Here is a 144,179-nt window from a genome sequence, read left to right on the forward strand (position 1 = left end):
TTCGATCTTTTCGAAGCAATTATTGCTTAGAAATTAAGTACGGTAATAATTATTGAGTATTTGATTTATATTTATGGTAAACGGCAAGTGAATTTTCGCTGCCACACTATTATGATAAAAGTTGTTTACTTACCTTACGACATTTGCAAACATTCCGCCTTTCTATGATTTTCTTTTTAATCAAGGGATGTTCGGATCAAACACAATTTCTTCACACCTAAATTCTTGTTAACTATTCACTAATCCAGCTTCAATGTTTCCACTCCTTGTTACAATCTATCTCTGGCGAATGCTTCAACAGCACACTCCACTCGTCAACACTTTAGCTGCTTCCGTAAAACACGGCCATGTGTCGCAGCACATCGCGATTATACCCAACCAAGCTTGGCTTGCCTACCAAATAGCCACACTCAGCGAAGAGATCCATTCGCGGTTTGCGGAACCACAAGTTTCGGTTCTTTCCCTCTTCGCTACTTAGCTCTAGCGTGTTCAGCTGAAATATGCTGAAGTGGAACCACTTGCTGTCGGTTTGCACCGCCTGGACTGTAATCGGTGCCGGGAGATCTTTAACGTCGTCCTTGAGGGGAAAAAATAGTTCGTAAATCAGTAAAGATTATAAAATAGCTTATTCTAATTACTAACCCCATACAGCTGCCGTGCCCGAGCGGCTGCCACAGTAAATGCTTTGATCATAGCCCGAGCTTCCCGCTGGTCGTCGGTCACCGGGGTCTCAAACATGTTGGCAACGGAATCAGGCGAGCAGTGCAACAAAACCGTGTGAGGATGAGAGGATTTATACTGCCGACTGATGGGGTACTCATTTTGCCACTCGTAGAAGTTAGTAGTAGGAATGCTGACCGTTTCCTTGATGGGGAAAATTTCCGGAAGCGATTGATCTTGCGGACGGTAGACGGAACTGTCGAGCGGTTTGATAGGGGTTGACGAAGTGATAAAACTGTCCACTCGCAACGAGAATTGGATGCGATCCAGTTCCTTGGTTATGGGCACAATAAAGTGCGTGTTGGCAATTACTTTGCGATTGGAAGTGATCTCTTGGCCGACGAAGCGTTCGCAGTGGGTCACCAGTTTGGACAGAATGAGGCGACTGGAATAAAAAAAAATAGAAATTAAGTACGGTAATAAGTATGTAGTGTTATTAAAATTTTGCCATTACTCACTTTCTTCTTTCGTCCGATATTCCATAGACACGGGGGAACTTGAATGCCGGCCGTTCCGGATCCTTTACAATTCCAATTTTTACCTGTTCCGTGTCATACACCAAAGCCGCCAGAACCGACTGCTGCATCGACCGATCTAGCGGCGTCGGAATTTTGGTTTTGTCCACCCGCTCTTCCACTTTCAGGGGCAGCTCATCGTAAACGATCGTATTGAGCAAAATCTGGGCCTGCCGGACGCCTTCCAACAGAACGTTCCGATCCCCGTATAGGTAGCACTGTTCGCTTTTATACAGCGGATGATTTTCGTCCAAATGGGCCACCGGAGGTAATTGTCCAACGACTTCGAACTTTGGACCCCTTTCCCGCGGTTCTTTGAGCAGTTCGCTGGGGTTTTCCACAACCGGAAGACCATGGGCAGCTAATTCCGCTTGCGCTCCCGTGTCATTTGGAACGCGTTTACCTTGGACGATCCAGTGTTTCTTGAAGTGGAACCCAATGTGCTGTCGAAGCAGGACGGCCGTGAAACGCATTTCGGCGATTTATGTTGGAAATGTAACGATTATCTTCAAAAAATTTCAATAATGTCGCACAAAAACTCGATTTTATGTTATGATTAAATAACAACCCGCACGGGCATGAGTATTTGACAGCGCCGGTTCTTCTTGCATCTGCTTTTCTCTCTCATTCGTAACAATGATTTTATCCTTTATTCGACCAAAGTAGATCAGACAATCCAGGTACAGCAAATAGTATCAAACACTGGTGAACAAAGCTCGTGTACTCTGCATCGAAGCTTAGAACCACTGTTAGGGCGCAATCGTTAATGCGAACATTTTTATATTCGGTTAGTTACTGCAAATAAATTTCTAGTAAAATTCAATAACTGCAAGAGACCACACATACATTTTATTTTGATAATAGATTCTATTTATACTCCGCGTGGAGAGTGGATATGTGTGCAATAATAAACACCATGATTTTTGTATATAAAAAATGTGGTCTTTATTACCCGGATAAAAGTGTACCATAGGCTCGACAGTGTAAACAATTGAATTACCATATGCTCTACGATATACAATAGGATATATTGTTTCTCGATAGTTGTCCATATTGTACCAACACCGTGGATATAATACATCAACATTGTTCTCTAATGTAACAATACTTCCAATTGTTTTTAGAACAAGTTAGTGCATATATTTTAATCATTGATAATTTCTGAAAATTTTGTTCAAATTGCATATTACCAATATAACAATATTTATTATATTGCCGCAAATATGCATTATTTTTCTTTAAACTTCATTTTTGACCGGTAAAGCCGTCATAATTAAGAAATCCAATATCGTATTGTTTTACTATAAAAATACAATTCAACCTAATGTAATTTGAACGGTTTTCTTCGGATATTTCAACAATATATTTACTATACACTTTATTGTTTGACAAAAAAAAGTGTATGAAAAAATCTCAAATTTTGTATAGATACGATACTTAACCCTTAAAGGCGCAAGGCGATTTTTTTAGAAACCGTCGGAAATATTTTTAACGTAAATAACCATTGAAATCATTAACATTAAACGTATTTTCGGTTTGTTGTTTTAAAACAACATTGCGCATTTAAGGGTTAACAACCCGTACGTTCTAATGCGAAAACTTCATTTACAATTTAATGAATGGTTCATAACAATACATTCTAATGTATTTCTATTATTTCATCTACATTTAAATTTATTGTGTTTTATAGTGATGTTACAATACATCGTATTGTTTTTCTATAATATTTTTTATTCGGGTAGTGCACACATATTTTGTAAAACAATGTTGCAAATAAAAGTGTTGGAGAAAACTTTCGCGAGTTCAAAAATATGGATATGAACTGTACGGAGAAAATCTGGCATCACTTTCGATCGGAAAATAATATTCCCTTTTTTGTTCTGTTGTTATCTTCTACATCTCCTTACGACGTCCGTCCGTGCGCGGTGATGAGATAACATTCTTCCGTCATCGCCATCAAAGGTCGCATCGTCAAAGAAAATCGTATATTGTAATTATTTCTTTTTACGGATTGCATCGTTCAAAAAAGATTATTTTTACGTGAAAAAGTGTTCTGATAAAACGTGTGGTGCGGAAATCTGTTAATCTGTAGAATTTATCAATATTTGCGTTCTGCAAAGTGAAAAACTTCGATATCAAAATAGTGCAAAAAGTGCTGCGTTTGACCAATCATCAATCATCATTGCCCAATGGCTGGTACCATCATCGACGATGCAGCGAAAAGGATTCGCTCGTCAGCTCCACCGCCAGAAGCGGAGCGCGAATTCGAGTTCTTCCGGGTGGGCAGCGACCGGCGCTGTGACAAGCCGATAACGACGATCCTCTTCGATCTGGACAACACGCTCATACCGACCCGGAAGGGAGACGCGAAGGCTTGTGGCAAGGTAAGGCGATGATCTGAGCACTCCATACAAGGTTTATTTTGATTGAGGGACTGGCTCAACATTCCTAATTTTAACCCATGATACCGATATTATTTCGTTTCGAGGTATTCAGACTGCAAGGAGAGTTTCCATCTTTGCCCATCGAATTTTATGCGTGGATACAGGGTTGTCTTCAAGGGGAGTCTGCACAAAATATGAAAGATTTTATTTTTCCTTAAACAAGTTGACTCACTATAGAGCACAGTGTTGTAAGTGATATATTTTTTTGGTATCGTAGAAGCTTAGAGCGTTTACCACATCCCCTCTTTTTACTATTTTTGTCGATTCATTATATTCAAAAAATTAAATTCTCGCGTGATTTTTGAAAACTTCGTAAGTCCAAAAGAGCGGCTTTCTTTGTTTATGTCTTTCTCTTTTAATTACACAGGATTCTGTTTTTACACGATTTTTTTCGCTCTTGTTTTTGATCGTGTGACTTCAATTTACCACCAATGTTTGCAAATGTTTCAAAAAATTCTGAATAAATCAAAGTGTGGGCAGATATTTCTCCTAATCTTAATTAAGCAAGTTCGATGTGATGGGCTATAATGAGAGATTTCATTAGAAATTCACTAAATAGATTTGTTCCTACGGGCAGCAGGGACTATGTCCAAGGGCTTGACGATCCCTCCCCAGGCCATCTGCGAGTTGTGGCGCCTGCCTAGGATGTGGTGTGGTTTGACAGTGGGCCCTGTTAAACCTCTAAAAATCTGCATGTATCCGCAAGTAGGCTCCGCCAAAGCGACCGAGTGCCGCTCAAAGCGCACAAGCCCAAGTCCTGGTGTTAGGTGGGACGCTAAACAGCCCTGACACGACGGCCCTCCGACGAGACAGGAGGTTTGCGGGGGCCCAATAAGCCGCCTTTAAAAACAACCATTACGAACGACATAGAAGATAATACGACTCGATACAATCGGCAACGACCTAGGCGACAAATAAAGGATCACGATTGGAAGCTTGGAACATGGAACTGCAAGTCGCTAGGCTTCGCAGTTTGCGACAGGATAATCTACGATGAATTACATCCCCGCAACTTCGACTTCGTAGCGCTGCAGGAAATTTGCTAGACAGGACAGAAAGTGTGGAAAAGCGGGCATCGAGCGGCTATCTTCTACCAAAGCTGTGGCACCACCAACGAGCTAGGAACCGGCATCTTAAGTGCTGGGTAAGATGCACCAACGCTTGATTGGGAGGCAGCCAATCAATACAAGGATGTGCAAGCTGAGGATAAAAGGCCGATTGTTCAACTATAGCATCATCAACGTGCACAGCCCACACGAAGGGAGACCCCACGACGAGAAAGAAGCGTTCTACGCACAGCTAGAGCAGACATACGATGGATGGCCACTGCGGGACGTCAAAATCGTCATCGGTCACATGAACGCTCATGTAGGAAGGGAGGAAATGTATAGACCGGTCATCGGACCGGATAGTCTGCATACCGTATCGAATGACAACGGCCAACGATGCATAAACTTCGCAGCCTCCCGCGGAATGGTAGTCCAAAGCACTTTCTTCCCCCGCAAGAATATCCACAAGGCCACATGGAAATCACCTTATCAAGTAACGGAAAACCAAACCGAAAACGTTCTAACCGACGGTAAATTCTTCTCCGACATCACGAACGTACGCACTTACCGTAGTGCGAATATTGAATCCGACCACTACCTTGTTGCAGTATGTCTGCGCTCAAAACTCTCGACGGTGTACAACACGCGTCGAAGTCGGACTCCGCGGCTTAACATTGGGCGGCTACAAGACGGTAGACTAGCCCAAGACTACGCGCAGCAGCTGGAAGTGGCACTCCCAATGGAAGAGCAGCTAGGTGCAGCATCTCTTGAAGATGGCTGGAGAGATATTCGATCCGCCATTGGAAGCACCGCAACCGCTGCACTAGGCACGGTGGCTCCGGATCAGAGAAACGACTGGTATGACGGCGAGTGTGAGCGGTTAGTTGAGGAGAAGAATGCAGCATGGGCGAGATTGCTGCAACACCGAACGAGGGCCAACGAGCCACGATACAAATAGGCGCGGAACAGGCGCCAGCAGGAAGATCGAGACCGTGAAGAGACGGAGGAACTGTACCACGCTAATAACGCACGAAAGTTCTATGAAAAGTTAAACCGTTCACGTAAGGGCCACTTGCCACAGCCCGATATGTGTAAGGACATAAACGGGAACCTTCTTACAAACGAGCGTGAGATGATCCAAAGGTGGCGGCAGCACTACGAAGAGCACCTGAATGGCGATATGGCAGACAACGGTGGTGGTATGGTAATTAACCTAGGAGCACGCGCGCAGGAAATGCGACTTCCGGCTCCGAATCTCCAGGAAATCCAGGAGGAAATCGGCCGGCTGAAAAACAACAAAGCCCCTGAAGTTGACCAACTACCAGGAGAGCTGTTTAAGAAAGGTGGTGAGGCACTGGCTAGAGCGCTGCACTGGGGGATTACCAAGGTTTGGGAGGATGAGGTTCTGCCGCAGGAGTGGATGGAAGGTGTCGTGTGTCCCATCTACAAAAAGGGCGATAAGCTGGATTGTAGCAACTACCGCGCAATCACATTGCTGAACTTCGCCTACAAGGTACTCTCCCAAATTTTATGCCGTCGACTAACACCAATTGCAAGAGAGTTCGTGGCACACTTGTCACACTTGTCGTTCGTTCGAGTAGCACACTTGTCACATATCAGTCGCTGTGACTCATATGTGACCAAATCTAGTCACATTGGAGTTGCTGCAACCAAATCGATCTGAATTGTGCTGCTAGGGACTCTACCACAGACCAGGTATTCGCCATACGTCAGGTATTGCAGAAATGCCGCGAATACAACGTGCCCACACATAATCTATTTATCGACTTCACAGCCGCATATGATACAATCGATCGAGACCAGCTATGGCAGCTAATGCACGAAAACGGATTTCCGGATAAACTGATACGGTTGATCAAGGCGATGATGGATCGGGTGATGTGCGTAGTTCGAGTTTCAGGGGCATTCTCGAGTCCCTTCGAAACGCGTAGAGGGTTACGGCAAGGTGATGGTCTTTCGTGTCTGCTATTCAACATCGCTTTGGAGGGAGTAATACGAAGGACAGGGATTGACATGAGTGGTACGATTTTCACGAAGTCCGTCCAGTTATTTGGTTTTGCCGACGACATTGATATCATGGCACGTAACTTTGAGAGGATGGAGGAAGCCTACATCAGACTGAAAAGCGAAGCTAAACGGATTGGACTAGTCATCAACACGTCGAAGACGAAGTACATGATAGGAAGAGGCTCAAGAGAGGTCAATGTAAGCCACCCACCACGAATTTCTATCGGTGGTGACGAAATCGAGGTGGTTGAAGAATTCGTGTACTTGGGCTCACTGGTGACCGCCGATAACGATACCAGCAGAGAAATTCGAAGGCGCATAGTGGCTGGAAATCGTACGTACTTTGGACTCCGTAAGACGCTCCGATTGAATAGAGTTCGCCGCCGTACCAAACTGACAATCTACAAAACGTTCATTAGACCGGTAGTCCTCTACGGATACGAGACCTGGACGATGCTCGTGGAGGACCAACGCGCACTGGGAGTTTTCGAAAGGAAAGTGTTGCGTACCATCTATTGTGGGGTGCAGATGGCGGACGGTACGTGGAGGAGGCGAATGAACCACGAGTTGCATCAGCTGTTGGGAGAACCATCCATCGTTCACACCGCGAAAATCGAAAGACTGCGGTGGGCCGAGCACGTAGCCAGAATGTCGGACAGTAATCCGGTGAAAATGGTTCTCGACAACGATCCGACGGGAACAATAAGGCGAGGTGCACAGCGGGCAAGGTGGATCGATCAGGTGGAGGACGATTTGCGGACCCTCCGCAGGCTGCGTGGTTGGCGAAGTGCAGCCATGGACCGAGCTGAATGGAGAAGACTTTTATGTGCAGCACAGTCCACTCCGGCCTTAGTCTGGTGATAAATAAATATAAATGTGTAAGCTTTGACATCTAGATATTCTTTATCAAGTGAATACAGTTATACCAATACAGTTATCAATTATCTATTCTTAATTCTACGGGAAACACCAGAGTTTTGTTTTTTTAATAATGATCACAAGATTGCTCTAACCTTCCGGGACTCGTCTGGTTCTGGACTATACTCATGCAGTACCGCCCCTCTTGTGAACAAGAAACAAGCTTTTTCGAAAGTGTTTTACTTTTCACAACGGTGCAAGTCCCGGAAAGTTAAGATCATTGTTCGTTATAATCGGATATATCATACGTCGGTGCGAAGTTTTACAAAACGGTGATATGGTGCATTTTGTAGACTTCCCTGGGTATTAGTGTTAAACTTATTACTCTTCCAATACCTCTTTTTTGTTCGCATTTATTCTCCTAGAGAATATTAACGGTTCACAGCTAAGTGTCAATGGAGCACTTCCACAATAATTAGTGATGTTAATGGAAAATTACCATTAAATTTTATGGATTCGTATATCATGTGGGTCATATGCATTTTAAGAATATTTTAAATTCAGACTGTTGTCTCCGAAATTGTTTTCTAAACAACTAAGAACAATTGCAAATAAAACACTCACCCGTGCAATAGAATCAATGTCAATGTCACCCATGAGACACCGTCCCGAGCATTTTAACACTCGAGCGCGCGCTGTTGTACTTTGTACATTGCTCGTGAAACACGTGCTGAACAAGTCTACATGAGCGATCCTGGACCACGCGCGTGCTGAACAATAAACTGTTGAAATTGTTGTTCACCGGTCGCACTATTCCAGCTTTTGCATAAAACGGAGTGCTCGCCCTCGATGAGCCCGACCAGTATGGAACCGCCGTCGTCAGAATTGAGAATCACGTTCCACAGCAGATGGAATACGTAAAACGTACAACTTAATGAATCACTCCTTGAAGAACTTGGCCTGATCATCGATCGATGAATAATGTTTACATCATAAGGATAGATGCAGTTCCTTGCACCACCGCTCGTCCTTTGTGTCTCGTTTGCCGAATAGACTAACATGATGACCTCCGGAATTCAACGATTAACGATGCAGATAGTGCGCCAGAGTTGTCGTATCTGTTGCGGTTGTCGGGTTGTTTTATTCGGGAGCTTATATATTCCATGTATCAACATTAGTAGTCAGTTTTTTTCTCGTTGTCTCTGAATATAGCTTTGAAGCAACTCCAAGCAAAAAAGTAACGAGTTTGACTAAAAGAGCTCCTAACCTCCCAACAATATATGATTTGACAGTTCGGTACCCAACATGTTTCGGACAGCAGAACAAATGGAACCGAAGCGACAATCTTTATCTTGTACCTAAAATATCTTTTAAATACAGGGGATGTCCAAAATAACTGGGATAGGCAAATTTTGGGCATAATTAGATGTGTTGTAACTATGTCAATTATTATCCGATTTTGACAATTCAGGGATGCCTGAACTAGAAATTTAATGTAGTTTTACCATATGTCCATGGAACTGACTGTGATCATCGGATACCGGAGATATTCCGGGTTTTTCTAAGGTAGGTTCAGAACCGTGAATTTGTGGTGGTTTTTAGGATAAATTGTGGTGGAAAACAGAATAATATAAGTAATCACAAATAAAGTAGGGCTCTTTATGATTGGAAGCATATGTTGAAATTCGAAATCGGACCAGGATCAAGTGAGATATGGCCATTTGTTTAGAATCGGTGCCGTTCGATAGTTTTAAAAGAGACCAGGCCACAAATTTATTTGAACCAAGCTTTTCGAACGATCTTCCATTATGATTACATTCCAGAAGTCTTCTGATACGTCAAGAATAAAAAAAACAACAAAAAAGACTAATCCTGAAGTCCCTGGGGTGCCCCCGGGGAATCTTTAGAAAGGGGCATTTATGTTTTAGGGCCAAAACTAGTTATTCGACGGTTCGTTTTTCATGGTTTTCTATGTACTGGCCATTCGACGGTTCGTTTTTCATGGTTTTCTATCAGGAAGCGAGGTATGAATATAAAATGGACCAGTGACGGCTTTGACCGCTTCCGGGACCTACGGATTGTCCCCGGGAACCTGTTGAGGGGACATTTCAGTTTTGGCACCAAAGCTAGTCATTCAACGGCTCGTTGCTTATGGTTTTCTATCAGGAAGCGAGGTATGAATATAAAATAGATCATTGACTACTTTGATTGCTTCCGGAACCAACAGATTACCCAAGGGTTACCTGCAGAAGGATGAATTTTTGTTTCTGCGCAAGAGCTAGTCATTCGACGTTTCTTTTTTAATAGTTTTCTGTCAGGAAGCGAGGTATGAATATGCTTCTTCAAGGACCAACTGATTGCTCCAGGGGAACCCGTAGAAGGGGACCTTTATGTTTTAGCGCCAAACGAAGTATGACTGGTTTAACTGCTAAAACTGAAATATCATTTTATACAAGTTTCCCTGGGTCAATCCATAAGTCACGGAAGCGGTCAGAATCGCCAATGGCCCATTCTATATTCATACCTTGCTTTCTGATCAAAAACCATGAAAAAAAAGATTCGTCGAATTACTCGTTTTGGCGTCAAAACTTTAATGTCCCTGTCTAAAAGATCACCTGGAGCAATCCATAGGTTATCAGAAGTTATTAGAAGGTTATCAGAATCATTAGGTTATCAGAAGTTATAGGTTCCGGAAGTTATCAGAATCACCAATAATCCATTTTATGTTTATTCCTTGCTTCATGATCGCAAAGCATGAAAAAAGAGTAGTCGAATGACTTGTTTTGGCGCTCAAACTGAAATGTCCTCTTCTACAGGCTCTCCTGGAACAATCTGTAGGTTTCGGAAGCGGTCAGAATCTCAGTAGTCCATCTTATATTCAAACATCGCTTCCTGATCGTCCAGTGACTTGTTTTGACGCTTAAACTGAAATGTTTCCTTCAACAGATTTCCTTGGAGCAATGGAAGCGGTCAAAATCGTCAGCGGTCCATTTTATATTCATACCTCGCTTTCTGATAGAAAACAATGAAAAACGAACCGTCGAAAGACCAGTTTTGGCGCTAAAACTGAAATGTTCCTGTTCGCTCATCACGAAACGGTAAACCAGCGCCACCTATATTTCAGCAGACGAATCGCCAGTTGGTGGATTTCCTCGTTCATCGATTTTCTGTTTTGGCCCAAAGGAGAAGAAGGTGTCATTATGGCGATAAACCTCTTTCCGGTACATGTTGCTATATAAGGAATTTCGATGACGTGTGTCATTCTCTTTTAATGCTGCAAGGCCCATCCCAAGTCATCATCGAGTGAACAGCAACCCGAAGAAAATTATTAAGAAGTGGATAATGTATTTTTGAATAGACAGTTAAGTTAGAAAATTAGAGTTGTTAAGAATAAATTGAAAGGAAGTGAATTACAGTAGTTAATACCGAATAAAGTTATCACGGATAATAAACGCGTGTGTTACAACTACCTACCAGTCGTCTTCACCTGCCGCCTTGAAGAAACTCTGAAAAGAAAAGAAAAAGTGCTACTTACCTGTGCTTTAAAATCGTCCCTGGAATCCGCTGCTAATCGCTGGGCTACTCAACAACTGGTCCTTCGAACCGGATGACGTCGAAACTCCGTTATTCCGGTACATCTGTTCCAGCGAATCGCCATCATTAATCCACCGTCGAAGCCATTAGAGGTTCAGAAGAATCACCATCGCCATTGCTGCTAATTTTGAATATACAAGGCAAATACATTGCCTCTAGCAGACCACTCTATCTCGCTGTGATGTCCACCGAACGCCGCATCAAGACGCTCAAGACGCGAATCAAGAGTTTGACTGCGTCTCTCACGCTTATCAAAACCTTCGTCGATGGGTTTGACGAAGCGACGCAATCTGACGAAATTCCTGTACGGTTGGAAAGCCTCAGTAAGCTGTGGTCGGATTACAACGAGGCACAAAGTGAACTAGAATCACTCGATGAAACTGCCCTCGATGCCCACATAAAAGAGCGAACGACAATGGAGTCGTCTTATTATCGAATCAAGGGATTCTTGTTGGCCCAGAATAAAGCTCCCTTAAATCGAAGTGTGTCATCTCCCCTTCAATTAGAGGCGCAACTCCCTATGTCCACTTCCCAAGTGCGTTTGCCAGACGTGAAACTCCCCGTGTTTGATGGGAAACTGGAAAATTGGCTTGTTTTCCACGATCTATATGTTTCATTGGTTCACTCGTCGACTGGTCTTTCCAATATCCAGAAGTATTATTACTTACGATCTTCGCTCTTAAGTTCGGCTCTTCAACTCATACAATCGATCCCGATAAGTGCGGACAACTACACAGTGGCGTGGAATTTACTCCTCAAGCATTTCCAAAATCCATCGCGTCTAAAGCAGGCCTACGTCGATGCACTATTTGACTTCTCTGTCCTAAAACGCGAATCGCTAACCGATCTCCACAACGAGGTGGAAAAGTTCGAAGCAAACGTGAAGGTTCTACACCAGCTCGGTGAGCACACGGAACATTGGGATATTCTGCTCATTCGGATGCTTAGTATTCGTTTAGACTCAACTACTCGAAGGGATTGGGAGGAGTACTCTTCTTCCAAGACGACGGTAAAGTTCAAAGACTTGGCCGAATTCATCCAGCGACGTGTCACAGTGCTTCAGTCCATACAAGCAAAGATAATCGAAATTCCGTCATCAGCTCAAGTGAAAAAACCAGCAATCCGTTCTGTCTCTAGCCACGGAGCGCATCAGGGAAATCCTCGAAAATGTCTCGTCTGTTCGGATCATCATCCTCTGTATCTGTGTAGCACGTTCTCCAAGCTGTCCCCTGAAGATAAGGAAAGGGAAATACGTCGTCATCAACTTTGCCGAAATTGCCTGCGAAAGGGTCACCAATCAAAAGATTGCTCTTCATCGTCCAATTGCCGTAAGTGTCGGGGCCGTCATCACACGCTGATTTGTACCAACGACTCTTCGACACCATCTGTCTCAAAGGCTGTTAATCCCCAGCAAGCCAAGCACACCACAAGCCCGTCCGTCACCGAAACACCGACCAGTTCTGCGTCTGCAACAATTCTCGATTCCATCAGCTGTGCATCTTCTGGCTGTCATCTGAAAACCGTCCTTCTAGCTACTGCGACGGTCATTCTCGTTGATGATAACGGAATCGAACACATTGGGCACGCTCTACTGGATTCGGGTGGTGAGTGTTGTTTTATCACGGAGCGATTCTCTCAGCGACTGAAGGCCCAACGACAGAAAATATTTGCCGAAAAGTGGCATCGGACAGCACACAGGCCAATTAAATTCACGTCGATCATCCGGTCTCGAATCGGGGAATATTCGTCTTCCGTTGAACTTCTTGTTCTTCCCAGAGTCACCATTGACTTACCAGTAACGTCCGTCGACACTTCGACATGGCACTTACCTACCGGTATCAAACTAGCAGATCCATCATTCGACACCACCAACCCGATCGACATTATACTTGGCGCTGAAATATTTTTCGAGCTGTTCCGAGTACCAGGTCGAATCTCCCTTGGTAAACATCTTCCGGTATTAGTGAATTCGGTCTTCGGTTGGGTCGTTTCTGGAAAATCTACTGCAAACACATGTCGTCCTCCTGTTGTTGCCAACATTGCTACGATCGCCGATATCCATCGGCTTATGGAAAGGTTTTGGACCATCGAAGAAGATCGCTCATCCACAGCGTATTCCATCGAAGAGCAAGCCTGTGAGGATCACTTCACCAGCACCGTGTCACGAACCGCCGAAGGAAGATACCAGGTTCGCCTGCCGTTCAAACAGAACGTCCTCGATCAACTAAGTGACAATCGTCGTACTACAGTTCGCCGTTTTCATCTTCTGCAAAATCGGTTCTTTCACAACCCTGACCTTCATTGCCAGTACAAGATGTTTATCGACGAGTACCACGCTCTTGGCCACATGCAGCGTATACACGACTACGAAGATCCATCAGTTAAACGTTTCTACCTCCCGCACCACGCTGTATTGCGTGAAGATAGCTCTACGACAAAACTGCGGGTTGTTTTTGATGCATCTTGCAAGTCTCCGACGGGACCATCGTTGAATGACGCCCTCATGGTTGGGCCAACGGTGCAAGAAGACATCCGATCGATTACTATGCGCTCACGAAAACACCAAATCATGGTAGTCGCCGATATAAAAATGATGTACCGGCAAGTGCTCGTAGACCCGCGAGACACGTCTGTCCAACTCATTGTATGGAAGTCTTCTCCAGACCAACCGATGGAAACGTACGAATTGAAAACAGTGACGTACGGTACTGCTAGCGCTCCATTTCTAGCCACCAGGGTGCTGAACCAGCTGGCCGAGGATGAAGGATCAAATTTTCCTCTAGCCGCATCTGTAATCAGAAAAGATTTTTATGTAGACGACTTGTTTTCTGGTGGACAAACCTCCCTGGAAGTAATTGAACTACGAAACCAACTAGAAGCTCTCTTAGCAAAGGCTGGATTTCAGTTACGGAAATGGGCATCAAACGATAGAACCGTACTCGAAGGGATTCCTTCAGAAAATCTTGCCTTGAGGACCTCCATAGAAATGGATCGAGATCAGGTGATAAAGACACTCGGACTGCACTGGGAACCAGCAACAGACTGTCTACGTTACAAGATCGGTCTACCAATGGATTCTTCGAAGCAAACGCTCACCAAACGACTTGCACTGTCTCTTATTGCTCGTTTGTACGACCCACTTGGCTTGGTAGGACCGGTCGTGACCACAGCCAAGGTGTTCATGCAGAACTTATGGACCCTGAAAGATGAGGAAGGTACATTATGGAGTTGGGACCGTGAATTACCAATTAAATATCGAGACGAGTGGAACGCATACCAATCTCTGTTACCAAATCTAAATAATCTCCGGATCGAGCGGTGCATTCTGATACCGAAACCAGAAACCATTCAAATCCACATCTTTGCTGATGCCTCACAGCTTGCCTATGGTGCCTGCGCGTATGTCAGGTCCACCGACGCCAACGGAATGGTTAAAGTTTCTCTACTGTCCTCCAAATCACGCGTAGCACCTCTGAAGCGCCTCAGCATTCCCCGTCTTGAGCTGTGTGGCGCTCTGCTCGCTTCCGAACTTTATGAAAAGGTCACTACAACTTAGCGCCGAATGTTACTTTTGGCTTGATAGCACCGTTGCACTGTGTTGGCTAAACGCATCTCCGTCTACCTGGAACACCTTTGTCGCGAATCGTACCTCCAAGATTCAACTATCAACTCCGAATTGCTCATGGCATCACATCTCCGGTTCAGAAAACCCAGCCGACTGCCTTTCCCGTGGGCTATCTGCAGACAATATCATGGATTTCGATCTTTGGTGGCACGGCCCTCAATGGCTTCTTCAGCAACAACAATACTGGCCGACTACCAAAACTATTTTAGAACAACCTTCGGCAGCGTTGGAAGAAGTTCGGCGAAATTCAATGGCAGCATCATCGTCTCCAATCGATCCATCCTTCATCGACCTGTTAACTGAAAAGTTCTCCAAAGTTCAACGCTTGATAAGAGTTACCGCCTATTGTCATCGTTTTCTCCGCAACACACGAATTTGTTCAAGCAACCGACCCAGTTCAATTCTTCTTACCGTTGACGAGTTGACGCTAGCAGAACATGACATCATCCGGTTGATTCAACAACAAACCTTCAACGAAGAATGGAAGCGACTACAAAGAAACCAATCTGTGTCATCGACATCCCGACTGAAATAGTTCCACCCATTCTCGTGCTCGGCTGGGGCCAACTGATTCAAATCGGTGGAAGACTCGGAAACGCACTTCAGCCATACGACCAACATCAGATCCTATTGCCCCGACTGCACCCATATTCACGTCTACTAACCCGCGATTATCATGAACACATCTATAGATGTTCTAGCTGCATATGCAGCTCCCCAGTTGCTCCTTAACCTACTTTGTCAGAGACAGTGGATTATAGGGACCAGGAGTCTGGCCAAGAGCGTAGTCCACAACTGTATTGTCTGCTTTCGAGCTCGTCCCAGATTACTGCAACAATTTATGGCTGAATTACCGTCTGCACGCACCATTGCCAGTCGTCCTTTTACTGTAACGGGAGTGGACTACTGGGGACCCATCCTTCTCAAGCCAATTCATCGTCGTGCCGGACCAAGTAAAGCATACGTCGCCGTTTTCGTGTGTTTCTGTACCAAGGCGGTACACTTGGAACTAGTGTCCGATCTAAGCACACCTAAGTTCATCCAATCTCTTCGCCGATTTGTGTCCCGTAGAGGGTTATGCTCTGACATACACAGCGACAATGGGAGAAGCTTCGTTGGAGCTGCCAACGAGCTGAAGCAACTGATACGAAGCATAGAGTTCCGGAATGCCGTCACCGAAGAATGCAATGCCCAGCGAATTCGTTGGCACTTCAATCCGCCAACAGCATCAAACTTTGGTGGTCTCTGGGAGGCCGCAATCCAATCTGCCCAAAAGCATTTCGTGCGAGTCCTTGGGAAAATAACACTTCCGTACGATGATATGGAGACTCTTCTTTGCCAAATTGAATCCTGCTTGAATTCACGACCGCTTGTTGCCTTGAGCGACGACCCATCGGACTATGAACCATTGACCCCGGGTCACTTTCTCACCGGTGCATCCTTGAAATCCGTTCCTGATGTGGACTACACCAAAATCGCATCCAATCGGCTCACCTAATGGCATCACGTACAACAATTGTATCAGCAACTGTGGAAAAGGTGGCACCTGGAGTATCTCTCCACACTGCAACCGCGATCCAAATGGCTATCTCCCCCATTTCAAATAAGCGAAAACCAACTCGTTCTTCTTTGCGACGGAAACAACGCTCCAATGCATTGGCCAACAGCGAGAATTCAGCAAATTCATCCCGGTCCGGATGGCATCGTGAGGGTAGTGACACTCCAAACTCCAACTGGCCGCCTCGTCCGTCCGGTAAACAAAATCTGCCTTCTGCCAATAAAATCATCGTTCGACCAACAGCACACCGAACCGAACAGCACCTAAAATATAAAAAATCAAGGCTCTATAATTGCCTGGATCAGGTAAGCACCTGTCCAAGTCTTTAGTTGTGTGAAACACTCTACCGGGTCTTATGTTTTCCAGAAAAGTATCCTGCAGCTGCAATCTTCAAAACAAACCAATGCTTTTCGTCGATTATGCATCCGAAATGACGTATCATCATGGAGAATTGTCATCACATCATCGATACACGGATAGTCAGAAACATTGTTCCTGAGGGGCCAGTATGTTCGCTCATCACGAAACGGTAAACCAGCGCCACCTATATTTTAGCAGACGAATCGGCAGTTGGTGGATTTCCTCGTTCATCGATTTTCTGTTTTGGCCCAAAGGAGAAGAAGGTGACAGTATGGCGATAAACCTCTTTCCGGTACATCTTGCTATATAAGGAATTTCGATGACGTGTGTCATTCTCTTTTAATGCTGCAAGGCCCATCCCAAGTCATCATCGAGTGAACAGCAACCCGAAGAAAATTATTAAGAAGTGGATAATGTATTTTTGAATAGACAGTTAAGTTAGAAAATTAGAGTTGTTAAGAATAAATTGAAAGGAAGTGAATTACAGTAGTTAATACCGAATAAAGTTATCACGGATAATAAACGCGTGTGTTACAACTACCTACCAGTCGTCTTCACCTGCCGCCTTGAAGAAACTCTGAAAAGAAAAGAAAAAAAAGTGCTACTTACCTGTTCTTTAAAATCGTCCCTGGAATCCGCTGCTAATCGCTGGGCTACTCAACAGTTCCCTTCTACAGGTTCCCCGGGAACAATCCGTAGATCCCGGAATCGGTCAGAGCCACCATACCTCGCTTGCTGATAGAAAACCATAAAAAACGATCTGTCGAATGACCAGTTTTGACGCTAAAACTGAAATGTCCTCATCTACAGGTTCCCCGGGGACAATCCGTAGGTCCTGGAATCGGTCAAAGCCGTCAGTGGTTCATTTTATATTCATACCTCGCTTGCTGATAGAAAACCATGAAAAACGAACCGTCGAATGACCAGTTTTGGCGCTAAAACTGAAATGTCCCCTTTTACAGGTTCCCCGGGGACAATCCGTAGGTCCCCGAATTGGTCGGAGCCGTCAATGGTCCATTTTATATTCGTACCTCACTTCCTGATAGAAAACCATGAAAAACGAACTGTCGAGTGACAGGCTCCCCGGGGACAATCCGTAGGTCCCGGAATCGGTCAGAGCCGTCAATGGTCCATTTTATATTCATACCTCGCTTGCTGATAGAAAACCATGAAAAACGAACCGTCGAATGACCAGTTTTGGCGCTAAAACTGAAGTCCCCTTCTACAGGTTCTAGAAGTTTGAATATAATAAAATTAGTTTTAAATTCCCTTTGTATTATCGGAGTGAAAGAAAAACTATTATGTAAACTTATATATTCCATATATCAACATTAGTAGTAAGTTATTTCTCGTTGTCTCTAAATATAGCTTTGAAGCAACTCCAAGCAAAAAAGTAACGAGTTTGACTAGAAGAGCTCCTAACCTCCCAACAATATATGATTTGACAGTTCGGTACCCAACATGTTTCGGACAGCAGAACAAATGGAACCGAAGCGACAATCTTTATCTTGTACCTAAAATATCTTTTAAATACACACTCTGGGGCAAGATGAATACACAGCTAGGTGTTGCAGTCTGCCCAATTTATGGACGAGAAGAAGGCGGGGGTGAAAAATTCATTTTTGGTGCAAAACATAAACAAACCGGCTGGCTCTCCCATACTAAAATCCAAGATGGCTGAATCGTGAATTTGGCAGATTGGAACACCTAGTGGTGTATTCATCTTGCTCTGGGGTATACCTTTGAGTTTTTCTTCTGATGTTCACGTTTGCACACACCGCGCCTGCGATGCGCACTGATGATCATTAACGATGATTGTTTGGGTGATGATGATGTTTAAAGTTCGGATCGCATGTCCCGTTAGAAGAAACGCGAGAAATGTGCGAATAACGGGAAACGCTGTCAAAATGTAAAAGGAAAAGAGAACTTGCCTAACCAAAACAAAACTGCGATAAAAACACTTCCATGTGAATTGTGAACAACGTAGTGTTGAGACGGATTTAGTAACAGAGAATTCTTGCCCATTCCATTGGAAAACGTTTTAAATTGTATGTAATAGGTAAGGACATGGCAATTCTCCTCTTGATTTGAACAAATATTATAAAATTATTTACATTTTAGTTGTAATTTGGTCTTCAAAAATACATAATTACTCACCGACCAAACTCCCAGCGGCGCTATCTTTGGATTTTCCAAAAATATCGTAACCGATCCGGAAGAAGTGAATCCAGATAGGAGCCAAAAACTTTCGCTCCCGTCGGGATCGTATTTTGCCTTGGTGTGCGTGCGGAGGAAAATCCATTTTCCGCGAGAGAGAAAACTCTAACCCAAATTTTCTCGAGATTATGCATGATCAGTCGAGATCGGACTGCGGACCCGTACGGAACAGAAACGGAAAACTCTGAAACTCTCGCGCGGAATTAAAAGTACCATATAAGGAAACTGTTAGAGCAAGAAGATGGCCGACCAAATAAGTGATCCCATCCGGAAGTGCTCGATCATACTGAAGAACGCCAAGAGTGACACGGAGAAGTTCGCTGCCTTATTCATGGTGACGAAGCTGATCAAGGGCAAGGACTGCAACGAAGCCGGGAAGCGACTGCTGTTCGATTCGATTGGGTTGGATTTTGTGCGGAGGTTGCTCACCAGCAAGGACGTTCCAGATGCTTCGGCGTATCAAAGTGTGGCGCTTTCGATTCTGAGCTGCTTCTGCGAGGACGAACAGTTGGCCACCCACAAGGACATGCTGGACAGCATTCCGGTGTTCTTGGGAATTGTTTCGACTTGTGACGACGACGAGTACGACGATAATTTGATCGTTATTAACGAAGCGTACCATTGTCTGCAGAGCATTGCAGCTCACGAGAAGGGTCGGCTGGCGCTGAACGAGCAGGGCATGATTAAAAAGATGGCCGAAGTCTACACGCAGCAGAGTTTCCAGATTGACGAGGCACTGACTCTGATTGTGACGCTAGTTAGCCACTTTGGTCCGTCTTCATGGGAAGAGGATCCCAAGCTGTTCCACGCGTTGATGCAGCGCGTGTCATTGGACTTTGAAACTGATCATGCCGAGAGAAAGTTTGAACTCGCGGACATGATCTCCGTGCTGTTGTTCACGTGTCGGAAGGAGCAGATTTCGAGGACGGCTGAAGGGGAGATTTGGCCGGAGTGCTTGTACAAAGGTGTCAGTGATATATTGAAGAGCAAGATCGGTAAGGCTCAGCGGGATCCAACGCTTAAGCTCACGGCTAATATTCTTGAGGTCTTGGGAATTGAGTGGACTTTGCATGATTCGGAAAATCCGAAAAAATTCTTCCTACTGTTGTTGCAGTTGGCTGCTATCGAAGTTCGCATGCAAATGGACAACAAAAGTTTCAATCAGGTCTATGCCCAGGCTGACCTTATTACAGCGTGTTTCATCATTCTGGAACTGTCCATGAACTACATGTCTACAGATCAGTTGGATCTCGATCAGAAGGACAAGCAGCAGGTGTACACCGGATTAAAAGGTGCTTTCACTGCAGTTATATCCGTTTTTACCAAACTTTCGAACGATACCAAGAAGGACAAGTTGCAGCCGAAGGAGAAGGCCTTTGCCTGTGCAATGGTTCGTGTGTTGAGCGCCTGGCTGTCCCAGGAAACGTCTGCCCTCAAGGGACAGGTCTTCAAATTGCTACCCTTTATCTTCAAGCTGGCGAATGAATCTTTCTACGCGTCGCGTGATCACCGGGTCAAAGCCAAGACCGAACCAACAGCCGAACAGGCTCCGGCCGATGTTCTCCGTGTAACTCTGCCGGCTATGTGCCATCTCGTCGTCGAGGAAGAATCCCGCAAGGTGTTTCTCAAAGAAAAAGAAGAGCAAGTTCTGTACGATTGCCTGCTCTTCCATTGGACCATTGCTCACTACAAGAAGCCTCCGATCCCTCGTGCCGAACGTCTGAAGCGCATGAACGAACCCGACCCGGAAATGACTCCCCTCCAGCTGGAGGATATGAAAGACTCCCGAACCGCAATCGTGTCGTTGTGTAACATTTTTATGAACATCACCGTCTTGGAACCGAAACTCGTCGATGAAAGTGTAGTATTTTCGCAGATGCTGCGCTTCATCTTTGAAAATCTCCCGGAGTTAAAGGACACCCCGGATAATCTGGTCATGCACGGTCATCTTGCGGTGCTGGGTCTGCTTCTGCTCAAGCAGCAAGCTTCCAAGATCAAGAAGAACGACTTCTCCATTTGCCGATATATCCAGACCACAATCCGCTTCCTCTGGGATGCTTACAACATCGACGAATCGAATGACCCGCAAGAGCTGGTCGTCTCCCTCGCCTACAAGGAATACTGGTTCGAAATCATGGAGCTGTGGTTCCTCGGCATGCAAACCATGAGCGGCATCATTAAGCTGATTCCATGGATCTCCGAGTTCTGCATCGAATCGGGCTGGGCCGAGGGTATCATCGAAACGCTGCGGAAGGTGAAAATTGGAACGCTGCCCCCGAACGTGAAGCTGGCTTATGAGGACTTTTTGTCGCAGCTGGTGGACGCAAACCAGTCGGTGGCGGCAGTGCTCAAGAAGGCCGATGCCCTCAAGGTGTGCCGGAACCACCGGATGATGGAACTTGGCAAGAAGCTGTTTGGCGATTAAGCGACCATAGGTGGCGCCTTTGGTGATTTTCCTTGAGTAGAGTCTGCGTACTGTTGCGCGAATAACTGCTGTGTGGTGATTAATGCGCAAATGATTTTTGTATGTGTTTTCTTATTTCTGCTACACCAACTTAACCAAAAAATGAGGTATCTATGCAATAAAAAGTAATTAGAGCCGTTAGTGAACTTTTTACCAAAGCGCTTAAATCGTATTCTCATTGTGAAAAGACCCGTTCCCAAAATGCCGAAATGGAGAAAGATGCACGTTTTCCTCCGGATCGGCGCTCGATGAAAAATGCATGCGTTCTTGTTCGAATTTTACGACATCATCGGCAAACAAGAAAACACTGTGTAAAGGTTATTTTTAGAAACTTTCTTTCATTCCAACAAGCGCACCCAACAGCGCAGCAAGAATAACAACAACAACCAACGTAGCCGGTGTGAGGATCACCTCGCACGCCACTTTGACTCCCACTGCGTCTATCCGCCGGTTAGATGGTGGATCTAGGCCAGATCAATTCCCGTCTCTTCCATGCTGGTTTTTGTCGGCGGGCGATGCTAGAGCAATGTCGTAAACATCTCGTCCCTCTCGATTTGTGCTTGACATCACATTTTTTTTTTCAACTTGGTATTTTGGAGAATCCGCAATGTGTGGGGCGAAAATACTTTGAATGCAACCCACGTCTCGGTGCTGGTGCAAGTGACCGATGTGTTTAAGCGCTGTTGCTTGGGCTATGGAAGGGCAATGAGTAAATTCTTAATTTGACGAATTAATAATCCCGAAGAAACACGTGGATGCTATTTGGCACGGATGTAACATTGTTCAATTTGAATGGTGATGACTCGATGATGATGATTTTAGTTTTATGCCAAAAGGTGACATTTTTTATTTGAAATTTAATGCGTGGGAGTGTCGCAGGTGCTCAATACGATTAGTTTGACGTATTAAGGGCACGTGAGTTTCACCTGAACAGTGTCTCTAAGAGCAATTGTCGCTAGTTGTGCCTCCCTATTAAAACAGTAGTAAATGTCACCAACTACGACAAGAACGATGGTTCGTAGCAAAATTATAGCTTTCTTTGCCAGGCCAAATATATGTACGTTTCCGAAGATTATCTTTCCATCGTGTTCTGGTCTTATCAAAGTGCTCTTGAAGAACGCATCTGTCGAGATATCGAGCTTATCGTTCCAAATAACTCATCATTACGCCATTTGCACTGATAAGGCAACCAAAGACATATCCTGTCGTGGTGGTATCATATGTTGACTAGTATTGTTTAGTGCCGGGTCACATATAATCTGGCATTGACCCACGCATTTTACGCATCTGATCCAACGGAAATCGTTTCTTGGAGCGGTCCCATTGTTTGCTATTGAAAATTGGCCCGATCGGACATTGCATTTCGGAATTATTGAAAAATCATTGTTTTTCCCAAGGGTCCCACCTGGAAAAAAATTGTTTTCAAGAATGGTGGTAATTCATAGTAATTAATGTAAAAACATGCAAAATGATAGAAAATATGCGATCTATTCCCCTAAAGTGCTTTTTTGACCTTTCTAATGTGATTTTTTCAGTACATTTTACGAGAAAGGCATCAGCGCCGCTAGGTGGATTAATCTGGGGTTTTTAGAAAACTATTAAGTTTTCCATACTTTTGCAATTATAAACTTTATCGAGGATCTAGTGTGCCATGGTTGGAGACGGGGATGTTTTTTTTTTCGATTCGTCATTTACCGGTTTTTATCTCTAATTTGTTTTAATTGAAATTTGCAATTTTTTTTCGCAATAGTCTTTTTAAAATAAGGAGGCGACAGTGTGTAAAAATGAAGCGAACAAGTAAATAAGTACACAACATTTCAAACATGCTTTCTTCAACGCGCGTGTTCAAGAAGGACTGGACTTTTCATTGGATCAGAACCCCCAAAGTGTCTCCAAAACATTCGTCATCAAGAAATTCGATATTCTGTTCCGGTCATTGTCTCTGAAGAAGGCAAGATTGAAACGTCCTGTTTTACTGTTGTTCACCTCAGCTCCGGGCAGACTTCAAAAGGCACGGATAGCTGAACGGAAATTCAGCCATAAGATCATTTTCAGCTCATGACAGCCGGTGTTGAACTTAATCTGTAAATTTAAAAAAAAAAATTAAGTTAAAGAAAAGCTCGTGACAGCAGGGCGTACGGACGTGCATTTTTTACAAGTCGTTCGTTCGCTGTTTACGGTTTCGCTTCGTCGCGTTGGCGTTATTTTCTCCCAGACCCGTCATGGGAGACTCGGCGGCCGATTCGGTCGCGGGAAAGGGTCCTAAGTGCACTGTTCTCGGAGGCGCGGGTGGAGGGGTTACTCAGCTTTTGCAGAGCAACGTATTGTCGGCGTAGCACCAACATAGAATTCGGAAGTTGGGACTTCCGAACCGAACTTTCTTCCGAAGTTTTATCTGTCAAACTAATTGATGCGTTGTTTAGCGCATCTTTTGGCGAATCCAGCGCACTACTTCCGAAGTTGGGAAAGTTGCCTGTATCTGGAGAAAAATCCAACTTCGGTATAAAAAGCGTTCTAACTTTGTTCCGGATAGACAATATATTCGTCGTTGACAATCGACGATACTGGCAATCCGCCGAAGAAACGAAAGAAGCAGCAAACGCAAGGAGCGGAAGGAGAAGTTTGTGAAACGCGATCCGCCTGATTTGCGCCCGAAAATTCACCAGCTGATCTCTAAGGGGCGGAAATGTACTTTTAGGCTCTACAGCCAGGGCGTGAAAGTGATGCCGGCAAACAAGGACTATCGTCAATTCGTCGTGGAGTTCATCGAGGTCCACAAGTATGAGTACTAGAGTGGGGCGTCATGTTCGTTTTTTTTTCAAATCAATGGTTTTTCGAAACCATTCTAGGACCCGAGCAACTGTGCAGAATTTCGGCCCTATTGGTTGCTTCCTCGGAAAGCGAGTACGCAATCAATCGTGCCCATATTTTGCACAGTTGATTGGGGTCCCAAAACGTTCCAGAAAAACCTTGATCTCAATTGATTGGATGAAGTTTGCGTTTTTCCATACAACTGCACCCCACTCTAATGAGTACTACACTCATGACCACCACGGCACGAAGTCGCTCAAGGCTTTGCTGCGAGGGCTCCACGACATGAAGGAAGAAGATCTAATTGCGGAACTCGAGAGCTGCGGCCTGAAGCCAGTAGCCGTGCACAAGATCGCTCGTCACGACAAGACAAGGAGATATCGCGATCTGGTCCACCTGGAGTACGGTTCCACCATGTGGAAGGACCTGAAGCTGGTCGGCGTTATAAATTACAGCGTCGTTGACTGGGAGCGATATCCGCCAGTGCACCGCGACGTCACGCAGTGCACAAACCGAAAAAGAACCGTGTTCCTGCTCTCAACGAGGTGAACTATTCAGCCATCCCGGCTCCCCGTCGTGCGATTCCAATCCTCCCACAGTTACAACCGCACAAGCGACTAGCAGCAGCTGCTGCGTCGGTTCAAGCTCCAGCACCGCCGGCTCCATCCTCCAGCGAATGGCCCCCGGAGGGACATCATCAAGCTTATTCATCATTGCCGGCGACCTGAATGCCAAGCACCAAGCCTGGGGTAACAGTCGCTGCAGTCAAAATGGAACCATATGGAGCAACGACATGGAGGAAGGTCACTATACGATCCTGAGCCCGGATTCCCCCACTCGGCTGAGTCGGTCCGGCGTCCATTCCATAATCGACTTGTACATCACAAACATGAACGACCAAATCTCCCAGCCGGTCGTCTACCAGGAGCTTAGCTCAGATCACTACCCGGTGGTGGCGGTTCGACTGGAGCCGGTTCCAAATGTGTGTGGACGACAACATCAACTACCTGCGACATCCGGCCGAAAATCGACAACCAGCTCCACTCCATCCAAGAGGCAATCTCCCAGGCCCGTGAACGACATGTGCTCGACTGGTAAGCAACACACTAATTATTGATAAACTCACCAAAGATTAAATCCGTTTTGGAAATGTCACGCAAAGGCAGTACCAGTGTACCAGACTACCTGTCCTTAAAACACGTTGCAATCGCCTAACAAAAATTATCCAGGCCAGAATGGAGGACCTCAGGAATAGTGATTTCTCTAATAAGAATCGCGCTCTTCCAGACTGTTCTAAGTCGTAATCTGGAAATTGACCAAAATACTAGAATCCAAACCTCGGCTCATTCTACCTTTGATCCCATTAGACAACAATGGCTCTAAAGATCGCTTGATAACTCCTGCAGAGAAGGTCGTCGAAATAGGTCGTCATTCCTCCAGTTCACACAATCTTGGACAGAACATCGCCAGTCCACACGAAACACCTGTTAACGAGCATGCTATCAACATCCATCTTACATCGGCCTATATCAACATCGAAAAATATGAAGGCCCCAGGCTTCAACAGCATTCTGAATCTTGAACTCAATGAGTGCTCCGTTCTTCAAGCACCTTTCGGTGATCTTTAATCAGTGTCTCCGTCTCAGCTATCTCCCATCGTCCTGGAAGTCAGCCAAAGTCATCCCCATCCGGAAGCCAGGGAAGGATCCTTCCTCTTCGAAAAGTTATCGCCCCATCAGCCTTCTCTCAGGGTTATCCAAGCTGTTTGAAAAGGCAATTCACAGCCGGTTACTTGAGTCTGCCGAACACCACAACATCTTGCTCGAGGAACAGTTTGGTTTTCACCGCGGTCGATAAACCGTACACCAACTGACGTGAGTTATCAACGTCCTCAGACGGAACAAGACTGTCTCTAAAACATCCGCCATGGCCTTACTAGATGTTGAGACAATGTACGGCACGATAGCCTGGTGTACACACTACAGTCTTCCCAGCTACCTGGTGATTTTTTTAACAATTACCTGTCGACGATTACCAGCTGGAAGATGTATATCAACGCGGCGAAGACCCAGGTCATCATTTTTCCCCACTCTAAATCCCCTAAACTTGTTCCGCCTGAGGACTGTAAAATCATCCTCAATGGCACGACTGTGGAATGGGCCAATAAGGCCGACTACCTTGGCTTGACCCTCGACAGCAAGCTTATTTTCCGTCATCAGGTTCACAAGACGGTGACGAAGTATAACGTTTTGTTGAAACTACTGTACCTTTTGATCAACCGTCGGTCGTCATTGTCCCTGAAAAATAAGCTTGCTGTCTATACGCAAATCATCCTCCCTATGATCGACTACGGGATGCCGGTTTGGGAGAGTTGCGCAACAACCCACCATCTCAAACTCCAAAGAGTGCAAAATAAATTCCTGTGGATGATCATGAACACCCCACCCAGGACAAGAACATCTGAGGTTCATCGTCTGGCCGGGATAAAAACACTGCACGAGCGCTTTGGTGAGTGTATAGATAGATTTAGGGTCCGTTGCCTGCACTCGGACCAGGAAGCGATTAGGGCGCTTGTTCCAATCTAGGTTATCAAATTGTTTTGTAAATAATAGTGTACATAGTAGTTAGGTTATCAAATTTAAAAACACACTAGCGCCTCCTAAAGGCCGTCATGATATTATCATATTTTAAAACTCAAATAACACACGAAAATCGGAAGTCTTTGAGAAGTTCCAGGAGTATGAAGCACTGGTGCCCGCGTATTTTGGTTTGCGCATCTCGAAGCTCACCGTTGACCAAGGCCGTGAGTATGGTTCGACCGGGCAGAAAAGCTTCTACAAAAAGAAGGGCATTCAGGTCTAAGGGACCGTCGCTTATACGCCTCAACAGAACGGCGTGGCCGAGCGATTCAATCGGACGCTGGTGTAAAAAGTGAGGACCATGCTGATTGATTCGTCGATGCCGAAGTAAATGTGGTGTGAAGCAGCCCTGACAGCGGTTTATTTGATTAACCACTACGGCGGAATGTTGGATTGGATTCAAGCCGGATCTGTCGAAGCTACGCGTGTTTGGATGCAAGGCACACGCAAAAATGTTGGATGAAGACGACTTTGGGGATCCGGAAATAGGCGAGCCAACCGAACAAACAACTGTCGGGCTCCCTTCGCCAACAGGTAGACGCGATGCTAAGGGCAAGTCGTCGAGGCGCAGTGAATAGGAACGCAGGCTACCGGATAAGTTGCTTGATTATTTTACTGGTTTCCGAGCAACCTCTGCCGCACAGGGTTGCCAAAAATACAGAATAATCTGTATTTATACAGATTTTTTACTAGTTTTCGAACACAGAATCTGTAATACAGATATACAGATTTTTTCAATCACGATCTGTGTGTACAGATATTTTAAATTTGTATTTACCAGAACCGTATAATATCCAATTTAATTTTTAAATGTTTCATAAACGCGATTACATTTTTTTTTATTTCTTGCACAGTCTGACAGTTCCTTAATTTTAATGTGGTGAACTCAAAAAAGTGCGGCCTCGTTTCGTACACATTATGACATATAGCAATAGCAAAGACAAACAGACATAATACTTTTCATCGTTCACTGATTTACTGGTCAATTTAAATAATCATTAGTTGGCCAATCGATCACTCGTGGTGCCCGCATCAGATTTGCTCGAGTTTGACATTTGCTCGCTACCGCCACTGATTGAAAACAACAGATGTCGTTAGTGTTCGTACGACGATAAATTTTATAAGTAAATGTTAAAAGTGTTATGTCTGTTGTCTGTGGCAATAGGTTTTCGCCATAAAAGTAAAGTGATGCATCATCTGCGAATGAGAAACAAAACGGTATGTCGGATGACTTATATTATTGCGAGAACAGAGAAAACTTCTAATTTTGCGGAGCAAAGAAGAAGAAGAAGACTGAGTGTCGGAAACTTCAAATGACATGCACTGTGCGAAAGGTGTTGATACTCCTTGATATCAAGAATATTCGAGAAGTCTAAAATGTTTCAAGAACGCATAAGAACGTTCCGAAATGCGTTGAAAGTATCATAAAACTTATTTAAAATATATAGCGGTAAGTAACACTCGTTTAAAGCTACATATTTTCTTTGATTTCAATAATCATCATTCACACCGAAAAAATCAACCAACATTATTTTCCGTGCATCAAGTGATTTGTCGTTTGCGGAACAGCTTTCCGACGGTCGACTGTCGGACCCTCGTTCGAATTTTTCTATCTTCTCGCAATATGTTTTTGCTAGGGATCCTACATTCAGAGATATGCGAAAGCGGCCATCTTGAGCCAATCGAGCATTGAGAGCTGTCAGAATCTGAGCCAAATGAACATTGTTATTGTTGCGGATTGAAAGGTATTGCGATTATAAGGAAAAAGATTTTACGGAAAGTTTTGTCGAATAAACAATTTGTTTTCCATTGGCAAGTTGAAGTAGTCTAGTTTATGCATGGCAATTTGTTCATTTGTATTGCACTTTTATTTTTGTGATCCTACACTGTTGGACGTTAGATAACGAAATCTGAAAATGCCATTATACGCAGAGTCATGCTCAAGCTCCAACATTTTGTGTGGAGGCAAGTGCTAGCAGCGTTTGTTTACGAAAGTAACAGCGTTGCTAAATCGTCTGGAAAAGTATTCGCACATCTCTTAATATAGGATCCCTAGTTTTTGCGACTCGAGCTGATAATGGTTTCGTAATTTACTAAACTTAAACAAAATACACACCGGTTGTTATTTTATTTTACACGCAAGATTTGAAATGTTGCAAGTAAAAATCACTTTGCTATTAGAAATATTCTCAAAGTACATAAAGCTAAACGGGGAGGGAGGGGATCAGACGTAGCGTCAATTTTACGTCATATAATTTGTTAATATCTTTTAAGGGTAATCTTAACATCTTTTTATGTGTCTTGTAACTTTCAGTAATATTTGTGTGATGGTTATGATTTTTTTCCCAGAAAGATCACATAGTTAAATTTTCCAGGTAAATGTTATGTTGAGAAAAGCGCCGTAATAAGACATTCTATGATTTTTTCAATTGATTGATAGACGTTAAAGAATGGCGGTAGTAACAATTCGATACAGATTTCGATACAGATTTTTGGAGTACGAAATACAGATGAAAAGATTTTTTGGTTAAAAAATACAGATTTTCATTTGGCAACCCTGCTGCCGCATGTTCCTGAAAGCTACCAGGAAGTCTGGGACGAGTGGCTAAAAGCCATTCAGGACGAGCTACAGTCCATGGAGCAGAACCAGGTGTGGAAGCTGATGCCATGTCCTGTCAACGTGAAGCCGTTGAAAATCATGTGGGTCTTTCGGATCAAAGAGGACGAGAACGGACGTGCCGTGCAAAACACCCGTGCAAAAACGACTCGTCGCGAAGAGTTTCCTGCAGAGACCGGGACTGGACTATGAAGAAACGTATGCTTCGATAGTCAAACTAGTGACGATCAGAATCATACTGGCAACAGGCGTTCAGGAGGGCTTCAGCCAGATCGAGAAGCTGGGCTTTGTTCGATCGAAGAAGGACTACTTCCTGTACGTCAGATATCGTGACGGCGACGAGATGTACATTATTCTTTACATCGATGATCTCCTAATTGCGGGGAAAAACTTGAATTCCATCAACGCCGTTCTGAAGGAACTGGCATCCGCGTTCTCAATGAAAGACTGCGACGAGTTGCGACATTTTCTCGGCATGCAGATCGCCTACAACCGTAGCGAAGGAACGTTGAGACCGTCGCAGGAGTCCAGCATCACGAAGATGCTGAATCGTTTCGGGATGAGCGAGTGCAATCCGACCAAGACTCCGATGGAGAAAGGCCTCCAACTGCCACGTGACGGACCTAATGCCGGTGAACCGTACAAAGAGCTGCTTGGAAGCCCGATGTACATTATGCTTTGTGTCAGGCCAGATGTGTGTTACTCTGTCGGGTACCTTGGAACGCCTTGAAGCGAGTGGTGTGATACTTGAGCGGGACAAAAACCCTTTGTATCGAACACCAGAGGAACAGCGAAGCAGAAGCTCTCGTCGGCTTTGCTGACGCCGATTGGGCGACCGACATTCAGCACCGAAAGTCGGTAAGCAAGTTCGCCTTCAAGGTGTATGGGTGCACCGTGTCGTGGAGCAGCAACAAGCAATCCACCGTCTCGACATCGAACCTAGGAATGTCGGATTCAAGATGAATACACCACTAGGTGTTCCAATCTGCCAAATTCACTATTCAGCCATCTTGGATTTTAGTATGGGAGAGCCAGCCGGTTTGTTTATGTTTTCCACCGAAAATGAATTTTTCACCCCCGCCTTCTTCTCGTCCATAAATTGGGCAGACTGCAACACCTAGCTGTGTATTCATCTTGGTCGGATTAAGAGGGGGTGAAAACATGTGAAAAACAAAGTAACCCCGGTCAAGATACCAACAAAGAATTGAGCGTCGTCGTTAAGGTAGCCATAACAACAATTAAACAACCAGAGGGTATAAAAATACAAATTTTCACCCATGCCAGTAGTTCTTTACCAACCAAGTTATACGTTACTCCTAATAAACCTAGTTCTAAGCATTTTAAATCCGTATTTCTCTACTACAAGTGATACCTACAAGAAATTCTTTAAGGGGCTGTCCATAAACCACGTAGACTCTTGAGGGGGAGGGAGAGGTTTCGAAAAAGTCTACGTTAGTCTACGAAGGGGGATGGGGGGGTTTACTAAAAGTCTACGTAGACCTTTTCTTAATTTTTTTTTGGAAAACAATTCATACAGCAGCTTTGTGCAAAGTTGACTTGTTTGTTTTTTTTTCGATTTTTCCGTTGTTTGCGAGACTCTCTCTAATTTCTCCAGAAAAATCTTATGGATTTCACTGAAGTAATAGTCTGAACTACGGCTTAAAAATATCATGATTTCAACAGCAAACTCTTCTGTGCTGAGCAGGAAAATTCTCCAAAGTGTTCTATAAAAATTTTCGAAGAAATTTCAAAATTTCTACTTGAATAACATTGCAGATTCTACTAAAATATCTTCTGATTTTCAGCAGTAACTTCTATAGAAACTACAAGTGATTCTTTGGAAATTCAACGGAAAATTCTTTAGAATTTACAAAGGAATCATTTTGGAATATCCAAGAAGAAGTCTTTGGAATTTCCAAAAGACATTCTTTAGAACTTGTCAGGAGAATTCTCCGAAATTTGCTCGCGAAACCCTTCAGAATTTCCACTGAAGATATTCTGTTGAGCCCCCGGGATTTTTTTCTTAATTTCTGAAATTATTGGAATTTTTGCGAGGAATTTTTTGAACATACATATAAGCGAAATTCTTAGAAAATTTACGGCAATTTCTTGGCAGTTCTTATGCAAATTCTTTGTAATTATCGATGGAAAAATAAATTGTTGAAAACTTTCACGAGAAATTATTTGAATTTTGTTTGAGTTTCCACCAAAAATTTATTTCAATTCTTGTAAGAAAGCATTTATAATTTTCATGAACATTTATTCGAATTTTTTACGATAAATTCACCATAAATTCAACTAAAATTCTCCATAATTTCCTCGGATTTATTTGGAAAACTCTTTGGAATATCCATAGGATTTTTTTTAAATTTCCTCTGAAATCGCTCCTACTTTGCAAGAGAAATGACAAAATATCGTAGGAAACCATGCTAAAATTCAACGGGAAATAATTCTACATTTTCACTGAAAATTACTCGACATTTTAACGGGAAAACTTTTGGAATTTAGAAAAAAAAACTTCTATCAACAGATGATTATTCATTATTCATTTTCTAGAAGAACATTGGAATTATCACGGAGAGTTCTTTGGAGTATTACCTGGAAACTTTAAAGGTTAACAATCGGGAAATTCTACGGAATTTCCAGGAAAAAAAATATTGGAATGTAGATTTGATATTCTCAGTATTTCAACTCGAAATTTTTCGAAGATCTGAAAATTCTTGGATTTTCTACAAATTTGAACCGCCTTGAAGAATTATAATTCAGATGTGTGATAGATTTTAGGCAGTGGCACGCCGATGCAAGTGCCGGTAGCGGTGGCGCACACTTCTAGGAGGAATCAAATTCAACAGAAATTTAATTAATTGGCTCCGAGATTTGGTTTCAGGAGCTATGAACAGAGGATTGAATTTAATTTCGTATTGAATTTTTAATTGATATTGTGTTGGATTTTGTTCAGAAGTGTGCCATGATTATGAACGCACGTGATGTTGTTTTCGCGTCGGTTTGCCAATTTTTCTGCATTTTGTGAGATTCGGCGGGTGGTGTTTCGGGCTACGCCACCCAGCAGGATAGTGATTTTCTCGTGTGTTTATTGGATACCGTGGAAAGTGATAACGACTGTAAAATGTCCTTATATGCGTGTAAACTCTTTATGTAAAAAATGATACGCAACAAAGTCAAGGTACTGTTTCTGCTGGCTTTGAACTTTGTGGATGCAGATGCTAATCTGGTGAGCAAGTTTCATGTTGGTTTTTAAGTCGTAAGTTGTATTGGGTATAGTTTTTGCACTATTTTTAGGAGTGTGGTGACCGAAAGTCATTTAGTTTGTTTAGTCTGTTTAGTTTCTTCTTTTTACTATAACTAAACTTTTCTCATTTTCTGAGTGATCGATTGTTAGCACGGGCAATGCCCTTACTAATAATGTGATCAAGAAATGTAAATGTGCAAACATGGTTAGGGTACTATTACTGTTGGAAGAATGGTAAGTAATTTTTGATAAATCATAAATCCCTTTTTTTATATTGATTAATTTTATTACTAAATACGCGCCAGGATCAGAAAGTTAAATTTTGGTCCAGGAAGTGTGAATGCACTTCAGATATCCTTATGATATGTGGGTGTAATCACGCGGGGCTTATTGCAAACGACTATAGCTTCGGAATGCTTGCGTTCTTGAAATGGGCTATAGGAGTTACAATAGAGCTATCACCTTCTAGCTCCCGGATCTAAGATTCTTGCAATTATATTAAATTTTGATAGTTGCACGAATATTGTATCCATAATGCCACTGCCAGACAGTGGGAGTGATTGTAATAACACACACACACACACACATTGGGGGCAGCAGGGACTTTGTCCAAGGGCTTGACGACCCCTCCCCATGGCCACTGCGAGTTAGACCGGGACCATCGTCCCTAACCCCTAATCCCAAGGCGTCAAGCGACCCGTGCCGAGGGGATGCATGGCCAGGGGTGAAATAATAAGCTAGGCCTTTAACGGATCCTGTGGGGTACCTGGGCACCCTCCACAGTAATTGTCCCTTACCGCGTCATGCTGGGCTCTGGCGTGGTGGACCTCTTTCCCGAGCAACTCGTAGGACCAAAATGGAAAACCAAGTCAATTCTTCAATTAGTGGTAGTAGTGTATGCGACAACCCCTTCGCAAGAGGTGGGTTGTTCAGGTCTCCGCCTAGGAGGCCAGAGGCAATAGTCGGCAGCTCAGTGCGCAGCGCCAGCGTGGGTCACTCAACCTTCCTCTCGGCTATAAAAACGCCGGTAGGGGTTATTGACGGCCCATGACTTGTGGAGGCGATGAACCGCAAACGCGATGGGCTTTCGGCCTTCGAGGTGGCGACGGAACAGCTGGACGCCATCATCGACTTTGCGTCATCGAAGCATAATATCAGCAAGGACCTCAAGAGGAGCTTGCAGAAACTTCGAAAGTCGATGCTGGACGCCAAGCTAGAGAGGGCGGTCGGGACGGCCAAGTGTAAACCCGTGAAATCGGTGGAGTCGAGGTCTACCCAGACTGAGGCCCAAGGATTCGCGGACTCGGGCAAGGTCGAATCGACCGAAGGCGTGCCAGCGAAGACGGTGATGCCAAAGTCTACCCAGACTGAGGCTCAAGTATTTGCGGGTACGTCGGGGGTGACTGCTCCAACGGAGCAGACACAAAAACGGGGGAGACAGTCTCCAGGGGATGAGCTCCCTGGGGGCCGCTCCAAAACGCGGAGGGTTACTACCCCGAACAAGGGTAGTGGGGCTGGGAAGCTGAACCCCGGTCAGGTACCTCCAAAACCCGGGGAGGAAGGACCTGGAAAGATCCGTCCACTCAGGAAAGACGGTGATAAGGGGTTACGGCAGGCTGAAAGTTCTCAGCCGCACCAGACCAGGGAAATAGAGGGGGGTGACGCCTCCTGGACCCTGGTCAAGAACAAGAGGAAACCGAAGACGTCAAGGGCCGAAAAGAAGGCCCAGGCGAATGAGAGTAGCAAGAAGTCTAGGGTAGGCGCCAATCGCTCCAGGGGCGATGCCCTAGTCATCACGGCGGACGAGGCTAAGTACTCGGATGTTTTGAAGGCGATGAGGAGTGACGTCAAGCTCGGTGAACTCGGCGCTGACGTACGTCGAATAAGACGTACCCGGATGGGCGAGATGATACTCGAGCTGAAGCGGGGCGTCTCGCAAAAGGGCGCCGCCTACAAGAAGTTGGCGGAGGAGGCAGTGTTGGTAAAAACTCAAAATCTCAAAACTCATGGATGATTCAAATCAAGCGTGAGTTGAAACGCACCCAACTCAGCATCTAAAAACTCATGGATGAGTTGAATCATCGTAAGTTTTCTTTTGCTCTCGTTCGTTAAAAACAGTGAATTGACGTTTGTCGCATAAAATATTAGACACTTTATTATGTATAAGCAATAAATTTCCCCCAAATTGATTTCAAATGCGTGTTTGAGCCAGAATGATGGTTTGGAAAATGAGTGAAATGATGCCTTTTTGCATGAAAAATTCAAGCGTGATGCATTCCATTAAAATCGCAGACGATTTCTTTCGCACGGCAGCGCTCGTTGATTGAGATTTATGAGTGATTTTACCAACACTGGGAGGAGGTCCTAGGCGAGACGGTCAAGGTGAAGGCACTCACTACGGAGGTGAATCTAAGGGTTAAAGACCTGGACGAGATCACCGAAGTCGAAGAGCTCGTCACGGCACTGCGGCGACAGTGTGAAGTGGAGCCGCCCACCGTAGCCGTTCGGCTACGGAAATGTCCGGCAAGGACGTAGGTAGCATTGTTTCGGCTATCTGCAACGGACATCTCCAAGGTAGTCAAGTTAGGGAGCGTCAAGGTGGGATGGTCGGTGTGCCCTGTGCACATATACGAGCAACCCGAAATTTGCTTCAAGTGCCTGGAACCGGGGCACAAGCAATGGGACTGCAAAGGCCCTGACAGAAGCAATCTCTGCCGACGCTCCGGATTGGAGGGACATAAGGCACAATGTTGCACGAACCCTCCCAATTGTTTGATTTGTTCCAGCAAAGCTGTGAACAACAAGCACCCCATGGGGGTTCGATGTGCCCGGCGTTTAAGCGTGTTGCAAAATCAAAGTGCAGGTAACGCAGCTGGCTTGCTCGACCTCGCCTGAGTGTTTGGTGTGCGCAGGTTTAGAGGAAACGGCGGAACACGTGTTGTTCGTGTGCTCACGTTTTCGCGCAATGCGTGACCACATGCTTGCCACATGTGGTCTGGACACTACCCCGGACAACCTAGTTCGGAGGATGTGTAAAGATGAAGTTGGCTGGAACGCCGTTTTATCGGCTATCGCCCAAATCGTCTCAGAGCTACATAGAAGGTGGCGCGTGGACTCAAGGATGGCTAGTTCAGGCGCAAATAAGAGGTGGTCCAAGGGATCGGAGTCGGCTTCATGTGTCATACCGGTGGTCATGCTCTGTGGTCGAACTCGATCCTTTTACCGTACAAGTGGCCGCGCGAAGAACATCATGGTATCGTCGCTTTCGCGGCGTCGGTCAAGCGGACGGGTTCCGAGCCCGAGGACGGAAAGGGGTCCTCGTCAAGGCTGGGGCAGGCGTAGGCCTCGCGTCGGCAAGTCCCTCTGTGTGCTGGCCAATAGGCCCTATCGCAGAAAGGTCAATTTGGGGTACACGCGGCATCATCATTCTTGATACCAGTCGTGCAGAGGGAAGCAGGCGCGAAGCCTTCCCACCTTCCGAGGACATAGGGCGTGGTAAGGCCACCTGGAAAGCCGGCAACGCTCTGGCACGATACCATGGTGTTCTTCTAGAAAAGCGAGTTACGATGTTCTGTGCTGCAAGGACACGCAGCTAACCTCGAGGGTGCGTTGTGCACTGGCCCCCCTTTGAAGCATTACTTTCTGGTTGTACCGAAGGGACTATGGGCTTGGCGGCAATGGAAACGGTTTAGCGGGTCGGGAATGTAGTCCTGCCTCTCTCGGTGATCCCTAACCCCGCACTTCCTGGTCAACCCAGGATGTCTGTTGAGCAGATTTCCCCTCCATTGTTTAGGAAGAAAAAAAAACACACACATATTGTGTTGGATTTTGTTCAGTTTGATTTTGTTATGCTATTTTGTTATTTGAATTTTACTGTAATGTTCACAATGGATTTGGAAATGGATTTATATAGCTCAATTGCTGAAAACGTGGTTGATTTCTATATTTTTTCCAATCACATATGATATTTTGTAAAATTTGAAAAAGTCTACGTAGACTTCAAGGGGGTGGGGGAGGGGTTTCACAAAAGTCTACGAAAGTCTACTAGGGGGGAGGGGGTTTTGAAAATGTGAAATTTCGGTCTACGTGGTTTGTGGACAGCCCCTAACTGAAAAATGGAAAACATGCATGTTGTTATTTGGCACATACGTCAGTTTTCCAGATTACGGCAGAGCTTGTATAAGTTAAGGCTCAAGACAAGTTTGGCAATGAAAAGAGCTTTCTGAATAATTTACCACCGGCGGTGTATCGTCTGTCTCTTACCGTTCTTCAAAAAATTGTGATTGTAGTAGTGCAACATCGAGAAATACCACAAAACTCATTCAAAAAATTCGGATTTATGTAGTTGTGCCAATCTTTTTTCCCCTATAATGAATCACCCACTTTGAGCGTGCTTACAGCGGCACACTAGGAGTCTACTTTCTGAAATCAGTATGGCGAAAGGCAGCTAAGGAGTAAACGCAGTTCGACGCGACTCACGTAAAAGAATTATTATCAATGAACTGTCAAATTGCACTTTTCGTGTTAAGCTACCACCCTAGTAACGTTTTGGTTTTATGATGGTTACACTCGTGAAGAGTAAATTTTGGTCTTCAAAAGCGTTATAAAACTTAAAATGTTACTTGGGCAGTACACTGTTTGTCATAATGACAAATATTTGTCAAGTCAGCCTGATATCCATGTCGATTTCTAATCTGTTTGGTAGATGTCCGGATCAACTTGACAAATATTTGTCATTATGGCAAACAGTGGACTGAGGGCTTTAGCTTCACTCTAAGGACGAATGTCTCGTAATAAAACAATTTAAACAAAAAAGTATTTGGTAGGCGTCGTAGCAGACACCTTCCTGCATAACTGGTACCAAATACTTTTTCTAAAAAAGTTCCTGTTTTTTGAGCAAACCCGCCTCCATATCCTACTCAGATTACGCCATTTATTGAGATAATTATCTCGTCAAATATTAGAAAGAAAATTAAGAGGATTGGCATAAGTTACTCTTTATCGTGATAATTATTATCATAAATAGCGTACCTAATCTGAATAGGCTATTAGATGTCTATCGCGATATAAATTTCTGGCGGGGTACTCAAGGTGGCTATTCGAGCATATACGATAGCGCTTGGATGCTAACAGCCTTGGTAATTCATTGCTGGAGCTGATACGAACACCATAAGGCTCCCCCACGCGTCGCGATTCTATCGCTTGGCGACTGTGATTCTGTCGCTGTCGGAATGGAAGCGTAAATGGAACATTGCCTGCAGCGATTAAGCCATAGAATCGCAGCGACTAGTTGTCGCCGTCGTGGCGATGAAATCGCTTAGATCTGTGGGAACCTTTACTCAAACGAATTTTAAGTTATGGTTGTTGTTTATTTGTTAGAAAGCAAAACACTGATATATTTCTATTTTCGGTCGTGTAATCGTGGTGGAGGTTGGAGAATTTCTGGCAGCCAATGAAAAATGTACGCTTTATTCCGATGCATGCTGCGGTTCGGCTCGTTTAGCTCCTCTGGGGTAAAATGTTTATACGCGAGCCTAACTTTTCATAGCGGTTCTAGAAGAAAGTACAAAAATTGTTTACATAGAAATGTTTATTGTTAGATTATTAGAATAACATCCCGAGAATGTTCAACATTGCAGTTGATTTACGCAAGCGAGTTCAAGTTGGCATTGACATTCATTGCTGCTAATTAAATTCGATTTACAGATATTCATTTCCGTAAATAAGGTACACTGGGGGAAGTGGAAAAAGGGGGTAAGTGGAAAAATCGACTCGAAAAATTGGAATTGTACATACTTTACAGTTTTTACCACATCATAACATTATACAAGAATATACTTTGATGCTCATACTAATACTATGTTGAAATTTGTATAATACATACACTAACACGGTTAACGCTTGAACTGTAATTTTAGGTTTCGCGAAAAGTTGATTTTTGCATTCATAAAATCAATTCCTATTTGCACCAATTGTTCTTTTTTCAAGTGAATTTATATCACAGGTGACCATTATAATACAATTAAACTAATCCCATTCAATAAGTAGTGGTTTGTACCAAGATAGCAAATAACTCAAAGATTTTACACTTACCCCAGGTATCAAACACTGCGGGGGAAGTGGATAATGTTCTAAGTACGCAATTTTTTTCTTCTTTCCAGGGTTTATTTCGATAGCTGTGAATCTTAATATGTTCCTTCTTTGTTATCATTGCGATTCCAGTGGTGATTGGACTCATATAAATGAGAAAATGCCTTATTAATCCACCTATCGGTATTGATGCCTTTCACATGTTTTACATATGAAAAAAATGTATAAGAAAGTTAAAAATAGCACTGATAGGTAAATATATTGTATAATTCACATTAATTTTTATTCATAACAAGTTTCGCCGTTGAATGCAATTTTTTTGCGAACAAATTGGTTAAGGACAAGTGCTTAAGAATAGCTGATAACTTTGTACGTGCTTTGCTCACACACATACATACAAATACGCACATACAGACATCATATCAATTCGTTAAACTAAGTTGATTAGTTTATAACCCTGTAAGTCCCATTTTGCCTTTAAAAAGTTCATCTTTGGGGCGAACATATAGACTTCACGTACACCTAGTGTTCGAGAAGGCAAAACCAGCCCTCCCCTAGCTATTACGAGAATTCCTTGAGGATCTATTCCGTTAAGGTAATGAAATTATTCCACAAAAGATACTCAGAGCAATTATCGTATTGAGTTTAGTTATATGTAACTACTCATCACTATTGAAGGTCAAAGTAACATGGGTTTTCCACTTACCCCATCCCACTAGGAAAAGTGGAAAAACAACTCCTAATTTTAAAATCTATTTCCAAAAATTTCAAGCGACCAAAATGGTATGAATTACCGCACAGTTGGTGCAAAATTGACTGTTTTTGATAGCCCATTTTGATTGAACGCATTTAAATCATTTAAACTGGTTTTACACTAATTCAAACACGCACTATCGATTTTTCCTTTTCCACTTCCCCCAGTGTACCTTACGTATATTTACGTATTCTGTCTAGCTTTCCATTCTCAATCAGTCATTTTACTTTCCCAGCAAGCTACATTGTTATATGGCAGAAACGGATGTCATTGGAATAATAATTGTTGTGATGACTCATTCAAGATTTTCTAGATCATGATACAACTAATAAAACTAAAAGATTGAATTATTAAGTTCCTCAAACCTTCCAAGTCTTAAACATTTGTATCGTCCTCTCTCCCCCTTCAGATCGCCGACCTACTTCATAACGAATATAAACTGCCACGAAACGTCTCCACCGCAGTCAGCACAACCTTCCTGACGTCTTACCGGCGTTGTCCGGACAACCTGGACCTCCCCCTCGCACAGTGGCGCACCCAGATGTGGGAGGATGCGCTCCCTACCGGCCACAAACAGCTGGCCGCTCAGTTGTACCGACGATGGGCCGAATACCGCACCCGATACCTAAGTCCGAGCCCGGAAATCATCTCCATGCTGCAGACCCTTCGGCTTCAGTACCTGCTGGGCGTGGTCACCAATGGGCCATCCGCTTCCCAGTGGGAAAAGATTGACAGGTTGGCTTTGGGTCGTTATTTCGATTGTATTCTAGTTTCCGCAGATCTGCCGTGGGCCAAACCGGACCGCAACATCTTCTACGCGGCCTGCCACTATCTGGGGGTGCAGCCGGAAGAATGTGTCATTATCGGTGACAAGCTGGAAACCGACATTCAGGTGAGTGAGAGTGGACTCGGGAGTAGCATCCGCATAAAAAGTGTCCGACGCGAAAGTGATTAGACAAAAAGTAAACCCTGTAAGAGGTGAACTCGCTTCCCAAGAATAGATTAATTTCAAAACAAGAGAAACGGATCCTGCGACCTGCCGATCGACGATCGCAATCGCACGAGCACACGAAGGGTCCTTGCCGGCGGTGGTAAGTGCGTGCAGCAATTACTCTTGTTTTACAGCATACTGTTTTCAAAATTTTGGATCGTTCACTGAGTGTGTTTGGAGAAGTGTTCACATGAGTATTTCCCCGGAAACGATGTTCATGAGTGAGAATGTTTAGTTTTCAATGTTTATACAACGACACAAATTAATAAAACACATTCAAATAGACAAAAAATTCCCCAACTAGAATTGTTTAAAAAGGAGTGCTATAATCTTCTATAAATTATTATTTGATTCTTTTGCTTATTTATACGGTTTTATATACCGTGAAAGAACCATAATCTACGTATGCTCATTTCTGTGCACTTTTTGATAAGTTATAGAAAATTAAACATTGATGGTAGTTCCGAAAAATTACAGAAAAGATTTTTGGGAACACTGTAATGTTTCATAAAGTCTTACTAAAAATGCGCAGAAGTTGGGACGTTTCTTCACGGTACATAATTCCGCTCAAAACGCTCAAATTGGTATCATTTCAGCCAATGTATATCTTCAAAGTCCACTCATAAACAACATTGCCCTGGTTAAGTCTTCGAGCTGGTATTCACCAGAGCTTACTAACTCCACGCTACTATTATTCTTTTCGTCAAAGCTGAATAAGTTCTAGGGGTCGTACGTGAACATTTTTTCGAAACCATTTCGAGAAAACCAGGATAAAAAAACTATAAAATTTATCTCAAATTTCAGGTTTTCAAATATTGAACACAATCCTAAATCTGTTTCCATTCTTTTCTGTGTGGTCCAATGGTCGACCATTTTGTCTCTTTTTCTTTTTCCATCTGTACCCCTCACTACCATTAGGGGGGCCTTGAGTCCAAGCTTGCTGCCACCATTTGGCTTCCGCTGCCGCAGGAGCTCCGATTGAGCCACGACAAGAGCCTTGCCGACATGGGCGGTCTGGTCAATCCGGATTACATCGTCGAGAATGTGCTCGATGTGCCGTCTGTGCTACCTTTGACGACGTCGTTCTGCCAGCAACGCTGCCGTCCGGTGCAGGAGCGACGCGGCTCAAATTCGTACGTTCCGAAGACGACCCGCAACCGACAGGCTAGCTACAATCGTTTCCTACCGGACGTACCGGACCTGTACAGCTCAAGCAGCAACTCGTGCGACAGCAGCGGCACGATGGATAGCCGGTAGATTATTAGTTTTACCGAGAGAATAGGGATGGGCGGATAGGAAGCAGTTTTGCTATAACAAGCATAATTTGGGCCTCATTTGAATGATTGTACTTGTCAAAGTGCTCATCATTTTGATTGCATGAAATCAAAGTCTCCGCTACACTCTCATTCTAGTATTTGTATATTGCAAACCTAAAATTTAGTAGGTTTTTTAAACAATATTGCAATTACGTCGCGTGCAGTAATTCAATTTAGTGAGTTGAAATTTCAAAGCATCAATTTTATAATTTCTTTTTTAAGCTACAAAATTCATCATTTTATATCAATTTTGTTTTTGACTATTTTATACAATTAATAATTAGAAATGGCACAGAAAACAACAGGGCAACTTTCCACTCTCGAATTGGATAATCAAAGTACCTGATTGTTAAGAGGAAAAGGAGATAAGTATTAGTAGATATACTACTAATCCACTATCAATTTTTATATTTTAACTAAGATATTCTCCCATAAAACACATACATATTACAATCACTACACAGAAACTGGCTGGGCCAGAAAATGCCATTTTACTGAAATCAATCAACTAACAGCACTATCATTTTTTTCCAAACAAAAGCGAATAGACATTAGAGATTACTTATTTCGTCGCGCGTAATCGATATTATTAGTGTGTAGTGGAGCTGTTCTTCCATTGATCCATGGGTGATAGATGAATGCCGCCAGGCCTATGGATCCATAAAAGTAGGAAAAGTCGCAATAAAACCTGTCGTTAGTAGTAGTGGCTTTGAGGATTTTAAGTAATATGATTTGTGATTTTTATTTCATCCGAAATTACACATATCCTAGTGCCGAAACTTAGTTCTTGTTAAGGCTTTACCTATACGTCATGATTCTTTTGTGCGTCGCTGTGTCGCTTTTCCCATGGCTTTTTAGCACACTGTTAACCTTTCCGTCCCTGAAGGGCTTTCGAAATTCAAAACTGCTGTGAAAACATTTCTTGACCGTTTCCTTCGCAAAAAGTTACATTCGATCCCGATGGATCCCAATTTTTGATGAATCCAATACTGGATTTGGGTGAATCCTCAGTGCGGTTCCATAATTGTTTTAGAATCCGTTGGGATCAGTTGAACCCGAAAAAAGTGGCCATTTACAAAAAAACAGGTCGTGTGACACCTCAAAATTCATGATTTTCCGAAACAATTATGGGAATGATGTTTTTAGGGTTCCAGGGCCACTCGGATTCAATAAGGCTACCGCACATGGCACGGCAAATGCTGGGTAAAACGTACCAGTGGGACTGCTCGCACCTGAATGAATAAAAGAGACCCCATCTCGCGGTCCTCAGCCTCTTGCCCAGCAACTCCTATCCCTAACTACACGGGGTGATGGCCGGGATCCGAGCCAGCTTAGGGACGATTGGGTAACCAACCCCGGTGGGAACTATGGTCGTATGCTGACAGGGAAGGGGGGTTTGCTCCTCTCCGGAGGTGCAAATCTTATTGAGCGTCTGTTCTCCATGTCAGGATCGGCTCACAACAGCGTCTGTTCTTCATGTTAGGGGCGGCTGATCATCGTCCGAGTGCCAGCGAGGGACTCTAAGTGAAACTGTGCACCATGGTCCACCGGAAATAAGGAGGAATGGTCCTCCGGAAATTTAGGGGGTTTGGTGTCAGGCCCTGCAAGCCAGCCTTTAAAAATCATAAGCAACGAACAATCAACAAGAGAGTACGGACCGGAACCATCGGCGAAGACCATTGCGACGAAAAGGGACTAGCGATTGGAAACTCAGTTCGTGGAACTGCAAATCTCTCAACTTCATCGGGAGCACACGCATACTCGCCGATGTGCTCAAGGACCGTGGATTCGGCATCGTAGCGCTGCAGGAGGTTTGTTGGAAGGGATCAATGGTGCGAACGTTTAGAGGTAATCATACCATCTACCAGAGCTGCGGCAACACACACGAGCTGGGAACAGCTTTCATGGTGATGGGCGATATGCAAAGGCGCGTGATCGGGTGGTGGCCGATCAATGAAAGAATGTGCAAGTTGAGGATTAAAGGCCGGTTCTTCAACTTCAGCATAATCAACGTCCATAGCCCACACTCCGGAAGCACTGATGATGATAAGGACGCATTCTACGCGCAGCTGGAACGTGAGTACGACAGCTGCCCAAGCCACGACGTTAAAATCATCATAGGAGATTTGAACGCTCAGGTTGGTCAAGAGGAGGAGTTTAGACCGACTATTGGAAAGTTCAGCGCTCACCGGCTGACGAACGAAAACGGCCTACGACTAATTGATTTCGCCGCCTCCAAGAATATGGCCATTCGCAGCACCTATTTCCAACACAGCCTCCCGTATTGGTACACCTGGAGATCACCACTGCAGACAGAATCACAAATCGACCACGTTCTGATTGATGGACGGCACTTCTCCGACATTATCGACGTCAGGACATATCGTGGCGCTAACACCGACTCTGACCACTATCTGGTGATGGTTAAACTGCGTCCAAAACTATCCGTCATCAACAATGTTCGGTACCGACGACCGCCGCGGTACGACCTAGAGCGACTGAAGCAACCTGATGTCGCCACTGCATACGCGCAGCATCTCGAGGCAGCGTTGCCGGAAGAGGGTGAGCTCGATTGGGGCCCCTCTTGAGGACTGCTGGAATACAGTCAAAGCAGCCATTAACGACGCAGCGGAGAACAACGTCGGGTATATGGGACGAAGTCGACGAGACCCGCCTTTTTCAGGAGAAGAAATGCCGCCTGGAAGAAGCGGAGTGCGAGGAGATGGAACAGCTGTGCCGTTCTCAAGATACACGCAAGTTCTATCAGAAGCTCAACGCATCCCGCAAAGGCTTCGTGCCGCGAGCCGAAATGTGCCGGGATAAGGTTGGTAGCATCTTGACGGACGAACGTGTGGTGATCGAAAGGTGGAAGCAGCACTACGAGGAACATCTGAATGGCGCTGAGAGTACAGGCAGTGAAAGTCAAGGCAGCGGAGGAGATGACTACGCCAGTTCAGCGGACGATGGAAGCCAACCAGCCCCCACCTTGAGGGAAGTTAAGGATGCCATTCAACAGCTAAAGGCCAATAAAGCAGCTGGTAAGGATGGTATCGGAGCTGAGCTCATCAAGATGGGCCCGGAAAAGCTGGCCACTTGCCTGCACAAACTGATAGTCAGAATCTGGGAAACCGAACAGCTACCGGAGGAGTGGAAGGAAGGGGTTATATGCCCCATCTACAAGAAAGGCGACAAACTGGGTGTGAAAACTTTCGAGCGATCACCATCCTTAATGCCGCCTACAAAGTGATATCCCAGATCATCTTCCGTCGTCTGTCACCATTAGTGAACGAGTTCGTGGAAGTTATCAAGCCGGCTTCGTTGACGGCCGCTCGACAACGGACCAGATCTTTACTGTACGGAAAATTCTTCAAAAATGCCGTGAATACCAGTTCTCAACGCATCATCTGTTCGTTGATTTCAAGGCGGCATACGACAGTATAGACCGCGTAGAGCTATGGAAAATTATGGACGAGAACAGCTTCCCTGAGAAGCTTATCAGACTGATCAAAGCAACGGTGGATGGTGTGCAAAACTGTGTGAAGATTTCGGGCGAACACTCCAGTTCGTTCGAATCGCGCCGGGGACTGAGACAAGGTGATGAACTTTCGTGCCTGTTATTCAACATTGCGCTAGAAGGTGTCATGCGGAGAGCCGGGTTGTAACAGTCGGGGTACGATTTTCAACAGATCCAGTCAATTTATTTGCTTCGCGGATGACATGGACATTGTCGGCCGAACATTTGCAAAGGTGGCAGAACTGTACACCCGCCTGAAACGTGAAGCAACGAAAGTTGGACTGGTGGTGAATGCGTCAAAGACAAAGTACATGCTTATGGGCGGAACCGAGCGCGACAGGGCCCGCCTAGGAAGCAGTGTTACGATAAACGGGGATACCTTCGAGGTGGTCGAGGAATTCTACTACCTCGGATCCTTGCTAACGGTTGATAACAATGTTAGTCGTGAAAAACGAAGGCGCATCATCTGTGGAAGTCGGGCCTACTACGGGCTCCAGAAGAAACTGCGATCAAAAAAGATTCGCCACCGCACCAAATGTGTCATGTACAAGACGCTTATAAGACCGGTTGTCCTCTACGGACATGAAACATTGACAATGCTCGAGGAGGACTTGCAAGCACTCGGAGTATTCGAGAGACGGGTGCTTAGGACCATCTTTGGCGGTGTGCAAAAAGACGGTGTGTGGTGGCGAAGAATGAACCACGAGCTCGCCCAACTCTACGGCGAACCCAGTATCCAGAAGGTAGCTAAAGTCGGAATGGTACGATGGGCAGGACATGTTGCAAGAATGCCGGACAGCAACCCTACAAAGATGGTGTTCGCTTCCGATCCGGCAGGTACGAGACGGCGTGGAGCGCAGCGAACGAGATGGGATTTTAGTCAAAATACATAGGAAAATGCACCTCCGTCACTCATTCGATCTGAAAATTTGTTCTGGTTGCTCAATTGAACTCAGAACTGCAAAAAGGGCAGTTGGTATACTACAGAACAATTTCACAGAACATTGTACGATGATCGAATGAATCGGCTAATATATTTGGAGCTGTATTGTGTAATTATGGATTTTTTGCTCGAATCGCATCATCCGAAAACTATCTAAAAATTCATTTAATCATCGTTCAATGTTCTGTAGCATACCAACTGCCCTTTTTGCAATTCTGAGATCAATCGAGAACAAATTTTTAAATCAAATGAGTGACGGAGGTGTATTTTCCTATATATTTTGACTGAAATCCCCATACAAACATCAAATTAAATGCGCCACCTTATGCAACAAGAGACTGAGCTGAAATTTTGAGATTGATTTTCCCACCAAAAGACGCAATCCTGGGGGGTGCCCCGTGAAATTCGACAACTTTTTGTTTCCTGGGCCAGTATAGTGGTCATTCTTGGCAGCCTTATATTTTTCAACTCTTTAATGCCTTTTCTAACCTCATTTAACTCCACAGCTTGTACATCGTCGCTAATATTTATTCTGTTCACCGATGCACCATCACTTCCACTATTCAACAATGTCTCAATGTTGCTTCCACCTGGCAGCCACTTCGGTTTTATCTGTCAGCAAATTCCCTTCTTGGTCGTTGCACATGACGGGAGATGGCGCTGTCTTTCTCCGCACGCCATTGACAGCCTCATAAAACCTCCGCATATCATTCTGCTCCATTTTTTACTGCGCCTCGCTAATCACTTGTTCTTCATACTCTTTTTTCTTCCTACGGTGGGTTCGTTTTTCGGCTCCTCTTGCTTCCTTATACCGATCTCTATTCGATCGGGTACCCGACATCAACATCCGGCTTCTGGCAACGTTCTTCTCGTCTGTCACTTTCTGTCACTCCACATCGAACCAACCCGTCCTGGGGGTCCTGGGTCGCCTCTGTTCAGTGCCTACCACTTCTCATGCTGTGGAGGTGGAGTGGAGGCTCTCCCTACCGATTATGGGACGGAAAAAGTCCTCTCTACCGACTTGAGCGTTAGCGTCTCTGATAGCAATTTTCACGTCATGCTTTCGGCACTCTCCATAGGCTTTATTAAGACATTCATAAAACGTGTCCTTCACGTCGTCGGATTTATCGTTTGTCGGTGCGTAAACGTTGATTAGGCTCAGGCTTGTAAAATGTCATCTGCATGTCATTTGACTAATTTGCTCATAACTTTCTTTAGAAGCAAAATTTCTTCCATAATTTTGAATGTACTCATAACGCTTGAGTAGGGTTATATTTTTGTCCAAGGGTACATTGCTCTAAGTATAACATCAAAGGCTGGAGAGTGAAAACTCTCCAAAATGTCACGTGTCATTTGACATAATGTCATTTGAATGACATTTTGCCTCCCACGCCCCAGATTACATATTTACAGCAAAGTCTCGTTAGACAAAGTTGTAGGCCCATTTAACCGCTATAAGTTCGTCATACAACATGAATTGATAGCTACCTTCTGAAACAAGTTCTGGGAAAATTATACAAACGAATGCAAATGACATTTTACAACACTGATTAGGCTGTAATTGAAGAATTTGCCCCGTATCCACAACACATAGATTCGTTCGCTAATGGTTTTCCACCGCATCACTCGCTTCTAAGTTGCCACTATGATTATATAATAGATAGATCAATTTTTGCTAATTTTTGTTTGTTTACTTAAAAAAGTTATGATAAACATGTTTTAGAAAATCAGATCAGAAAATTTATCAATTTCTGGCGATACAAAGTTCGCCGGGTCAACTAGTTTATACTTAATTACTGGCAGCTACTGTGATAATTCTTCGCTTGTTTGATTCGTTTCTAATATTATTAATTCAGTAGAAAACCGAATTAGCCGTCAGCGAAGTTTGATTTTTTCACAATCCATACGTTAAATCAAATTTCGGAAATGGTGCGCTGTATAGCGCATCACCAAATGAAAACAGCGCACCACTTCCGAAGTTATGGGCCAAACACAATTGATACGTTTGCGTGCGTTTTGACAGTTTTCCCATGGAAAAACTGTCAAAACGCACGCAAACGTACCAATTGTGTTTGACCCTGTTTGACCCATTAGGCTTAGCGTACGGATTGTGAAAAAAATCCAACATTGCTAATAGCCCATTTTGGTTTTCTAATGAATAGACGAATTCAAGTAAAAATAAGAAGAAGACACACGACGGTGATAACTTTGACAGATCCTACAGCACAGCATACGAAGATCATTTTAAAATGCTTATAATAAATTCTAGACAAAATATGATTAAAATCTGATTGAAGTATGATACGGAAAAAGTTCCGAAAAAGTATGATAGATACATTTTTGGAAAATATTCAAAAAAATTGAGATAAGCTTCCGAATATGTAATTCAGAACTTTTCCGTATCCTACATCAATCAGTTTTTATTTACAATTTGTCTAGAATTTATTATAAGCATTTTAAAATATCTTCCTATGCTGTGCTGTAGAATCTGTCAAAGTTAAGACCATTGTGTGTCTTCTTCTTATTTTTACTTAGATTCGTCTATTGACAATAATAGATCGCCTACTTGATATTCAACATGTTCGTGGTTTGATTTCTTTGGCTTTTGTTTGTCACTCTATTTCGATGAACATTGAAAATCGTCAAGATGACAGAGCCTACTATGGGAAAGGCTACGTTTTCATCACATTTATTGTTAAATATCATTAACATGGATATTTCTAACAAACACGATTTGTGGTGGGATTCTAGTTCCAATATATTTACACATAAAGTGTTACGAAGGGGAGTAAAAAGAGTCTAAAGTTGACCGATTTTAATTAGAGCTAGCTCCTAAGGAATTCGAACATCTTCTTTTCGACTTGGCCGGGAAACGGCCAACCATACATTTTCATTTTCGGAGATTGTGCATAAATGAACCCAACTACCTAAATCAAACAAAATGTCTAAAAATAAATTTTAAAATGTTTGTAGATACTTTATTTATTCTTATATCTTATTCTAACACGAAAACTTCAGTCACAATTTACTAATCGATTTACTCTACATTGGATTCCAATCTACTTAAGGGCACCATTTGGTTAAAAAAGTAATGTCTTCAATCCCTGCACTGCTGTGATACAATCTTACCCGCTCCATTAGTCTCGCCTTAATCTCAATTCTCATCGTAGTACCGCTTCTTCATGGCCCGGTACTTGCGCAAACTGTACAGCGCCTCGATCTCCTTGATCACGTACTCGCCCAGATTGATGGCTTTTTCGATCTTCTCCGGGTCGCGTTCGGCGCTCTGCCGCTTGAACGCATTGTAGCACTTCTGGCGAAACTTTTCCGGCCCACCGGGATAGTCACGGCCCAGGTATTGCAGCTAAAATTGTGATAGAATGTATCGAAAATATATGTAGTAATATTGGATGTTATCTTACCCGCTTGTAGAGATCCAGAACACGACTTCGACTACTGGACATTTTTGATCAACTGGAGAAATGTCTCATTTATTTTGGAACGTAATGATGAAGCAACTGCAATAGGATAGAAGTTAAATTTTTAAAAGACCAAATTCAAAATGAAAACTGTTTAAGCTACGATTTGTTACGACATCGACGCTTTAACGTAAACATCTGATTGGACGTATTTACAAGGGGTGATGCGTTAGAAACACCCAAATGAGATATCATCTTGAACAACACTAATCTTAATTTCTAATCACTGCAAATTTTATCAGCTATAACAAGAAATATATGATACCTTTGCTTTGATATTGTTTTATATCAAATTCGAATTTAGATGTTTTAGCTCCACGTACAGTTTATGAAGTTTATAGAACAAACCAGTGCACTGCAGTGGAACCGGTCTTAGAGAACTGCACCATCAATGTCATTGATGCTACGTGCCCGCGGTCCACAATACACACAAGAGTATTTGTATCGTTTGTATTCATTGCTTTGCGGCCCAAAAAATGTTAGCACAGAATTTCTGTTTCTCCCTTTTAGATTGCCCAAGTAAACTGTTAAGTAAGCTTGATGCGTTGGTTGCGAATAGACTTTGAGTTATATTATTTTATTTTAACGTTATTTCAACAAAAGTGTAGCAACCCCAACCCAACGAACTACAAAATGGAGGTGGTCGACCCCACGTGCGCCAACTGTGGGGACAAACATCGGGGGATCACACATGGCTTTCCGATGTGAGCGGAGGTCGTGGAAATTTTTACTTACACCAGGACTCTCAAAACTCAACAAGGCATCCAGTCATCCCGACCCCCACTGGGCAATTCCAGTACTCCAACATTTGTATAAACAACTAGCACCTGTATCGGCTCAATCTCCATTCACCAGTGATTGGCACTCATTTTCTCCTTCATGATTTCATCGGACGCTGGAGAACGATAGCGGTTCCCCGAAAAAATCTTCTCCGTTGTACATCCCGGAGCAATTGGTTCGACGTTCACGAGCTGCAACCATTTGTGCATTTCGACTCATTTCGACTAGGTCTTCACTCTTGACTTGTTCATCATTGAAAATGACTGCTAAGGTGCGCCTGATCAGTTGAAACGCTTGCTTGTTCAAGAGCAAAACTTTTTTTAAAGCTTTATTGTCGTGATTTTTTATATAATTATTAGTTCTCGCTTAACTTTTCAAAAGGAACTAAGTAACATTTTTTTCATGAATTAATTTGAATACTGCAATCAATAGCTTTCATGTTGTTCTGTTGATTGCGCTATTCAAATTAATTCATGAAAAAAATGTTACCTAGGTCCTTTTGAAAAGTTAAGCGAGAGTTCATCAAAAAGCAAAACAATTGAGCTGACAGATTTCTCATAAGCGTAGCCAGGATTTCGATCAGGGGGGAAGGGGGGTGGCAACTTGTTTAGGTCTTCTGAATCGTGGTTTTATAGCAGTTTAATAAAACCACGTGAATATTAGTGCTTGATACCTTTTCCTTCTAAGTTCCAACAACTTTGAAATCAAATCCACAACCAACAGTAAAGGTTGGATCATAATAGCGCGTTGCGCGTCGCGTCGCGCTAGGCGTTGAAATCAGCGTTTTGTACTAAAAAGCAACGCCAATGAACATGACGCTCTCACAATGCAACGTTGAGTGTGAGAACATTATTAGTGCAACGTGAGAACATTATTAACGAACTTATCAACTAAATGATTGGAAATTTGTTATCATTTAGTCTAAGTTACTGAAACTATAGCTATAACTCCGTTCCTAGTGGAATTCAAACAACGAACCATTAGGCAGAGTTGTAGAAAAACCTTCGCACTAGAAGTCCACCATACAACACATTTTGTAATTCAGCTTCTGGAATGTGTTATTGACAAACTACTAAATGATCGAACGCAAATTACTGAATGATCGTTAACATCCTTGCTTAGTATTCAGAAAGAATATAAAGTCGGCCATAACAATTATTATAAAAATCCTGCATTCTTCCATAAAATTTCAAAGAATTTCTTCAGGAATTCCACCGGAAATTTGTACAGAAATTATACTGAAAATTAAATCAACAATGTAATTTTTGGAGGAATTCCCAGATTAATTCCTGAAGAGATCCTGAAAGAATTCCGGTGGAAACTTCAAGATCCTCCAGGAGTTTCTCTGAAAATTCCCCCGGGAATTCTTTCAGGAGTTCCACCGGCAATTGCTCCAAGGATTCCTCCAGAATTTCCTCAGAGAATAATTCCGGTAGTTCTAACGGCAGTTCCTGCGGAGGTTCCTCTGAAAGATTTTTTCCGAGAATTCTTCTGGTAGTTTCTTCAAAAATTCCTCCGGAAGTTCCTTCGGAAATTCCTCCGAGAGTTCCTCCGGGAATTCCACCGGCAATTCATCCGGGAATTTCTCCGGGAGTTCCACCAGTAGCTCTACCAGGAAATCATTCAGGCTTTTTTCAGGAACTTAGCTGGAAATTCTTCCCGAAGTTCTTCCGATAGTTTCTCTGGGAGTTCCTCCGGGAGGTCCTCTAGGAATTCTTCTAGAAGTTCCTTCTGAAATTCCTCCGGGAGTTTTTACGGGAGCTCCTCCGGCAGTTCCTACGGGAATTCCTCCGGGAGATCCACCGGCAGTTTCTATGAGCATTCCTTCGGGAGTTTCACCGGCAGTTCCTCCGGGTGTTCCTCTAAGAAGGAACTCCTGGAGTAATATCCGGAGGAACTCCCGGAAGAATTTCTTGAAGAACTACAGAAAGAATTTCCGGAGGAAATCCTGGAGGAACTCTCGTAAGAACTCCTGGATGAACTCCCAAAAGAACTTCCGTAAGAATTCTAGGAGGAACCCCTGGAAGAATTCTTAAAGGACCTCCCGGAGGAATTTGTAGATAAATTCCCAAAGAAAGCCTAAATGAATTCCTGAAAGAAAGCCTGAATGAATTCCCGGAGGAACTAATGGTGGAACTCTCGGAGGAATTTTCAGAGGAACAGCCGGTGGGATACCCGGAGTTGAATCTCTAAAGGAGCTTCCGAAATCCAATTTCCGTGAAATTCCTGCCAAATATCAGCCAGGAATTCACTGTGAAGTTCCTGAAGGGATTCACGGAGAAACTCTTGGTAAAACTCCTGGAGGAGCTCCCGGAGGAACTCCCACAAGCACTTCCGGAGAAATACTCACAAGGAAGTTCTGAAAAAATTCTTGGAGAAATTCACGAAGGAATTTTTGGAGAAATATCTGAAGGAATTCCCGGAAAAATACCAGGAGGAATTAATGCAGAAATTCTTAGATGAAATCCTGAAAGTATTCCCGAATAATTGCTGAAGAAATTACCGGATGAATTCCCGGAGGTTTGTTCTGAAGAAATTCCTGGAAGAACTCTTGGAAGATATCCTGGAGGAACTCTCAAATTAGTTTCCGAATAAAATTCTGGCGTTAGTTCCGAGTGAAGTCCGGAAAGAATTTAGGAGTTCCCAGGGGAGCTTCTAGAAGTATTTCAAGGAGAATTCTGGAGCCCGAAATGTTTCGAGTTGTTTTGAACTTTCATATATTATGGATCCTGGATACCTTAATAAGTTTTTGGGAATTTGTGACCAGTGGTCCCATTTTTGTTGCTTGTCGGCTGGCCAAAAAGCCCACCATACTTTTCTCATCTGCCAATAGATGGTGTACGGAAGGGTTGCCAGATCGACAAGCCTGTCAATGTTCGTGCTTCGTCGTATCTTAAAATTGATTGAATAACTCAGCTTTCAGCCGGAGGAAGATTATTAAGTACCATGAAAAGAGTGGAAGTGCGCGTCGGAACCTATAAGTAAAACGTATAACGTAGTTAAAAAAGTATTTAGTCGTGAAATACACTGTGTAATTTTTTTTTAAACGGATCGCCGGTGTTCCAAGTGTGATAACCGAGAAGGGCGAGTGAGAAAACGGAGAAAAAGGTTGAAATCACATTCGTGACGGGGTGCTAATCATGCGCCCAGGTCCAGAGCGGCTTTTTTCTTTTTTCCCCATCGCTTGGTGGCACAAGCGGTGGATTGTATTCCCCAAGATTAACCTCGGACGATTTGGACAGGACTCCGGATACAGCAACGGTCTTTAGTGGAAGAATTCCGCTATCTTGGACATCGCTCTCGTCGAAGCGTGCGTGGCCATCTTGGCGAGAGTGCCATTCCTATCTGTGTTCCGTCAGCGGCCATTCCGTCATCACGGTATCCACGTGGCCGGTGCGTCGCCATCGACATCTCGGGACAGCTTTCGGCGTCACCCATCGCATCAAAAAGTTGCCACGCCGGTCGCCAGTAAGCGCGGCCATTTTGTTGGCGCATCGCCAAGCTCTCGTCCTGTGGATCGCCAAGCCATCGTCCGGCGGATCGCCAAGCTCTCGCCCGGCGCATCGTCAAGCCGTCGTCCGGTAGATCGCCAAGCCTTCATCCGGCGCATCGACAAGCCTCCATCCAGTACGTCGCCAAGTCCTCGCCCGGCGCCTCATCAAGCCTTAACCCGGTGCATCACCTGGCCTCGAACACGTTCCCCGCCCCGACCTTCGTCCGGTTCATTCTCTAGCCTTGATCATCGTCAAGCTAGCGTACAGGCGCATCGTTCAACCTCCATCCGGTACGTCGCCAAGCCTCCGTCCGGTGCAAAACCCGGCCTGTGCCAACGTCAGCCTACCTGCCTCCTGCCACCCATTCGCCACCGGATGCCGGTGATCACCAATAACCGCAAGTACTCCCCACAATGTTTTGTGACGTCACTCAATCAAAAAAAACCCAGATCAATCCACCTAGCGTTGGTGGTGCCTTTCTCGCGCATTAAAATAATAAGAAAAACACATAAGAGAGGTCGATATAGCACTTTTGGGGGATAGATTTTACTTTTTCCATCAATTCATATGCATTTGCGGTCATTTGAATGCATTGCTGCAAAATTTGAAAAACAAAATTTTCGTTTTTGAAAAAAAAATTTCCAAGTGGAGACCCTTGGCAGAAAAACAATGTTTTTTCAATAACTTTGGAACGCAATGACCGATCGGGCCTATTTTCAATAGGAAATAACTAGACCGCAATCCGCGTCGACTGCAACTTGTTGCGAGCACATCGAATAATGCTAAGTACCAAAAAGTGTGTCTCACATTTTTGTACACACACACATACATACACACATACAGACATCACCGCAATTCGTCGAACTGAGTCGATTGGTATATAACACTATGGGTCTCCGAGCCTTCTATCAAAAGTTCGGTTTTGGAGTGATCCTATAGCCTTTACGTATACTTTGTATACGAGAAAGGCAAAACCATGCAGAGAGGAATAAATCTTACATGCGATGTACATCAGGTAGCACTTTTTTCCACACAAGCAATCCCTAAGGTTTTTTACACAGTTTTCTCTTTGTGCTCGTTCTCGGACTCAAAAAGGAGTCACCAGGCCTCGCTTTCCGCGGGCGGATATTTGATTATTTTCCTTGGCAGCTTTTGAGCCCCTCTTGGTGCGACACGGTCTGCCGGCTCTTTTGCATTGTAACATTTATTGGTTCCTTTCCGCGTAACACCCAGATGGTGTGTTTGCTCCTGCTGAGGGGAGTTTCCGGTGCGTGGTAGGTACTACGGTTATCGACCCTATAATTGTCTCCTCTCCTAGCTTCGGTGTAGCAAGCGGGTAACAAATTTCAACCACCTATTTCTGAATATGATTGGATCGTAAAGTGCACATGTTTAAGGGAATTCATTTCAGTACCCGTTCAATCTTTCCACCATTTAGGGGGGGGGGCGACGCCCCCCTCCTTGCCCCCCTCTGGCTACGCCCTTGATTTCTTGATAAGTAAGAGATCGAAGTGGCATTCATCACAGAAACGCATCTTAAATCGTAGGGGAATGTCTGCAGACTGCTCTGCAGACCAAAAGTTTAAGAAAGTTGTTTCTCTAATGGGACCCTTATCATAATCACAAAAAAATGAAATAGAAAAGGACGAGCCAATTCAGTATTATTTATGCTTACATTTCTGCACAGCTGTTCTTAAACTGCAATTCTATATCTGTGTATGCGTAGAACCAGTAGCACAAGCATAGACGAGTCCGGAAGAACCTGTATGCCCGGTTTGCTGCTTCAGACGGATAAAGCACGGAGGTCGGGGTCGACGATGTTGAAAGCCATGTAGCTTTGTATACAAACAAGAATGAAGAGCACGTAGAAACGAAACAAAACAAACACCAATGCGGTACAAACACCATTACAGTTAGCCTTCGCTTAACTCAAATGCGTAACAACCAACACATCTGCGGAACATTGAGGAAGCTCAACAAAGAGCAGTAATCAGAAAAAATCGGCTTCCCTATCAGCTTTAGTGCAATTCGTTGTGAAACTCAGTTCAGTTTGCTTTGAAACCCTGAATTTATCGTGACATCTTTTTCTTCAAGCTCGAAGCGAATCCAATAGGAAGATGAATCAGAATGGTACCCTCGGCCTAGAACATCTTCAGCTGTGCGTTTCGTATAGAGATCGTTGCTGATTGGATTCCGAATATCGATTTTTTATTATGTTCGTTTTTTAGGCCTTCGGCAAGCTCAACAGCGTACTGCCGGCTTTGCCTGGCCCGGGACAATCTGGTGGAGCTATCGCCGTGCCATCCGCCATCGTTGTCGTCGTCTTTTCTGTCGGATGACGAATCTAGTGCTACGCAAGCAGTTCGACTGATAGAACTCATTTTCGAATGTACTGATGTGCGAGTAAGTACTTATTCGTGTTTAAAAATAAAGAACGGATACGTCGGTATCTACGACTTTACTTTTATACACATTTTCAGTTGATGTATCAATTCCTTAGCACAGTAAACAAATTTTCGATATCGAACACATCAAAAAAGGAGGTCATCAATTCAGTAAATGACAAATTCTGTACGTAAATAATCAGTGGATTTCCTACACATAATATGAACGCAAATATCCAAGAGGACATGCATTTTAGGACTCTTCGTAAAATGTACCTGAAATACATTCTTTGCAGCAAAAGTTTGATTGTAATCGAGATACCAATATTCTAAGCACTTAACATTAACTTGAAACGGCTAAACAAGGAGTGACCAAAATGAAGTTCTGCTTTTATGCATCAGACATTTATTAGTCACCTTATGTGTAATACATGGATTGACCAGTAATTGCATAATTTCAGGCTGTTATTAATGATATCGATCCGATATCGATAAGATTACGAAACAAAGTAAATGTTTGGTTTAATCTTTGTCAGTTAAGCAAATACATCCATTTAACAGGCCTGGTAGCGGGTCACTTTTTAGTGACTTGGTCACTTTTTTCGGGCTAGTCACTAAAAAGTCTCTTTTTTCGACCTCAAGTCACTAAAGTCACTTTTTCTCGCAAAAAGTCACTATTTTCAACTATTTTGAAACTATTGACCAGGTTTTCTTTTTATAAAGCTTTATGTATCCATCGGATGATGCTTTGTTCGTGGCGGAAATGAAATTACGGATCTTGGAAAAACGATCGCTCTGAAACTTCGCGATCCATTATTGGCATTTCACCATTTCATTGAAGGTGTTTTACGTCACAATTTATAAATTGGTATACAGTCATGCAAGCAGGAGACCTGTCGATTACAAGTTTTTTTGTAAACTCAATCTTTATACAGCAGTGGGGAGACTTGACCCCTTGGGAGACATGATTCTCCCCTGTTTTACCAAGAACTAAAGTAGTATTGTTATAATAGCGTATTTTTTTAAATACATCCTCTAGACAAATGATCGTTATGTGGCGAGTTATTTTTTTGATAGACAACCTCATTAACTCTATTATTTACTGTGTTTTGTTCCTCCGAAAGATGTTTTTAGTGGCCCCGCAAAATTTGAACATTTTCACCGATGCTGACCAAATGCTATCATTTTTTCACAGCACAAATCCATAAATATGTTTAATGGAGGGAGAGATAAAAATGCCAACATTCCACCACAATTTCAGGATTTTTGGATTTTGAGTTATTGCCTCACAATTTGAGGAGACTTGATCCCTAATTAGTATATAGTATTAGTATATACATATAATTTAATATAAAAATTTGCTTAAAAATTTCAAGAAAATATAATTCGTTATCAATTTTTTGTAATTGGACAGATGTAATGAAGGGTTTGCTGTAAAAAAATATTTATTGAGTAGATATCATAGAAAGGAGATCAAATTTGAAGATTGCATGTACTGTCGAATTTCATAGCAAACATCGTCCATGAATACGCACAGCAAGGCGGAAAATCTGCGTATTTTGGAAGAAATCTCGCTCAACTTTTCAAAAGGACCTAAGTAACATTTTTTTCATGATTTAATTTAAATACTGCAATCAATAGCTTTCATGTTGTTCTGTTAATTGCGCTATTCAAATTAATTCACGAAAAAAATGTTACTTAGGTCCTTTTGAAAAGTTAAGCGAGAAATATTTAAAAGTTCAGAGAGCATGGTCCTCATTACAAGCAGGAGGTCGAGCGTTCAATCCCAGGCTCGTTGTACATGAATCTTCATAATTTTTGTTTCGTTGTCTACCAAAACGATCCGTACTGTTCTGCCCATGATCCCATAGTTGACGTAACAATCATTCAAAATTTCCCCGAATTTGACTTACCTCGCGTTAACAACGGTAATTCAACTACTGGAAAATCGATAGGTGACATGTTTCAACCCTCATTCAAGTGTCAACGGGTTAGAATGTTTTAGGTTTGCGATATTTGTCCCTGATACGCAATGGTTGATACAACAACTATGAAATCATGGGCAGTGTTGTTCCCGTCGCACTAAAAATTACAAAAACTTCCGTAGCACCAGAGACAAATCGTATAATTCTCTGCATCTTTGTAAAGCAGGGATTCAGCTAATACAATATCGTAATTTTCACTCAATTTTAAAGGAAGAAGAAAATGCTCATTCACGCAGATTTTCGCCGGGAAATCATTTCCGGAAAGAAAACAGGTGGTATGAGTGATAACTATATTCCGCTCACTTCCAGTGGCGTAAAAATTTGATTTGCTTGCAAGACTACTCATAAGTTTGAGTAGTCCTGCTTTCGACTGATATTGAGTAAAATATTCGTGGGGTTAAAAGAGAGGATAATACAATTTTTCTTAATCACTGAGTGGATAAAAGTTAGCGTGTACGATTTTCGTTTCTCTTTTGAGTTTGTTCTAAGAGAAAAGAGTGGTGAGTGAATGAAGTTTTCGCCACAAATTATTCTCCTTCGACCCAAAAACGCTTGATTTTGTCTCATTGAGCTTGCAACTGGAATTGGAAGTCACTATTTGATCACTTTTTCTGCAACTGAAAGTCACTATTTGGTCCCTTTTTTCGTCAGCTTTGGTCACTAAAGTCACTATTTTGAGTGGCTTCGGTCGCTACCAGCCCTGATTTAAGAAAATGTAGATACGTGAAGTTGGATCATACCATTAAGGTAACTATGCCCAAATCAAAAGAAAATGACTGTTCAAAATATATGCATTTTGCATGTCGAAATTACATATTTCTCGCTTAACTTTTCAAAAGGACCTAAGTAACATTTTTTTCATGAATTAATTTGAGTACTGCAATCAAAAGTTTTCATGTTTTCTGTTGATTGCGCTGTTCAAATTAATTCATGAAAAAATGTTACTTAGGTCCTTTGAAAAGTTAAGGAGATTTGATGTCCAAGTAGTAAATATTTAAGTTCGCGGTTTATCACAGTTCACAGCTAGTAAAATCAGATTACAAAATAATTTGGCAATGGAAATGCAAGACCAATAATAGGTTATATATTTTAGAGGCCTGAATAAGAGAAACGCGGATAGAAAATATGACTCTGCCAACACTGCATTCATTCTTCTTCATCAAAGAACAACACATGAAAAGGAAGAAATGGTTTATGTAGATAAAGTCTCACAATCCGCTATTTAATGTGTCCACATAATTAAACAATAGAATCCAATAAACAATGCAATTTCATTTCATAATCTATAAATAACTTGCATATATTATTGCAAACTTATGTAAAATTTGTTTATTCAAGAATGGCATAAAATCGAATTTAGCTGTTTTCAGTATTTGAGCCAACATTTTGGCTGCTTGACAGGTCTCCTGCTCGATTGGCTGCTGTTTTTTGACGGTTCGATTGGCGGCACATACTTATCCGCGTTTCTCTTATTCAGGCCTCTAGTATATTTGAATAAGCTTTGTGGTTCTCAATTGTCTTATTCTCTTCAATCTAGATGCATTATCTAATGAATAACCTGCGCTTGTCCAAGATACATCGTTTACCTTACAATGCTGATAATAGTCTAAATAAATCGTAGGTACATGCATTGACAATTGGACCGTTTCCACAAAAATAGTCAAGGATGGTTTTGATAATTCGGTGATTTGGCATTTCATTTCGGAGAATGAGTTTAGAAAAGTGTTGTATGGTGAAGTTTTAGCGTTTTGCCTTTCTGATTTTCTACAACTTTGCCTAACAGTTCGTTGTTTGAATTCAAAGCACTAGTTGTAGTAACCTATACCAATTGATAAATATCTCAAAACTGTATTGAGGGAACGTTTTTATTTCATAACTTTCGTCCAATTGCACAAAATTGTGTAATTTGCTTACCAATTGAAATCTAGAAGCATAAGCCAATATCTGAGAGGTTTGTGTGGCTCCAAAAGGCTGCAGCGAAATGCGATGACAGCAGCTCTCCATCGGTGCGTGTGCACGCCACCAAGATCGGACAAGAAGAGGCCGAGTCATGGCTTGCTCTTCACCGATTGACACGCTGAGGTGGTAATATATAAACACACGCTGATGGTAACTTACTCAAACCCCACATTCCCCTTCTTCTCTCACAAAAAAAAAGGAACAAAAAAATCCTTTAGCATAGGACGAGTGTTTTGTTTTTTCAAAGTCATTTTCGTAAGACGAAGTTGAACGTTGAACATGTTTCATTTGACAAACATGTTTTTTGACGAGATTACTGTCAAAGTTGCTGAAAATCAGCAAATAAATTGCCTCAAATCAGCTAACAAACGTCATTTTTACCAGGATATCAGTTTTTATTTTGCTGGGCAGACGGCTGTGTGGATTTTTGCCAAGCTGCAGAATTAAAAACTGAGTGTGTATACTTCCCGGACTCACCGTGGGATTTTCTAGATTGTCAACCTTTTTTTGGCAGTCTCTCAGGCGCGCTTTGCGGTTTTCTAAGCCACAATCCATTTTCCAGCGGTCTCCCAGGCGCGTTTAACGATTTTCCAAACCATTTTCCAGCGGTCTCCCAGACGTGCTTTGTGATTTTACAAACCACAATCCATTTTCCAGCGGTCTCCCAGATGCGCTTTGTGATTCCAAACTACAATTCATTTTTCAGCGGTCATCCCGACACGCTTTGTGATTTTACAAACCACAATCCATTTTCCAGCGGCCTCCCCGGCGTGCTTTGTGATTTTTCAAACCACAATCCATTTTCCAGCGGAATCTATAACACGTTTGGTGATTTTTCAGAACCACAATCCATTTTCTAGCGATCTCGCAGACACGCTTTGGGATTTTCCAAACCACAATCCATTTTCCGGCGGCCTCTCTAACACACTTTGTGATTTTTCCAAACCACAATCCATTTTTCAGCGGTCATCCCGACACGCTATGTGATTTTCCAAACCACAATCCATTTTCCAGCGGTCTCTCTAACACGCTTTGTAATTTTTTCAAACCACAATCCATTTTCCAGCGGCCTCTCTAACACGCTTTGTGATTTTTCAAACCACAATCCATTTTCCAGCGGTCATCCCGACTCGCTTTGTGATTTTCCAAACCACAATCCATTTTTCTACGGCCTCCCCGGCGTGCTTTGTGATTTTACAAACCACACATTTAATCTACTGAAAAAAATAAGAAGGGTTGTGTACAATAAGACACGACTGTCTGACGTAAACAACGAAAAACCTTTTGTTGCAATGATATTTACAGCTTCTCCGTTTGGGCTGTGCTCAGGCACTTCTTCTAAAATTTCGGCCCCTAGCTTAGGCTAGTTCGCCGACTGGCTTGCTGAGATCCACTGCTACGTTGTCTCGATCCCTCGGCGGCCGTGCCACAAACTTCCTCACTCGAATCCTCCTGACTTCCCCCGGCGTCGAGGGTGCTCCACCAGTTCCGGTGAAGGAAACTTCCGCACTGATGGTGCCCCGACTGGTCCCCGAGGTGGTCCCACAGTTTCGGTGGTGGATGACGTCCGCCCTGGGGGTGCCCTACATACCCGAAGCACTTCCTTCTTCTTTCTTCAGCAGGTTGGCGGTTCGAGAGCCGAGGTCGGTCCGACGATTCCGGTTGGCAGAAGACTCCCGGTTCGCCGGCGCCCCGACAACCCGAGGCCGAACACTGCTCACTGTGTTGGATTTTCCTCCGAACTGACGCTTATTTGCTGGTCCCTTCTCCATTTACTCTGCAGCTCTGACAGTATTTGCGTCATGACTCGGCTTACCGCATTCCACGTTGTGTGGTATGTATCAGTCTATAACATGGATCAGTCTATGAAAGCCCTTGCACACCCTGTGCATGTAAGGTACAGTCATTACTAGAGGGTTTTGTTCGGGAAATCTCGGGACAAAAATCCCGGGATATCCCGGGATGTAATGCATCCCGGATCCCGGGATTTTTCATGTAAATCCCGGGATTTCTCGAAAATAAAAAAATACATGATAACAAAAATATTTAAGAAAAATTAATGCACAGACAAACAGACATAACACTCGTCAAATGTACATCGTTCACTGATTTACTGGTCAATTCAAATAATCATTAGTTGGCCAATCGAACACTCGTTGTGCGTGCATCGTTTTGTTCGAGTTTGACGTTTGCTCACTACCGCCATCTGGTTCGTGATTTGCCCAACTAACTGAAATCAACAGATGTCGTTAGTGTTTGAACAACGATGAATTTGATGAGTAAATGTTTAATGTGTTATGTCTGTTTGTCTGTGATTAATGTATGTATGTTCTGCATAATTGCACCGATTCTAGTTTGTTAGCCCATCGACTTTTATTTTGCCCGCATGTCTTATGCACACCCATGCATACAAACATACACAACAATCACAGATATCTTCTCAATTCTATAGGTCTCCTAGCCTTCTGACTTTGTTTTTGGAGCTGATGAAAATAAGGAATCATCTTTCCAGATTTCACAATAATCGAAGCGCCCAAGTCCAAGACGATCATGTCGGAATCAAAATTTTCAGATAATGCTGACGACGATTGTTTCAACGACATCCATGGTAGTGAAGAATCAGATGACGAATTCAATTCGTTCTCATTTGGTAATATCTGAACTTATATTCTATTGATTTTCATAACCAATTGCTGAATTTAATTCACGATTATATAAAACCGATTTTGGAGAAACATTTAAACGGATCCGAAACATTGCTCGAATTTTCCGTCGCTCGCCAGTGGAGAACTCAATGTTCCAGAGAAAGGATGAAAAACGGTTTAGGCAACAACTTCAACTCGTTCAGGATGTTCTGAAAACTACACAGAAAAAATTATGAAAAATAAACAGCGCGTAAAACTTGACTAACTATAATTCTGAAATAACTGCACTAAGAAGATTTTTTTTTGTCGGATTCAAGCATCAACGTCTAAACATTTCTTAAACCGTATTGCGATTCGTTAGAAAATTGAACTCATACATATTTTACCATTCTTAAAAATATAACAAATATATGAAATTGAAATTGCAAGTATTATTTTTATCCCGGGATCCCGGGATATCCCGGGATAACGAAAAATTTAATCCCGAATCCCGGGATTTTTATAGTCCGGGAAACAAGCCCCTCTAGTCATTACTGCTGTCAGTTGTAAGGCGCGATGCCCACGTAGCGTCTTTTCAACGCTGCGTGCACACGGAGTTAAAAGGACGCATGTGTGCATCGGGAAAAAGCGGTAACGCAGCGTCGCCGCACCGATGCACACCTGCGTTTTTTCAACGCCACGTGAAAAAACGCTACGTGGGCATCGGCCCTAAGGAGGATTCTAAAGTGCAAAGACGTCGAGCTGTGTTGGGTGATTCTCTGTTGGAGTCAAAGCTACATATTTGGCGATCCTGCCAGGAGTTTAATTCTATTTACTGTAGCAAAAATGGAGAATCACCCAGCACAAGCTCGCGGAGATGGTGTAAAAGGGATTTTCCTACTTACTCATCCGAGCGCGCAAAGGAGTTGTTGTGTTTTTGTTTTCATAACAGCAGTGCATAGTAGTGAAAATCTAACAAATTGAGTATGGTGCAATTTGTTATATTGATCAAGTACAATATTGTTGGTCGATGAGTTTGATGCTGAGACTGATCGGAGTGAAGTGGTATAGAGCATAGTTTTGAGGAGGTCAGGCTGGATTGAGGAAATAAAATGCCTGGCCCCGTGGATTTGGATTTGTTATTGCTCTCTTTGGGGCCAACATAGACATTCACAGAGTGTTGGCGTATTGGTGTACGTTACTATAAGAACGGCTCTTCCAAACATATGTGATTGTTAGTTTGTTTTTATAACGGGGATTTGAGGTGGATTGAGGAATTGAGTTTGCGACTGGACCTTGCTGATTGTGATTGTTAGGGTTGTGAATGATTAAAGTTACTGCATGCAACTTTGTGACTAGTAAAGAATCGATGTGGAGGCTTAAAGGATTTGTTGGAAGCGAATCAGGATGACCGCGCAATGAAGTGACGGAAGCAAATCGCGATGACCACGTAATGTAGAAAGCGGATCAGGATGACCGTGCAATGAAATTTAGGAAGCGGATCGAGATGACCGCGCAGTGGAATGTAGGAAGCGGATCGGGATGACCGCGCAATGAAATTTAGGAAGCGGATCGGGATGACCGCGCAATGAAATTTAGGATGCGGATCAGGATGACCGCGCAATGGAATGTGGAATGCGATTCGGGATGACCGCGCTATGAAATTTAGGAAGCGGATCGGGATGACCGCGCAATGGATCTAAGAAGCGGATCGGAATGACCGCGCAATGAAATTTAGAAAGCGGATCGGGATGACCGCGCTATGGAATGTAGGAAGCGGATTGGGATGACCACGCAATGAAATATAGGAAGCGGATCAGGATGCCCGCGCAATGAAATTAAGGAAGCGGATCGGGATGACCGCGCGATTGAATGTAGGAAGCGGATCGGAATGACCGCGCAATGAAATTTAAGAAGCGGATCGAGATGACCGTGCAATGGAATGTAGGAAGCGGATCGGGATGACCGCGCAATGAAATTTAGGAAGCGGATTGGGATGACCTTACTTACTTACTTATGTATCCTGTACACCTCCGGTGGTGCAAAGGGCAGACTTGAAAGATCTCCATCCTGAGCGTTGCCTGGCTATCGCTTTAACCTGTTGCCAGGTTAGATTTCGGTCAACTTCTTTTATTTCTTTATTGAGGCTTCGCCGCCATGAGCCTCTGGGTCTGCCTCTGCTGCGATGTCGCGCTGGGTTCCAGTCTAATGCTTGTTTACAGATTTCGTTTCCGCCCCTACGTAGAGTGTGGCCGACCCAGCCCCACTTTCGATCCCGAATTTCTGTTGCTATCGTCCTCTGGTGACAACGACGATGGAGCTCGTTGTTTGAGATCCAATTGTGAGGCCACCAGGCCCGAATTATATACCGCAGGCATCTGTTAATGAACACCTGCAGCCGTTGAGTGTTCTCCACTGATACACACAATGTTTCGCTAGCGTATAGCAGCACAGATTTCACGTTAGAGTTGAAAATTCGTATTTTGGTGCGTTCACTTATCTGCCTGTTTTTCCAGATATTTCTTAAACTCGCAAAGGCAGCCCTTGCTTTCTTGATCCGTGCGCCTATGTCGATCTTGGTACCGCCGTCTGACGCCATTTGGCTACCAAGATATTGGAAGCTTTCAACATTCTCCACTGGTTGCCCGGCTACTGTGAAACTGGAAGGAGTCACCGTATTTACATCCAACGATTGGGATGACCGCGCAATGAAATTTAGGAGGCGGATCAGGATGACCGCGCAATGGAATGTAGAAAGCGAATCGGGATGACCGCGCAATGAAATTTAGGAAGCGGATCGGGATGACCGCGCAATGGAATCTAGGAAGCGGATCGGGATGACCGCGCAATGAAATTTAGGAAGCGGATCGGAATGACCGCGCAATGAAATTTAGGAAGCGGATTGAGATGACCGCGCAATGGAATGTAGGAAGCGGATCGGGATGACCGCGCAATGAAATTTAGGATGCGGATCAGGATGACCGCGCAATGGAATGTAGAAAGCGAATCGGGATAACCGCGCAATGAAATTTAGGAAGCGGATCGGGATGACCGCGCAATGGAATCTAGGAAGCGGATCGGGATGACCGCGCAATGAAATTTAGGAAGCGGATCGGAATGACCGCGCAATGAAATTTAGGAAGCGGATCGAGATGACCGCGCAATGGAATGTAGGAAGCGGATCGGGATGACCTTACTTACTTACTTATGTATCCTGTACACCTCCGGTGGTGCAAAGGGCAGACTTGAAAGATCTCCATCCTGAGCGTTGCCTGGCTATCGCTTTAACCTGTTGCCAGGTTAGATTTCGGTCAACTTCTTTTATTTCTTTATTGAGGCTTCGCCGCCATGAGCCTCTGGGTCTGCCTCTGCTGCGATGTCGCGCTGGGTTCCAGTCTAATGCTTGTTTACAGATTTCGTTTCCGCCCCTACGTATAGTGTGAAAAAAAAATCGTATTCGAAAATTCGTATTTTGGTGCGTTCACTTATCTGCCTGTTTTCCAGATATTTCTTAAACTCGCAAAGGCAGCCCTTGCTTTCTTGATCCGTGCGCCTATGTCAATCTTGGTACCGCCGTCTGACGCCATTTGGCTACCAAGATATTGGAAGCTTTCAACATTCTCCACTGGTTGCCCGGCTACTGTGAAACTGGAAGGAGTCACCGTATTTACATCCAACGATTGGGATGACCGCGCAATGAAATTTAGGAGGCGGATCAGGATGACCGCGCAATGGAATGTAGAAAGCGAATCGGGATGACCGCGCAATGAAATTTAGGAAGCGGATCAGGATGATCGCACGATTGAATGTAGGAAGCGGATCGGGATGACCGCGCAATGAAATTTAAGAAGCGGATCGGGGTGACCGCGCAATGGAATCTAGGAAGCGGATCAGGATGACCGCGCAATGAAATTTAGGAAGCAGATCGGGATGATCGCGCAATGGAATGTAGGTAGCGGATCGGGATGATCGCACGATGAAATTCGGGAAGTGGATCTAGAGGACCGCGCAATGTAATGTAGGCAGCGGATTGGAATGACCGCGTAATTAAATTTAGAAAGCAGATTGGTATGACCGCGCAATGAAAAGTTGGAAACGGATCGGGGTGACCGTGCTATGAAATCCGCGAAGAGGTATTAGAGGGAGATCTGGAAGACCACGATGTCAATGTGTAGGGCGTAACTTGCGATGGCCACGCCATGAAGTGTTGAGAACAAATAAAAATTATTGTGAATGTGGTCGTGAAGAGCCTCGTAGTTGGAATGGCTGGTCGCTCTCAATGTGGGCTAACTAGAGCTGAAGCAATGCAGAGTGTATGGATAGACGAGGTCTCGAATAGTAATTTCTGCGGTGTGCTGCTGTGAGAACTAAGCAGTGATCTAAATTCAATTTTTGAAATTCGGTCAGATAATTCAAGTTACATTCAACTTACTAAGTTATTTGTGGGTCATGTGCACACCAATTGATGCAAACACCGACTTGGAAGATCTGCATCCTGGACGATGCCCAACTATCGCCTTAATATGCGCCAGGTTAAATTTCGTTCGACTTCTTTTATTTCTTTATGGAGGCTACTGCCCTCTGTTAACAAGGACGATGGAGCTCGGTGTTTGAGAGCCTTTTGTGAGGCAACCAGCACCGTTGATGAATACCTGCAGCCGCTGACTGTCCCCTGATGCACACCATGTTTCACTAGCGTATAACAACACAGATTTCACGCATTACTTAAAAATAACAAAGCCCTTGCCCTCCTTATCGGTGCGCCTATTTCGATCTTGGAACCGCCGTCTGATGCCATTTGGCTTCCAAGAAGCTTTCAACATTTTTCACTAATTTTCCGGCCACTATAAAGTTGGAAGCGGTCATCGTGTTCGCATTCAACGATTTGGTTTTGTTAACGTTGATGACTAAGCCTGTCGATTAGGAATGTAAGGCAGTTCGTCGTTCTTAATCTGCATATCAGATAGCCGTTAAGCTAGACGTGTAACGTTTTCAGCCAAAACAAAGTCGTTCAGGTGCTGTCTGGTGGTTCGTGGTTTGGATCACGAACAATAACACCGTCGTTTACTGTGCAGCATGGTGATGATAGGATATATCCTTGCCTCACCAGCTGCGACCCGGTTGACATCGAACAGGTTCCCGTTGTGCATCACTCTGTATGAGAGGGCCCCTTGCTTTGCCTTGATTAGGTTGATGATTTGCTAACAAACCGTTTTGCGTCTCATTGTGATTAAGTCGGTTGAAAGATTTTTCGAAGTCAATGGGAACCAAATTGGAAGACTCTTGGAATCCGTTGACCGGCTCCAGAATGATAAGGAGCGTGACAATATGGACACATAGGATCTTCCCACATACAACCCGACCTGCTGCCGTCGGAGAGTCGCATCGATCTTCTCCTGGATTCGTTCTGGGATCACTTTGCATGGAACCTTGAAGACAAGCATTATACAGCAGCATGATGCCTCGCCACTTGCCGCATACAGTCGGTCTCAGTTTTGGGCGCCTTCACTGAGATACCATGCATCCGGTCGTCCGGGAAACTTGTTATGTCCCAGTTATTGCGGAGTAGACGATACAACAGTTGAGCGAATGTTATGGAATCGGCGTCTCGCCCCTGGGACTTTGTTCGATTTCATGCATTGGATGGTTGTTTGGATCGCTAGCAGTGATGAAGCTTCGGTACTAACGCGTGGTATACGCCGGATCATAGGCAGATCATGCCAAGGTGGTGGTGGCCCGGCTGACACTTAGAAAAGTTGTTCGAATAACTTGAACCTCCTTTTCAGCAGGCCAATTGAGTCGGTCAATAGCTGACCAATCGCGTCTTTTACAGGAATCATTGCATTCATCTTCGCCCCGGTTGCAGTGGCCAGGGTAGAATTATTTCACAGTCAATGCAGTGAAAAACATGGATCTCAGTATAATCTGCAGTCGCCTTCATCGCCGCCGTGGTGAGTGCGACTGGGTGCAGCCGAAAAATCTTTTCAACACCGACAGTTCAATTTCGCATTCAGCCACTCACAAGTCGCTCTGACAGGCTTCTCAGTTCGCGCCATACCGTATGACTGTGAGTGGCCCATTTAAACGCGTGGTGAATTTTTTCAATTTGCTGGGTGAATGTGTACATTTTGCTGTGGTAAATTTCATCTTCGCGGCGCAGTGGGTGATGTGAGTTCTGTTGTTTACTTTTCTGTCTCTCCGGGAATGTGAGGTTGATTTCAAAGCAGGAAGAAAATAAAAACATGATATAAAAAAACATCACCTTCATCCAGTGCTGCTGAAAATTTACAACCCTGGCTGTGGCTTTTTCATCTTCGTTGGCAAGAGATTCCGCCCACTATCGCTTGTCCCGTCGACTTGAGTGCTTTACTTTATTTTTCAGAGCCGAGTGTCGTTGATGGGCTAAAATTCCGTCTCCTTTGGTTTTTGTTCACGGTTTTGGCTTCTCTTCATTGCTCAATCTTCCTTCAAATCTCATCGGTGATGCATAGTTTTCTCTGGGTGATGTGAAAAAGTTTGATAGCAAGCCTTGCTAAAATCTACTGTATTGTCGTGTCCATGTTTTCTATTGAGAGTAATAAGTTTGATTGTGAATGGTTTCATGTTTTTTCTCGAAATGCATAATACCTAGCTAGAATTGAAAAATTATCGAATGAGTAAGTTTACAAGCCAGTTGACATGATTTAATTTTTTTATATATCTCTACTCTATTAGATGGTATTGCTTACCACAATTTGAATGTTTCTTTCGTTTTTGTTGTTAGATGTTTGCGAGCGATTTAGTTTTATGCACTGATTATGAGAGAAGAGGGAAGATGTGTGGTATGAATCAGTCTATAACATGGATCAGTCTATGAAAGCCCTTGCACACCCTGTGCATGTAAGGTACAGCCATTACTGCTGGCAGTTGTAAGGAGGATTCTAAAGTGCAAGGACGTCGAGCTGTGTTGGGTGATTCTCTGTTGGAGTCAAAGCTACACACACGTGTCTTCTTCGATACACATTCGCTCTGTAATGTTGTCCGCCCGTAGGGCAGGCATTGCTTTACGCACTTCCGCAAACCTTGGGTAATCGAATACCACGTGTTCTGGAGTCTCCTCTATACTGATACACGCCGGGCAGAATGGCGATGACGCATGGCCAAACCGATGCAGATAGTGGCGGAAACAGCACATCACTTCATTGACTTTTCCGTTACCATCGATGCACTTCAACAGACCTTTTCCTATTCCGGCGGATTGCACGGTGGACCCATCCGCCAAGGTCACATCCAGCTTTGCGCTTTCGTCAATCTCGCTGAAAAAATCCAGGTTGCTGGTCATGTGGCTCGAGCAGCCACTATCCACATACCAGCTCTTCTGCTGCCGGTTTCCTCCCACGCCGAAACAAATTCGGGGGTCCCTCTTCGCTGCCATTTCGCTTCCGGCTCGTTCATCTTCTGCAGCACTGGGCAATTTACACGGATGTGTCCCGGTTGCCGGCACTGGTAGCATATCCGCTTTATCATTCGCTGTGTACCCCTGTTCTGCGCTTTCAGCGCTCGGTCATCGCGCTCACCGGAAACCCCTCGCTTCTCCATTCGTTGGTGGTATTCGTTCAACAGCCGCTGCTTCACGAACTCAATCGTCTGATCGGCATATGGCCGGCTCTCCAATGCCGTCATCGGTCCGTCGTACGATTCCGGCAGACTCCGGTAAATCATCGCTGCCTATATCGAACACTCAATTTACTGCCCAGCACACGACAGCCAATCGAACAGCTCTTCGATTTTGAACTGGTTCTCCTCAATGTCCGCACATTCTTAGTAGTTAAGAATAAAGAGCTTCTTCAAAAGCGACATTCGCGACGTAACCGTAGCATTTTCGTGGTACTTCTTCTGTTTCTTCCACACTTCGACCGCCGATTTGGCGTCTTTCACTAACGGCAACTGATTTTCTTCCACATTCAGAATAATCATTGCCCTCGCCTTCTGATCTTCTTTCGACCATGCCGCAGTCACTGACTCCGGTTTCTTCTCGTTAACCGTATGCCACAAGTCGACACTGATCAGAAGCATTTCTATGTTAATAATAATTCTTATTACCCAAACGCGCAATCAGAACTTTCTCACTCATTTCTATTCCGATCGTTTTTCGGGCGCAGCCTATACTCAATCGAACGCGAACACAAAATCACTTCGATCACCACTGCTACAATTACGGCCCGTAGCCTGACTCGCGGCACAAAATGGCAGTTTCAATACGGTCAACACACTTTGGCTTCTGAACTCGTACCGACACAACTGGATAACAGCCTAACCAGCCCTACTAAATGCCAACCAGACGAGCTGCTGTTTTCACTTGCTTCCGCAGCAAACGATTTTTGCTGCATTTACCACCCCAACAGTCCGGAACGAATGTATTCCCGCCGAACAAAACACACAAAAGGAATGCGCGAGACAGCTTCAACACTCCACGACTGTTTTGCAGGCAACTTTTCACCCAGACTTCGCTGTTTTCTTCCACTTGCACTGGGCCAATAACCCGTGGGAAGTTGTCACGGAGGATTCCCATGGCAAACAGCGGAACCGATCTACACTCCCGGCGGGGTATTTCGCGATCAGTGGAAGTAAACACAAGCGGTTACTCTCTACGCGATGGTCAATTTATTATTTACATACATACAATAGATAACAACAACATACATTCACAGGGCTGGTGAAGGATGACAAACATCGCAAACATAAATTAGACTGGCCCAACATTCAACAAAAGTAACTCTGATCATACAGAGTTAAAAGAGTTTTTGACGTCAATCGTTACTACAGTGCAGTATCGATTGCCGCACCTCTTCTACTTAGACGCTCTCTCTGAACCTTCAATGACCGTCCTGATTGCATCCACCGTGGATCTGCCTTTTCGGAATCCGAACTGCTTTTCCAATAAGGTACAGCTCGTCGTTGGAGACTTGCATACCTGCAATGGTTACTGCGTACGGTGTAGGTGACCACGTCGTAGAATCATGCTGCGTGAAAAGAACTTCCAGCTGATCCGGACACATTTCCACTGGCGTCGCTGGACCCCTGATCTTTGCTGTTGCGACAGGATAAGCATTGCCCCAAGGATCAGCATCAGCTTTCCTGCGCAACTCCTTAAGGCAGTTGGATTGGCTGACTTTAATCTCCCGTTTGAAGGCCGATCGAGCTTCACGGAAGATTATCTTAAGTTCCTCTCTGACCGTTTCAGACCATGCTCTAAGAAAGCGTCTTCTGTTTTTGAGACAGGCAGCACGAAGACTAGCAAAAGTTTCGTTCCACCAGTAAATCATCCACCGGCTGTTCCATGGCTGCAGTCTACTTGGCATCGTCGCATCGCTTACCCTCGCAAGAGTTTCTGGCAGCTCAGGCGAAGTTGTAGTTTTCGTGCACCGTCTGCGACACTCGTGCAGCGAGTACCGTTGCTAGACTGCTCCATGTAGTGGCAAGATGGGCAATGCCCTTCGTGCGGTGAAATCTCACTAAGAATTCCTCTCGATAGAGCGAACCACACTACTGCAGGCAGTTAATTTAAGTATATGTAATTGTATTTAATAAATGAGTTTTGTTCCTGTGATCGCATGAGTCAGACGTGTTATCCTTTCTTCCTGTTGCGGCGTTCGACACTGGTTCTTAGAGCAGATCAAAGACTCGTTGTTTTGTGGATCAGCTTAAACTACAATTGATTTATTTCATATAAATTCACAATAAATACAATATAATTACTCACAATATCCAGTGAATCAATCCGCACTAATTATCGGGCCTAAACTAGCAACTTTATAGTTGTTTATATAAGATTAGGCTTCAAGCGCTATTGCGATTCGGTTTCACCAAATTCTCATCTTTTTTCCCTCTTCTAGACAGTTTTATATTGACAATACAATTTCGACGACCATAGGGTGATCAGACGAGTCTGTCGCGGCAACACTTCCCTCAAAAGAGAATTTCTTTTAAAAGTTAGACATGCATCTTAGGATGTTACACTCCAGACGTGGGATCGTTATATGTTTCAACAGTGCCTCCTTTGCTCGACTTGTCACACTTGCACACACCACCTCTTCTCGTAAGATGGCTCGAAAATACGCCACGCAAGATTTTCATTCGACAAAACTTATGAGAATGTTTCATAAGAATTGAACTGTGAAAATCTTCAGATAAAATTTCGGTCAAATCTATCTTTTTATTGGATATCCTACATGACGATTTCTCGAAGCGTCGGTGGACGTGTGGTGTGATCACGCGATCACGCAGTCCATGGTTCGAAACCAGGTTACACTTTTATTAAATGAACTCGAATTTTTTCATAAGATTGTCGTATGAAATTGAAATGCATTCCATTAGTTTATCGTATAAAAATCAATACATTTTCTTGTGGCGAAATTTCGAAAGAAAATCGTATGATAGTCTTACGACCAGTATCCTCACTGTATGCAACAGCGCGTTCTGGATTTTATCCAATCGTGCGCCGCCGATGTAGCAGCGTGGCAACTTGAATCTCTGAATCCGCCAAAATGTTAGTCCAGCGAACCCACTTCTTAAATAATGCTTCGTCATTTTTTCAATGGTGACTGGCGCGGCGAATTCCACCGGATGGTGGTGGTGGTTGTATTATACTTAAAGAATCTTTCGAGTTGATTATTAACAGATGAGTCAACTACGCGAAATATTCTTAACCTAATGTTTTAAATATTTTCTTCCTTTTTTTCCAGCTGTCGCCAGAGCACGAAACTAGCTGCGCTGTTTGCCAGCCATGCAAGCGTTCTCTCATGGAGTTCTATCGCTTCAGGGCTCGCGCCAAACGCGTTGACGAATTAATCAAATCTAGCCAATTGACTAGCGAAACCGATAAGACTGAACATGAAGAAACACAAACCGTAGCTGAAAACAATCAATTCGAGGAACCGATGAATAAACCCCTAGACCAATCCAAGGAAACTCTCGTTAACGTTGACGTTCATACGGGAGATTCCCAAATAACCACAAGCACAAACAATCATAAGAAACCTTCGAAGGTAACCGGTGAGACGCGAAAGAGACCACTTCTGCTCGGTGAACTACGACCCTCGGGAGACTTCCTGGCCGTTGGTGTGAAGCGACCCCGGCCGAAGCTGATCCCTACACCGGTGATTATTGCCTCGGTTAGCGCAACCGGCGGCGGGAAGTACCGCTGCCGTTACTGTCCAAAGTCTTTCAAAACTGCCGCCGGATTAACGGAACACTCGCGCAATCACAACCGGCCACACCAGTGTCCGAACTGTCTGGAACAGTTCCAACATGCACCGTCGCTGGCCAGACACATCCGCAATCGGACGTGCTTCACGTTCACCAAGTATCGATGCCGGGTTTGCACCGAGAGCTTCCTGGAGCAGACCGACTGGGCCGAACACATCAAGATTCACGCGGACGACTTTCCCTACCAATGTCAGGAGTGTTTGTCGCAATTCAAGCACAAGGCTACGCTGCGCCGTCACGTGAACACCGTTCACCTGCTGCAGTACTAGGGCTGGGGTTTGCGATGGACGCTCGAAATTAATCGCTTAGTACTACTAATCTCCTTTCGGGTGAGTATTTTTTAGAAAATACATTATTTTGTGCAATGTACCGAACCAAGGCTTACCGCCTTAATGGATTTAAGACATATAACAGCGAACAACCTTGCATCATCGCGAACGCTCACGATGCAAAGGTTTTTTTTCCTACTAGCGATGAACACGTGTGATTTGGTAAAATATTTGATCTGCAGAAAAGTAGAGTTACACCCGTTTTTGAACAGTTGCGACAAAAAACTGTCTAATCGCTATGCAGCACAATAGATATCGATCTGAGGTGTTGTGTTTCATATCTCTTCTAACGATTTAAAAAAAACTGGCGCAACTGAGATGTTTGTACTTTGAGTCACAGTTGTTAAATTCGAACGCAATTTTTTCCCAATAAACTAAACAGTACATTTAAGATTTCTAAATCGCACAAAAGGTACTCTTTGAAATAGTGAAAATTATAGTATTTATTTATTGTGATTTATATTTCTCTAGCCGAAGTAAATTTAAGTTGCCAATACAAACCGAATGTAATGTTTATTAGATATACTATAGGAAGAAGAAAGAAAGCCATATTAAACGTTATATCTAACTATGGGGTGTAATTTATGATCAACTCAATCGCACAGCCTTCGAGCTGTGTGTAGAGAAAAGTAACGAAGAAGACTGAGTGTGGAGAGTTTTTGCTGTTGAATTTGTAATCACTTATCGTTGAAGAAAAAATCAGAAGGGTTATATACAAGATACGACCGCCCGACGTAAACTACGTAAAACAGATCTTAAGATAATTATTTTTGTTAGAGCCTAGAGGGATTGAAATTTTGACTTTTGCGCTCATCTATGCTTGAACGATAACATTTGCTGTTTTGATGAACCTCCTAAATTGTCAACTGAATTTGTTAAATTTAACTGAGTACGAGTCGTTTGAAATTTGTATGGAAATTACTATAGAAATCCCGTCTGTGAAAGATCGTTTCGTGAGGCGGATCATTAACTATTTAGGGGGAGATCCCCCAGCGCCGGACACCTCCCAATATCGGACACTTCTTAAAACGATACTACTTGCAGAGGTCCCTCCTTCATCTTATTAAGTACAAAAGGAAGCTGCTGAAAAGGCTTCTAACGGCAAGGAATATCAGATCTTCATGTTATAAACTTTGTACAAAATTTGAAGTTGAATAAAAATTCTTCACACCTGTTTTGTTACACTTACTTCAATTCAATTGTTTCTTCTTGCAGAAAGCCACAGAAATTAGCAGAAACAAAAATTGAAGAGGACATTGAAAAAAGGTGGGAATTTGGATTAGGTGTACAAAATTTAGCTGAAGAGTCAAATAAGCTCCACTAACAATTTTTAGTATTTACAACTTAAAGCACGTGAAAAATATTACTATTCTGAATAATACTCATGTAACAGGAACTTAGTCACATTTAAACATGATGCAATAGTGTCCAGTACTAGGAGACATTTTTCTGAACCGTGAAATTTTTCACCAAATGTCATCGTCGCAAAATGTGTTCAAATATACCAAATATACCTAATTTGTATGAATCATCAATGGTCAATGGTCATATTTTGTGTATCTTTCTTCTATCTATTTTTCCTTTGAGACAATATAACTCACGAATAGGATGACCGATTTGCGAGATTTCCTCACTTATCGATTCGTATTGGGATCAGCTGTGTTTCTATATGTAAAAGGTTAGTAAATTTTAAAGGAAAAGTTGGGAAAATTGTCATAATACAATATTAGGGCGAGTTTGGATAAAACCTAATGCGATCGCTCGAAAAATTATCTAGAGTACGGCGTCGCAATCAACGCAGAAAATGACATTAAACGTAAAAACCCGAGCAACGCAGGGTACGTTCTGCTGGTAAGGTATAAAAAGAAACATAATCCGGATAGTTAGAGTTTTTTGTTGTTAAATGGCTTATGTGTCCGGAACTTGAGGATCTCCCCCTAAATATAATCAACCCGAAGACTTCGTAGAATATTTCTAAATCTGTAAGACGGTTGTTGTTGCGAACCGATCGGATTTTCGTAAGCAAAGTTATAAAGAAAATAAAAATGCTCATGCTGAAGGGCCCTCCTTAGCCGTGCAGCTACAAAGCGATTCAATGTGCCGGTCAAGGCAATTTTCGGATTGGAAATTCTATCGACTTCCCTGGGCGTAAAAGTATCATCGTGTTAGCCTCATGATATACGAATGCAAAAATGGTAACCTGGCTTAGAAACCTCGCAGTTAATAACTGAGGAAGTGCTTAATGAACACTAAACTACGAGGCGGCTCTGTCCCAGTGTGGGGATGTAATACCAATAATTCTTTTACGTGCTCAATTAAATTTTCCACGATTTAGTATTTCCTTAATAATTTTTCTTGCAAGCAGCAAATTGTTTCGCAAAGACGATTCATTCTCTTGCTAAATTTTCTATGTTGTCAACGTTCTCATATATTTTTAGATATTAATGAGCAACGTTGCAAAACGGTTTTCCAAAAAAAATGACTGTTTGCATAGTAATTCTCATACAAATTTCAAACCGCGCGTGCGTGCTTAGTCAAATTACAACTAATGGGATGTTGGATATATGGGGTCGGAAGGTAGCCAGGTTCGTTTTGGTAAACGTTTTGCCGCGTGTAATGTGTAGTTTTTCCGTAAATCATGTTCGATCGCACACCAATCCATTTATGTTTCGATCAAAATTGACGTAACTCACTATATGAAAATGGTTGGATATGACAATTTAAAATTTTCATTTAAAAGCCCCAAATTTATTATTCTGCAGTGGAGATGATGCCTTTCTCCGAATGTTATTCGACTTAGAGTGATAAATACATCTCATAGTTAATTGCTTATGAAATGGCGATTAAATGCTTTTGAAGTGTTATTTTAAGGGGTGCTGCCTAAATAGTAGGATAACCTTGCACGGAAGAAATAAACTACCCAATAGTGAGTTTTATTCACCCAACCTCGAACATCCGTACGGGAAGCCAAAATTGAGTAAGTAGGGTCGAAGTAGTTTGCCTTTACTCCCATGTTAAAAAAGTACCCAACGGAAAATTTATTGACCCAAATTTAAGTTTAATTCACTCAATTTCGACCTCAGGTAATAAAACTCAAAATTGGCTTCCCGTATTGAACTGGCGTCGTTGGATTGTTTGGCTCCTTTGTTTTTGACAACAAAAGAAAGAGTGGATGAAAGCGAAGAGAAAAAATAACTCAAAAGTAAGTTTAAAAGTACTCAATTTTGGGTACTTTTTTTCTTCCGTGTATAAAATTGATTATCAATTTTAATAACCACCTCTTGCTTACATGAACATGTCCAGCATCTGTAGCACTTTTTCATAAACACTACTTTTTTGCCCCGACCGTGGTCATTGCTCTGGTTCTATCGTAGCCTACTTTTTGTGCGAATCACCGCACAAAAGTAGAGCGCAAGAACCAACCGCAGCCGGCGGTCGTAACGAAACTCTGAAATTTTACTGGGTTGGTAAAGAATTAGAATTTTCAATGTTTTTATCTTGATAATCAATAGATCCAATGAGCTTAAAAAATTGCTGGAGAGTTTCCGATTCGATTGATAATAAAATCTCGAAAATCCATTGAAAGATAAAGGAGCTATTAACGTTTGAAATCTTACATGATTTCGTGACGGTCTCGAATTTGAAAATTTTCATTTGTCACCCTGTATCCGAGTCTTCCCCTTAGACGTAGTTTACGTCAAAACGCCATTTTATGAACCGAGAGAAATAAAGAAATAATTCGGTAATCCGGTTTAATTTATATTGTATCCGTTTCTATTCACCACACCACCTTCAAAACACCCCTATCAAGCACTACCTTACCAGTCAGCACCAACCTTACAACCCCTATTTCTGCCCGTAACCATATACTTTGTCTTGGTAGACTTGATGGTTAAGCCCTCCTTTCAAGAGGTTCGGAAGCCTCCTTCCAAGAGGCTCGGAAGCCTCCTTCCAAGAGGCTCGGAAGCCTCCTTCCAAGAGGCTCGGAAGCCTCCTTCCAAGAGGCTCGGAAGCCTCCTTCCAAGAGGCTCGGAAGCCTCCTTCCAAGAGGCCCGGAAGCCTCCTTCCAAGAGGCTCGGAAGCCTCCTTCCAAGAGGCTCGGAAGCCTCCTTCCAAGAGGCTCGGAAGCCTCCTTCCAAGAGGCTCGGAAGCCTCCTTCCAAGAGGCTCGGAAGCCTCCTTCCAAGAGGCTCGGAAGCCTCCTTTCAAAAGGCTCGGAAGCCTCCTTTCAAGAGGCTCGGAAGCCTCCTTTCAAGAGGCTCGGAAGCCTCCTTTCAAGAGGCTCGGAAGCCTCCTTTCAAGAGGCTCGGAAGCCTCCTTTCAAGAGGCTCGGGAGCCTCCTTTCAAGAGGTTCGGAAGCCTCCTTCCAAGAGGCTCGGAAGCCTCCTTCCAAGAGGCTCGGAAGCCTCCTTCCAAAAAGCTCGGAAACCTCCTTTCGAGAGGCTCGGAAGCCTTCTTTAAAGAGGCTCGGAAGCCTCCTTTCAAGAAGCTCGGAAGCCTCCTTTCAAGAGGCTCGGAAGCCTTTTTTCAAGAGGCTCGGAAGCCTCCTTTCAAGAAGCTTGGAAGCCTCCTTTCAAGATATTGGAAGCTTAGTTTCAAGAAGGGGTACCTCAATTAATGCAAAAGTTCAAAGGGGTACCTCTCAATAAAAAGCTGAAATATGTGTAAGTCACGCACCGGCTTCAACGAAAACATCGATGACACGCAAAACAAAACTAGGTAATTTCTCGCGTCACTTGCTTTGATATATTTTGCTCGTCGACAATATGCTTGCCTCATGACGTTTGATTTTATTGGTATTTAGTCTGTAGTATCTGGATCTCCCTCCCAGGTTAAGCCCATCCTCGCTGTCTTCCTTTTCAGTGAGACAAAAGCCTCTACTTCTACCCTGCGATGGATTCTAATGAGGTCGATTTCGTCCGCAAACTGCAGAAGCATATATGCGACCGTATGTGGATTTCAAAACGGTGGGTTGACATTGTTAATGCGCGGAAAACGGATCCGGTTTCGGACACTCCCAAAAACTGTTTTTAAACATCGGGTTAATTCTTTGAGACACTTTATTCCGTGCAAGAAACTATTCAATTTTATACGAGCGACAATCAGCTGTCTAGTGAGAATCAGAAAATACTCAAATTGCCCTTATCTCTTATCTACTGCTATCCCTAGCAGCACACATATTCCACATAGGTTACTGCAACTCATATGTAACCGGATTCAGTCACAATCAAGTTGCTGCAACCATTTTTGCTTGACTTGTGTTGCTCGGGTATTCATCTCCATACGAAACAGGCTAACTAATACCGCGTGATAAATAAGGATCTATTATAGTGTTTCATCTCTGCGCCCTCTTGTGTTAACCCTTGCTTGACCAGACATCAAGAAAAGCGCGTCCAATACAGATGTGGTCCCCACAAATTCCAATTTCACGCTTCCACGGGTTGCTCGATGCCAACAGTCCGCCAGCTAAGGGTTGCGTCAGAGTCTATTATATATAGAGTTACGCACAGAGTGAAGCCAAATCTACCTATCCAGCTTTTTACGCTAGCTATAAATAAACAAGGGGTGACTCAATTTTGACGTATGCTGTGTACAAACAGAGGTACAAACTTATGGCGACGTCTCAGTAGCCATGCATTTTTCATTCACCAACAAATGTCATATTTTCAACTTGAAAATATAAACGAAACTCCAGGACTGATTAGCTTTTCTGTGTAAAACAAATTCTTAATTTTCTTTCTATTTCAAGGATCAATACTGCCTTGTGAAAAAAAAATGTGAGAAAAATACTGCCAAGTACTAGTTCAGATATATAAAATCATGCAAGGCGCATGGATGTCAGGATTTGGATGGGACTGGTTCATGGGGTGCATATTCATGCTCCAAGTTATCTTTCTCTAGGAAGGAATTTCGTTCGTGGTGTTCAAAGCGATGTACTCCGTCTTAGGACAAGTGCTGGTATTTTACAAATGTCGCGTCTCAATTTAATAACAGTCTCTATAACTTCTACATTAAATATTCTCCAGGCTTTCCCACTATAGATGGCTCCATTATATTTTCTGCAAACAAACTAAAACTGGCATAAATATCTGAAATAAAAGGAAATTTGCTCCAAAGCGGATGTTTTGATCGATATTTAAGTTCTGCGTTCTGCCATAAAAGATAGCTTTTCCAGTAGTTCGAAAGCTGGCAGTCACGTTGCGTATATTTTGAAACAACTACCAGTCAAAAAACCTTTCAGGGAATGGGATTGTGATCGTAGTGAAATTATATACGTATACAGGGGAAAAAAGTAGTTGAGTCCAATTGTTCAAAGTCCAAGTGAAATGGTACAGAATGGGTACAAATGCGTTGGAGAGCCGATCCGGAAATCCAAGTTTGATTCTCGATTCTGTCCAAGATTTTCAACTCTCTTGAATGGAAAAGAAAATTGAACATGTTGAAACGTAGCATAAGGTTAACGCAGGGTAACCAACCACGGTTGCGATTGCTGTATGCATATATGCCCCGCAGTTGACCTCAAAAGAGCACCATCCTCGTTTGAATTGACTCCGGAACCTGTCCTGTATATCATAACGTGACGATGAATGTAAGGATAATTGGTAAGGTAAAGGTGACGACGAGATAAAGGTAAAAATGGTTTTAGCTTAATTGGTCACGCTTAGGAGCATTGTTGCGGTATTTCGCCTCTATTGACCGTCCTGGCACTTCAACATTCACTATCAGTTTATTCGGGCGTTGGCCATGAATGTACCAGGTCTCGTCCTCTCAATAGGTTTTCATGTCCATAGAATTGAGTCTAATGCACCTCTTTTATCGTGTTTAATAATACGAACAGCCTTCAACAACTCTTGCATTTCCTAAAATTGAATCAAATTCGACACGGTTGTTTCATAAGGGCCAATGTCGCAAACGTAAACAATGCCTTTTCCTGCAAATTCCTCAACAACTAGGACCGCTCCCAGCAAACAACCACTTGGAACGGGTAGCGCCCCGCGCCTTCTATCGAACGGAAGTGCAAAATACCGCCAGAAGTCTCTAATCTTCCTGAAATCAGCGGAAGAAGTCAATGTTTACGTTTGCGACTTTCGCCCTTTTGAAACAACAATGTCGAAACATGTAGTAAAACCCTGTGAAAAAACTTTTAAAGTAAAAATCAAACACGGAAACATTTGGGTTTGTGACGTTTCCATGGACTAAATATTTTTTTTTTCAACAATACAAAGCATACTTTGATTGAATTATAAAAATTATGGTGGACACAGGAAATGTCAGATAGGGAGGGGTGATGCAAAATTTATAGCATGGCCTGCGTAAAAAGCTGGATTGAACTGTCAAACCGTCTACCTATCGAGCAAAGTAAACAAATGATTGTTGGTAAGGCGGAAGTATTGTTATCGCCTGATGATTATTATGGCGAATTAAAACTCATGAATTGAAATGTTTTAGATTTGTTCTAGAAACAGCTTCAAAAAACTTCAATACACCCCCCAATAAAGTTGCAACAAGAAACTCACGTGTTTGCACTCTGTAGGTGACTTCGGTTATCGAATTAAAAAGCTTTAGAAGTGATCACTCCAGGGGTATAGCAAAAGTCAAAATCACCGTAGCAAACATAAAATACATACCTAAATATGTTTACTCTTTTATTCCTTGACTTACACAGATTTATGACTTAAAAATAATTTATTCCTCTGAGTCGTGTAGTACACGCCAAAAAATACGAGTCGTTTACAGGAGTTAACCCCGTTAAAACTCATGGAAAAGGGTCAACTGAATTAAGCGTGCACAAACCGAAAATGTCCGAATGCCCAAAACTGTCCGAATTTCCAAAAATGTCAAATTCATGTTTACTACGGTGCATCTGCATGGGGTTGACAGCTGCGCTATATCCCTGGATCACTCCCGTGAAGTCACTTGAAGGGTTGAACAAAAATGAAAGTTTTCAACATAATAACAAGAGCATCATTCAGAATAAGAGTAAGAAGATCCTCTTTGCGCAACTCTATATAATAGACTCTAGGTTGCGTATGTCTAAGAGACAAAACGGCGAAAGAGATAAAAAGTTGAAAGGACAAAAGGTCGAAAGGAAGTAAAGGTAAAGGAAGAAGGATGAAGGGAGAAGCAAGAAGTAGAAAGAAAGAAAAAGGAAGAAAAAGGAAGAATGAAGGAAGAAAAATGAATCCTGTATGACTATTCGTAAACTACGCACTTATTAATTCGTATTCTATTTGAGATATTTCCTTTAGTAATAATGAAACACAACTAGAAGAATGTGATCGACTCCGTCTCATAACACGGCTGATGCTAGACTGAGCTAGCTCTTTATTCTCTTCTCAGGACACTTTAGTCCCTTTCCATAATGTTCCTTGATAACATGTCAGTGGCGTAGCCACGGGGGTGGTTTTGGGTATAAACCCCCCCCAAAGACAAAATTTTTGGAAGAAAATTTTTTTTTCGAAAAAAAAATGTTCCGATAAACCCCCCTTCCCCCCCCCCAGATCAATTTTCTAGCTACGCCACTGTAACATGTATATGTATATATAAATCAGAACAGAGTAGACACTACAGGTATTATGCTTCCAGTTTTCAATTTTATGCTGTGGATTAATTTTAGATCATTTGTATGAATTTGATGGTCAAATTAACGAGAGAAATCCCGATCATTTGGCCACAAATTCACCGGATTTATCGAGATATACTGTATAATAATGAAGTTTTATTTCATCATGGTATTGATAAAAATCCTAGGTAAAATCTGCAGGAAACTGCAGGAAACTCTTGAACAAACTTTTTTAATAATTGTAAAACTTCTAGAGGAATTTTTAAAATAATTTAAAAACACAAATTTAGCGGTACTGTAAAAGGAATTGCTAGAAAACTCATGAGACATATTCCAGAATTTTTTTTTTAATCAGACAAATGTCATTTAGTAATAATTTATTAAAAGTTTTATTTCTGAGAAGAAATTAATTATAATATTATTTTATCCTTAGCCTTGCGGTAAGACGCGCGGCTACAAAGCAAGACCATGCTGAGGGTGGCTGGGTTCGATTTCCGGTTCGGTCTAGGAAATTGTCTCGATTTCCCAGGGCATAAAAGTATCATCGTGTTAGCCTCATGATATACGAATGCAAAAATGGTAACCTGGCTTAGAAACCTCGCGGTTAATAAATGTGGAAGTGCTTAATGAACACTAAGCTGCGAGGCGGCTCTGTCCCAGTGTGGGGATGTCATGCCAATAAGAATAAGAATAAGAAGAAGAAGAACCCTTTGGTTGTTTATTTGTTGCTATGGCCACCTTGACGACGACGCTCGTTTGTTTGTTACTTTGTTTTTCACATGTTTTCATGTAAAGATCCTGGAAGAGACCGTAGGCTTCGTTAGAGGCCGTGTACAAAATGACTTTGAATGACGATGAACTGCTCAGTCAGTCCCATCCAAGATGAATACACCACTAGGTGTTCCAATCTGCCAAATTCACGATTCAGCCATCTTGGATTTTAGTATGGGAGAGCCAGCCGGTTTGTTTATGTTTTGCACCAAAAATGAATTTTTCACCCCCGCCTTCTTCTCGTCCATAAATTGGGCAGACTGCAACACCTAGCTGTGTATTCATCTTGGTCCCATCTGTATAGGGCATCCACTTACATATTGCGGGCAGCAGGGACTATGTCAAAGGGCTTGACGATCCCTTCCCAGGACATCTGCGAGTTGTGGGGCTTGCCTAGGATGTGGTGGGGTTTGACAGTGGGCCCAGTTAAATTCCTATAAAAAGCTGCATGTATCCGCAAGTAAGCCTCACCAAAGCGACCGTGTGCCGCTCAAAGCGCATAAGCCCAAGTACTGGTGTTAGGCGGGACGCTAAACAGCCCTGACACGACGGCCCTCCGACGAGACAGGAGGTTTGCGCAGGCCCAATAAGTCGCCTGGAAAACCAATAATTACGAACAATATAAGAGATAATGCAACTCGATATAATCGACAAAGACCTAGGCGACGAATAAAGGATCACGATTGGAAGCTTGGAACATGGAACTGCAAGTCGTTAGGTTTCGCAGGTTGTGACAGGATGATCTACGATTAATTACATCCCCGCAACTTCGAAGTCGTGGCGCTGCAGGAGATTTGCTGGACAGGACAGAAAGTGTGGAAAAGCGGGCATCGAGCGGCTACCTTCTACCAAAGCTGTGGCACCACCAACGAGCTGGGAACCGGCTTCATAGTGCTGGGTAAGATGTGACATCGCGTGATTGGGTGGCAGCCAATCAACGCAAGGATGTGCAAGCTGGGGATTAAAGGCCGTTTCGTCAACTATAGCATCATCAACGTGCACTGCTCACACGAAGGGAGAGCCTACGACGAGAAAGAAGCGTTCTACGCACAGCTGGAGCAGACATACGATGGATGCCCACTGCGAGACGTCAAAATCGTCATCGGTGACATGAACGCACAGGTAGGAGTGCGGAGTGGGAGGAAATGTATAGACCGGTCATCGGACCGGATAGTCTGCACACCGTATCGAATGACAACGGCCAACGATGCATAAACTTCGCAGCCTCCCGCGGAATGGTAGTCCGAAGCACCTTCTTTCCCCGCAAAAATATCCACAAGGCCACATGGAGATCACCTAACCAAGAAACGGAAAACCAATTCGACCACGTTCTTATCGACGGTAAATTCTTCTCCGACATCACGAACGACCGCACTTACCGCAGTGCGAATATTGAATCCGACCACTACCTCGTTGCAGTATGCCTGCGCTCAAAACTCTCGACGGTGTACAACACGCGTCGAAGTCGGACGCCGCGGCTTAACATTGGGCGGCTTCAAGACGGTAGACTAGCCCAAGAATACGCGCAGCAGCTGGAAGTGGCACTCCCAACGGAAGAGCAGCTAGGCGCAGCATCTCTTGAAGATGGCTGGAGAGATATTCGATCCGCCATTGGTAGCACAGCAATCGCTGCACTTGGCACGGTGCCCCCGGATCAGAGAAACAACTGGAATGATGGCGAATGTGAGCAGTTAGTGGAAGAGAAGAATGCAGCATGGGCGAGATTGCTGCAACACCGCACGAGGGCGAACGAGGCACGATATAAATAGGCGCGGTACAGACAAAACTCGATTTTCCGGAGGAAAAAGCGCCTGTAGGAAGATCGAGACCGTGAAGAGATGAAGCAACTGTACCGCGCTAATAACACACGAAAGTTCTATGAGAAATTGAACCGTTCACGTAAGAGCCACTTGCCACAGCCTGATATGTGTAAGGACATAAACGGGAACCTTCTTACGAACGAGCGTGAGGTAATCCAAAGGTGGCGGCCCAAGTAACATTTTAAGTTTTATAACGCTCTTGAAGATCATAATTTACTCTTCAAGAGTGTTATAAAACCACTACAAAATTAAAATGTTACTAGGGGGCAGCACTACGAAGAACACCTGAATGGCGATGTGGCAGATGAAGATGGCGGTATGATGATGAACCTGGGAGAACGCGCGCAGGACATAATTTTACCGGCTCCGGATCTCCAGGAAGTCCAGGAGGTGATTGGCCTGCTGAAGAACAACAAAGCCCCTGGGGTTCACCAACTACCAGGAGCGCTATTTAAACACGGTGGTGAGGCACTGGCTAGAGCGCTGATCTGGGTCATTACCAAGATTTGGGAGGAGGAAATTTTCCCGCAGGAGTAGATGGAAGGTGTCTACAAAAAGAGCGATAAGCTGGATTGTAGAAATTAACGCGCAATCACATTGCTGAGCTCCGCCTACAAGGTACTCTCCCAAATTTTATGCCGTCGACTAGCACCAATTGGGTCCTAAAATGAAGAATCGATATTCGATTTTCTTTCAGGGAACGATGAAGGTAATCATTCTAAACGTGTCAGTTTTTCTTTAGACTCAAAAATCGAAAAGAACATTGTTTAATTTGAAATTGAAAAATAGATGAAAAATGCTTCCTCGACATTTTCGGTCTTGTTTGACGTACGGATTCAAACGCACTAGCAAAACACCGCAGGGCACTTGACTCAACCTTTGACAGTTAATATATGGGGCTGACGTTTTGGGCTGATGGTTCATTCGTTCTGAAATGTTGCACAGCCCAAAATTTGCATTAAAATGTCTTAAACACAAAAATATTATTTTTACTGATTTAGAATTTTACCAGAATTTTTATAACAACGGTACAAGTATTCTTGACCGATGCACTATCGTTTGCAACCATAAACGAGGTAGGGCTTTAGGACCCAATTGCAAGGGAGTTCGTGGGGCAGTACCAGGCGGGTTTTATGGGCGAACGCTCCACCACGGACCAGGTGTTCGCCATTCGCCAAGTACTGCAGAAATGCCGCGAATACAACATGCCCACACATCATCTATTCATCGACTTCAAAGCCACATATGATACAATCTATTGGGACCAGTTATGGCAGCTATGCACGAACACGGATTTCCGGATAAACTGACACGGTTGATCAAAGCGACGATGGATCGGGTGATGTGCGCAGTTCGAGTTTCAGGGGCATTCTCGAGTCCCTTCGAAACTCGCAGAGGGTTACGGCAAGGTGATGGTCTTTCGTGTCTACTATTCAACATCGCTTTGGAAGGGGTAATACGAAGAGCAGGGATTGACAAGAGTACAATTTTCAATAAGTCCGTCCAGCTATTTGGCTTCGCCGACGACAATCTATGTCGGCACGTAACTTTGAGAAGATGGAGGAAGCCTACATCAGACTGAAGAGGGAAGCCAAGCGGATCGGACCAGTCATCAACACGTCGAAGACGAAGTACATGATAGGAAGAGGTTCAAGAGAAGACAATGTGAGCCACCCACCGCGAGTTGGCATCGGTGGTGACGAAATCGAGGTGGTAGAAGAATTTGTGTACTTGGGCTCACTGGTAACTGCCGAAAATGATACCAGCAGAGAAATTCGGAGACGCATAGTGGCTGGAAATCGTACATACTTTGGACTCCGCAAAACGCTCCGATCGAATAGAGTTCGTCGCCGTACCAAACTGACAATCTACAAAACGCTCATTAGACCGGTAGTCCTCTACGGACAAGAGACCTGGACGATGCTCGTGGAGGACCAACGCGCACTCGGAGTTTTTGAAAGGAAAGTGCTGCGTACCATCTATGGTGGGGTGCAGATGGCGGACGGTACGTGGAGGAGGCGAATAAATCACGAGTTGCATCAGCTGTTGGGAGAACCATCCATCGCTCACACCGCGAAAATCGGATGACTGCGGTGGAATAATCCAGTTACATATGGGATCAGTCCCTTCGATTCACGGCAAAATAGGTGTTAGAAAACATGGCAATTTCGGCTTAATAAACTTCTACATAGAAAATGTCATTTGTTCAACTCACTCAGTTTATGCTATTTACTGCATCTTAATTATCGAATCTTAGCTGCTAGGTAATCATTGTAGACTTTTTTTAACGTTCTTGGTGACTCTCTTTTGTAAGTTTTTGTATTTCTTGTTAGTTTTAATTTCTTGCGTTGTGTATCAACATTTTTTCTTTATATTTTTTGTATAAAATTTTCCTTTTCAGGTTTTTTTTTTGTGAAAATAGTTTTATTCTTCTTTCTGTTATCTCGTAAACTTCTGTTTAGGCGCACTTTTTTCCCGCCATAAATACAGAGTTTAAACCTACATGCACAAATGTTTATTTTATTTCTTTGGCTTGCAGCTTTTATTTTATTTATTCCAAAAGACATTTTCAAGCATTACAAAATAAACGTAATTACTACAATAATGGCTGGCTTAATAGTTCGACTTATATTCCACATGCGACTACTACAAGTCCCTTGAAATCAGTCATCACAATTCCAGTTGCTAGTTCCGAATTTATGGCCATTCATTTGTGCGTCAAACTGGACCAACAATCATTAAAGGTATTGGAGTAATGTGAGAAACAGAATACTTACGACTACCATCAGCATGGAATGTTTGCGTAAATTGCACCAGAATGGGCCAAATTTAGTCCAATCGAAACAATATTTGGATACCTCGGTGACATTGTTCTTGATAATGTGTAAGTCCGTTTTTCAGTAGAATGAGGAACGATACAACGAAGAGAAATCGAACTGATGTACAAAACATGGGTGACATTTGCTTGAACTTCAATAACATTAAGAATGTTGGGATATTAGAAGTCCCAGTTGATTGAAAGTCATTCAAAATTTTCATGGAACTTGCCATTTCCAGCCACATTTCTGTAATACTAATGAAATGGTTAACTTCCTACTAATGGACTTGCGTTCAATTTATTTTCTTTTATCTCTCATATTTTTACAGGCACATACATTCATCGGTTTAATTAAAATAAATGATAAAACTCGACCATCTCTGTGCTTGTTCATAGGTATTTTGACATCCAAATGCTCACTTTTGTTATTGCCCGTTGAAGATAAAATCGGTTAAAGCTTTAAAATTTCACATTCTAGTTGATTCGTTCGGCAAGAATTCGAATCAACACGTGTTGTAAAATAGGCCTTCGAAACCCGCAGAGGGTTACGGCAAGGTGATGGTCTTTCGTGTTTGCTATTCAACATCGCTTTGGAAGGGGTAATACGAAGAGCAGGGATTAACACGAGTGGTACAATTTTCAATAAGTCCGTCCAGCTATTTGGTTTCGCCGACGACATAGATATTATGGCACGAAACTTTGAGAAGATGGAGGAAGCCTACATCAGACTGAAGAGGGAAGCTAAGCGGATCGGACTAGTCATCAACACGTCGAAGACGAAGTACATGATAGGAAGAGGTTCAAGAGAAGATAATGTAGAGCCACCCACCGCGAGTTTGCATCGGTGGTGACGAAATCGAGGTGGTAGAAGAATTTGTGTACTTGGGCTCACTGGTGACTGCCGAAAATGACACCAGCAGAGAAATTCGGAGACGCATAGTGGCTGGAAATCGTACGTACTTTGGACTCCGCAAGACGCTCCGATCGAATAGAGTTCGCCGCCGTACCAAACTGACAATCTACAAAACGCTAATTAGACCGGTAGTCCTCTACGGACACGAGACCTGGACGATGCTCGTGGAGGACCAACGCGCACTTGGAGTTTTCGAAAGGAAAGTGCTGCGTACCATCTATGGTGGGGTGCAGATGGCGGACGGTACGTGGAGGAGGCGAATGAACCACGAATTGCATCAGCTGTTGGGAGAACCATCCATCGTTCACACCGCGAAAATCGGACGACTGCGATGGGCCGGGCACGTAGCCAGAATGTCGGACAGTAACCCGGTGAAAATGGTTCTCGACAACGATCCGACGGGCACAAGAAGGCGAGGCGCGCAGCGGGCAAGGTGGATCGATCAGGTGGAAGATGACTTGCGGACCCTCCGTAGACTGCGTGGTTGGCGACGTGTAGCCATGGACCGAGCCGAATGGAGAAGACTCTTATATACCGCACAGGCCACTTCGGCCTTAGTCTGATTAAATAAAAAATAATAATAATAATGTAAAATAGGCCGATTTTCTTGCTTACGTTCGAATGCTTTTTTTGTTGATGTGGATTCTCGAAGCAAAAGGAGCAAATATAATAAAAATAGGATTCGTACAAAAGTGTATGTTGTTCGTGAACCAGAATATCTTTTCTAAACGTTGTTTCATGGGGGGGGAATTTTCACGTCTGACTACTGCGGAATAGTTCTCTCTGACAACAGCGATTAAAAAAAAATAATCATTTTCTGAAAAATTAAATCAAACGCAGTTACCTGCTGAAGAAACGCAATTCTTGCATTTTTTTATCAGCATCCCAGACATTTGACGTAAGGGAGGACGGAGCAAGATATTCACCCGGGGCAAAATGGGCACCCCTAAATGTTACCGCTATTAAGCCTTTTTCTTTCTAAATAACCCCGCACACGGTTAAACTATTTTATACAATAAAAATCATTGATTCTGTTTAATTAGATTTGAATAATTTATCTCGAATGGGGCAAGATAAGCACCTCATTTTGAAACAATCAAATAATATACAAAATAGCTAAACTCTTTTGCACAACATACAATTATGATTCACTATGTGTTAAATCTGTTGAGTAGTAACGTACATTATGATGTTAACTGCAATTTTAAACTCATTTATGCGATTTCAATGGCATAGAAAGGAAAAAGAAGACAAACTTAACGTCCACAAAAACAGTTTTATTATTTTTAATATGTTCATTATTACCATTGGTCAGGTGCTCTAATACATTTCAGTTGAACAAGAAGATTCTAAGAAGGGTGCCCTTCTTGCCCCGTAGTATATATTTGAACCAGTCAAAAATAGAGTTTTTGTTTAGTCACATTTATCGGCATAGCCGTTCTCTTTGAAATTCTCGTCCTGGTCTAGATGTTTGATAAGATGCAAAAAAAAAGTGTCGTATTGAAATGTAGAAGGCATGTTGCTGATAAGATATTAAGTATCATCTCTAGGGTGCTCATCTTGTCCCGTCCTAACAAAAAACAGATTTATAAATTGCACAAGAGAGACTTCATTTATTAATTTCACATATCGGATTTGTCATTTTCTTTCTAAACGACTTTTATTGTTTAAAAAACCGATCAGTGGAAGTTGCGTCTAGATCCATACACCACGAGATAACTACTTTTTCTAACAAAATGTTCACAAAAACATTTTTGAGCTCCAGCAGCATAAATCAGTTGTCTTAATCAATTCTCTCATGTTGTACATATATTTACTATCGTACAGCACTCACCACAAATTGCACATTTCGAATGCTATCAGTCCTCTAACCTCTTTTCTCTCACTACATATATCGGATTTCTGCTAATTTTCGTGCATCGCTTAGGATCTAACAACTATTGAAAAATACGGTGAACTTACGACTGTGAACTCGTTTTTTTCTCTCTCTCTCATACACACACTTTTTTCGCTGATTTGTATTTTTGGTTCAGTTGTAAAGTGAATGGCCTTTTTTGATTACACTCAATTCCTTAAATATAAACTCTAGTTACAGTTTTGTTGCCTTCAAGATGTAACATGAGACAGTGGCAGAAATGTAAAACGAGAAGTTCAAGATTTTTAGCACAGAAAACACGGAAACGACAGACTATCTTTCTTTTTTTAAGATTCGTAACAAGTTTGATTATGATTAGCAGGTTTCTTTTTCTCTTGATAGTTAATTTTAAATAATTCGTTGAGCGCGTGTAGTCAATCTAATCTAAATCTAATAATAAATAAATAAATTGAAAAATCATTGACTAACAGTACGAATAGTTTGTAAAATTTTGAAATCCGCTTCGAAAGTATTTACAATTGAGAAACAAATGTGGTAACCAATCAACATACAAACTGAAGTAAATCAAAACCATGCCCAAGTAGGGCAAATTCAACTAAAATGGCATATAAACAAACTAGGAATGGGGTGAATAAATAAAAAATCTTTTTAGCACACACTTGGTGGCTAAATCGCGATCCTTAAACCTATAACTACACAATTCGAATTCGATGCAATGCTGCTAATGGCCACAGTAGAAGGAGGCGAACGGAGACGACGGTGATCCCGGGTCCCCACTGGCCGCCCCTGTGCTGCTGTTGTTGGATGGCGACGAAGACGACGACGGTGCTAGGTACCAAGTGGCCGTCTGTTGGGCTGTTGGCACCGGCACCATCGTTACTGGAGTCGTTGTTGTCGTTGATGTTGAATGGCTAATTTTGTCACGCTGACATTGGGCCAGCAAAGCAACCGCATGCTGTTGATGATGCTGGAAGCCAACAGCACCGGTTGTGGATAAAATTGACTAACTGCGCATGCGCTTCGCACTCGGTTCCATCTTCACGTTCACCATCTCAAAGTCGGACGTGTACAGCATGCTGCTCATGTCGTCCGGATGTGTTTGCTGGGAATGTTGTTGCTGGTGTGGCTGCTGTTGATGAAGGTGACTATGCTGCTGCGAGTGCACTAGCTGGCGACCATTGCTGGTGGCTTCTTTCTAAAATGGAAGAATTTACCGTAATGGTTGGATTAACGGCTGAAAAGCATACAAAATAATGAACAAAAGTCAAAAATCAAAAACAAAATTCTCATTTACTTCAAGCGAAAGAAGAATATAGAAAACTGCACCGATTATGGTCTAAATTATCATTATAAATTATCGTTGAAAATTTTGAGAGGACTTTAAATTTGTTAAGGCTGAAAGTATGAAAAAGCTGTACAGTATCAGAAGGCTTAATTGGTGGGATGCAATGACAAGGATAAAAAAAGGATCATGGAACAAGAAAGAATGAAGAAAGATGGAAGAAGGAATAAGAAGGAAGGAACAAGGAAGAAAGAAGAAAGATTAAAGAGGGTAGTTAGAAGACGGAAGAAGAAAAAAATGGATAAATTAATAAGCAATAATGAAGGAAAAAGTAAAAGGAAAAAGGAAGAAAGAATAAAGAAGAAGGAAAGAAGAACAAGGAAAAAGAAAACAAAAAGAAAGAAGAATAAAGGAACGAGGAACCAGTAGGAAGCAGCAAGAAAGGAGTAAGAAGGAAGAAAATAAAAGGAAGAAGGAGTAAAAAAGAAAGAATGTTAAAGTTGAAAGAACGAAAAAGGAAGATGAAAAAAATAGAGAGAAGAAGAAAAAAGGAAAAATAGAGAAAAAAGAAGAAAGAAGAAGATAGATAGAAAACAGAAAGTAGAAGGAAGATGTGAGAAAGAAGAAGTCAAAGGAAAAAAGGAGAAAGAAAAAAGAAGGACGGAAGAAGCTCCATTTAGCCATAATCGGTACCCCTAACCTATATAAAGAAAAATTGAACTCACCTCACCCATGACCGCAATCGGTGTAGTTTGCGTCGCTTCCGCCACCTTATGTTCGATAATGAAGAACATATATTCATCGTACAGCAGCCGTATGAGGTGGAAACTGCCAAAGCTTCCCGCCGAACGAAGCGTCAGGTCCCGAATCACCATTGAGCTGTAGAAACTCCACTTGAGCAGGAACTGCCTAGCGGCGTTCACAAACGAGGGTTTGCCGCGATACTCTTCCAGTGCATCGTCCACCACCGCTCGCAACCAGCTTGCCCACTGTTCCAGGGTGTTCTGCTGCTGAAGGGCTGCTTTGAAGTCGTTCTCCAACCGCTGCACCGTCGTCGTATCACACTGACAGATCCATGAGGCTTGCTCTTGCACGTTCCGAAAATCGACTCGATTGAGATCGTTGAGCATCTGGGCGATTTGGGTGCTGTTCTGCAGCACAGCTCTGGCCGCTTGTGCCAAATGGTTCAGCGAGGTATACCGACGAAGCGTCTGCCCAAATGCAGCCACAGCAGACAGTTTGATGGTCACAATCGACTCTGGACAACCGCTCATCGCAGAAGAGAGCCAGCTCTCGAGATTTTTGGCAAAGTTACGAATCGCCTGAGTCAACCCGGTCGGGATTGGACGCAAAACGTCCGGAATCAGTACCTCCACCATGTTTTGGTAGAACATGAAATCGACCTGAAAAGCAAAGTGTAATTTATTAAATAACGCAAACGTTCGAATTCTAAATTTAGGCAGATGTCTCACCTGTTTGATAAACTCCTGAATTGGCTCGCACTGCGTCAGCACGTACAGCTTCGTCTTGCTGAGATACTTTTCCTCCTCGCATTCGTCTGCATTGTTGTTATTGTTCTCCGCCCGCCAAAACTCGCGCCAAAGCGACTCGATCGTGTTGAAATCCAAGTTCATTATGGCATCCAGGAAGGCTTCGCAGTGCTCGCGGTAAATTGACCGCAGCGTATCGACGTCCTCTAAACTAATATCCTCAGGAAAAGGGTGATTCAGACTAATCACCGGGAACTGTGGGATGGCACCGGATGCATCTCCCAAATACTATAAAAAAATTTATAAGACTCCTAGATTTCATTCACACATTTATTTGTTGCATACCTGTGTACAGGACTCGGGAATTTCGTTCTTCATCAAGCCCTTTTTCGATCCACGATGATTCATCGAGCCACCGTGTCCCATTCCTCCTGATCCGGCACCGTGCCCTCCGCCGCCACCCATGGTATTATGGTTGTGACTATGACTATTATTATTATTCATATGACTAGCATTCATTGGCTTCTGGTCATCCATGGTGTTGTTCAGCGACGAACCCGGCTTAATTCGAATCCCGTAGTAGTGGTACTTACTGTTCCCACGTGTGCCCAACCGGCGCGTTCGCAGTCCGGTGAAAACCGATCGGATCAGTTTTCCAAAGCTTGCCGCATTGACCGCATCCAGTTTGTGCTCGTTGCAGTGGCGCATGTAGTGGTTGTACAGCGTGGACCGTGGCAAACTGACTCCCTCGGCGTTCTCGTAGTTATCCACCAGCCAGGCGACCTAAAAACAGGAGCAAAATATGGCAAGGTTTGAGAAAATCAACAGGTCGATGCATTGCTCAGGGTAACACGTGTATCAAGACGATCCAGGGAAACGGGACGGCTCGTTTCATGATTCTAAAAGCAACAACAACTATGCGACCACATAACCAAGGTAACCGACTTCTGACGCACTCGTGTCTGTCTGCTGTTCAAACGCACGGTATGCCGTGGTTCAAACGTGTGTGGGGGTGTTTCCATAGTAATAACAGTACACTTCTGGTCAAAACTTTTAACAATCTTTTTAAAAATTCTAGAAATTGAACTCGAAGTAGGGTAGGTTTCTAATCGCGGTTTGAACCTTGGTTTGAATCGTGGTTTGGGTCTTCAAAACTAGACTCAATTATTTCATATATAGAAACATGTTAACTACACCAAAGTGTATTTAAAACAAAAGCTTAGTTTATAATTTATCTAGAAACATTTTAGAATTACACTTTTGTACTTAATTTCATTGAAAAAATTTAGTTGTAACATAACTGTAATTCGTACCATGGATGGGTTGAACTATACCCCGATCGTGGTTTAAACCAAATTTCATTCATGGTTTGAACTACTGGCAGCAATAATAAAAATTTAATTTCATAGATGAAATCGTCTAACAATATAATAATAGCAATTTTTTTGATTCGAAATGTACCCTGTCCACGGATGATGGGGTCAACGTTGATAAGTCAAGTGTCTGCATATTGTTAAAATTGTGAAATAATTTGTTCTTTTATAGTACACATTGCTAGTATTATTAGTACTCAACACATTACCGTTAGACGAAAACGAGATGAATTTAATTGCATCCGAGTATGGTAACACTATTAAGCAGTACTGAAGTACGTACTTTAAACCCGGTAACATTTCAATTTAACAGAAACGCGTCGAGTATTTTTTTTGTCAATATATAGAAAATAATTAAACACTTGATATATCATACCTCCATGCAAATACTTAGAGAAGGTGTCGCATGATCTAACAACATCTTCTTGTATATATGCTGCGGAGGTTCCGGCAGGGTCTAGTACCAGTCTTAACTAACAAAATACTAACACAAAAGACTGGGAAGCAAACGATCATCCATTGCACCAATTGTGGTTCATAGTTCAGTATACAGTAAGTAGTGTAAGTAGATACTGTAGATTTACTAATTTTGCTTTATATATGGTGATTGTATCCGTTATTTCTTCTCAGTAATCTTTGTTATTTTACTCTTACTTTCGCTGCATGGATCAACGTATAAACAAACCTGTTTCGTTCTTCATTTTTTCGGGTTAGGAAAAAATAATACATACTCCAATGTAAAGAAAGATTGAAGGACATAGGAGACGTGACTAAGTGTATTCTGAAAGACAAATAAAATTAGTTGACTACCTTATAACACAGTAAATGACCGATAGGGAATGAACTCATGATCAGCGCTAGACGGTAAAACAAGAGATAGAGTCACGTTTAACTAAGATTAGCCACCTATGTGCATGAGAATAGACCATATGATGCTTTCATCCACTATCCTTTTCTCTACATAACTAATAGTTTGACCACCTAAGGTCGTGAGGAGGATCAATCAATGTCTTTTTTTGACCCATCATCAAATGGAAGCTCACGAAATGGTTTGAAATCTTTACTGACTGAATCTAGTTCCGAGACAATGATGATGCTATGCAAGGCCGTCATAAGTCCACAAAGATAGTATCAGGCGTTTTCTTGGAACATGGTTCTTCCAAATATGTAGTTCTTAAAATAGCAGGCTCAAATTTTTTAAGATTGTTTGGTGAACGGTTCTGAACTGTGGCCCATTTTGGCTTTTCGATTCAGTTTCGACTGCTTTCACTAGATAATTTTCAAAACTTTGGACGATTATTGATATTCATCAAATTGTAATACGATATTTTAGTTTCAAAATACGTTTTCATGAAAGGTGTTTATTTGAAATATAGTCAGCAATTCAAATTTAACGAGATGTATCGCAATTCCTATACCATATTCACATCAACATAATTGTATTAACACTTACTCGCGATTGAAAATTAAGATTTTGAACAAACTTTTAAAGCTTCTTTTGTTTGATGGGGACATTACTTAAACGCTATTGATGAGAAAACTACTTCGAAACAATACCACTCACACTGAATACTCCGAACAATATTGAAAGAGACTTTTTATAAGAACTGTTTAGATCAGGCCTTAATAGCAGACTGTAATGACGAATAGACTGATCATTTAGGATTAAGGATTTGTAAGGGTTACCTTGCTGGACAACTAAAATTTGTAACATCAGACAACTCTAACTGGAAGAATACAGATATCAACACGACATACTTACAAACACATTTGTTTAACCGCCTAAATATAAGGGAAGCTCTTTGTGATTTATAATTGGAATCAAAGTTAATACATATAATCAAATATTATAACCGACATCTCTCCACAGATTTAATATTCATCATAAAAATATCCCCAACCTGCCCATACTCCTAAGGCAGTGATATACTAGCAGTATATCCCGCAAAACTTAAAACCCCCATGGGTAAAGATGTTGTGAAGCCTTATCCTTTAGTCCCTGGTGTATCATGGACGATATGAATTTCAAATTCACATCGGTGACTTATTTGGCCCCTTATACATCAATAAAATAAAATAAAATAAAAAATAAAATAAAATTTTTTTGATTCGAAATGTAAACTTCGCAGCCAGGCGAAACGCTTCACACAGCGTGTAGTGCTCCTATCGTGTAGTAATAGAACTTGACTGCATTTACAAGTCCAAAGCACCGTACATTTTAATTCAAACTTTGATCAGTTTTTACTTTAAATAAATGTTACAATTTAATTTTTTTTCGATTATTGGTAAAAATGGCTTTCTTTTAATATATTAGTGCTGTCCAATGAGCAGCTTGAAATCGCTTGAAGTTCCTCTTGTCCTGTTCGTTCTTTTAAGTCAGCAAATGGGCATGAGCGGGATGGGAGCAACTTCGAACTACTTCAAGCTGCTCATTGGTCAGCACTATTGATTTTGTTGTGGATCGAACAATCGTTGGTCACTAAAGGGTGACTACCAGTTTTTTATACCAACTAAAAACTACGGACTATTTTTTTCTTCCAATTCAAATCGATAATCCCAACACACGTTAAAGTGCAGAGCTGTTCCAAGTTACACAAGTTCGGTTTTTTCTTGACTGCAAAGTTCTACGGACGTCAGTAGAATTCAATGGCACATATAAAAAATAGTATAGTATATAATAGGAGTCTAAGCTAAGCTGAACATATAAAAAATTAGTATTTTGTCCATAACTCCCGAGCCCATGATGCGATCTGGTCAATTTTCGATAGAAAACAATGGGATAGGATTCCACGTCGAATGCAACTTGAAGGTGAAGGATAACTGCCTAAAAAATGATTGAGTGAGACATCATCTCAGTTCTTCGAGCTGAGTCGAATGACACTGATATTTAATACTTACGTGCCTAACCCCCAATTATGGAAAACAAAATTTACAAAATGATGGTTCTCAGCAGTATTGCATCTGAATTTGGTTTCGTTCCCTGCAATCGATCACAAAATTCCTATATATTTTTTAGCATTGGTCATTCTTTTGCAAATGGACATGCTTCCGGAGATATTGATGAGAATACTGGAGTAACCATAGGTGTATCGATGCTGTAGCCAACCAGGTATCCCGGAAGGTACTGGGGAAACTTTCCGTCCCGGAAAAATGGTCACTGCCTGATCGAGCCAGAAACACGACTACCAACATGTCAAACTTCATGATTTTGCAAAACAAGTCCATGGGGATTGTTATTATATTATTCCTTTCTTTATTTGATAGGCACTCTGTGTTACTTAACCGCTACTGTGCCGAGATTTACTTTTCTGCAGCCAGAATCCACACAGAGTCTATTTTTAGATTCATTGTTGTCGTCGTTGCTTGTCCATCTCATCGTCCATTGTGTTAATTTGTCCGTGTCGTGAATTAATTGATCGTTGCATTTTTCGGTTACCATTTTTTCCGGGTACGTTGGAGGAATGCCTCCGTGATCAATTTGTCAGTTGTCATCAGGCAGTCCTTAGCGGTAAGGGCGCTCCCCAATACGCCACCGCATAGGCTGCGCATCCGGCGACTGACGAGGGTTTGGTGGAGGGGGGCTGGGAATCGAACCCATGACCATTCGCTTGTAAGGCGAACGTGTAGCCAACTATGCTACGAGACCCCCCCCCTCCATGGGGATTGTGTTCAGAGGGTATTTAAGTGATGAACTTTACTGTACGCATAAAAAATCACTTTAATAAAGATCTAAAAAAAAAAAAAAAAATTCAAAAGGTACATATTTGGTCCATCTGGTAACATTCCGGAACGCCCTGAAATGCTGGTTCCCTGGGGGAAGTGGCCACTTTTTGATCAATCCTGAACCCTGGCTCGCTGAATCAATGAACACTAAACTGTTAAAAATACCGAATATTAGGAACTTTTTCTAACCGTGTGAAATATACGGCTGATATCCAGATAAGAAAATTTATCAAACGGGTTTTTCTAAATTGCGTTCGATGAAGCAATGTTTATATTTCATTTTTGAAAATGATTATGAATTTTGTTTCTGTTCGACTTTTGCGTCTCACAGTTATTCAACTACAGTGGTCCAGAATCTTTTCAAAATTCCAATTTTCACGAATAATTAGAACAGACTTATCCCAACCGATATAGCCGATATAGTGCTGGTGATCATTGCTGTTTTAGCATTTGAAGCAATCTTCAAATGATCACTTGAAAGAATCTCCTTCTATTCTAGAATATGTGTATTTTTTTTTCAATTCGATGTATATATTGAACTATTTATTTGAAAAACTGGAGCTGCCTATTTTTAAATGTTTTCCAAGAAATCAGGAAAAACTGTTTTAAAACAAAATGGCACAAATTATACTGTATTCATCGACACAATCCTAACGCTCAGCAAAATATTTGAAATATTAAAATTAAGCGTACAATAATCTTTTAATTGAAACTAATTGACCATGAGTTAAATCAAATTCACATGATCAAATCAAGATAAAAATGGCAATAATTTAAATGTTGAGGGTATGTATTAAAAATACGCGCATTATAATATTTATTATTTATTTTTTAATTTTTAGGTACCAGCCAAAATTGAAAAATCGGGAGGATTGCAAAATATTATTGTTGTTGAATGTTTTTTACGAAAGAATTCAAAAAACGAACTTGGTTTAGTACACCAAATAACATTATTTCAATTTGATCCTCTCATCGACCGCCATATATGCTTGTGCTACCTGAATGTACAAATGATTTTACTGTACAAAAAGTGGCCACTTTTTGGAAATATTTGTATTAATTATGCTCTGTTGGATATGTTTATACGTCATTACTATTGAAAAGTGTGAAATTTTGTATTTATTTATTATTTTGCTTTGTGTGCGAAATTAGGCATATGAAGTTAATTACGGTGCCTAATTTCGTTTATTTGTTTCGTAGTGCAACATTCTAACGAAACAAAAACAGGAATTGACAATTTTACACCGAATAGAGCTCGAAGAGTTCATTCCATACGCTTGTATCTAATTTTCTGACGAATAACCACCGACATCGACTAATGTTGGCATGACAAATCTTATAGTTACTATGTCTGAAACTTGATTGTGGATATGTACAACATGTGATAGATTTAGTTCGGAAAAGGTATTGGAGGGTAACCGCCCCTTTGGTAGGGTTTGATCCCACGACCCCAGTTCGCATGACGGGTGCTTTCCCTGCTAAGACTTTCATACATGATGTATTGAAGGTTAAAACTTTTTCTTAATACTCCAGTCAAACATTGCCCATACAAAGCCTTTTTTCCTAAAATATGGTTCATATTACAGAAGGAAACAATATATTAGGAATTATGACTTGTGTGACCTTAAAATCACAAAACCAAGTCTAGGCAAAGTTCCGTGGTCGAAATATAGGGGCATACCATTCTGACTAAATAATGGGTACTGGCGGGTGTCTGATACCGTTATCTGTATATTTTAAACAATGGATGCATGCTTCTATTGGTCAATTGATAACGAATAACGAATAACCAATAACGATATTCAATTTCAAACATGAGTCAAATTAGGACCACTTTTGCGCGAAATTAGGAACCATCCTATTTTTATGCGCGAAATAAGGAACAAACAATGATCTTGGATTCATACCACTATTTTTTTTATAAAGCAGCAAAATTCGCAAGTAACATTTTTTTGAGAACCCGGAATCATTATACTTCGTGATGCAGTAGCAAATGTTCCCAAATAGGCACTACATGTTTTTCTATGAACGTTTCAACTTTGGCAGGCCTTAAGTGCGCGAAATTAGGGCACATCACGGTATATGTCCTTTACAAGCTTTTAAAAATTGTGTTAATTGTGGGGAAGATTGGCGCAAATTCAGGACGTTTTTCAATAGCTTAATTTTACTATGTAAACAACTTGATCAAATGTTCGAATGAGCGAGTGCGCGATCGGACGTGTTTCAACTAGAACGCAGAACATTCGCGAAATCTGGATGTATGGTTCTGCTTTGTGCGGCCATTTAAATAAATTATTACGCGATCGGATGCTTCAAATAAGGTGTTACTTCTGAATAACAAAACCGTTCGCACTAGCATTTTAGGTAATACTATTTGACAGCTGACAGCATGTGTCAAGCGCCAATTTTTTTCGAGCAGTTTGTTGTTTGTTTACAAATATGCAGCGTGATTCTTCAAATTAGAATTCAATTATTATTAAACAATTATTCTGTTTGCAATAAAATAACCGTGATGAGATTTATTATTGATTTGCTTTTTTTCCGTAATTGCAAGAAGGGGACCAAACAAAGAAGGCTTGAGTTCAGTATGGGATGAAACTGATAATGATTAGTGTGCGATAAAAAGCCAGAAGTATTTGTGTACTTCGTTTAAATTTTATTTTGCTCATTTTTCCATCGGAAATTGGCTAGGAACTTTTGGTTACAAGTAGGTAATTTCATTAGCTTGTTTACTGATGTTGCTTTCTATATAAAATGGTGTGTATTGTTAGTCTTAGGTTTCGTCATCGGTGAAGTCGAGGATTCCATAAATATTACACAGGCAGAAAGCATCAATGGAGCCTGGGAGGTCAAGATTGTTCAGAAATAATGTTTAGCAGCTGCAAGACGAGCCAACGTGAATTCAAGTTAAACAAAATTGTATTACCAAAACAGTGTGACAATGGAATTCACGGAGCAACCGCAGCGCGAGAAAACAGGATTCCTGGAACCCGAGCTAACTCGCGAACAACGGTGAAAATTCCAAAAATATTCAGTTCTTACAGTTATTGTAGTTCTTGTAATATTCAGTTTTTATTAACTATGGGTTCAATTCAGTTTTAATCTAGCTTTATTTTTATGAATTTAAAAATTATTTATGAAAGTTTCCCAAGTAATACCGAATTTAAGAATTTGTTGTATAATGGTTAGAAAGATGAAATACAATACATAACGTGTTCGAAGTAAGTTGTGAAAAGGTGTCTGTTAAACATACAGCTTATTGATTGATAGAAGATGTTTTGTATTACATTACGACTTTCTGATAACATGTAATTTTTTGATATTTGTTTGGTTTTTCAAGATGTTTTGTTTTACACTCTCTAGATATAGAGCATGTCGCCAGGATGATTTCTCGAACTTTCAATAAACATGTTCATTTTTTGACATTTGTTTAGTTAGAAGATATGCAGTTATGATCGACATGAATTTCAAATACCATGTATGTGTATTTTAATTTATTTAATCAAAATGGAATTCTAAAATATGTATGCATGGATTTTTTTCATCCAATCCTGCAAATTTTTTTTTTTAAATGAAACATTTATCAACAGCTTTTGTTGTATTAAATTTACAGATCATATTATTTTGAGTGAATGTTATTGAAAACTCACTTCCAACTTAACTAAACATAAACAACCTATATGTTTTTTTTCACTTTCATTCAACAAACTTTGTTACTTGGGTTCAATACTTACGGATCCTGTACACCTCCGGTGCAATGCAATCCCAATTTAATTCCATTTAACTTTTATTATGAGTTATGAGAAGTCGAACACTTGTGGAATACGTTACAATGGCGGGTTTTCAAGTATGGCCGGAATTTCGATATGATCAATTCTTTCGCGATGTGGGTCGTTCACCCGAACATCGGAGTACTTCTACAACTCTTCGATGCACACAATCTTCTTACCACAGACAAACAGACGTAGCAGCTTGAACATTTTTCAGAAAAATCCATTGCCCAACTGCTCTATCACCATCTTGCGAGCATGTTACACGAAACAATATTTCGTATGACATCGTTACCAGAAGACGCTGGAGTGAAATATCAAACTCGAAGGGTTTCGATGCTAGCGCCTCTAGTTGTGAAACGCGCAATCGATCAAATTCAAATTGAGCATTGAAGTCATCTTCTTCTTCTTCTTCATTGGCATTACATCCCCCACTGGGACATTGCCGCCTTGCAGCTTAGTGTTCACTAAGCACTTCCACAGTTATTAACTGCGAGGTTTCTAAGCCAAGTTACCATTTTTGCATTCGTATATCATGAGGCTAACACGATGATACTTTTATGCCCAGGGAAGTCGAGACAATTTCCAATCCGAAAATTGCCTAGACCGGCACCGGGAATCGAACCCAGCCACCCTCAGCATGGTCTTGCTTTGTAGCCGCGCGTCTTACCGCACGGCTAAGGAGGGCGTTGAAGTCATAGTCGATGGGAATTTCTGTAGTGTTACGTCTGTTTGTCTGTGTTCTGAATATCGGGAGAAATCCAAAATTAGATCGGCGGAATCCAGTACCGATTACGACTTCACAGAAAAAAATAAAACTATGCAATCAAATGTAATGCGCTTTCTATCTGAAAAGCGGCTTATTTTCTTTAAAATGAGAGTAAAAATCGTCTCCGTAAAATGTTTGTATTTTATGTAAAAGTATTTTGTTTCGAGGCTGTGTGTAAAATTAAAAGTACGCGCTTTCGTCACAGAAGTTCAAGAAATGTTAAATCACCTTACAGCCGGTGCTGTGACGCCGAATGATGGAAAGAGAAAACAACGATATTTTTTGTGTGTAGTCGTTACAGCTGAGCCATCAGACTGCAGGTGGCGACCAGTTGGTCGAGATAAAGTTTTTTAGCCTCGACTAAGTATCCGTCGATTTCTGTTGCTGATTTGTGCTGCTGTGTTACTGGAATTCAGCTGGAACCGAAAAAAGTAAACGGCCATCGACTGGATGTTGGTTAAAAAAACTTTTGCCACCCGATTGTAGGTAAGTCTCAAAAACCGTTCATGAGAAAGTGCTAGTGAATAGCGTGTTCGAGAGCTCCGACAGTTCTGATGTGTTTTTATTTGTTTTTCAGCAAATGTTTCTATCACCCAGTCAATATGAAAAGGTTGATGCTGGAGTTCACAAGCCTCAACGATCAAAAACAGTTCCCCGCTCCAGTGCTCCAGAGAGCAAAATTAAAGATTGATGTACCGGGGCTGGGGCACCAGGCTTATAATATTTATGGTACTCAATATTCATGCAAGATTTTTCTTTCTTTTTTTAGGAAATTCATGGCGTAATGTCCTTAGAAGACTATGTTGCACACTCTTGTCAGAGGCTTTGTTCACGGGCTGACGTACAAAAGTGGCCACCGTGTTTCGGGAGATGCAGCAGCTTACACCGTCTAAATGAAGAAAAAAGCTTGAAATAAAAAGTGAAAGCCATTCCTTGTGATTTGTTTATTTTAATTTCAATTGGAAAGATGATTGGAGCACGGCCGGGGTATGGGGTTCTTCTAATAAGAAAATGAAAACTTTGATTCTGAATGAAAATATTTCACTATATTTTTTATACTGTAAACTTTTTCATTTGACAGTTCTACAATTTAGTTTTGAATGTTCAAACTTTTAATTTTAGAGCGTTGTGGAACTTTTAAGCCATGATTATTACAAAAGTTGGTGTACTTTTATTTTGAACATGTGGAACTCTCTACGAAAAAGAACCAACGCAACTTTTTAACTTTACCAACGGTTTTTTTAATTTCAATAACGAATTTTTTTTCTGTGTTATCGTGTGCATTCTGCTGGCAATTTCTAAATCGTTTCTCCTTCACATAATTAGGAACTCAAAATGCAAGTCAGCAGCTACTTGGTAATATAATCGATATTTAATATGTAATATTTAATATTTAACATTTATTATTTAATATTTAATTTTTAATATTTAATATTTAATATTTAATATTTAATATTTAAAATTTACTATTTAATATTTAATATTTAATATTTATTATTTAATATTTAATATTTAATATTTATTATTTAATATTTATTATTTAATATTTAATATTTAATATTTAATATTTAATATTTAATATTTAATATTTAATATTTAATATTTAATATTTAATATTTAATATTTAATATTTAATATTTAATATTTAATATTTAATATTTAATATTTATTATGTATTTAATATTTAATATTTAATATTTAATTATTATTTTTTTCAGTATTTTACATTAAATATTTATAAATTATTAAAAAAATATATTAAATATAAAATATTACATATTGAATATTAAATATTAAATGCGACAGTCCATCATGAAGTATACCTTGTCAATTTTCAGTCCATCGTTCTACACGGCTGATTGGAGAATCCGATAGAAAACGAAAAGGAAATCAAAAATGACATTGCCGTATAATCCAATTGGACACGCGAAATGACCAACCACTTGAATGCAAGAAAACATGCGCAGGGCCTTCGGACTTCAGTCGAGCAGCAAATTCGATCAGTTGTATCATGTTATTCGCAATAACATGTTTTTCAAAGGTGTTATGCCTTGTTCAGATTACAGCTGAATAACATGTTATTAGAAGGTGTTACTTCTGAATAACAAAACCGTTCGCACTAGCATTTTAGGTAATACTATTTGACAGCTGACAGCATGTGTCAAGCGCCAAATTTTTTCGAGCAGTTTGTTGTTTGTTTACAAATATGCAGCGAGATTCTTCAAATTAGAATTCAATTATTATTAAACAATTATTCTGTTTGCAATAAAATAACCGTGATGAGATTTATTATTGATTTGCTTTTTTTTTGTAATTGCAAGAAGGGGACCAAACATAGAAGGCTTGAGTTCAGTATGGGATGAAACTGATAATGATTAGTGTGCGATAAAGCCACAAAGCCAGAAGTATTTGTGTGCTTCGTTTAAATTTTATTTTGCTCATTTTTCCATCGGAAATTGGCTAGGAACTTTTGGTTACAAGTAGGTAATTTCATTAGCTTGTTTACTGATGTTGCTTTCTATATAAAATGGTGTGTATTGTTAGTCTTAGGTTTCGTCATCGGTGAACGGGATGTGAAGTCGAGGATTCCATAAATATTACATAGGCAGAAAGCATCAATGGAGCCTGGGAGGTCAAGATTGTTCAGAAATAATGTTTAGCAGCTGAAAGACGAGCCAACGTGAATTCAAGTTAAACAAAATTGTATTACCAAAACAGTGTGACAATGGAATTCACGAAGCAACCACAGCGCGAGAAAACAGGATTCCTGGTAGAATGATTCGACCGAAATAAAGATATTCAAACGCATTTTACTTCTTCTTCTTCTTCTTCTATGGGTCTACATTCCAAGTGGAACCTGGCCCGCTTTTCAACTTGGTATCCTTCACCATTTTCTCAGTTATAATTTGAAAGCTTTTCTATGCCCGCCATTGCATAAGTGTGTCTCCTATTTGGCAAGTACATGATGCCCAAGCAATCGAGATTGTTTCCCACCCGAAAACATACTAGACTGAACCGAAAATCGAACTTGTTAACTCTTGATTCGCAGTCCTACGCATTCAGTTAAAGGCAGAGAGCTTAAGAGCTAAATATATTCAAGTTAATATGAATTAGACGGTTTAAATAAAATGTAAGTAATCTGAAAATCTATTCTTGTTTTTATTAACTATGGGTTCAATTCAGTTTTAATCTAGCTTTTTTCTATTTAAAAATTATTTATGAAAGTTTCCCAAGTAATACTGAATTTAAGAATTTGTTGTATAATGGTTAGAAAGATGAAATACAAAACATAACGTGTTCGAAGTAAGTTGTGAAAAGGTGTCTGTTAAACATACAGCTTATTGATTGATAGAAAATGTTTGTTTTGTATTACATTACGACTTTCTGATAACATGTAATTTTTTGATATTTGTTTGGTTTTTCAAGATGTTTTGTTTTACACTCTCTAGATATAGAACATGTCGCCAGGATGATTTCTCGAACTTTCAATAAACATGTTCATTTTTTGACATTTGTTTAGTTAGAAGATATGCAGTTATGATCGACATGAATTTCAAATACCATGTATGTGTATTTTAATTTATTTTATCAAAATGGAATTCTAAAATATGTATGCATGGATTTTTTTCATCCAATCCTGCAAATATTTTTTTTGAAATGAAACATTTATCAACAGCTTTTGTTGTATTAAATTTACAGATCATATTATTTTGAGTGAATGTTATTGAAAACTCACTTCCAACTTAACTAAACATAAACAACCTATATGTTTTGCCTTTCTCGTATACTAAGTATACGAAAAGGCTATATGTTCACTCCAAAAACAAACTTTTTATAGAAGGCTCGGAGACCCATAGTGTTATATACCAATCGACTCAGCTCGACGAATTGAGGTGATGTCTGTGTGTGTGTGTGTGTGTGTGTGTGTGTGTGTGTGTGTGTGTGTGTGTGTGTGTGTGTGTGTGTGTGTGTGTGTGTTTGTGTGTGCACCAAAAGAGCAAAAAGTCTCGCTCACTTTTTTTGTACTTCCCCTTGACCGATTTCTTCGCAACAGGTTGCATTTGACGCAGTATTCTGCCCCATTGTTTCCTATTGAAAATTGGCTGGATCTGACTATGGGCTTGGGAGTTATGGCCAAAATACTTTTTCTCATAAAAAAGCGCGTAAAAAAGTCTCGCTCACTTTTTTTGTACTTACCCTTGACCGATTTCTTCGCAACAGGATGCATTTGACGCAGTATTCTGCCCCATTGTTTCCTATTGAAAATTGGTCGGATCGGACTATGGGCTTGGGAGTTATGGCCAAAATACTTTTTCTCATAAAAAAGCACGTAAAAAAGTCTCGCTCACTTTTTTTGTACTTACCCTTGACCGATTTCTTCGCAACAGGATGCATTTGACGCAGTATACTGCCCCGTTGTTTCCTATTGAAAATTGGCCGGATCGGACAATGTGCTTGGAAGTTATGGCCAAAATACTTTTTTCTCATAAAAAAGCGCGTAAAAAAGTCTCGCTCACTTTTTTTGTACTTACCCTTGACCGATTTCTTCGCAACAGGATGCATTTGACGCAGTATACTGCCCCATTGTTTCCTACTGAAAATTGGCCGGATCGGACTATGGGCTTGGAAGTTATGGCCAAAATATCTTTTCTCATAAAAAAGCGCGTAAAAAGCCTAGCTCATTTTTAATGCACTTACCCTAAACGGATTCCCTCACAATAGGCTGCATTCGACGCAGTATCCTGCCCCATTGTTTCCTATTGAAAATTGGACGGATCGGACAATGGGCTTGGTAGTTATGGCCAAAATATTGGTTCCCATAAAAAAGCGCGTAAAAAATCTAGCTCACTTTTAATGCACTTACCCTAAACCGATTTCCTCGCAACAGGTTGCATTCGACGCAGAATCTTGTCTCATTATTTCCTATTGAAAATTGGCCGGATCGGACGATGGACTCAGAAATAATGCCCAAAATCTCGACGAAAACACTATTTTTCTACCGCACGAGAAAGGCATCATCACCGCTAGGTGGATTAATCTGGGTTTTTTTTTCACTTTCATTCAACAAACTTTGTTACTTGGGTTCAATACTTACTTACGGATCCTGTACACCTCCGGTTCAATGCAATCCCAATTTAATTCCATTTAACTTTTATTATGAGTTATGAGAAGTCGAACACTTGTGGAATACGTTACAATGGCGGGTTTTCAAGTATGGCCGGAATTTCGATATGATCAATTCTTTCGCGATGTGGATCGTTCACCCGAACACCGGAGTACTTCTACAACTCTTCGATGCACACGATCTTCTGTACACAGACAGAATATCGGGAGAAATCCAAAGTTAGAATCCAGTACCGATTACGACTTATCGTGTGCATTCTGCAGGCAATTTTTAAATCGTTTCTCCTTCACATAATTAGGAACTCAAAATGCAAGTCAGCAGCTACTTGGTAATATAATCGATATTTAATATTTAATATTTAATATTCAATATTTAATATTCAATATTCAATATTCAATATTTAATATTCAATATTTAATATTTAATATATTAATATTTAATATTTAATATTTAATATTTAATATTTAATATTTAATATTTAATATTTAATATTTAATATTTAATATTTAATATTTAATATTTAATATTTAATATTTATTATTTATTATTTAATATTTAATATTTAATATTTAATATTTAATATTTAATATTTGATATTTATTATTTCATATTTTATATTTCATATTTCATATTTAATATTTAAATATTTTATATTTTATATTTTATATTTTTTTCAGTATTTTACATTAAATATTTATAAATTATTAAAAAAATATATTAGATATTAAATATTAAATGCGACAGTTCATCATGAAGTATACCTTGTCAATTTTCAGTCCATCGTTCTACACGGCTGATTGGAGAATCCGATAGAAAACGAAAATGAAATCAAAAATGACATTGCCGTATAATCCAATTGGACACGCGAAATGACTAACCACTTGAATGCAAGAAAACATGCGCAGGGCCTTCGGACTTCAGCCGAGCAGCAAATTCGATCAGTTGTATCATGTTATTCGCAATAACATGTTTTTCAAAGGTGTTATTCGGCTGTCAGAAATGTATGGGAATATTACCTTCGAAAAACATGTTATTGGCCGAATAACACCAAAGCGCGAATAACATGTTATTAGACCGTAGTGTGGATATAGTATAACATGTTTTTCAAAGGTGTTATTCGGCTGTCAGAAATATATGGGAATACTACCTTCGAATAACATGTTATTGGCCGAATAACACCAAAGCGCGAATAACATGTTATTCGGCCGTAGTGCGGATATAGCATTACATCGTACTGTGAACAGTATGCAGAACGATCGCGCGATTATTTCGTTCTGCTTTCTGTTAGGTAATCATGATTTCGTTTGGCACGCCAGTATGATAGAAAGGGTCCGTGAGTTGAACATTTTTAATGCGTGTTAATATATCCCATCCCATAGATCGCATCACTTACCGAAGTGAATTCAGATTAAATATCTTTTGTAACTAACACAACACCTTTTCCTAAGACAGTCGTGCAGTTTCAGTGGTATACTCGGTATTTAGTAGCAACGAGAATCGATCTAACAGTCCTTCCCTCCTATATAACCATAAAGATGAGCAGTAAGAAACCTGTAGCCAGGGTTTCTTATCCCATTCCCGGCATAACATTTCTCGCAGGAAACAACTTTACTTGAACGCCTCAGGCCATGTTATATTCTAATGCGATTATCATCTGTTTGAAAATAAGTGATCCTTGTTCACCATCGTTTGAAACCGCTGTTATCAAGGTACAGGGTTGAAATATGTCAAAGTCAATGCAGTGAAATACATGGATCTCAGCATATTATCTGGTCAATCTAATCGCCACCGTCGTGAGTGCGACTGTAGGGCAGCCAAAAAATCATTCCAGCACTAATGATTCAATAATTGCATTCGACCACTATATCGTTGCAGTATGTCTGTGCTCAACACTCTCCAATGATTTACAACACGCGCGGAGTCGTCCGCCGCGACTAAACATTAGGCGGCTACAAGACGGTAGACTAGCCCAAGCCCAAGACTATGTGCAGCAGCTGGAAGTGCCACTCCCAACAGAAGAGGAGCTAGGCAGCGCCTTTTGAAGATGGCTGGAGAGATATTCGTTCCACCATTGGTAGCACCGCAACCGCTGCACTAGGCACGGTGGATCCGGATCAGAGAAACGACTGGTATAACGGCGAGTGTGAGTAATTTGAGGAGAAGAATGCAGTATGGGCGAGATTGCTGCAACACCGCACGAGGTGAACGAGGCACGATATAAACGGGCACGGAACAGACAAAACTCGATTTTTCGGAGGAAAAAAACGCCAGCAGGAAGATCGAGACCGTGAAGAGACGGAGCAACTGTACCGCGCTAATAACGCACGAAAGTTCTATGAGAAGTTGAACCGCTCACGTAAGGGCCACTTGCCATAGCCCGGACAAGGACAGGTAAGGACATATCGGGCTGTGGAACGAACGAGGTGATCCAAAGGTGGCGGCAGCACTACGGTATGGCGACGGTATGGTGATGGACCTGGGAGAACACGCGCAGGATATAATTTTACCGGCTCCTGATCTCCAGGAAATGCAGGAGATTGGCCGGCTGAAGAACAACAAAGCCGCTGGGGTTGACCATTTGACCAACTACCAGGAGAGCTATTGAAACGGGTATACCCCGTTAGGCATAAGTACGTTTGACATTATGAACATTAGGCATAATGTACGTTAGGCATAATGGACGTTAGGCATAAAATGACCCAAAGAACAGCCCATGACATAAAGAAGGCAGAATTATACCAAACGTCCATTATGCCTAACGTACATTATGCCTATCGTCCATTATGCCTAACGTCCATTATGCCTAACGTACTTATGCCTAACGTCGCGGACCCATTTAAACACGGTGGTGAGGCACTGGCTAGAGCGCTGCACTGGGTCATTACCAAGATTTGGGAGGAGGAAGTTTTGCCGCAAGAGTAGATGGAAGGTGTCGTGTGTCCCATTTACAAAAATGGCGATAAGCTGGATTGTAGCAACTACCGCGAGATCACATTGCTGAACGCCGCCTACAAGGTATTCTCCCAAATTTTATGCCGTCGACTAGCACCAATTGCAAGGGAATTCGCACGAACACGGATTTCCGGAAAAAATATTTTAAGCTCTTTTCGGAAAAATATTTTAAGCTTTCCGGATAAACTGACACGGTGGATCAAAGCGACGATGGATCGGATGATGTGCGTAGTTCGAGTTTTAAGGACATTCTCGAGTCCCTTCGAAACGCGCAGAGGGCTACAGCAAGGTGATGGTCTTTCGTGTCTGCTATTCAACATCGCTTTGGAAGGGGTAATACGAAGAGCAGGGATTAACACGAGTGGTACAATTTTCAATAAGTCCGTCCAGCTATTTGGCTTCGCCGACGACATAGATATTATGGCACGTAACTTTGAGAAGATGGAGGAAGCCTACATCAGACTGAAGAGGGAAGCTAAGCGGATCGGACTAGTCATCAACACGTCGAAGACGAAGTAGGTACATGATAGGAAGAGGTTCAAGAGAGGTCAATGTAAGCCACCCACCACGAGTTGCTATCGGTGGAGGTGGAGACGAAATCGATGTGGTTGAAGAATTCGTGTCCTTGGGTGACCGCCGATAACGATACCAGCAGGGGAGTTTTCGAAAGGAAAGTGCTGCATACCTTCTATGGTGGTGGAGATAGCCAGTTCGATTCTCGGTCCGGTCTAGGATGCTTTCGGGTTGAAAACTTTCTCGACACCCTGGGCATAGTGTATCCATTGTACTTCCCACACAAGATACAGACTCATGCAATGGTGGGCATAGGAAAGCTTTGAATTAATAACTGAGGAAATGCTTATAGAATACTTGAAAAGCAGTCCAAATTCCAGTTTGAATGTAGAGTCATTGTAGTAGAAGAAGATATGTTTTACAAAAACTTTAACGTATCTTGAGTTGATTGATATATTATTGTCAAAGATCGGCTGACAAACACCTAAGATATGGTTCCGTGAAATATTACAAGGTGTCGACTACCGGGAAAAACTTGGGATACCTGGAATTATTAGGGAATTATTGTCAACCTGTAAAAATCAGGGAATTATCAGAGAATTTTTGCAACAATCAAGGAAATCAGCAAGAAACAAAATGAACATGTTGTGTTCACATCATTTATTCAAAGGTTATGTTAAGTCGTAAATACACGTTTAAATGCAAGAATAAATCATGCATATGCCAAAGGCCGGTAGTGAGGCACAAACAAGCTGTCCATCAAGTCGCCTTACAACTGAAGAAAGAAATAATTTGTTTCTTGTGGGCTTGGACACTGGCGAAGTTTAACTGGGGCACTTTATCCATCAAATTGAATATCGAAAACGGGTTTTCACCAATTTAAAAAATGTTGGTATAATTTTTTGAAGAAATGTTTGCAAGAATTGAAGAAAGAATTCCTGGAGGTATTTAGAAATATCCTCGGAACTTCTAATTAAATTGCTTCTGGATATCTTTCGGAAATCTTCTGCAAAAATTCGTCAAGAAAAGTTTTCAGAAAACCACCAGGAATTCTTTTGGGAATATCCCTTGTATTTTTTTTTAAGAATTTCTCTTGAAAATTTACCTAGAAACACTTTAGAAATTTACTCTGACGCATTTACCTTCAGGAATTCCATTGGATATTACTTTATGAAATCAGTGGGAAATTACGTCAGTAAATTTTTCAGGTATTCCTTTGGAGAATCCTTCTGAAATTTCTTCAGGAATTTCTTTGGAAACTCATTCAAAATTTATTTTAAAAATCCCTTCGGAAAGTCATTTAGAATTTCCTGAAATAATTTTCGATGGAATTCCTAAATGAAGTTTCAATGTAATTCCTAAAGGAACTTCTGAACCAAACATTAAAAGAATTTCCAAAGAACGCCTAAGGAAGTTTTCAAAAGAATTCCTAAAGGAAATTTCGATGAAATCTTTTAAAGAATTTTGAAGGCATATTTAAAAGAATTTCTGCAAGAGTTTTCGGAGGAATTCTCCAGGAATTTTTTCTGAAACTTCTTTAGGAATATATTCGGAAATTCTTTTTAAAAAATATTAAAAAATTTCTAGAATGTCGAAGAATTTCCTAGAGGAAATTTTCGAAAGAACAGAATTTCCAGAGAATTTCCTAAAAAAATCCCAGGATGAATTTCTGAGATTACTTTTTGATGATTTTTTCAAAATAATACCGGAGGAATTTCTGAAAGAACTCCTAAAGGAAACTCGTAAAGAGTTCCTGGAATTTTGAACAAAATATCCGAAGATATTGCAAGAGAAACATTACAAAGAATTCCCGGAGGCTTTAATTACTTAACCAGACAATAACATTAAATTAAAAGTTCGTAATGTTTAAAACTGTCTAAAGTAAGACAAGCAAGAATTTGAAAAACGAACGAATTATTTCAATTTGGTCCTCTCATCGACCGCCATATTTGCTTGTGCTTAGCACAAAGACGAAGAAGATGACCTAAGTAAACAAATGATTTTACAGTACAAAAGTGGTTACTTTTTTGAAATATTTGTATTCATTTTGCTCTGTTGGATATGTTTATTCGTCATTATTATTGAAAAGTGTGAAATATTATGTATTTTGTATTTATTTAGACTTTCGCTTTGTGCGCGAAATAAGGCATATGAGAGTAATTGAATCATTTGTTTGAGAAACTGCATAAGTCCATTTTACAAAATTTGGAGAAAACAACAAAAAACTGTTTTTGAATAAATTGGCACCAAATCTTTCAATTTCTTCGATACAGATAAATAGTTTTTGGCAGAACTCACCACTGTGGGACACTTCCAGTGCGAACACTGTAGGCAGTACTCCATAATTGCTCTTCAAAGTGCGTGCACATATGTAGTTTCTCAAACAAACGAAAAAAAAATCATACATTCCTGAACAAAAAACAAATTTCCTATTTTTTGCCAGGATACGTATTTTTGAACGAGGATTCAGAATATATAAAAATCTCATTTTGGCCAAAAATGTTACATATGCAGTCTCTCAAACAAACGGTTCAATTAGGGTAACTAGTTTCGTTTATTGTTGTTTCGTAGTTTCATTCGCAACATTCTAACTAAAAAGAGCAATATAATGCACGGAAATCAACAGTTTTATACTGAATAGAACCCGAAACGTTTATTCAATACGCTTTTCATCTAATTTTTAGGCGGATAACCACCGACATCAACTAATGTTGACTTGAAAAATCTTATAGATTAGTGCCTGCAATAGCTTTCAAATCCGATGTGTAAAAAGATGCTAAATTTAAGCCCAGGATAAAACTACAGCAGCTTTTTCGATAATGTATATGACATTGAAGATGTCTCGAAAGTGAAAACTTTTTTTTAAAACACCATCTAAACATTGCTCATTCAATGTTTTTCTTTTGCTAAAATACGGTTTATATAATAAGTAAAAGGCATGTGGGTGGACATTATATATCTAGCGAAAGGTTTTACTTCCTGCTCCTTAGCACAGCTGTGAAAACTTTGTCAGATCTTAAGTGCGCGACATTAGGGTACCTCACGGTAGAACATAAGACGTGTATGCAACGTATTTGTTTATATAGGGGAAATGACGGCTTTGGCAGGTTTTGTTCTATTATTGGCAGGGGGTTTTCTATAACCAATTATGCTCAAATTTGGCCTAAACATTCCTAAACAAGAATATTGTGGCCAATAATAGAACAAAACCTGCCAAAGCCGTCATTCCCCCTACCTGGAAATTTAACGAAAACCCTGGAAAAAAAAACTGAAAAAATAAGGGAATTTTCATTTTGAAAATGAGTCTACACCCTGTTATACTTTTTCCAAATATAACTACTTGTCATAAGACGAGTTTAGTTCTATTCCAACTGTTAGCTCGAACATTGCTGGATTCTTGTTCACAGTGTTGCTCCATGACGCCCAGCTTCTCCAGTAAGCTGAATCTCCGAGGGACTCCAGAGCACCTGTCTGTCCAGGGTGTATCGGTCGTTGTAGCAAAATAGCTAGTAAAGGCAACCATGTCCCCTCGTTTATCGGAGATATCGTCTTACTGTCACGAGATCAGTTTTCAAGTTCTGCCGCAGATGGCGACAACATTGCCTGCACATAGAGTAAACATCGACCAGTGCAGTGGAAGCTGCCATCCGACATCCCCTTCGCAGTTCCCTAGCTCAATGATCTAATCATCGGTGCGGAGCACTAATTCAATCTACGCACTGTGGGCCGCGCAATGAGTAGAAATGGAGTTCACGGAGTATCCAATTAACAGGTGTTGGCACGCTTTCGTACTGTTTCGAACCATGTACAAGTCCCCCCTAATACATAGCCCAGTAGTATCGTCTAGTATTCAGTCAAACATGTGAATTGTCTAAATGATGTCCGTCCAGTTCAAACTTCCACATAAGTCCGTCTATAATCCATGGAACGTTTATGTCAGCAATTTTCAGTTTGTCCAAGCTACAATTACTGTTGCAAATCCATTCTTTTATTGTAGTAGAAGGCAGACTAGTAGTTTGTCCATCGAATGAGTTTAGCCATTATTCTTTCCATGACGCACGATGAAGAGTGCTCGCGGAAGCCAGGAGGCATCCGTTTCAGACAAGTTGCGAAATGAAATTCGGGTTAAATAGTGAAAACATCACCTTCTCATGTGATACGGAACTTCTACCAGACGTGGAATCTTAGGGGCTTTAGACACTGAAATTGTATCTGTTGAAGAAGTTCGAGTTATTTTTTATTTTTATTTTTCTAATTAGGTACTTCCTAATTAGGGGCCTCCTTAGCCTAGCGGTAAGATGCGTGGCTATAAAGCAAGACCATGCTGAAGGTGGCTGGGTTCAATTCCCGGTGCCGGTCTAGGCAAATTTTCGGTTTGGAAATTGTCTCGACTTCCCTGGGCATGAAAGTATCATCGTGTTAGCCTCATGATATACGAATGCAAAAATGGTAACCTGTTTAAGAAACCTAGTAGTTAACAACTGTGCGTAGTTAGTTAATAAGCTGCGAGTAGTTAATAAGCAGCGAGGCGGCAATGTCCCAGTGGGGGACGTAATGTCAAAGAAGAAGAACCGGTACCGGGAATCGAACCCAGCCACCCTCAGCATGGTCTTGCTTTGTGGCCGCGCATCTTACCGCACGGCTAAGGAGGGCCCCACGCTGGATAAATACTACGAGTGCTAAAAAAATCGAGTTTTGCAACGAGTTCCACACGCTTTTTTTTGCAATGACAAAAAATGGACTTCAAAATGACAAATCTGTACCAAAATTATACTTGTACTTGTCTAATTCCTTCCAGAATTTACACAACATGATCATTCTTGCCAATAAATTATGTTGCTGCAGATATTCCATGTTGCCGTGCCACATTGCATAGTTCGATAAACCGTGAAGCGATAGATACTTGCTTTTGGAAATTTTTGATGTCATGTCCATCAAACTATTTCATTTATTACGCGACGCAGAGAATATACTATTTGAACACTTACCCAAGCTAATTTAGCAAAATGTAGTCATGTAACTACTGTTCTGATGTTGGTTTTTCATTATAGCACCCAAATGAGTGTTATAATGAATATTATGCAACCCATTTGAGTTGCATAATGTTCATTAAAGCACCCATTTCGTCGGTATGGAAAAGTAGGCCTTTTGAGGCCATTAGACAGAATGGCCATTAGGCCGAATGAGAACTGGGGAGTGAGAAGGGACTAGTGCGAAGTATAACGGAAGAAGAAAAAGAGAAAAAAATGAAAAAGTAAGAAGGAAGAAGAAAAAAGGAGAAATAAATAAAAAGGAAGAAGGAATAAGGCAGAAGGAAGAATGAAGAAGGAAGAAGGAAAAAGGAAGAAGAAAGAAGAAAAGAAGGAAGAAGTAAAGAAAGAAGAAGGAAGAAGTAAAGAAAGAAGAAGGAATAAGGAAGAAGGAAGAAGAAATAAGGAAAAGAAGGAAGAAAGAAGAAGGTGAAAGGAAGAAGGAAGAAGGGAGAAGAAAGAAGGAAAAAGGAAAAAGGAAGAAGGAAGACGGAAAATCAAAGAAAGAAGAAGAAAGATAGTAGAAGGAAGAAGGAAGAAAGAAGTAAAGAAAAAAGAAAGAAGAAGAAAGAAAACAGAAGAAGGAAGACGGGAGAAAGATGAAGGAAGAAGGGAGAAAGAAGAAGGGAGAAAAAAAAAGGAAGAAGGGAGAAAGAAGAAGGAAGAAGAAAGTGGGAAAAAGGAAGAAGGAAGAAGGAAGAAAGAAGATGGAAGAAGAAAAAACAGCTCATTTTTCACTTTTCCTTTTTGCTAATTCGGCCTAATGGCCATTCGGCCTAATGACCTTTCGGCCTAATGACCTTTCGGCCTAATGACCATTCGGCCTAATGGCCTGACACCAAAGTCCACCCACATGCCTTTCACTTATTTAAAAAAAAAAGTTGTTCTTATGTATGGTGACAATTGGTACACCCACCCTATTGCTGGGCACATGGCTGTGCGAGTTTTTGCCGAGCTTCAGAAATAAAAACTGAGTGTGTAGTGTATCCATTGCACTTGTCAGAATAGGTACATACACAATACATATGCATGGCGGGCATAGAAAGCTTTCAATTATTAACTGTGGTAATGGTAGTAGAACACTAAGTTGAAATGTAGAGCCATAGAAGAGGAAGACAATAACATGTAGGTATAATACTAAGATGAAGGCTCAAAAGGACAAACACTTACACTGTGAATAATTTTGAAACACAAAAACTGCAATAAAATAAGTAAACTTCAGGCGACTCGGTTCTGGTTAGTTGTATGCTGAGTATCAGGGGTTTGTGAAAATAAGGTTCCCAGAAGCCGAATGTTAATGTTAGGTACCGGGCTGAACAGTTGAAGATTTACAAGGAGGCATGAGCAGAAAAACGAACCTACCGCTGAGCGGAAAAAAATAGTATGACACACAAGTGATTTCTGTGGTGCAAAAGTATGAAACAAAATAAAACATGGTAGAAAATGCACTAATTTTACAGTTTCTCTTATCTCTAATAGAAAAAATATACACCAATTCCATTGTTTTGTCTTGCTAGCTAAATCTAGCTAACAGGTAGGCAGTAGAAGAGAATCTCAGAAATAAAAAACAAGCCCCCTAGCCCTTATCTACGCCAAAGAATACAGATAACAAAATTGCTTACCGTCGCTGGAGAGACCCGCGTCGCGTGGCTTAGACTGGGCGTTGGATCTATGTCCGGAGTAGGCGTCGTCGAGTTTGAGTGGTGTGACACCTGATGCGACTGTAGGTACGAGGCAACGTCCTGTATTTCGCCCAACACCGGTGACATTTTAATGCAATGAGTAGGTTGTTAGTCGGCGGAGTTAGAGAGAAGCGAGAAATGGAAATGTGTGTTAGTTGATTGAAAAGCATTAGTTAGTAAGCATTAAGATCGTCAGTTGCACTGTTTCTATATATCTGTTTTGGGTGAAGAAAATGGGTGCAAAACTTGTAGGACTAAGTTTAATATTGGTAACCTTAATTTAGATTTGGAGCATCCTTCTCAACAATGGTAGGTAATTTGGCATAAAGTCATTTGGCAGCGACCGTTTGGCATAATCATGTGTTTTAAAACGAATGCAAAATAAAGCATTCATTATCACATTTTGAATTCGAATCAATCAAAGTAAAGTTAGTAACATAAAAAAAATCGAATCTTAATTTTTACCTGCTGTGTATACGCACAACGAGTTTTCTAGCATTGTAAATACCGCCATCTGGGGTGACAATCGGTCTAGGAGTAAGAAGCACCGGAAGCCTGGAGGTCGTAGAGTAAAATCGTTCAAAAAAGGTCTCTTATATTTTAGTTTTCTTGCCCTCAGATACATTCAATCCATTCTACATACAAGCATTCTAAGTAGTTGAAACAGTGACCCATTCTCACCCTCATTTGACCCATTGTCACCCCCGACGACGGTAATGTTCATTCGGCCCAATGCCCGAAAAATAGGCAAATTGATTGAAATGTAATGTTATTTAAAAAAATATGTTTCAAAGATATTTGTAGGGGAAAGTGGGGCAAGAACGCCATGTGGAACAAGACACCCGAGCAAAGTCTGAAATTATAATGAGAGCATATAGAAAATACATTTTTATTTCGACATCAAATTGAAATCATAATTCGTTTTCAGATTTTTCTGCTATACATTTTGTTATTTTAACCGTTAAAGCTTGAGCTTGAGCTTGAGCTTGATTGACTGCTCGTAGTTGCTACTCCATTATGACCAGATCAGCTGTTTTTGCACAGGGAACCAACAGATGTTTGCTTGGGACTAGCACACATCTTCAATGTACAAGTACTGGTGATCTCATTTGTTAGGTCATACTGGCGCCTGCCACGTCAGAATTCAAGTCAATGTAGGGAAGGGGGAGGAAATGTTGATGCAATCACTCGCCCACTGCAAGCCACTCTGCACTTGCCACGAGTTCATGCGGAATTTGTTGGAGTTTCGGGGTTAGGTTGGAGAGGCAGAGATCCGTCTTTGTTACTGATGTAGGTTGGATGTAGGAAACGAGCTCTATAGTTCATTTCCAATTCTAGCAGATTACTGTTAGAATACTCAAGTTGAAGGTATAGGAATAGTAATGGAAACGGTATGGAAGTCCATTTCCAGTTCTAGCGATTGCTAGAACATGAGAAATAAAGAGAAAGATACAAAGTAGGAGAATGGAACGGACCTGGGATTGAACCCACGACCTCCTGCGTATGAGGCAGAAGCAGTAGCCATATGACTACCAAGCTCGCTTATTTTGTTATTTTAACCGTTAAAGCGACGAAAAAGATAACAAATTAAGTAATCATATTCGGCGATTTCACAACATCAAAACAAGTTATCAATTTAGGGTGGCCATAGGGAAAAGGGTAGCCATCTTGCCACACTTTCCTCTACAGCATTATTTTGATTTTAGTATGGCGCAGTTTTTGCACTTTGGTGCTCTAGATCATTTTGCCAAAAAAATCATTTTGGTACTACCCAGGATTTTATATTTTTTTTTTTCGAGAGTTTACCAGTTGTAGTCTTAATAGACTGTTATCAAGGCCGGCCTCTCCATGCGATACACAATACTAGCACACGACTCAAGCTATGTTGCTCACTAGGTCACTGCGGCCGGGGGTTGTATTGTGATCATACCGATGTATTTCCCTCCCCATAGTCAGTCAGTCAGTTATAAACCGAACAAATAATGGAAGCTCAGCACGTACATAGATATTTTCCAAGTAGTTAACATATAAAGTTGAATTCGTGTTTTCTTGTAGCCGACATTCAATACCTAATAGCAGTCGATGTTGACAAAAAAACTTCTACTCAGTGAATCCTTTTAATGTCAATTTCCTATTAATGTCGATAAAGTTGATTACATTTTCTCTATATATACCTATCTAGCTAGATTTAAGCGTAGCTACGACTCATCATTATCAGGGAACACATCAGAAACGTATTGCAAAGAAAAGGAGGAGATCTCACTTCATTATTACTGAGGAAAGAGGCCCACCTCACTGCATTACTATTCCAAGCTCCAAGACACGTTCCAAGCTCCGTTGGTTCACATGCACATCCGTAAATCAGTGCGTCAATGCCAAAATGTGACGCGGCATTGAACAAAAATAGTCAACATGTGATACCATCACGACAGGATATGTCTTTGGTTGCCATAATGGCGAAAGCCCACCCATCGCGGCAAGATCACATATCCGAGGGGAGGGACTACCCAGGATTTTATAAATTGATGGTTTATGATTTGGTTAAAAAAAAACTTGAAATATTTCAATTTATTTTCACAATAAAAGCGAAAATAAATAGAAGAGAAAAAATTAAAATCATAATTTGCTGGATTATTTTTGATTTACACCCAGGTTTTTTCACGCGGTTGGAATTCATTAATTCTTCGGTCAACCTGAACTTTCACAGCTTTTGAAATACCCCCTGAATTTTCTTTGATTTTTTGTGAATTATTTCGTGGGGTGTATAAAATATTTATGAACAGATTTTCAACGACACATTTCCAATTATACATGATGTGGTTTTAGTAGTTAGGAATTACAAAATTGATGAAATCCTTATTTCTGGTCTCAAAATCAAGTAGGGGAACTGTTCTGTTTTTCATCTCACTGAACATATATTCATCTCATCGCAAAACAAAGAAATACAGCACCAACCTCGCCGCTTCTTTTTGCTATCACGCGTTCACTGGTGAAAAAAAATCACAAAAATAAGAAACAAACCTAATTCCTTTTCCATGCTTTGTTTTTGATGGGATGGATATAGGAGCAATGGAATGAAGTGCAGAACCGTTCCCCTATGTAACATTTATGCTCAACTCTCATCACACATAACTTACTTCGAATAGTTTTAATAATTGCCAATTGATCATTATGCCAAACGACTTCATATCCACCAGGGTACAATTGAATCCATAGTAGCTCACCAGACCACCCAAAATTAAAGCAAATTCAAAATTTTCATGTTTGATCAGAAAATGTAAATCAAGCTGAAATTAATCGAGCAAAAAACGCAGTAGATATTATTGAAATGACAACAAAATAAAAGAGGATTCCCTGTTTGGAAAACCAATAATGAACTGAACTGAATATAAGTTAATTAAATGTAGACTCTCGGGGAGGGATCCACTTTTTTGGTCCCATCCGGAAAGCCGATAACAACGAACCGAAGTGGGAATGAGACCGGAAAAATCGAGGAACTGAAAAACGCATCCGCATTTTATGGCGACGTAAAATTAATTGGTAGGTACAAACAATGGAAAATACAAGATAAAAAAGAAACCCCGGAACCTGCCAATTCATAAAAAAAGCAAAAGCCCATCACCAATCATTGGCACTAACCGAGAAATCGATAGCTTTCATCCGCCCGAATGAGCACAATAATTTGCGCACTCGGTGGCCAACCGACATCATAACGGACTGGTGGGCATTCTGGGTGCGGTTTCGGAAGCCCTAGGAGTGGCTTTTGTGGCCAACCGCAAAACAAACCTCCCTCCCCGCCGCGAACGTCACTTACCGTCATGGCTTGCGGTGAATCGCGCTGGTGGGCTCCGTTTGTGGCCGCAGAGCCGAGCAGTGTGGCTTCATCCACCGGAACAATGTACTGATTGGTGTTTCCGTTTCCTCCCCCGCCATTGCCACCGCCACCGCCGTTCCCACCGCCTCCCGAAGAACCACTTCCATTCGATCCACCGCCGCCGGTTCCATTCGAGGAGTGCGAACTGCCAGATGAGGCACTGTAATTACCGGTTCCGGTGCCGCCGGTAGCGGCGCTGGTGTTTCCGTTGCCTGTGTTTGCACCATTGCCGCCGGTACTGTAATACTGCTGACCGCCGGAGGAACTGTAGTCACCGACTGCATATATTGGATAGGGCCTGGAAGAGTACAAATTTTAGAAACAATTAGTAATTGGAAGGAAACAATGTGACCTTAATATTACATATGATTGCATAAAAGAATCTAATGTACCCTCATCGGGGGTGACAATGGGTCTGGGGGTGAGAATGGGTCATCGCTCTCACCGACAGCCTGGAGGTCGGATAACAAAATCGTCCAAAAAGGTCTCTTATATTTTAGTTTTCTTGCCCTCAGATACATTCAATCTATTCTACAAGCATTCTAAGTAGATGAAACAGTGACCCATTCTCACCCCCATTTGACCCATTGTCACCCCCGACGACGGTACCTAATGTGTATGACCAGATTTTTATTGGGCTAAATACACCTTATGTATAATATATTTCAAAAGCGTATCAAATAGTTTCAAATTTTTTCTCCTATCAACCTACAGCCACCTTTATGATGCTAACTACTCGATTTCAAGGTATAGAATCCGCGGATGTTGTTGCGGACTGATTATTGCAGTTTGGCCATCCTGGTTCCAGAAATCGGTTTTAAAGGAACATAGAATTTTAGGAAATTTTTTTTAAGGATAACTTTGGAAATGCTCACAATTTTTGTCGCATGTCGCATTGTCGCATCATGAAAGAGCACGTTTTTTCAATGTTTTTTTCTTTATCGTACTCTGAGCAATAAACGATGGTGGTGACCATCATTTATTACTCAGCTCTTAATATTTTGAGCTACCGAAGGTCTTACGGTGGCCACTTAGGTCCACCAAAATATGGCGCAACAAACATTTGTTACTCAGAGTTTCATGAATAGCCTAGCATAGCATCGTTACGGTGTACTTTATAGATTGAACACTAGTGATACTCATGTTTTTCTTTTGAAATCTCCATTCCGATTACTTTCAGTAATCATGGTGGGTGTGAGTCTTGATTTCAATCTAGGGCAAAAATCACAAAAGCATGAGAATTACTACTCTGGGACACGCTCATCTTCACCGTAACTTGGGAGGGGAAGAAATTGTTGATTTAGTACTTACTTAATGAGAGGTCCCCGACTCAGCGAGACCCTTATAAGTACCACGGAGTTGGATGGTGGGAAAGTATTCGATGGGCAGGATTTGCCTGTAGCTGACAATGTGACCGTGGTAGATCTTACACCGTAACACACCACGCAAAGGTGTCTAATCTGCGTTACGGGGGTCTATGAAGAGTTTCATGAATTAGAATACTAGTAATTTTTTGTAGTAATTTTGTAACTGGGGAAGTCGCGTAATAGTACTTTCTATTTAAATCTACCACGTTTTGTAATCTTTGCAGATACGTACTTCGACCTCAACTCTGAGACCGTCTTCAGTGTCTCGTACATGATTCGACTTGAAGAAAACAATCGTAGCTTACACTATTTAGGACTACGACGAACAGATGAAGACGACAATCAACAAAGGGCCTTACAAGCTCGCGGAGAAAACGATAAAGAAGTGTAAGGCGATCATCGAAGAAGCTCGAGTGAAGACAGTAAACACGGTGCTATCGAGGATTAAATGACTATCAAACATCCGTTTTTGTGCGAATTTGGAGAACAACCTACAGGAACAATGAATAATACCAAAGAAATGGTGGAGATACGTCGAAGACATCTTCAATATCATCAACCGAAAGGATCTACCCATGATTTTGGAAGTGATAAACAACGTGCATAAATACATACAATTTACCTACGAGGAGAAAAAGGAAGGTAAATTACCTTTCTTGGGTGTACTGGTCATCAGGGAAGTAAATACAACATTGAGGCTCGAAATCTAATCTTCATGCACAGGATGCAGACGACACCGCTGAGCGAAGAAGGAAAACGAAGGAACTACAACACATCATGGAACAGCGAAGATTAACGGATACCAGGAGAGGACTATACTGCCGTCATACACATATTTGTCCCATGTTTGCTGGGATTTCCTATGTACATGGGACAGTTATGCGTAGAACGGCAGTATACGAGCGAGAAACAAGAAGGAAAGGATTCTACGACGAAAAGGACTAACAACGCTAACACCGATCGATGAGCCATTGAAAAGATTTTCGGTTTCATATGATCAACACATCACCAACAAGCTACGCCATCGAATAAGGAAATTCGGCATCGATCTAGTATGCGTTCCAGTAGAAGCAACCAACTCAAGTCTTTTCAACGAAGGATAAAGTAGAAATGTTGAATAAGACAGGCGTTTATAAAATAAGATGTTCTCAATGTGAAAAAAATCTATGTGGGCCAAACAAAAAGATCATTAGATGTAAAGTTCAAAGAACTTATGGTGGAAGAAAGTAAGGCGAAAAGTAGCAGAACATGTGTATAAGAAAACTCGCCCAATTACGGAATGCACCTCGGATGTTAAGCCATCAGATCATAGTTTTTGACCTCTAGTTTAAGGATCTGAGTTGATTAAAATATTTCATCGGTGAAATTTTGACTTTTTTACTTTTTATAGTAATATTTTTAACCTAAAAACCTTCTCTGATTAAAAAAAAAAAATTGAAACTAGTTGAAAAAAATTCAACCACTCATTTTTTTTTCCTGATGCTTTAGGAAACATTTTCATATAAAAACATTTTTCATATGATGAAAATACTAGAAGTTATATTAAAATTACTGCCAGCCTCAAATGTTCTTACGGTTTATTATGAATAGATCTGGAGCCTTCCTTAGCCGTGCGGTAAGATGCACTGCTACACTGCAAGACCATGCTAAAAGTGGCAGGGTTCGATTCCCGGTCTTGTCTAGGAAATATTCTCGCCTTCCCTGGGCATAAAGTATCATCGTAGCTTCATGATATACGAATGCGAAAATGGTAACTTGGACTAGATACCTCGCAGTTCATAACTATTGAAGTACTAAATGAACACTAAGCTCCGAGGCGGCATATGTCAGAGTGGTTGATGTAATGCCAATAAGAAGAAGTATTATGTATTAAATTTAGGAACATAATATCACTCTTTAACATTTCAAATCAACAAACAATTAAAACTACGAACTAGTTCAAAGTAGTATTTATGTTCTGTATTTCAAACTTGATTGAACCTCAATCTACGTCTGCATTATGTGACCACTGTTATATGCTACCGCCATAGATAACAGTTTACTTGCATACTGTTCGCGGTTATCTGCATTTTGTAGTTTTGCTAAATAGTATAGAAATTTCTGTGGATGGCTTCCGTGGTTTGCTCCGTATACTTTGTAAGGCCTCCCTGTAATGCGCTCAATTCAAGATTGGTAGCCCGGCTGCTGTTGATCTGTCACAAAAAGCTCGGATGGCGTCTGAATAGAAGTCCAACAATGTTACACTTTTAGGCTCTCCAATACCTTGTAATAACCATTGCATTATTTTCCTTTCAAAACACTCGTTTTACTAAAAGCATTCGGCAGTAACGCCCTGGGAAATCAAGTTTAGCGTGATGAGTTGCGTTGACCTCTGATGTCCAGACTTCAGATTTGTCTGGATTTTTTTTTTTGTTACAGGGCCATTTACATTTGGTAGAGCAATCCCACCATCAAATTTAGCGCTGGAGGAGGGGTTTTGTCTAAAATCATAGTCTCCTCCTTCCAGAAGATGATTATGAACACAATTGAAATAGAATCGAGCTTCTTCCTTGACCTGCCCAGCGTTAAATTCTGTTTGTATGGTAACAAGTGGTGCAGGGTTGCTGTTTTTTTTTTCAATAGACTCGTGTGAGTTACGCAGTTACACAAGAATTCGCTATCGAAAAATGAAAGATATGTTCAGTGTCAACAGTATTTTTAGTATAACTTCTGCTACTTTTTATATGAAAATTTTCCTGGATTTGATATAACTTGCTTCAAAAAAATTTAAAAAATCAGAATATATTTTTAGGTTAAAAATATCCCCTTAAATGGTAAAAAAGTTGTTTCACCGATGGAATATTTCAATCGACACAGATCCTTAAAACAGAGGTCAAAAACTATGACCTAACAGCTTAACATCACTTTGCATAATAGTTGCCTTTAAACATAGCGTGCATCAAATATTAGAATCCTAAGATATGAATCTTCCTCGTTGAAACTTGATATAGCTTAGAGCTTGGAAATCTTCCGAAAGTTGAAAACAACGCTGTAAAATAAGAATCAGGGAAACGGCAACTCTTGGCTCTTCAAGTTTCTACCTAAGCAATAAGTAGGATATAGCGACTGGTAGAATGGATATTTTCTTTTTCGCTTTCTCAGTCTAATTTAATTAAGACGGCTAGTTTGGAATATCCCAACGTTTCGGTGCCGTGTATTGGACCTTTTTTTATGGGATAAGCTGTCTGCCGACTCTCGATACATACAGAATGAATGCCTTAACTGGGTAGTTGGATTAAACATTTGATATTAACATTAGTTATGAGACAATCTTCACTGCACATAGACACAACGTATACACAACTTGACGGTACTAAACGGGGCGTTTTCTTCATTTAATTTCAATATTCCCCTCTTATCTCAGGATATCCCAGCCAACACAAAATCGCATATGCTAGCGAATAGGGTAAGACGGTATAATATGCCCCCCCTAAGGCAAAACCTTGATAAATTTTTACTTTTCATCGCAATGTATGCAAACTTTGTGTTATTTGGTAGTGCAAGAAGTCGCAAATGCATTGCCCGTGAGTAGTCATATAAAAATATTACAGGTAACACGTAATAATGCTTTTTTGAAAAGTCGTGAAAAAATGGATTTCAAAAGGTGCCTGGGCAATACGCCCCACCTTAGCCAGAGACGTTCCATAGCCCTTCATTAGTATTTCATCAATTCCATAATAAAAAGGTTACAAATCCTTATGTGCCCGACATTAAAAAACCAACATAAGTCCATTTAATCAGGTTTTAACTACATTTCAATAATTTCCATACAATTTGGAAGCAACTGCTGCAAGCTCGCCGCGCTTGTGTCCAGTTGGTAAGGGCATATCGTCCTGCCTACACTGGGGCGTTTTGGCCAGTAAAACATATTTTCGAAAATCGTTACGTTTTTGAAGATGGAACCAATTTTATATCATATTAACCACTGAGAAAAGTTAATTTGTTGCCCAACTGAGTGTTCCTGTGCAAGTTTTGCGGACAGTATGCTAGCGTCGCTCCAGAATGTTGAGCAAACAAACATAAAAAGTTACATCAAAACTGTCACTTTTTGTATTTTGCTAATATTTTCATTATGTAATACAAAAATACATCCACATTCACATAGTACGATGGTTTTACAAATATTTATAGCTACCAACTGATTTAGGCCCTTAGTTAGTTATAGTTTTCTAGAAATCAAAGAGGGGCGTTTTGGCCAGGTGGGGCGCATTATACCGTCTTACCCTAAGTGTACAAGGTGGAGGCGATATAGGCGCATTCCTCCATTTGACTGCATGCAAAATGCACGTATATGGCCTCCACTTTGTACACATATTCGCTATGATATACGATTTTGTGTTTGCTGGGATATTTCTATACTCTTCTATACTTCTTATTGGCATTACATCCCCTACTGGGACATTGCCGCCTCGCAGTGTTCATTTTAGCAATTCCACAGTTATTAATTGCGAGGTTTCTAAGCCAAGGTACCATTTTTGCATTCGTATATCATGAGGCTAACACGACCAGTGGCGCCGGGATATGGTGGGACAAGTAGGACATGTCCTACGCATGAAAATACCTGGGTAAGACAGTCGAAGCATTGTTCTACTCATGATAAGTTAAGGTAAGAACATACTATATGGATAACGAAAAGATCTAATAATATCAATACTATTCTAATTTCTAGATGTATAAAGATAATATTAAAACGTTTCAAAGTTAATCAGAGGTTCGAAAGTTTATCAGAGATTAAACTGACAATCGTATAGGTTTTTTCAGGAATTGTAAAGGAGAAATCTATTCCGAAAGACTTCTCAGAGTCTATGAGGAATTTTTATTCCAAAAAGTGCGCAATGTTGTATTGAACTTTTACAAGAAGTCTTGAAGTTTTGTATCTGCTCTTCCATAAAATTATTGAAAACTTTCTGGAAGTACGTAATTATTTCTGCTAGTTCAGGGAGGCTTAGAGAATTTCTGAAATTTTATAAGAATTGACAGGCTGAGTGTGAATTAATCAAAAGTTGAATATCTAAACAAGGATATAGCTTAGCTTCTTCTTCTTCTTATTGGCATTACATCCCCAAACTGGGACAGAGCCGCCTCGCAGCTTAGTGTTCATTAAGCACTTCCACAGTTATTAACTGCGAGGTTTTTGCATTCGTATATCATGAGGCTAACACGATGATACTTTTATGCCCAGGGAAGTCGAGACAATTTCCAATCCGAAAATTGCCTAGACCGACACCGGGAATCGAACCCAGCCACCCTCAGCATGGTCTTGCTTTGTAGCCGCGCGTCTTATCGCACGGCTAAGAAGGGCCCAGGGTTGGGAAAAATCAAATTTTCAAAAAATCGAAGATGATCAGAACTCACCCGCGATCTTACTTTTAAATTATCAAGTGATAAAAACTCGCCAGTGATTAAGAATCGTTGAAGCGCTTACCGTTACATTTTGAACACTTTTTCCTTACCACCATGAAACCATAACGCCAAATAGAATATATAACGGGACTGTTGTCAATTAGCTGATCATAGTAAAGGTTAATGAATGAATGAAAATTCTGTGTTTATTATCGTTTGAGTACATAATTCGAGAAGTTGTCGCCAGCGACAACTCGCCTACTGTTTTCACGTGAAAAGTTGTCACTTGAAAATTGCAATCATTATCGTCTAACAATGATTCAGCACAACACTGGAAGGGCCCCTAGCTTAGCTTAAGTTAGCTATGACTGACTGTACTTGTCCATGGTTGCTTCTCCGTGACTGGTTGGAACTGGTGTGAATTGCTCTACGATCCAAATGAATAAAGGTCGGTATTTACTACCTATGGCTCCAGTCAGTTGTGAGAGGGGAGGAATGTTAGTGTGTAGTTATTGTTGCTACTAGAGACCGAGAAAACCGTTGCATCCCCACAATACCACGGAAAGCAGATTCCGTTAACTCGGTAAGGTAGATGAACAGAAATGTAGATCAAGGATTCCCTTAGAAAAGTGATGTATTCTATGCCAGACCTCCTCTATAAGATCTATAAGGCAAAAGCGGTTGTCACTAGAATGCTGAACTCATCTCCAAAAGTTGAGAAACTAGACAAAGATATAAGGGAACAATCGCAGAAATATGCAAATATGAAACAGTTTATGATGATAGTAGCACATCCGGTAGCAGGCCTATGAGAAGAAGCATTTTGAAAGCTTCTAAGAGTTTATTGGAATCTGTAGGAATTACAAATATACTACGTTAGCGCGAAATTTTCGAAGTCTTCGAAGAAAGAAAAAAGTCTTAAATTCGGTGTAACATTGCTCTTGAGATTTCTGAAAACACGTAAATAGTACTGAGCCTTACAGATGCTCATAATCTTTAGTGGATCGTAGTGAAATTTCTGAAGATTTCTAATGGTTCGAATTCCTAGAAGTTAGTGATATTTGCTTGAAACCATCCAATATTTTATAAAATTTACAGGAATCCATAATAACTTATGGAAATTCGTAAAAGTGTTTGAAGACATGCTTTTTAGAAATGTTCTATAAACACTGGAAATGTAATGATTGTTCCACACGGACAGAAATATTTTTAAAATTATGCTTGTTATCTTCAAATGACCAATATTATAATAGTCATAGGGAGTTTTATAACTTATCTGAGGAAGTCCAAAAAACCCTTGAAATCCGGAAAGTCACAGACAATTTCCAATCCAAAAGTTACCTACATCGGTACCGGGAATCGAACCCAGCCATCCTCAGTATGGTCTTGCTTTGTAGCCGCGCGTTTTATCGCTAGGTTAAGGAGGGTCCTCTGATATCCACAATATTTCGACATTGTTGTTCCAAAAGGGCGAAAGTCGCAAACGTAAACATTGACTTCTTCTGCTGATTTCAGGAAGATTAGAGACTTCTGGTGGCATTTCCCACTTCCGTTCGATAGAAGGCGCGGAGCGCCACCAGTTCCAAGTGGTTGTTAGCTGGGAGCGGTCCTAGTTGTTGAGGAATTTTCAGGAAAAGGCATTGTTTACGTTTGCGACATTGGCCCTTATGAAACAACCGTGTCGATTTATACACAGAGAACAGACATGGATGCTCGAACAAAATTTCGTTAAAAACGTTTGTAAAGATTTAAATTGCACCTCAGCGCCGCCAACGCAGGCGGCCCGACATAAAAACTCAATCTCACTAAGTGATGGTGTTGGCATACACTACATAAACAACGTAGTACTGCCACCTAGGAGCGAACCTAGGAGCAATTCGGAATGAACACTAGCGCTAAAAAGTAAAACACGGCTAATTTTAACCATATTTATCAGCACACTAACGCCGCGCAACGGGGGCATAACGACATACTTCAAAAAGATCAGTACAAACTTTTACACAAGCACGCGAATGAAGATGAACGTCTGTTCGCTGTGATATATATTCCAAATACTAAAGTTTCAACGGGTTCCCTACCTTCTAAGGAGTCGTACACTAACTACGTAAGACATTTTCTCTGGATTTTTTTTTATATTAATCATATGCCATTTTCTTATGATGGTCCACAAATACTTACGTAATTAGTGTACGGTCTCTAATCAGATTCGGAAGATTCATTGTGATCTTTAAATTAACAGATAGCTCACAATTATATCTGAACAAATCGGTTGTTCTTCGAAACTACAGTGGCCGGCATAATAAAGTGCCCACTTACCATTTTCCATACAAAATGGTCAACTTTGGAGCTCAAGATCTCAATTGCCCTTGAACCAATTTTGCTGAATATTTGACCAGAACTCAGATATAACTTGAACCAGCCAGTGTGAGTACTTGGTAACTATTCAGCATCCAACGGTTAAGAAATCGTTCGGATTTATGACGCGCTATTTTTAAAACCTAAGCATTATTCGAGATCTTCAGAATTTTCCACAAAATTCTTCCCAAGTATCTTGTATCTTACTTGTAGCTTATTTTCGATAGAGTCGCGGTGGTCAAACCGTCCTAAATAGAATCTACTTGATAAAAAAAATATGAAAGAAAGTTTAAATAATATTTATTTTGGGACAGGGCATGGACTTGCCTGAGGCGAACCCTCAATGTCTTAAAACAAAAACATTCTAATTAAATTTTTCATCATGGATCCATAAAAAAAGGCTTTTTAAAATGATTTTATTGAATAAAAAGATATTTTTTAGGTTTTGATGAAAAAATGGCTAATAAATAATACAAGCCGTCCGTGTATTACTTTCTTAAGGACACTGTTGGAAGAGTACCACGATGGCAGTCAGTATGGGACCCGTCCGCTAACGAGCCTCCCCCACTCCTCTCTCACCCCTCGTCCATCAACATTCGAATGCTTCGAACAGCATCGAATAAAAGTTCAATATTCAAATTATAACCTGTTAATACCTTATAATTTTACTTCCTGTCATAATGAACATATTTCTTCATTGTATCCTATGTACTTTGGATCAAAATTTGGGATAAATCAGCAGTTATGTGCCAATTCATTATACCTCTGCGATTATCACTCCCGCACAGGAGCACCCCGAAATGTTGATGGGATGCTTTTCAAACTTCGCTTTTCTAAATTCGTCACTTATGAGGTCTTGCCCTGAAAATAAGGTCTGTACCTAAAGGATCACGTAATGAATGAATAAAATTACAAATTACTTATTTATAATGAAAACTTAATATTTATCGCGAAACTTGCCAAAAAATAACCGAAAAAATTGATCGCAGAGCGAATGTAAACACCGGCACCGATAGCAGCAAACTAATAATTAGGGTGACTCTAAAACATTTTTTGCTTCACCGCGCTCAGTCGATTCCGTTCGATAATCTGAGATTCCTCTGATTATGTATGGGCTGGTTTGGATTGACCGTTTTAGGTTTGTATGACGGTTAGTACGGGAAGGAAATATTGATTTTTTCATTGTACTGACTGTGGCGCTTCCATATTGAGTGCAGGCAAGAAAAAAAAATGCTATACGACTGGGGGTAATATTCAGGGGCCTCATTGAGCATCTGGATTCAACAGCACTTTCCTACGGCTTCTATGAGTCAAGATGCGCAATGCCACCCCAGGATATTGCACTCGAAAGGGATCTATCTGGTAAAAGGGCGAATGTCGCAAGAGAGGATTCTCTTCGTCGACTTCCCCTCTTTTAAATAAAAGTGACAAGCAGGGGATTTCATGGCGGTTTATCAACTCAGAAAGCAAGTTTTCATTGTTTTCTTTCGTTCTGAGAGGAGAAACCGCAAAGAAATCATCTGCTTGTCACTTTAATTTAAAAGAGGGGAAGTCGGCGAAGAGAATTCTCTCTTGCGACATTCGCCCTTATTCCAGATAGAGCTTGATATATTGGTTGGTCGTTCCAAAAACTATTAATCGATTTTATTCCAGGTTGCGAAAATTTGTCATGGTCATTGAACTTCTCAGAGGGCATCACATAGTAGCCTGAATTTGTGTTTGCTATCTTTCACACAAGAAGCAGAACTGTTGCATGTTCAGAAGTTATGCGAATCGATTACAGATTGTCTGATTGATTAAGATATGATTTACATTGAGTAAAGGCTTCGGAGTGTTGCTTTTAGCTATGGCAGTTCTATTTTCGCTTGCGCTTACTGGGGAGCCGCTGTAGTAGTAATCAGTTTAATGAAAAGTGTTCTTTTCCCTTACTGCTTTTCATTCAAACTTAAAACGACCTGAGCTCAATCAGTTTTTTTAACAAATCGGCTCAGGTTTTCGGAGGACACACCGATAAAGGTCACCACAAACACACTCGACGCGATTAGTTCGCTTGGCGATTCTGTCGCCGCCCATCGTATGGAAGCGTTAACCCTTTATAAGGCAGACGAATCTAACCAATAAATTAACAAAAACAACAATAGGACACAATGTTGACATGGTATTAAACTCAAATGTATGTTTGTTATACATTAAACAGTTCAGAAACATTGAAAAATTGGTGGCAATATAGTTGCCACTGCCCGGCAAGCGGGAAAACAGACAAAAACAAAATATAAAAAGATTTTTAAAATTTGGTTTTACGTAGAACCAGTCAAATCAAGGTACGTTACATTTTTGGTGAAGAGTCCTAGTCAGAAAACGCATTATAAGTGAAAAATTTTTTCGCGTTTTTTTCTCCCAAGGGGGACCCTTGGGAAAAAACACAATTTCGTCAGAATCCAAAAACCAAATATACAGAAAAAAAAGCTTTTTTCACGCTAATCACGTAATAATCTAACACAGGAGATTCAAAATAATAAATACCAACGGGAAAAATATATCTGTGTCGTTTTTTAACGAATTATAACTGAAAATCCTTCTTCCACTCGAAATTTACCATTTGCTTGTAAAAAAAACTGTTCTCAAATTGACATTTCAATTTTTTTATGGTTCAAATTCATCTGGGGTGTTACTAGGAAGCAAATAAAGCCACTACATGTGAAATAATAAGTAGAGCTCTTGTTAATAAATAGAAAAACATATAATTTGTTGGTGGCAATATAGTTGCCACTGCCTTATAAAGGGTTAATGGAACATTGCCTACAGCGACCCAACGATAGAATCGCGGCGACTAGTTGTCACCGTCACGGCGATAAAATCGCTTAGGTCTGGGGGAGCCTTAATGGGATGCAGTCGAGTGGACGTGGTGGCGTATGTTCGATTTTTGGGCCACCCTAATAATAATTTATGTTGTAATAAATACGACACCAATACTACTACAGTAAATCAATGTTTTAATGCATCAATACTTAAAAAAAAAACTTTGTTTTGGTACTCAACTAACCTTCACCTTAAAGACAATAATTATACTCTCAAAATGATTATATCAGCACTTTAAAATATTTTTTGGGTATGAAGTTTGCCGTTCAGTGTATGCTGACACATCTGGCCTTATTTGCAAGTTCATGTTAGAATGTTCGATCATATTCATTTATTTCAAAGCAGTTAGTCAGTTAGTCAGTGTCTACTCGAGATCTGGGGGGAAATTCCCTGAATTTTCCAGGTTCTAAAATCATATGAAAAAATCGGTTTCTGCAAATCAGAATATGTAAATGTATGCGGGTTATTATCTTCATAAAACTAGTATGAATACAGAAAACTTGGAGAATTCTAATTGTTTTTGACTCTAACTCGAAGGGATTATTTTCACTACTTCGAGTTCTTGCTCTTGCTCCGTATTGCTCCATTGAAAGAAAGCAGTTGAGCAGTCAAATTGAAGATTTTTTGTTACACGTTGTTAGCAAATGTGAACAAGAATATTGATTAGGGAGGATATACTCCATGATAAATTACTTTTCGAAAATTTATTTATTTATTTCGTCAACCGACGTAGACTAGTACAAATACATATTCATGTTTTTTTTTCTTTCGTAATGCTATAGTAGATTATGAAATACAATAAAAACCATTAAAAAAACATTTTTTTTTTGCTAAAGTTGTTTGTAATTATGAATTTAAATTGTTGAATTTCTTATGTTTGTTTTTTGAAAATATTGTTTAATGTTATGCCGAGACATTGTTAAGTCAATAGCTTCGCAGTGTTGATTATAAACAGCCATCATTCGGTTAAGGGGGCACTGGAGCTGATGATGCATTTTGACTTGTTTTACACAGGCTTTGCGAAAAAAAATCTTTGTTTCCAACAAATAAGTAAATGAGCTTGTCTATGACGACTGTTTCTCCGATTCTATTTTCATCGCACTTGTGTCAGGTTGCGATGAGCTTGTTTTCGTGGCTTGTAACGATTGTAAGAGACTTATGCCTCTCTTTATCGTCTATCGTTTTTATCGTTTTCAATTGAAATTGAAACTAACTTCAAACTCTGCGTTACTTCTTTGATTTGATGAGATGAAGAACATTTCTTGGAATACCTCGAATTATCTTGTTTATCTACTTTAGCGGCCATTTCAATCATTGACCTCTACAGCACCCGAGTCACTTTTTAGGATTTCTAGGCTTCAGATCAAAATTGACCAAAATGTCTCGAAAAAAGGAATATGGAGGCGTTTTGGTGGACAGAGGTCCTTTCTAATTAAATTCACCCTGTTGTCAAGGTATCACTAAAGTGTCTAGATTTTAGTGGCAACTAGCCAAATTTAGTCAAAACTTTGCAGAATCTTTGTCTATAATAAATGATAGTTGACTTTTTTATGCTTTCTTCCTTGAAGAGCTTCGAGCTCATAGACTAAAGTGACCAGACGTCCCGGATTATGCGGGACAGTCCCGGATTCAGCGTACTTGTCCCGCATTGCTAGGCGTCCCGGAAAACATCCCGCATTCCATGATGATTCTTTAAAGTTTGGAAAATCTATGAAATTTATAGGAAATTGCAAACTCAAAGAAATCCAAATACTCAGAGAAAGATTAACTTGGGTAGGCTAGAGAGTCAACTGAATTTAAAGAATGAAGGTTTGAATAATTTTGAGAAAACAGACAATTTTCGTAAGTATTAGAGAATGTAGGCATGCCAAGGATTATTGAGTTTATATGTCAGACTCTGGATAACGCAAAAATCTTAGAAACTTGAAGCATTTGAATCGGAAGGATCTGAAAAAAACAGGGATATCAGAAAATGTGACTAATAAAGATCCTTTAATCAGCAAAGATCTAAAAATCTGAATATGTAATCTGCACACTTAAAATTTTCCACCGATCTCGGCTGTGCAAATCTCGGTTGAAGTTCGTTAGCTGAAATATCGGCTGAATGGACGTATGATTGCAGCGGCTTCTGAGATATCAGCAAAAGTCACGAACCGAGCGCTCGGCTGTGCGGATCTCGGTAAAAAAATAAAAAAATTCCGAGCTGAACTAAGTGTGTGAACGACTGAAACATCCGAAGATTGAAAGAGACAATTTTACTGTTTCCAGCCAGTGCTTTTTCAGACTGAACACTCACCTACAAAAGTCAACGGACAATACCCAGTAGAATGAAGAATATTTGTGTTATCGAAAAGCTTCCATGACTGAAGCGGGAATCGAACCCTCATCTCATAATACACAATATAAACTGAAATCGGTTTTAACGTGGGGGAGGCGTTTCACTTAAATCAAAACTGCGTAAATCTCAAATTCCGCACAAAAATAACGATTTACCAAATTTCCGGGGCCGAAAAATCGTGTAAAAATAGTCGCGTAGAAACGATTCGTGTGAAAGACGACCCCAGTGTACTACACAACATCCTCAGACGAAGTATTGATTGTAAAACATTTGTTATTTCAAAAATACTTTAAAATCCCTAGATGGGGTATTTGTTTGTATAAAATTGAGTAGCTACCATCATAGGTTGATAGGACAAAACAAGACGAAATTTTCAAAACGACTTATCTGCCTTTGTAAACAAAGATTCGAACGTCGATATGACGAATCTGATAGCACTCCTAAGCAAACAACCATTACCAATAGGTAGGTGAAAGCTACCAGATGATGGCGTTGGTTTGTTTCGAAGTGCTATCAAATTCGTGAAATCGACGTTGGAATCTTTGTTTATAAAAGCAGATAAGTCGTTTTGAAAATTTTGTCTTGAAAACATCTTTTGAAACGATTTGATACGCTTGTGTCCCGGATCGGCCCAAGAAATATCTGGTCACTTTATCATAGACTTATTTGTTAAGAAAATTTGAGTTTATAGTCCGCAACTGCAAATCACTTGTTTTCTAGCAGACAAAGCAAATCTCTAAATGTTGGCGATATTTTTTCAAGCCGTGACAACATAAAAAAAAGCTAAATCCAACGATTTCTTAATTCTTGAATTTTTGAACCATGTTGCAGATTGTAATTGTTGGCATTGACAACAAATATAGAAACTTGTGCATTGGCAGCTAATATCATTGGAATGTCTTATCTAAGTTGAAATAACAACAACAAAATTGAAATTTGCAGTTCCAAAATAATTCCCTGATTTCACTGAAATTTCCCTGAGGATTCCCGGTTTTTCCATGTTGAACAAAATCCCCTGAGTATTCCCGGTTTTCCAGGTTTTTCCAGAGAGTAGACACCCTGTTAGTACAACATCACCCACATTACATATGATACTTTCACTATATTACTAAAAATGTTTAAATTTCACATTGCTCGACGAGAAACATAGCTAAAAATATTTTGCCTTGCCATACACTATCGAAATAAAATTTTATCCTCCAATCGAGTAACAATAAAGTAGAACCAAATTATTCTTCTTACAAAGGCATAATCTCTGCTCAAAAAAGGCACTGATCCATCTAGCCCCACCTTACCCTACCTGATCACCAGACAAAGTAACAGCGTTTTTCAGCAACACTCGTTCTCGCATTGGTTCTCTGTTAATTATCAGTTTTTCTTAATTTCACACTTGCTGCTTGCTTATGGTACCAATTGATTGTTTCATCATTACATTAAGTAGTTTCGCACTTATTCTTCTTCTTCTCTGGCTCTACATTTCAACTGCAACTTTACCTGCTTTTACCTTAGTATTCTATTAGCATTTCCTCAGTCATTAATTTAAAGCATTGTAATGACTACCACTGCATGAATATTAGACCTGTTCACTATTTTCAAAAGTATTCCAGATTCAAAGTGAAATAGAGGAATGTATTTCAATGAGTATCCTACATGGAGTGTCCTGACCAATTTTCAGCCAAATCCATGGAGATTTAGAGGTGCATCAAACGGGATTTGTGATTTTTCAGACTTTTTCATAGAAATGTCGTCTGAATGCATCAATTTTACTCAACACAATAGAGGCATTAGTCGTTAATAGCTTCTATAGACTATTATCTATCACTTTGTCATTGATACTATGATTTTCAGAGTGCGTATTCTATGACTTTTTAGTAGTTTTTCTAAAAAAATGCCCAAAACCCAGAAAAATAATTTTAGGTGCTTCTGGGGGTATGTGCCCAATTCAATTTTTCCATTCATTTCTTTCGAGTGTTGCGGAAGTTTTGTCCATACATCACTTGTTTCTTCGGCATGTAAGAATGCAGTTTTCATGAAATACTCAACATATGAATAGGGTAGTCAAGCAAGACCCCTATGCTAAAACAAAGTTTACTATGATTTATGAGCAATGTCATCCAGTATGCTCAGCCCACTGGTATGTATCTAGAGTGGGCTATGTGGTAGTGTCAGAGCCTGCAGATCAAGAGGTCCAAAATTAGAGACAGCGAGTAGATGAAGATTTTTTCTTATGGAAAATGCCATGTTTTCGATGACCTTCTATTATGTGGAGTAAAATTGATGCATTCAGACGACATTATTGAAAAAGTCTAAAAAATCACAAATCCCGCTTAATGCAATCTCTATAAATCTCCATACTTTTGAAAATGGTGAACAGGTCTAATGAATATCTTGTGTGCACTATGCCCAGGGAGTCGAGAATGTTTGCCACATAAAAACTTCCTTTACCGGACTGTAAATCGAACTCGCAATCTGTGGATTGGTAATCCTATGCCTTTACACGTAAGTCAAACTGTAGACTTCCCTCGGATGCATAAAATATTATAATGCGTCAATTATTCTGCCTAAAATCGATCGCCGATTTTATTTCAGATTATATTATTCTATATAAGTAGTATTGATAGATTGAATCGTACTTACATCTGTGTTTGGCTTTGACCGCTGGTGTACATATCGGGGTCGACGTACTGAACATATCCGTGATGATTTTGGACATTTTCCGGAGAGGACACTGTAAATAAAGAAGATAAACAGAACTTGGTAATCACATCATAAATTACCATGGTATATAGAAGAACTCAAATCTTACATTTTGTACATGAATTTGAAACATTATTTCATGATCAAAAAGCAAAATTTACTAGCATTTAAAATAAATGACTATTTCCAAAGCAGCGAATGAGATTCAAACGGCTCGGAATGCGGCAACCAGTATCTTATTTCGCTTCCAGATCGAGGAAAGCTTCCTCGCTTCCAATACTCAGACAAACACTCACCAGAGATAGAAAAAAAACCGACGACGAACGGAAGTCGAAACAATATATGTGCTAACTTAGAAAGATAAGCCCTAGAAACGAAATATGCTGTCAGTACTCCCAAAATGGCCATCTGCTTTTCGACGAACCGTATAAAAGCAAGAAACATGTCGAGACTAAAGAAATAGCTACCCTGGGGATCCGACATCCAGTCTGGAGACTCGAACAACAGACGGGGAGTATTATTTTGTTGTTTTTTTTTCTGAGGAGAACATCTCTTGGAAACGATATTACCAAGAAAATTGGGATTCAGTTTTCTAATGTGTCTCCAGTTGTGAGACACAATCACACTTTTGTCGTCATTTTCGGTACATGACATTGAGAATGTGCATGAAAGATAGTCATAGACCATACTAACTGAATTAATGGAGGGGACATAATTCAAACGACAAAACCCTCACGTCACAGTTCAGCGCGAATAAGATATCAGATTTTAACACTAAATAAAATTTTAAAGTGAACAGTTCGGCATCGAGCTTCCTACGCAATTAATGAAATAACCAACACTGCTTTGATAAGGCATTAATAGGCCAAAGACTATAAAGCTTAGATCATTTAGAAATGGGACACTTGATTTTAGCGATAGCGGCGCTCCCAGTGGTCAGATATACAAGCTCTTGACAGCGTTTTGTTGTTTATAAACAGTACTGCTCGGTAAATTTTTTCGCTGCCTAAAACTAACGTAGTTCCGAGATATTTATCATGCAGGAAGAGAGAAGAAAAATAATTGTGCACAACCACCTGCAAAACCCATTTGCGTCAGCCCGGAAGCTGGGAAAACTGCTGGGTTATCCCAAAAGTACCGTGGCGCGAGTGATAAAACGGTATAAGGAGACCCTAACGACTGCTCGCAAAGTGCAAACCAAGCGTCGGAGTGGAACTTTTGATCGTCAAAAGTCGAAAAGTCAAGGATAATCCCAACATCTCTGATTATGATTTGGCGAAAAAACTGAATGCTGTTCGCTGTACAGTGCGGCGAATTCGTCTCCGGGAAGGCTACAAGTGTTACCGTGCAAGTAGGCAACCAAACTGAACCCTCAAACAGCAAACAACGGCCAGATCCCGAGCTCGTAGGCTGTACGACCGACTGCTGACGAAACGCGAAGGGTGTCTCTTGCTCGACGATGAAACTTACGTGAAAGCCGATTTCCAACAAATCCCAGGGGTCAAATTCTACAAGGCACCTGCACGCGGCAAGGTTCCTGGTAAATACAAGTTCATTTTCGCAGATAAATTCGCGAATAAATTCATGATTTGGCAAGGGATCTGCTCTTGCGGAAAGAAGACCAGCGTTTTTGTGACGAATAAGACCATGAATTCGGAAGCATACACCAGGAGTGCCTTAAGAAGCGGGTTTTACCATTTATTAAAACCCATGATGGACCAGTTACGTTTGGCCAGATCTAGCCAGCTGCCATTACAGCAAGGATGTGGTACAATGGTACAACAACAATGGAGTCCAATTCATCCCAAAAGAGTTGAACCACCAAATTGTCCCCAGTTTCGAGAAATATTGGGCAATAATGAAGCGGAAACTGAAGATGAAGGGTGCAGTCATCAGCGACCTTGGTCAGATGAAGAATTGGTGGAACCGGATGGCCAAAACCGTGACTGAAGGAGGTGTGCGCCGGCTAATGAGAGGTATTAACGGAAAAGTACGAGAATTTCTTTGAATTCGTGATGAATGATTTGATTCACATTTTTTTCATGAAATATAATAAGATTACCCGTGTTTCTTTCTTAGAAAGTGTTTTGATTGAAAAAATGGTTTAAAAGATACACGCATTTCAAAGTGTCCCATTTCTAAATGATCTAAGCTTTAATAGAATCCGATACAATTGGTTATTCTTAATAAATGTTGAGTTTGAAAGATCAATAATGAAAATATTATCTTTAACGTTACAACCTCGGCTATTTAAAATTGATTTTAACCAACTACTCCATTAATTATATCACGTTCTCTTACTAATTCTATTTCGGAAGAAAATAGCTAATCAATGGCTGAATCGGAACTTTTTGATTACTTGCAATACGAACAAAAGTTAAGAAACGAGTCCATTTTATTCCCTTTTTGATAGAATGGGAGCGTTGGGAAAAATACAGCACCGTACATGTACTGCAAAATAAATCTTGTCCCTACTGATGTTGGTCTGGAACAAAATCCACTTCGTTGGAAGAACGCATCACAAAAGGATCTCACAACGTTGTTGCTTGGTTCAAGATGAAATCCCAGCTCATACACGTATGCGGCGTCGAATATGAGGTTCTGCGAGGGACGCCATGTTTCACTTCACAAAAGTCAAATATGAATTTTTATTGTTTCCGCAGTTTTATTGCCACCCCTTGTCCTTCGGTGACGTCCATATGCGCGACAGTACCGAAATCGCAGTAGGCATTGCAACCAGGGACACATCGGGGTGGAAGAATTCAAAATGGCAGAATTCCCATCGGAAGGGAGTTTGAGCAGCATGGTGGCATACTGTTGTTGGAGACATCAAAGGATGCCATGCATCTTTCTCTGTCTCTCCGTGATTGTGTGTCTCTCGGGAAAACTAAGGTTTCCATCTGATTCTCGACAGGAGCGTACATATATGCGTTTGTGTCGTGCTTTTCTATTCCTTAGTGGAACAAACGAATCCGGAATTCGTGCCACAAGCAATTCTCTATGATTTCCTTTTTTTCTGTTCTCGAGCAGATGAGATTGCTCTAGGAAAAAAAGGATATGAATCGCAATATAACGAACCGTGTCCCTCTACACGCGATAAGAGTGGATGCACAGATTGATTTATGACTTTATAGCACCCCTTCTTCCCGTGAGATATGCGAACCGAGCAGAGAAATCATAAAAGCGATGCAAGCCAAGGGCAAAAATTAGAGCACGCTAGCAGAGTTCGTTCTGGAAACAACGGGGAAGCTTTTTTTTGTTTCTCACAAATCTCGCTGGAACCAGGACTAAAGCGAAGCGCATGGATGTAAACTAAATTTTTTAGAGGAAAAAAATGGTGCAATAAAGTGGTAGGAATTTGGTTTTCTCTGATTTCCAGGATAATTGTTTGTTGCAACTTTTGTAGGTAAGGACCATTATTTTCGGAAGCGTAACGAAAGGTTTGTGGAACAGTGGTATTCCAAGAAAGTTGACCACTTGGTCGATAAAAAAAAGTTTGCAAACAAAGATCGCTCCGTATCGAATTTCAGAACATTCTTTAAACTTAAACAGATTTTTTTAGACTTTATTAAAGTGATTTTTTAAAATGGATTTTAGGTTCATCGTTGCGAATTGAATTATTTGATGATGTTAGCAGCATGCCATTATCTTATTCTAAAATAATACACACATTCATTGATCATTCAAATGAAAATTACGACTAAGCACATGTTTGATTTGGTCTCTAGACATTACCCGAGCAGAGTCCGCTATCAAAATGATAACAAATTGAGTTTTTGATATCATAACAATAACATATTTTGATATAGAATTGCAGAGTACTCTAGCAAATATCATATTTTGATATTATTTTGATAACCGAAAATAATAATAGACAGCATAAATCTAAAACTAGCTGTTGTTGAAGAAAGGCCATCCAGGACAAGCGAATTGAAACTTGGTGAGAGAAATCCATTATTTTTATTTTTTCAAATTATATTGAAACTATATGATCATAAACTATAAAAAAAACCATCAGGGCACCCGATTGAAGCGATTTGGATAGGAAGAGTGGAATCGCCAACTTCCTATTGTTAACATCTCGTGGATAAAGGGCGGGCTCTTCTCCCCATCTATTGGGTCAATCTGGGAAACGAGGGCTAGTTTATATTATTGTATGTACGAACTTTCTTCTGGAAGGAGATTCTCTATTCATCCCGT

At 41.3% G+C, this 144,179-nt stretch overlaps 5 protein-coding genes across 23 annotated transcripts in view; 2 read left to right on the forward strand and 3 right to left on the reverse strand.

The window, feature by feature from the left end:
• Nucleotides 1-222: 222 nt before the first annotated feature.
• LOC134220380 (large ribosomal subunit protein mL37) lies at nt 223-1,833 on the reverse strand. The gene is made up of 3 exons (XM_062699434.1): nt 1,179-1,833; nt 643-1,105; nt 223-577 (listed from the first exon to the last, which is right to left on the reverse strand). The coding sequence occupies exons 1-3, from the start codon at nt 1,706-1,708 to the stop codon at nt 323-325; spliced, it is 1,248 nt and encodes a 415-aa protein (XP_062555418.1). The 5' UTR covers nt 1,709-1,833; the 3' UTR covers nt 223-322.
• Nucleotides 1,834-3,160: 1,327 nt separating this feature from the next.
• Nucleotides 3,161-75,143, forward strand: LOC134220415 (N-acylneuraminate-9-phosphatase-like). 3 transcript variants are annotated; one of them, XM_062699479.1, is made up of 3 exons: nt 3,161-3,619; nt 40,003-40,485; nt 73,787-75,143. In XM_062699479.1, exons 1-3 carry the CDS (start codon nt 3,425-3,427, stop codon nt 74,576-74,578), a joined length of 1,470 nt encoding a protein of 489 aa, XP_062555463.1. In that variant the 5' UTR covers nt 3,161-3,424; the 3' UTR covers nt 74,579-75,143. The 3 variants fall into 3 exon arrangements, with proteins under 3 accessions (XP_062555463.1, XP_062555468.1, XP_062555475.1); XM_062699484.1 differs by lacking the exon at nt 73,787-75,143 and adding an exon at nt 41,503-42,626 and having other exon boundaries at nt 3,162-3,619; XM_062699491.1 differs by lacking the exons at nt 3,161-3,619; nt 40,003-40,485 and adding exons at nt 56,059-56,268; nt 56,339-56,513.
• On the forward strand, nt 18,690-21,573 carry LOC134220407 (neurochondrin homolog). Its single transcript, XM_062699467.1, has 2 exons — nt 18,690-18,810; nt 18,873-21,573. Exon 2 carries the CDS (start codon nt 19,210-19,212, stop codon nt 21,391-21,393), a length of 2,184 nt encoding a protein of 727 aa, XP_062555451.1. The 5' UTR covers nt 18,690-18,810; nt 18,873-19,209; the 3' UTR covers nt 21,394-21,573.
• On the reverse strand, nt 49,310-50,239 carry LOC134220439 (electron transfer flavoprotein regulatory factor 1). 4 transcript variants are annotated; one of them, XM_062699504.1, is made up of 3 exons: nt 50,102-50,239; nt 49,780-49,875; nt 49,310-49,721 (listed from the first exon to the last, which is right to left on the reverse strand). In XM_062699504.1, exons 2-3 carry the CDS (start codon nt 49,819-49,821, stop codon nt 49,512-49,514), a joined length of 252 nt encoding a protein of 83 aa, XP_062555488.1. In that variant the 5' UTR covers nt 49,822-49,875; nt 50,102-50,239; the 3' UTR covers nt 49,310-49,511. The 4 variants fall into 4 exon arrangements, with proteins under 4 accessions (XP_062555488.1, XP_062555501.1, XP_062555496.1 ...); XM_062699517.1 differs by having other exon boundaries at nt 50,160-50,178; XM_062699512.1 differs by lacking the exon at nt 50,102-50,239 and adding an exon at nt 49,940-49,987.
• A 15,964-nt stretch (nt 75,144-91,107) lies between the features above and the next one.
• Nucleotides 91,108-144,179, reverse strand: part of LOC134220467 (DNA-binding protein RFX2) — a 201,083-nt gene continuing 148,011 nt past the window's right edge. For 11 of the 14 annotated variants that reach the window (XM_062699529.1, XM_062699611.1, XM_062699585.1 and 8 more), the window contains 7 exons: nt 139,920-140,010; nt 122,922-123,279; nt 119,048-119,167; nt 94,516-94,953; nt 94,153-94,458; nt 93,406-94,083; nt 91,108-92,593 (listed from right to left, as the gene is read on the reverse strand). In XM_062699529.1, the coding sequence (XP_062555513.1) occupies nt 92,402-92,593; nt 93,406-94,083; nt 94,153-94,458; nt 94,516-94,953; nt 119,048-119,167; nt 122,922-123,279; nt 139,920-140,010 (2,183 nt within the window). In that variant the 3' untranslated portion in view covers nt 91,108-92,401. Of the gene's footprint in view, nt 92,633-93,405; nt 94,084-94,152; nt 94,459-94,515; nt 94,954-119,047; nt 119,168-122,921; nt 123,280-139,919; nt 140,011-144,179 lie in introns of all 14 variants that reach the window. The other 3 variants (XM_062699604.1, XM_062699575.1, XM_062699592.1) reach the window with 2 other exon arrangements.

This window comes from Armigeres subalbatus, chromosome 1 (assembly GCF_024139115.2).
Source record: "Armigeres subalbatus isolate Guangzhou_Male chromosome 1, GZ_Asu_2, whole genome shotgun sequence".
Taxonomy (NCBI): Eukaryota; Metazoa; Arthropoda; class Insecta; order Diptera; family Culicidae; genus Armigeres; species Armigeres subalbatus.

Bases quoted from the DNA above. Each gene is read 5' to 3' on its own strand.
- LOC134220380 (XM_062699434.1), bottom strand. From the start codon at position 1,708: ATGCGTTTCACGGCCGTCCTGCTTCGACAGCACATTGGGTTCCACTTC. The intron at 1,106-1,178 runs GTGAGTAATGGC...TTTTTATTCCAG, and splicing joins ATATCGGACGAAAGAAGAAA to TCGCCTCATTCTGTCCAAAC. The intron at 578-642 runs GTTAGTAATTAG...TTTCCCCTCAAG, and splicing joins GGGCACGGCAGCTGTATGGG to GACGACGTTAAAGATCTCCC.
- LOC134220407 (XM_062699467.1), top strand. From the start codon at position 19,210: ATGGCCGACCAAATAAGTGATCCCATCCGGAAGTGCTCGATCATACTG.
- LOC134220439 (XM_062699504.1), bottom strand. From the start codon at position 49,821: ATGTCCAGTAGTCGAAGTCGTGTTCTGGATCTCTACAAGCGG. The intron at 49,722-49,779 runs GTAAGATAACAT...TCACAATTTTAG, and splicing joins TTCTGGATCTCTACAAGCGG to CTGCAATACCTGGGCCGTGA.
- LOC134220415 (XM_062699479.1), top strand. From the start codon at position 3,425: ATGGCTGGTACCATCATCGACGATGCAGCGAAAAGGATTCGCTCGTCA. The intron at 3,620-40,002 runs GTAAGGCGATGA...CTCCCCCTTCAG, and splicing joins ACGCGAAGGCTTGTGGCAAG to ATCGCCGACCTACTTCATAA. The intron at 40,486-73,786 runs GTGAGTGAGAGT...CTTTTTTTCCAG, and splicing joins AGCTGGAAACCGACATTCAG to CTGTCGCCAGAGCACGAAAC.